The 121,896-nt window shown below is 36.5% G+C and overlaps 1 protein-coding gene across 6 annotated transcripts; it reads left to right on the forward strand.

Annotated features, from left to right (window-relative positions):
- The first annotated feature begins 31,915 nt into the window (after positions 1-31,915).
- On the forward strand, positions 31,916-121,482 carry SLC24A2 (solute carrier family 24 member 2). Of its 6 annotated transcripts, none has more exons than XM_072404381.1 (13): positions 31,916-32,152; positions 32,769-32,907; positions 44,374-45,439; positions 66,319-66,441; positions 72,031-72,063; positions 73,668-73,776; positions 88,737-88,787; positions 106,294-106,392; positions 111,085-111,203; positions 112,862-113,005; positions 115,300-115,389; positions 115,667-115,833; positions 120,419-121,482. In XM_072404381.1, the coding sequence occupies exons 3-13, from the start codon at positions 44,513-44,515 to the stop codon at positions 120,666-120,668; spliced, it is 2,112 nt and encodes a 703-aa protein (XP_072260482.1). In that variant the 5' UTR covers positions 31,916-32,152; positions 32,769-32,907; positions 44,374-44,512; the 3' UTR covers positions 120,669-121,482. The 6 variants fall into 6 exon arrangements, with proteins under 6 accessions (XP_072260482.1, XP_072260480.1, XP_072260483.1 ...); XM_072404379.1 differs by lacking the exon at positions 31,916-32,152 and adding an exon at positions 32,262-32,394; XM_072404382.1 differs by lacking the exon at positions 31,916-32,152 and adding an exon at positions 32,466-32,638.
- Positions 121,483-121,896: the final 414 nt, after the last annotated feature.

Consider the following 121,896-nt stretch of genomic DNA (forward strand, 5'->3'; position numbering starts at 1 on the left):
AGTTTTAGCTATCTGCATGTGTGTGACATTTAAAGTAATTGTAGCAGGTGTTCCCTGAAGACCTGAAAGTTGTTATTAAGGCACTGGAAGTGTCTTAGCACAAGTGGGAGAGCTGTCACCCCATAACTGGAAGTGTCTTAGCACAAGTGGGAGAGCTGCACCCCATAACTGGAAGTGTCTTAGCACAAGTGGGAGAGCTGACACCCCATAACTGGAAGTGCCTTAGCGCAAGTAGGAGAGCTGTCACCCCATAACTGGAAGTGCCTTATTAAAGACCTTGCAGGTTCATCAAGTAATATTTTAATAAAAGCTGCAAATTTATAAATAATGAAAACACATTTATAACTACATTAACTTGTTAAAGTTAGTCAAAGATTTTAGTATATGAGTTTAGAAATTCATTAATTACAGTAACCAATATAAAAATATATGTGAACTAGAAAAGAAAAATGGTTATGAGCAGTTCTGGTAGCACTTCACAGGATCACCCCAAAAAAACTTTGATACCTATCAACAACAATTTAATGATTGTTTATTTCTTAATGATATACAGATATAAAAGAATAGAGAAGTTTGCTTAAAAAATGTTTTAAATACTGACCTTTGTTCTTTATGCATTTCATTTCTTTTCTTACAGGACTAACATTACATTTATCTATAACACAGACTATAGTATTTCATGCTTTGGTCTAAAGAATTGTATCTTATCTTTTTATGTGTCATGTTGATCTAAGGCTTCCTTGTATTCTTTATTTAGGTAAGATAAGTACACCTATGTTAGTAATATATAACAGGTCTAGGTGGACAGTGCAAAAGATTAAAGGACCAATCATCATGAAAGACATTTCATCAGTGAAGAACTGTACACTGCGTGCCATGAAATACCATCTCTTTCATGTTTTTTTTTATTCAGTATAACTCTTAGTACACTGTGTGTAACTATAGAAACTGCAATACCCTTAGCTTGAATTAAGGGACTATGTTTTAACATTAAAGAAGCAGAAATAACCATTAATTCTACCTATTAAAATTCCTTTGTCTAGAAGAAGTTGTCACTTCATTATTTCCTAGATGATAAGAGGCAGTTCATCTTTTCCAAGTCTTTAAAGTGTGTCCCCCCAGCCCTATCTTTAATTAGTGGCACATAATTCAGATATCGTAGAATAACACAGACAAAAATAGATAAAAGATTTGCTGTGTAAGGTGTTATCCATTCTTCTTTGGTTTTTACATGCTCCTAGATTAAGTGAGAAGAGTAATGATATATCATTACAGATATAGTGAGGTTTTACAAAAAAAATTGCATTAAAGTAGAACAATGGGCTTCCATTAAAAACATTTGCTGCTGTACTTAATTGTAAATGCATCCTAATTTACAATTTTATCCACAATTTATCTGCATTTAGTCCACCTAATGCAGCTTCCTGTTATCAATTGTAACTTGATCCATGCAACAGTCTTAAACTGCTCCTTAATTCAAAGCAGAACTGGCACTTATGTAACCCACAATGGTTTAAGAAGATATTACAAGGGGCATAGTTTGCAGCAATGTCACCGCTGATTCACAAGCCTTTAACTCAGTGTTTCTCATCTTGTTTTTAACATGGGGGAACCCTTGAAATAGCTTTCAGGTTTTAAGGAACCTCTTTTACAATTACTATATGCAGCCCACAGTACAATAGTATGGTGGTCAGTAGGAAGAATGCCTCCTACATTTCTGGCCAGTGGGAAGGCTGTACCCCCTACAGATAGCCAAAAAGATAATTGGTGACCTGAGAGTCACAAATTGCCTATTGCTCAAGAAACCCCTATCGGCCACTTGAGGAATCCTAAGGTCCCACAGAACCCTTGTTAAGAAACACTGCTCTAACTTGTCAACTTGTCAAATTTATTAAAGCTCCGAGGCTGGGGAAGACACATTTTCATCAGTGAACCTGGGTGATCCAGCAATCCAGGAATAGATTTCTTAAAAACTAATTTGCTATTTGTTATCAAGTGTTTCAATTCCAGACCAGATCCATTCCAGGTTTGCTGGATTACTCAGGTTCACTGAAAAAGTAACTTTTCCAGCCATGTAGAGCTTTAAAAAATCAGGCCCTATGAGTTGCAGTGTCTGGGATGAGAAGCATGTGAAACACAAATAACTGATAATTTGGCTCCATCAGCTAAAGGAAGCTAAAGGGAGTTTTTTGTTTACTTGTGAATTACATAGTAACTTAATTTGGTACTTTTTCAGATGATCACATAATGGCCTTTAGTTATTCTTTAATATAGAAAGACATGCAATAATATTTGTGAAAGGACACAGTGGAATGTATTCATAAGAGTGCTGTTTAGCTTTTGAGACATCTGTCTTTGTATAGCAATAACTGATGTGATCTGTATTCAAGTAGGTGTTATTTGGCATTTAGCACAGGTGTCTTGCTCAAGTTGTTGATTTATGAGCTAAGGCCATATGGTTCTGTCAACCCAAACAGATAAATCTGGTGCCATTTTAATGGTTTCAAAAGATAAATATCTTTTAAACGTAAAAGGTAAAAGTAAAATAATAAAAGTATTTAGTAAAAGTAGTAAAATAAAAAAGAGATATAGATAGATGGATAAATAGATATTGATTTACTAAATTAGTTTAGGCTGTTTACTTGGAAATTATCACTCTGGAAAAGAAAATTGAAAATTCACTCACATGATTAACCCCCTGAGCAGTAACCCGAGTGTGACCTGGGGTAGAAAAAAGATGCTGAAAGCAGTAACCCGAGTCACGCTTGGGGTAGCTAAAACAGTGAATTACAATAGTAAATACAACCTTACCTGATCCGGCGTCCTCCTTCACGATCTCTGTCCTCTTGCTTCCTACGGCCGGCGCCCTCTGCAACTGATGAGTCACCAGGAGTTTCCGGTGACGTCAGTGTGTGCGGACATTCCATTCAGGGGGTGGCGGGAAATTCAAATCTATTTGTATTGGATTCAATACAAAATAACTGTATTGAACGCAATACAGTGGATTTATATGTGTAAAAGCAGTACATTGTCTTTTATGAAACTTTATTTTACAGTATAATATAATAGTACGAGTATAATATTTATTTATTATTTTTAAATGTTAAAAAAATATTTAAAAAAAACATCTTTTTAATGTATTTTTAAATGTATTTAATTTATTATTTTGACATGATTTTGTGTTTCAAACTTTATTATACTCATACTATTATATTATACTGTAAAATAAATTTTAATGAAAAACAATGTACCGCTTTTAGACATATAAAACCAGACAGAAATGAACCGCTCAGGAGGTTAAAAGGCTGAAGTCAGCAGACCTTCACCTCATTCACTTAGCTAAGTGAAAAGTCATTTGCAAAAGTGATATTTAAATAAATAGGCTGAGCTCCTTCAGTAAATCAAACCCCAAAATTGAGCTATAGTTTTTATTGGAATTGTATACACTAAATAGCCAAGGATAATGGCTTAGAAGCTGTAAATAGTATAATTGTGTCACACTTACCTCTTCCTCACTAAAGCACAGGCCTCTCTGTCCTCGGCATGTGGGCAGTTCTAACTCTGGGTGTGCCTACGCTCCCAAGCTTTATCAGTTTAGCCCAACCCCTTTGACCAATCAGAAAATAGCCTCCTAATCATCCCTGGCCATTTAGCTGGCTTAGACATTGCACTCAGCATTTGTGCAACATGTCTCCACTAGTTCCTAGTCACCTGTTGCTTGATTCACAGTTTCCCCTGTCCAGCTCCTGCATTAACCCCTTATTTCACAGTCTGTTGTTTCCCAGCTGGTTCCCTTGTGCTGTTCAAGTTCCACTCTGTCTGTGGATATTCATGTGTCACCTGTGACTCCTGTTGCTTCCAGTGTCTCCTGTGTTCTCTGTGTTTGCGGTGGCCCCTGTGTCACTGGTGTCTGTTTCCTGGATCCCTGGTATTTGACCCCTGGCTTGTGACCTGACCTCTCTTCCTTGCTGCCTGCCTTGACCTTGGCCTTTCTTGACAATTCTTCAGCCTTTTGATTTGGTACCCTGTATCTTCCTGCCCACTCTGGTGTGTCCAAGGACCGCAATAAGACGGTGACCAGCAGCGCAACATCCTCACCACTAGAGGCTCTGGAGAAGACCTGGTTACTGCTTATATTCTGTGCCTTGGCCCTTCCTAGGTGCCCCCTAGTGGCCCTGTCTCCCTGGTGCCCCCTAGTGGCCCTGTCTCTCGAAGTGTGACATATTCACATGATTGGAACACTTTTTTTTAAAAAAAGGCAGGGAGTTTATTAGAATAACGCCCCCCAGATATCTTTTTGATTACAGCTGATGAACATTCCAATTCGAGCAGCAGCACTTAGGCTGATCTGCTGCCCAAGAATTAAATAAAAACAGTTAAACTTTAACTTTGGAAACATCTGGAAATTCACTGATTTAGATTTTGGTAGCATAATTACACTGCCAACAAACTCTGCAGTTTTACTAGGAAACATGAAATCAGGAGATAAAAAAGCTTAAACAGTTGAAATAGTGTCTTTATTATTCTATAAGACCAATCATCTCTCTAAAGCAAAACAAAAATACATTGCTAATGTATTTATAGGTACATTAAAACAGAAATAATAGAAACCATGCCTGTCACTTTGTTTAAATATGTCTTTTGTCATGATACAGCTCATTAAGTCTACATGTGCCATTAGTTTACTTTAGTTCTCAATGACTGTTATCTGGAAATGACCATAAAATTTGTGCCTATAGGCCAGTGGAAGGAATTTTCTCTCTGCCTGTCAACAAGAAAACTGTACTTCTATCCCCAAAGGCGTTTTACAGCACCTAGTGAGTTTTATTCTTGTCCCAGATTGGACAGAAATTTAGAGTACCAGGCAGCTATAAACAAAGTTTTAAAGTCTATTGTATTTAATTATGCTACTTTATTGGTTGTATATATGTTTGTATTTGTTTTTAGTCACTAGACACAATAAAAAAAAACAATAAAAATAATATAATGATAAAGGTGTATGCAGCTTCTGTGTATATTTAGAATATAATATACGTTTATAATAAAAACATATAGCGTGTATATCAGAAAAAAATACAGTTAGGTAGATCATCCGCCTCAAGCTTCATACTGGTGAACATGGCATACACCTGTGTACATGCAAAAACTCCAGCAATTGATGCATGGCATTTCTTAAAACAGGTTCAGTACTGGAGAAAAACTGGTCATTGATTATTGTCATCCTAAAACTGAGGATGCCTGCCCAAGGACCCCCATTGTAGTATTACTCACAATAATTTTATTGAAAACTTCAAATTTAATAATGTTTTGATTACTTTTTTGCAAAATACTTTGGCATGATAAAGCTTATATAGGATTTGAAATTCATTTTAATCTATGTTCATCCAATAGCTATCTAAAAATTGAATAAATAACTGTAAACTGTATGACTGTTACTTCTTAACAAATTCTACAATATGTAGCAACATTCCTATATATATATATATATATATATATATATATATATATGCAGTTAAAAATCACTTATCAAGTTGACATGACATTAGTAAACATTTGTGAATGCAGGTGGGACCAAATATCTGCTGTATCCTAGATTACACAAAGGAATGTCTAGGTTCATAATGTCGTGCCATCATTAGAGAAACTCTGCAGGCGCCTGAATCCTGCTCTAAATCTGAGGATTAGGAGCCATATTTTATGGGAAAGTGAGATCGCTGGCAAATGGAAGCTTTGACAAATCACACGGATAACTAACAGGCAAATGATCCACATAAAATACCTCCTGACATGCTGGAAGCATTTTTATAGATATAGTAAAATGCTGACTTGTATGTTCCTTCCCTATACTATAACGTAGTACATTAATACATTCTTAGGATTGTAATACAATAAAAGTTATCATGATTCTAGGAACCATTACCAATTTTTAAAGTTATTTATCAAATGTAAGTATGAGCTGGCTTGTTACCTAAAAGGCATTAGATTAATCTGCTAACCTTGAGTTTAGGATACCGGGTTGTGCTACTGTGCAGGGAAACCTACTAACCCACAAAAGGTAGTAAAGCCTGGCTTGCTCAATGATGCTGGCACTTGATTTGGTTTGCTTTACAGCTTTTCATGTTTTTTTTTAAGTTGAAATGCAGGCAAACAGATAAATACACAGATGAAACACAAATATAACAACTGTTTTGTCTGCTAAAATATTTGTAATGTTGTCCATGGATTTACATTGCCCCTACACACAGCACAAATGTGTACCAAATACCTAGATGTACCTGCTTCAAAAGTCCAATATAAAGCACTGATGCTAACAGAGATGGGTGCAGGCGTGTCCTAGCAAAAAAGAACTTTATTGATCTTAACATGAACAGACAGAATCTTCACTGAGGATCCACGTACATTTGATGTTTTTCACTCTGAACAGGTTTAAAGCAGAATCATAGCTCCTGCTTTCAACTACTGCAATCAGGCAGGTAATGTCCCTTCTGCAATAAAACATACTCACCTGCCTCTTCACTATCTTTTAATAATTGTTAGTGCATGTTCCCTAAGGCCCAAAAATTTGTTCAACGATTTCTCTGTGTTAAAATGGATAAAAAGAGCTGCTTCAGAGCAATATCAGTACATTGAATGCTATCATAAAAAAATTTGCTCCATTATAGATAGGCTTTTAGTTCTCTGAGGGATGTAGAAGATTGGAATTTACTTAAACTTTCATATAAATGTTCAGTAATCCTAAAATCTGGTGACTCATGAGCCCATAGAAGCTGAATGACTTTGTTGTGGTACTGCTTCAGTTTAGGAAACTATGTATAGGGGCAATATTATTTTGGAATACAGGAACATTTTTGGAGAACAGTGCTTACATCATGGATAAACTTTCCTTGAGTTTCTTGGAACTCTCACATATCAAAGAGCTAATCAACTTTTTTTTTACTTTTTTAACTTTAAGTTAGCTGACAGTGCTAACTGGCATTCACTCACCTTTGCAGCTGTGTTTGCAATTAGGATTTAGCAATTTCAAAAGTTAAACTCCTATTTTTTGTCCACCTCTGTAATTCGGCCGAGTAGTTCAGTCGGGATTCTTTTTCATACTGAAAAAATCGCTTTAACTTTTCGCTGCATATGCCAAAAAAGCGGCATATAAAAGATTAAAAGAATCAATTTTCAAAGGGGGATTTTCTTGGTCATTATTCATGATGTGACAAAAACCCCTAAAACTTCCTTTTAGAAAAAGAGAAAGAAGAAGAATTTCTTTTGGACTTCTAATAAAATCTGAATAGCTTGTAGAATAACTTCTTTTAATCTTGGTCGTAAAACTTGGGTGGGCAAAATTCCCTTCGTCCTGAGAGACTTGACTGTTCTGAGGTTTTTATGAGGATGGATATAGTGATCTGTCGTTGGAAAGTGCTATTTTATGCCTTGACCAGCCTTCTTCTATTGACAGCACGTATCCTTCTCAAAATCTTCCTTCCCCTACTTTAAACGTTTATGAAGGGTTTTAGTGTCAGCCAAGAGCAACTGACCTGTATGGTACTATCTTCTTGGAAGGGTCACAAATCTTCTTCCATTATTTATGTCTTGTTTCTTTTCTTTTTGTCACCCTTTTTTCATGCTTTTTCTTGGTGAGCATAGTTAATCTTGGATGCTTTTTTATCTGATACTGTAACTGTTATTAAACAGTAAGTAGCCTTGAAGTAAAACTATAGAAATTTCAAGTTAGCTTGCAATATGAAAAAACATCCGTTTAAACATCTCCATTCTCCAAAGCTGGCAGATAAATTCTTGGTAGATAGCTGATCTATGTTGGGCAAGAACACATAGAAGAATCTGATGTCAATAGCCACCAAGCCGGTTATGTTTGTAAAGTTTTCATACTTCATGTTTTGTTCTTTATCTGTTAACTAAAGAGATGTTTGCCAATGATTGACACTTGTTATGATATAGGAAGTTGAAGACGAGAGATAAGACAGTAAAGGGCAGGAAAATAGAAGGTAAACAAAGGGAACATTAAATTGGCTTTTTGGGTTTTAAAGGATTACACAAAGTAAACCCAGACTTTTACAAAATAGCCAAGCTCAGAACCAGAGTGAGCATGGATGGATAACTTTACCCCCACCTGTCATGTGTCTAAAGTTTTAGAAGCCTTGTAACACCTAAATATCATTGCTTGCAATAACACAGGTTTACAATACAACTGCCTAAAATTATTTTATTATAGTATTAAGCTTACTTTGGGCAGCAAAAGCAGTGGCCCAGTTAGGAATCGATAAGTTACTTGGATATCAAATAATTTGTAGATTTATCAATATATCTTCTGTGTAAGCCCAGCCTAAAAGAAAAAAGTAAACACCTTTATTGGGAAAACATTAAACGCTGATCCTCATGTTTCCAGAAAGCCTAAAGTGTCAAATACCATTTCAAGTCAACATTACATCAAAAGTAGTTTTGTGCATTTATTGTCTTCTCATATCATAGCTCTCTAGCAATCCTTCAGTAGTAGCTGTTAAAAAGATGTTAAAAAACTACCTTCTTCTTTACCTTTCATTCTTTATCTTATATTTAAAGCGTGATATATATATCATGTTTATTTAAAGAGAATATAGACCTGTAGATAGGTCTGTATAGGTTTCTAGGAAGGAACCTGGTTCTTTAGGGCCTTGGACCTGGCCAAGTAGGTAAAAGGGTGGGTTCCCTGGCCCAACCCAATCCTGACTGGGTAATCATGCACCTGATCTCAGGTGTAAGGAGAGGAGGAAGTAATCGGCCAGAGGGATCCAGGCTGAGAGTGAGCAGTCAGAGGCTGAGAGACAGCCAGGGGGATCCAGGCCGAGCGAGAGCCAGAGGGATCCAGGCCGAGCAAGAGCCAGAGGGATCCAGGCTGAGAGAGTGATCAGCAAGAGGCTGAAAGAAAACAATCAGCACTCTGTTTGAAGCTGGAGGGTGCTTAAGAGGCAGCTAAGTTAGTTCTCAGAGCTGTGGGGGAATCTCAGTAATGGCTTGTAGTTGTTCAGCCGAGCTATTTCTTTTGTTTGTTAAAGTGCTAATAAACAGACAGGCAGGAGCCTGTTTTCAACTGCAACTTTGAAGTCTGCTGTTTGATTCACTGCTTTCTTCTGACCCCCGTTGCTATGGGCGATTAATATTATTATTATTATTATTAATAATAATAATAATAAACAGGATTTATATAGCGCCAACATAATATGCAGCACTGTACATTAAATAGGGCGATCTCACAATCTATATAGGCTGACCTCAGCCAATCATCAAAAGGATTTGTTACGTTGTGTTGAAAAAGAAATCCTACGAAAATGGTTAAAAAAAACTTTGAAATGTTAGCGCTCTGCCTAACTGTCATAATAACTATTAATATTATTATTATTATTATTATTATTATTATTAATAAACAGAATTTATATAGCGCCAACATATTACACAGCGCTGTACATTAAATAGGGATTGCAAATGAAAGACAAATACGGACAGTGACACAGGAGGAGAGGATCCTGCCCCGAAGAGCTTACAATTTAGTAGGTGGGGCAATTTACACACAATAGGGTGGGAGATATGTAGCGGTGTGAAGTAGTGACGGTTGCAAAACACAGAAGATATGTAGGCAAGTTTGAAAAAATGGATTTTGAGTGCTCTTTTAAATGAGCAGAAAGTAGGAACAAGCTGAATAGGATGAGAAAGAGAATTCCAGAGAGTTGGGGGAGCTCTAGAAAAGTCTTGGAGCCGTGCGTGTAATGAGGTTATGAGTGAGGAAGTCATTAGTAGGTCATTGGAGGAGCGGAGAGAGCGGCAGGGGGAGTATTTTTTTACCAGGTCAGAGAGGTAAGTTGGACAAGAACTGTGGAGGGATTTGAAGGCAAAGCTTGAAGGAGCTTGAATTGAATTCTAAAGTGAGATGGAAGCCAATGAAGTGAACTGCAAAGATGTGCAGCGGAAGAGGAGCGGAGGGAAGGATTGGATGAGTCTGGCTGCAGCATTGATATTAGATTGTAGAGGAGAGAGTCGGGTTAGTGGAATACCAGAGAGGAAGATGTTACAGTAGTCCAGACAAGGAGTTTGGTGGTCTCTGAGGACAGGTAGGGGCAGATTTTGGAGATGTTGCGAAGGTGAAATGATAAATATATTACACACAAAAGTTTTTTTTAACTGCATTCAGTTCCTGCAGGAACATACAATTTACATGCAAAAGCAGTTTAACACAAGTGCTCACCCATAAAAGCCCCAAATTCTCTTTGTGGGCCTGTTCCCACAATGTAATAGTGTATGCTTTACAAGTAGAAACATGTTACAACTATAAATTACAGCAATACACAACAATGCAAATCGCATGCTTTTGTGTGCTGCTCTGCCTTTCATCCTCATTGTATCCCAAAATGCACCTTATCAGCCCACTGCAATGGCAATCATAGCAATGCAGTGCCATACGTTGTTGTTGTTTTCTAGGTTTTCAAAAGTACAGTATTTACTGAACACAGCCATAGTGGGAACATGTCCTTTTTTGTCAAAGTTATCTTTTTTCATCATTTATACATCATATGTGTTTGTATATATCTTACCATCACTGGTTCAGTACTTGTTCAACACACTAAAAGTGTGTTACAAGCTCAGTCTTACTTTACGTTTACTTACTTTAATTTTCTGTCCCAATTTCTTTTGCCCTTTTTTTATTTATTAATTTTTGCAAGGAAAATGGTACATGGCAATAACCAAATAGAAAAGTCACTTGTAAAACATTGATGGTACAAATATTGATAACAAAAATAAACTATGTGGGATCAAACAATTTAAAGTACAACAAATGCAGGAAAAAGACAAATTAACTTGTGGGTTATTGTCCAACTGTCATTGCTGTAATTTCCGTCATTGAAACACATGAGCCTGGAAGATTCGCCACCAGGGAATATTTAAGGGAATGTCTGATTCCCTCTTTTATAAATGGAACGCTAAGTCTGTTGCAAAGTATATAGATTAAGGAGCCCTGATTTATCAAAGTTCTCCAAGGCTGGAGAGAATACACTTTCCTCAGTGAAGCTGGGTAATCCAGCAAACCTGTAATGGATTTCCTAAAAGTCAAGCTTTTGTTAGCTAATGTTTTCAATCAAACCAGATCCATTCCAGATTTGCTGGATCACCCAGCTTCACTGTTGAAAGTGTATTCTCCCCAGCCTTGGAGAACTAAATCAGGGCCAGAAAGTCACAGCGAGGTCTAAAGCCTATATCTGCATGCTTGTTCTGGGTTAGTTACCTTTTTGAAGCAAGGGCCAACATGAAAGCCAGTTAACTAGCATTTTGTCCATGGATAGGACTGCTAACATAACATCAATATTCCCCGTTCATTGCAAACTCTTAGACAGCAAATATGGACAGTAAGGGTAACTATAAATGATCCAATAGCATCAGTCAATGTGCTGCTTTAGGTTTAACTTTGTGGGTGATAGTATGTAATATGATCATGTTTTGTTGCACACAAGCTGGGAAAGTTTAAAGTGCATAATTCAGATATGAGGCCAAATAACTTAGATATAATTCAGCTATCCTGAAGCCAAACTTTGCCTCTGTTTCACCAAACAGCCCTCAAGTTAAATACTGGGTAATGTAAATGAGTCACAGACAGCAAACATTCCACAGAGCCCACCTTTCCCCCATTCCATTGAATATAATAAACATAAAATGATAGTGTGTACCTCTATTTGCAATTCCACATTTATTTATAGTGTGAAATAAAGTCTACGCATTACAGAATTACCAGAGAAGTAATATTTTCTTTTTTCATCAAACACTGCATTGATGATAGTCAAAAAGCCTCAAATAATTATATGCAGTTTTTAAATAATATTAGGCTTTACCAATACTATACACAAGTGGTCTGGATGTACAGTTGTACACTAGGACAGAAAGGTATGTTCTTATATGGTTTCACCTAAGATGAAATGAGGAATACATTTTTTTTATTTTTAGTTCTGAAATGAAATGAGAATAGTGAATACCCTTACTATACTATGCACTGATTCAGGGCAGTCCTTGATTCCTTTTATCCCTTCTCATCTTATCTATCTGGGTTATAAATATATTTTTTTTTTTGCAATGTGCACAAAATGTTTAGTAATCACAAATGTAATCCTTAACTATGAGTCACTCCTGTACAAACTATACAAAAGACAATATAATTTTACTTTAACAATTTACCACAATCGGTTTGAAGTCATAAAAATGACATTGGAAAATGTGTTATTCAGCCTGATTTGATCTGAATCCCAAGAATTTTGGATACAAACTAGAGCCATAATAAGATGGTTTTATATATAAGTACACTTGCACTTAGCACTTTATTAAATTTCATTTAAGGGCTTGTATTTGTTCTTTAAATGTGTTTCCAATAAATTTGATAAATTAGCTTTTCGGATGTGTAGAGTGACCTCTGCTGCTATAGGAGTGATAAAACAGCACAAGCACTGGGGCAAAGCCGAGTCCTGCATGCAGCCCTTTACGTTATATGCTGACATTCCATTATCCCCAAGACCTGTGCCATAAAATGGAAAGCCATAAAAATGTTTTTTCTTTCATATAGCCCTTTATTTTATACTATCTACCTTGTTTTACAGACCTATTAATATTTACTGCACATACAACCAATGTTCTATTGATGTTAAATGTGACATATAATGGAGAATCATGATCCTTCGTAAATTGTAATTTTTGTTTGTATTTTTTTTACTTTTAATGGTTCTTTATTTGTTGTATCTTATTCAAAGGCTTAAACAGCCGTATCAATGGATTGAATTCTTTATTTATAAATGTGTATTATCGGTACAGAGCACAGTAACAAATGGATTTGGTTTGCTGAGGTCTACTTTTTGATTTACATAAGGCTATAATAGACTTTTATATATATATATATATATATATATAATTTGGTTTGCTGAGGTCTACTTTTTGATTTACATAAGGCTATAATAGACTTTTATATATATATATATATATATATATATATATATATATATATAAATATATATATATATATATATATATAGATAGATAGATATTGTTAAAAAATACCTGCAGTCGGTAATTCATTCTTAGCTAACGTTGTTATCCCATAATGTTCAGGGTCTTACCTCTCCTGTTAAACGATCTAAAGCATTCCACTACTATAATTCATTAAATGTTGATATCTTGGCCTTGCAAGAAACACATTTTTCCAACACTTCGGTTCCCAAATACCTCCAGAAAAATTACCCGATTTTTTATAATGCTACCTCTGACAAAAAGAAATGTGGAGTTTTTCTGTGTTTTCGGAAGAGCTTGAATTTCTCACCTCTAGAGGTCTTTAGGGATCCAGGAGGAAGGTTTTTAGTAGTGATTGGGTATGTTGGCCTGCATATGATCACGGTGGTATCGTACTATGCGCCCAATGAGGGTCAAGTGGCGTTTTTTTTACACTCTTTTGGGTGAGATTTGGCCTAAAGTGCGGGGTTCGTTGATATTGCTAGGAGATTCGTATTTGGCCTTGGATTTGGATCACATACTAGATAAATCCAAACTTAGCAGATGTAAGGATCCCCCGAAAAAAAGCAACAGCCTCTCACTTTTGCTGAGAAAATATGACTTAGTTGATGGCTGGAGGGAGATGAACCCATCGGTTAGAGACTACACGTATTTTTCGGCGGCCCATGATCAGTACTCCCGTATAGATCATGGCTTTATCCAGTCCCATATGCTCCCCAACTTACTTGGGGCCCGAATTTTGTCGACTCCTTGGTTGGATCATGACCCCCTGGCCTTATACCTGACAGGCTTTAGCAGACCACAACCCGGGTTTCGGTGGAGATTTAATGATTTGTTAAGTAGCTACTTTCAGATTAATGTAGCGAGTGACACATCCCCAGCCATAAATTGGGAGGCTCATAAAGCTTACATTAGGGGTGAGTTGATTAAAATGGGAGCAGCACGCAAACGGGCCCACAATAAACTGATAGATGCCTGTCTCCAGGATTATCATAAATACAACTGCAACACAAAACAGCTCCACACGTAGTGTTGAAAGCCCACCTGGAGGCGAAACGCACTGAACTTAACTTGTTACTAACTACTAAAGAAGAAAAAACGCTGCGCTGGTCGGCGCACAAATTGTTTATATGGAGTGACAAGCCGTGAAGTCTTTTGGTCAATAAACTTAATCCCAAGCCCAAGACTCATGCTCTCCCTAAAATTAAGACTAAGGGTGGTAGGCTATCACAAAATCCAGAAAAGATTCTCGCAGCCTTTGAGGACTTTTACAGTCGTTTATATGGATCTGAGGACTCAATCAGCACACAGGGAATAGAAGGGTTTCTTAACAAGCTTGACCTGCCCAAAAACAGCCTAAACATAAGGCGTTTTTGGAAAAACCCTTCCCGGTTGAGGAGTTGCATGGGATCATGGGTCTCCTCAGGGTGGGCAGCTCACCTGGCCCGGATGGTTTCTCCAACCTGTACTACAAGACATTTAGTCCTGAACTGGCGTCACACATGGTGGCATATTTTAACCATCTAAGGGAGGGGAACGCTCTGATGGGCGATGCCAACAGGGCATTTATTAGTGTGATCCCTAAACCAGGGAAGGATGCCTCTGAAGTAGCAAATTACAGACCCATCTCCCTGATCAATTGTGATTTAAAAATTCTGACGAAGATCATGTCACTTCGACTGAGCTCCTTTTTGGGAACTTATGTGCATCCGGACCAGGTAGGCTTTTTGCTACATAGGCAGGCAGCGGACCAAACGAGGAGGGCTATTGACCTTATATCGGTAGTAAACTCGGGCTGGGACGAGGGCCCACCACACCAGGCCATGTTGCTTTCCCTTGATCTCCAAAAAGCATTTGACAGCATATCCTGGAGATATTTGTTTCAGGTACTCCTTAAAATGGACTTTGGCGCCCATTTTACTAACCTTCTTTTGGCTTTTACGACTCCCCTGAAGCCAGGATATCGCTTATTAAGAGGGGGACCAGGCAGGGATGCCCTCTCCCCCCACTTCTGTTTGCCCTAGCATTTGAACCTCTGGCGATAGCTTTACGGGCAGATACTAATATTCAGGGCATTAAGTGTGGCCGAACTGAGCACAAATGTGCACTCTTCGCTGACGATATCCTAATGTTTATCACCTCTCCAATCACGACCTTGCCTAACCTAATGAAAATTCTAGATGAATTTGCATTATGCTCTGGTCTGAGGGTTAATAAAGCTAAGTCTCAGGCTCTTAATATAAATCTCCCCACTAGGACGATGTCAGTGATCCAGGGGAACTTCGATTTTATCTGGCATACGGACTCCATCCAATACCTGGGCATTCAGTTGACCCCAGCATACAATAGTCTTTACAGGTGTAATTATGTTCCGCTGCTTAAAAAAGTTTACGTGGACATCCGGAGGTGGACCTTGTCTCCCCCATCGTGGCTGGGGCGGATTGCGGCCATTAAAATGAACCTACTTCCTAGATTGCTCTATTTATTTGGTACGCTCCCAATACAAGTGCCTATGAGAGAGATTACACTCCTCCAGTCTAGAATAATGCAGTTTATATGGGCAGGGAAGAAAGCCAGATTTCATAAAGATACGTTATTAGCCCCTAAACGCATGGGAGGGCTGGGAGCCCCACATCTGAAATATTACTATGTAGCAGCGCAAGTGGCACAGTTTTCATTGAGTTCCCTGCAGGGCGCTAGACCCCAATGGGTTGAGATTGAGAACCAGGATAGTTTCTTGGGATCCATAGACTCCCTCATGTGGCGGAGAAAAAACACAAGAGGCTATGTGAAATGTCCGACCCTATCTCATTCTATTCAGATATGGGACAAATTTAGTCACCACCCGAAGCTTTCCTCTCTTCATAAACTAAGCCCGGCAAACTTTCATTGGTGGATTTCTAAAGGTTTTAGACGAGTAAAAGACTTGATAGATGTACGAGCAGTATTTACATGGGATCACTTGTCTAATCAATTTGAAATTCCTGCCACAGAATATTTTCATTATAGACAATTATATTCATTCATCAACCGGATAATTAGAGAAGCTCCAAGACCCATGCGCTCTTCGCAGTTCGAAAGCACTTGCTCTTCCATAACTACCACCAAGGGGCAAATCTCTGTTATTTACTCGGTTATAGTCAACCAGGATAGTAAACTGCAATATATGAAGGACTGGGAGTGTGAATTGGGTATCACATGGGACTTGGAAGAGTGGCAGGACATGATCTACGCCCTTTCTAAAATATCCCTGAACTCCGCGGTGGTGGAAGCTAACTACAAAGTGGCTCTTAGATGGTATCTCACACCGGCTAGATTGGCAAGGATGTTCCCCTCAGTTTCTCCTTTATGTTTCCGAGGATGCGGGGACAGGGGTTCCATGATACATATCTGGTGGACTTGTCCGATTGCCAGGACATTCTGGGATGAAGTATTTAAATTAATTTAAAAAATAGTACAGCAGGAGATTGGTAGCTCTGTGGAAGCCGCCCTGTTTAGCAAACTTGACATAATCTTACCGAAACCTACAAAGAAATTGATTAGATTGATATTAGTGGCAGGTAGAATTGTGTTAGCTAAAGCATGGAAGTCTCCCGTGATTTCCATGGACCCCATAGTAACGAAGTTGAACTGGATCATGGTGAACGATAGACTCACCCATACCCTAAAGAACTCCCTAGACAAATTTGAGGATATATATGGGAACCATGGACTTCCTTTAATAGCTCATAGTCATTGATTTCAGGGAAATTATCTTGGAATATGGTATTTTAATTAAGTTGATCTTTCGTACTTCCTCTACCTTCCCTTCCCCCTCCCCCAGTCTTGTCTACCCTATTTTCTTTGTTCCCTTCTCCTTTTACCTTTCTTGTCTCTCTGTATGTCCGTTAATTTTTTGGCGGTATGATCAAGATGTGGGTTGCAATTTTGTACTTCCCACTCGCAATTTACTAATGCTGGTGATTTTATCTAGAATGGAGTTTATTTTTTAGGACGCTGTCTTTTTCCTACACTGTTAAGGGAAGTGGTGGAAAATCTGTTCTGTTTATCACAAGCAATATATGAGAAGCTTTATGTATGTTTGCATCCAAAAGGAACATACTTTGGGTTTCATGGCTCTTGTTCTTGTCTTTTCTTGTTAATGTTTTGGTATGAGAAAATCTTAATAAAAATATTGAAATATAAAAAAATACCTGCAGAAATTAGCTATAGATATGTCACCATCAAAGTTGTGGTTAGATATAAAAAGTCAATGATCTATAGCATCTACTTTTATCTACCTTTATCAGTTTTTTGTGAATATGGACCTTTAACCTTGTTAGCAGGGAACAGCAATAATGAAAAAAAAAAAAAAAACAACAGAATATAACATCAGTAGCAGTCATCCTTAATGGATTGTCCATCATTGACCCTGTTTAAAAAAAAAACAAAATTACACCAAATGAGGCATCATACTAATTTTCCTATTAGCTTTTACAGAATTTTCTGATAGCAGATATTGAATATTGTTTTTGGCATGTAACTTACACAGTAGTATATTATGGTGGTTTATACTATATACATGGTAGTTTATACTATAATTAGAAGGTATGTTATGGAGACCTAGTTCACATACCCGTGTGTGAGGGGAAAGAGATTTGTTGTGTTTCTGCTACAAAACAGATGTATCTTTTATTGACTTATTTTGTATCAAGTTTTAATAAAAAGTCAAAATCCCTTGGGATAGTAAGCGCCTGAATTTTCATCAAATAGCCAATTTAAATATGCAAAAAAATGTAATTTTCTAGAATTATAGGACAAAAAATACATTGTTTATCTATTTTGCCAATCTAGTTTAGGATATTCTTCAGGTTTAGATTTTGATTTACAATTTTAGGATTTGCAGATGTGACAGAGTTTGGGAGTTTATCTGATTTATCAAAGCTCTATCATGGTAGACTATCATGGTTATGGTTAATTATAATATATGTTTAATTTCTGGTTCTATTTTCATATGCATTTTTTCTACTTAATTTTTTATGACTGAATGGTTATATCTTCTAGTTTTGTTTATTTTCTATAATAGTAGAATACACATTTGGCCTGATGTTAATAAATCAGGCCCAATGTGTTTACTACTATTATGGAAATATGGATTAGCTCTCCAAGACTGGAGAAGCTAGAAATAATAATAACAATATTAAAAAATAGAAATAATTTGCTATTAGTGGGTTATTGTTTTCAGTCCTGGACCAGATAAGTTTTAGGTTTGGTGGATCACCCAGGTTCGCTCATGATCTTCTTCAGTCCAGGAGAGGTTTAATAAATGAGGCACATCATGCACGAGGATCTGCAGAAAATCTGTAGGATGTCCAACATTGTCTATCCTTTTCCTCCTCAGCCTTGCTGCCACTTCTGTTTATTGTGTTTATAGTGTTAGCATTTGATGTAGGTGGTATCCAGGGCAAATTTTTCACCTATCTAATAGGCCAACTTTTTCCAACTGACACCCAATCTTTAAGGCACATTGATTTTTGCGTCCCTCCAAGAGCCAATTCACTGCTTTTATTAGGGCTGGGGACTTTTGAGAGAAGTGCTCAGGCAAGGAGCTGCCATGTTTTTAGGAAACCATGTACAGCAACCTGCCAACCCCTCCCATCAGTTATGATCATAAAGCAGCACAGGGTTTCTATTAAAAATGCCATTAGAATGTTGATGGGGGGAGAAACCAGGGAATGCAAAACATAAGCAGAATTAATGTTAGTTGTATTGTTAAAATTAGTGTTTCTGAATGTAGACATCAGGACATCATACGTTTGCAACACTGATGGATTACAGTAGAACATAAAAATGAATATGATGGAACAGAAAAAAAATTGTTATTGGGAATTTGGTTGTGCAGTATCATCATCCCCATCTTCTGTTCTAACGTTATTTTTATACTATTAATATTATTATAATTAAACAGGATTTATATAGCGCCAACATTACGTAGAGCTTTACAATTAAATAGGGGATGCAAATGACAAACGAATACAGACCTTGACACTGGAGGATAATAGGATAAATAAATGGGGGTGCCCAAGATGGAGACTGAACTAGACAGCTTCAATATTTTACATTGTGTTAGGTATAAAAGGTATATGGTGTATACTGTTGGGCATATATAAAAAAATTATATTTATGTATTTATTTATGATGGTTGTCTTATGATTTATAGAGTTGAAAACACTGATGGTTGTTCTAATAAAACAAACGTCATATCATGAAATGGGTAAATGCTGATCCTTCCAGTACTATTGCATTACTCAGACACTGTTTTATTGTAAATGTGGACAATAGTAATGATGCAATATAATGTAATAGGATATCTACTCTCTAGAGAGAATTCATAAATAGGTTCACTGAAACCGCTTCTTTATTAATATAAAGGTTTTGAATGTTTTTAGATTATCCATGAATAAAATATAAAATCTTTTACATTTTTATTTTTGCAATTTTTCTTATGGTTTCTTGAATTTGTCACTTAAAGATAAATACCGTGGAAAATATTACTACCACAAAAAGGAACATTGCACTTGAATATTTCTTTAAAAAATAGTAATTACTCCCTCATGTTGCTTCCTTATCCTTATAATATATGTGATGTAATAACATATAATTTTAATGCATGTTTTAAGAGCTGAGCTGGTTTAAATCTCATTGTTTTGCTGCAGTATGCACTTTTATTGGTTTTTCAGCAAAGATCATTATCTTACAGATCAAAAACCACTTTAGGAGAGTCTGTGTCTTCCAGTAGATGGTGCTACACTTCCAGCAATGTGCATGCAATACATGGGCCTGTCCAAAACTGGTATTATCTTTTATTGCAGAAAAAATAAGCTTTATTAATTCAGTAACATAATGAGATTTAAATATAGGTGCGTAAAATAGCTAGAACTACATCAATATGTGTAAATTCATCTGGTGCCCCCAACATGAGCTCTCTTGCTTGAAAAACTGAACTGTTTGCCTCTATCTGCATAAATATCACTGGTATTTCATATACAATCAGTAACTGGTAATAGTTGGTGAATTTTTAGATGATGTAGGCATACAACTTTTGAAATCCAAAGGGATACCCAATTGTGCCCAGTTGTAAATATTCCTCTGAGCACTAAATTCAGAGACCATTTCTAGTTTAGATTTTTGTTTGCGTCTGAAAATTGTTGAATTGTTGAAAAAAAAAATGTATTCAGTGTACAAACTTTGTATTTTTCATTACTTTCTGTCTCAGTGATGTTGGTCACCAGAACAAAATCTTGCCTTACTTTAACCAAAAAATAAATAAAATGTCTATACCTACACATTTCCATGGTACTACAACATATAAAAAGCAAATAAAAAGGAAAATAGGGCTATTACTTAAGGGTTAAGCAACAACACCAAGCAAAGTCAAGAAATGCTTTTTGTATTTAAAGAAGAAGTTCAGGAATTTACTAATTTTAATAATACATATGCATTTATATTCTATATACAATGTGAGCTGTGCAGCTATACTTGTCCCAGATACTCAAATCTACTTTGACACATGCAGAGAAAAGCTATATGAATGCTACGTTTGTCATGTTCGGTTTACACAGGGTGGGAGCCTGAAAATGCACATACTGCAGAATAAAGGAGAAAGAGAGGATAGAGCGAGAAAATGCAGTGGTCCTATCCTGGATGAATTGTATGGGGAATAATGTGCCCAACCCCACGGGGTTGAACAAAGGGGGGGGGGGGATATGTGACAGAGTGTCCCTAAAATGTCAAGAAATGTAGAGATAACGTTGTAAAGGCACCAGGGAAAGAGAGTATGACTATGTTTGTATAGGTTTTTAGGAAGAAACCAGGGACTATAGGGCCCTGGAAATGGCCAAGGGAGTGAAAGGGTGGGTTCCCTGGCCCAACCCAAATCAGAGTTTGGGTTATATGCACCTGCACTCAGGTGCAAGAGGGAGATGATCAGCCAGTGTGTTGCAGGCTGTAGTGTGATCAGTCAGAGGCTGGAGTGAGCAGTCAGAGGCTGGAGTTTGATGAGAAGGCAGCCAGAGGGTTCCAGGCTGAGAAGGCAGCTAGAGGGTTCCAGACTGGGAAGGGAGCTAGAGGGTTCCAGACTGGGAAGGGAGCTAGAGGGTTCCTGGCTGAGAAGGCAGCCAGAGGGTTCCAGGCTGACAAGACAGCCAGAGGGTTCCACGCTGAGAGGAAGTCAGGCAGCCAGAATCTGTTACAGGCAGGAGAAGGCGGCCAGAGTGGGTTCCAGGCTGCATGAGAGGGAACAAAGCTCCAGGAAAGCCAGTGGGCAAACAAGACTTGAACTGTGAGTAAAATAGTGTTGATATTGAGTGTTAGAGAGACAGGGCACCCAGTGAGGTAGCCAGAGGCCCAGCCAGGCCACTGTAGTTTACTGTTTCTACTTTAAAATGCTGGAGAATGTGCTGTAACACTGGGCTAAAGAAAAAAAAATGCTGTTATTTTGGACATTTTGTGTATGCTGCCTCTTATCTGCCGTGTAAGCATCCCGTTATCATGAGCAAACCCCAGTGATATTCCATATATATCATGGAATATATATATATATCATATATCTTGGTCTGTTAAATGTCCATGTATATATTTAAATGTTTAAATTTATGATTTGTTAGAAATTTAGAAACCTACTATAAATTTGCAGATCAATAAAAGTTAAACTCAAAGCATCAGCATGTTTTTGCATGAGGAATGATCACCTATGACACCCAACACATTCCTTAAAACAGCTTGAACCAACACTAAAAGCACCCCCATTAGTTGCTGCACAAATTCAGCTCTTTCTGGATCTGGAATGGCTATTTCAGACTCATGGTGAGGTTGCAATATGGTTACCACTTTCCCACGCCTATTTATGAACCAACACAGTGATGCAAGACGCCACCAGGAGTCACATTAGACTACTTTTGGGTTACTTCCTAGATAGTGTATAATGTATACTCTATATATACCTGCTCTGATTTCCTCTAAACTCTCCAGACTGCATTGCACCTTCCCTGCAGTTCTGCTGCCATGCCTAACAGTTCCCTTTGTCCCAGTCAAGGTCATACTGTTGTGTGTGCCCACATAGAGTACAATATCTTTGAGGTTTAAAAAATCTATGCTGAGCCATGGCCCTAAACTTTCAAGTTTGCAGCGTTATGATGTGTTCCTCTTCCCTTTTGGACTGTCCTAACCTTTCAGAAGCCTCTCAATATACTGATTCCTGTCTATCGAGCCAGTTCTTAAACTGAAGGTAGGTTGATTCTTTCCAGACCTCCATGTGCTATTTCTAAGGTAGACAATTCACTCCTATGGACAAATAGAACATTTTCTTGCAGGACTTTGTAGAGGTAGTTTGCTTGGTGCTTCTACTTAAAGATTTATATCAAACCATAGGGCAACTACATTCTCAAAACCTTCCTTCCTTGAAGCTGTGACTGCAAGGCTTTCTATCAGGCCATGAAAAACTATTTAACGACATCATGGACACAATTAATTTGTTTTTTCATGGACTGTCCACACGTTTAAGAATGGTTAGCAACACTGAATCCCAAAATAACTTTAAGCACACAACAGCCTATGGAAAATGTCAGTTTCCAGCCCTCAAAGACACACATACAGACTAAATGCAGCCCACAAAAACTGGCACACTGTTCAGTGTTTTTTTTCTATTTTAGATACATATGTGAATGAAAAACTGTTGTCACTCTGTTGTTGAGTATGTCAACCTAAGCCAATGTTCAGGTTCTAAAAGTGATTCTGGCACCCTGAAGAAAGACATCTGATGTGTAGCTTGACCAAACTGTTGCAGGATAATGAAGTAGTCACTACATCCATCTGTGAAAACTAATCAAGCGGAATTGATTCCTTCTGCTCAAGTGTGCATATGGACTTCAGCTTTAAATTTACTCATTAGACATAAAAAGGTTTAATTACTACAGCACTAAGTTGAAGTAGTTCTTAAGGTTTTAGCTATTGATTGTAGAATTTAGCTTTTCAGGGATCTGCAAATGTTTCAAAGCACTTTTAAAACTTACAATAGAACTCATCATTTTAATTGTTTACTCATCAAGAATATGGCATGGATTTCTTAAAAGTAATTTGTTAGCAAATATTTTCAATCCTGGACCAGATCCATTCTAGGTTTGCTGGATCATCCAGGTTACCTGATGAAAGTGTATCTTCTCCAGCCTGGGAGAGCTTTAATAAATCAGACTATATCTCTACAAGTCTCCTTTTGGGTGCACTTACCTTTTGGTGGTACAAATCAAAGTGAAATTTTATATCAATATATGCTGCCTGGCCAAAGCAAAGTCACGAACCACCTTTAGCTTTCATTTGTTACATTGCTATATATCCCTATATTGTTTTCATAAGTGTATGTAATGTCACAATATTTATTTCTTTCCAAAGTTTTATTAATTTTCTGACAATGTTCTGATATGAGACAGATAGTCTTTAGCACGTCCCAAAGATTCCCAGTGGGGTTAAGTTGTGGACTCTGTGGTGGCCAATCCATAAATGAAAATGACGTTGCATTCTTCCTGAACCACTCTCACAATTTTAGCATGATAAATCCTGCATTGTCATCTTGGAATATACCCATGCCATCAGGGAAGAAAAAAATGCATTACAGATTGATGAAAAAATGTTGTATGGGTTTGGCTATCAACCATTAGCTTGTCATTCAGCATCTGGCTATGCCTAGTCCTGGTCATTGTTTTTTAAATCTATAGCACTGTTTCTGATAAAACCATCCCTCTCCCGCTCCAGTGTCTGGGAGAGGAGGTATGTGAGACACAAAGGAAGACTTGTCCCAGTCCAGAAGTGTAAGGGAAGTTTTTTGTTAACTTTCTGATGCTTTTGTATCACACAGTTACTTGATGCATGTTAATGTTAGAATTTTTTTACAGTAGCCTTTAATTATAGATATAAAAGTGATTTTGTTGTAAGTATGGGAAACATCATTACCTATTGCTAACTCAATTAATTAATTAGGAATAGGTTTGAAAATTTCAGGACTCCCATTTTTTTATGAGCAGAGGTCAACAGCGCACTCTTGGCTAAACTCCAATAAAATATCCATCACTTCAAGCCCCTCAGCTCAGCCCATGTGCTCCTTTACCCTAGATCCCCCCAAATCCCCCTGTTCCAACACCCAGCCACTCCTACTTGTCATAAAAATCCTCAATTTATACCCAATACATCTGATAACTCATGCCACTCACAACACCAACTAGTAATAAGATGCCTATATTTTTCCTGATGCCAAGTACAAACCCATCAGAACTTTTTTACTAGTACCTGCCACTATCATGACTATGTCCTCTGCAGAAAGGTGGCCAAATTGTTACTTTGCCATTATCAGGCTGGAGGTGTGGGAGGTGACCTTGTTTGGGGGTGGGGTGGTGGAGTAAGAAGGGCCTCCTCCATTGTCTGGCTGCCAGGAGTCTGGACTTTTCTACTTAGCTTCGGTCTTTCTCATTTACAGTAACTCCTGGTTTGAAAGATGGAACTTGGGGCTGCTGAGCTTTTGCTCACATTATTATACACCTAAAACGGATTATTAACGGATATGAAGATGAATTGAATATGTTTTCATGGAATGTCTAAATATAAGAATGGTATGAGTTAGGAGGTTAAATGTGTTGCAGCAAAACTATATAGGACTTTTTTTAATTGTAATGTTACTGGAACTTCCATGCACCATTGGAGTTTAGGTATATTTAGTTGCATAGGTAATCCAAGGAAACAGGGAGTAAGTGAGGATGTGGGTAGATGGCTTTGAAGAACTATAAAAAGCAGACCACATTATAAGCTCTGAGCAAAAACCAAAACAATCACCCCAATACATCAGCCATTAAAACTTTTTACTTACCAAAGTCTCTGTTTTTTGTTAAATTACCTTTTATTGAATTCAGTAGATTAGGTAGTTACATTTACTTTGTTAGTTACAGTTTAGTGTAATTGCATATGTGTGCAATATATACATTCAAATGATATATATGAAAATTTATATTATATAGAATAATATATAATATAAAAAGACAATAGTGACATAGAGGTCAGCAGAAGGAACCAATGGAAGCACCTAGGAAGTCACATAAGCTGACACTCCATTTTTCATGAAGGAGTTCAATCATGCGGTCAGGGAGAAAATGAAGTATTCTTGCTGTTCTTAATGGATGCGTTCTTGCTGGATATAGTTTAGGTATGTAAAAGAGTTGGTCTGAAAAAACCTATGCAGTTATTTAAAAAAATTGTGAGCTTGTTACCCATACCTTGCAACAGTACTTGTAATAAGTGTAACAAAAAAAGTCTTTTGTGTCACTTTGTGTGTGTTCTTTGTGTTACCACGGTTAGGCGAATCAAAGCCAGTATCTTTTTTGACATGCACATCACATCTTTGATTTTACGGAAGTCAGTTTCCTTACAAGACAAAAAAAAAGTTGTAATTGGAGCTACCAATCACAGGGTATATTTTTTCCATTCTTAAAACTAGAAATATGTTTTAAAAAGAGTCAAAACACATCAGGACAGCAGAGCACAGTTCTCTTGTCACTTAGAGGCACATCATGCCTTTTTTCTTCTGGAGGGAGACTGCTGGGACTGAAATGAGATTAAATTGCCTTTATAGAATGGCACAGCAAAACCTGTCAAGATGGCACATCAAAGCAATTACAGGATGTCACTGGTCCTCCTACAATCTTGTTCTAAAGTTAGAGCTAACAAAAGAATTCTTAGTTACTATCGAATGAAAATACTGTTTTAGGCACTGTACATTTATTTTAATGGCAAAACGATTTATTGGGGTTTCCCTTTATCAAAGTGCTATTAAAAATATCAGGCTTTGACCCTAGGAGTTCTCCCCTGAAAAAAAAATCTATCTTTTTTTTTTGTGGGAAAATAAGTGACTAATAAATAAAACTAGCAACCTGTGTGCACTATAAAAAGACATTTAAAATCTCTTGTAAACCATACATTTCCTAATTGCCTAAATTGGCAGCCCAGATTTCTGCTGAATCAATGTGGCAAATTAGAGTATTGATTTTTTGATTGCGTAACTTGATATATTTTTAACACTTGTCTGTCTTGCTAGGTTATGACATGGAGAACATTCAAGATAGAAAAAAAACTTTACCTGGAGTGGATCCTACTATGTAATAATATTTATTATCAGTCATATAGGAATATCCTATTCTGCTGTGTGTGATGCATTCCATGGACAAAATCTGTTTCTTCCGACAGAAGTACCATGCAAAGAGGTAATACAACTTTATAGGTAATATTTTGTAAAATACAAATTATTTGATAAAAATGTACATCTGCATTTGTGTATGAACTAAAGATAATATACGAGGGGGTGTCGAAATTCCTGGTTTTGCCCAGAAAGAAGAGAGCCAGAGTTATGAAGTAACATATTTGTTCAACATATTCCCCCCTGAGACTGATGCACTTGGTACAGCATAGTTGCTTTAGGTCCTTTGGTTGGGCCGCAAACCAGCTCTCAGCAACATCTTTGATATCAGAAATGTCCTTAAAATGTTGCCCCTTCAAGTGTTTCTTCAAATCCGTGAACAGATAGTCCGAAGGGACCAGGTCAGGTGAGTAGGGGCGATGGTGGTCCAATTGGAAACCCAGGGTGTTCAATTTGGCAGCCACACCGTTGGACGTGTGCGCAGGTGCATTGTCCTGCAAAAAAAGGATCCCTTTGGCCAACTTTCCACAGTGTTTCATTTTAATTGCCTCCTTCAGCTGCTCCAGGAGTTTAGCATAATACTGTCCGGTGATACTAGAACCCTGAGGTAGGTAGTCCACCAACAGAATACCGTCTTTGTCCCAGAAAACAGACGCCATTACTTTTTTGGCCGATTTCTGGGTTCGGAACTTCTTCGGCCGCGGGACACGTTGTGGCGCCATTCTTTTGACTGTTCCTTGGTTTCAGGATCAAAGATGTGAAGCCAGGTTTTATCCTCAGTCACTAACCTAGCCAAAAAGTCCTGTGCAGCTTCAAAATGAGCCAAAACAACTTTAGATCCTTCAGCTCGTTCCATCTTCTGATCACTGTTCAAACATTTCTGCACCCACTTCGCTGAAAGCTTGCGCATGTCTAGGATAGTGATGATAACAAACCCAACACGCTTCTGTGAGATGTCAAGTATCCGGGCTATCCTTTTTGTCCTCAATAATCAGCTCATGGACAGCATTGCAGGTTGCCGTGTCAGTTGAGGTTGGGGGGCGCCCACTGCAGGGCTCATCTTCAACGGTGAAATGTCCAGTCTTGAAACCAGATATCCAGATATCCAGTGCTGTAGGAAGGACACTTCTCCCCCAGTGTTTGTGACATCTCAGCGTGAATGGCCTTTGCTGACTTTCCCTGGAGAAGCAAAAACTTCATGAGGGCCCGTAACTCCAACAACGTGAAACTCACTAAAAGAAAAAACATTTTTAAGAGTCGCCATTACCTAATATTTGCACAGTTACATACTAGGATATTAGGTCATGTGCCCCAACACTCATTTTTCTGGAAGGGCGCAAAGCCTGGAACTTCTCAGCACCCTATATATATATATATATATATATATAAATATATATATGATTTCTAGGAGTTAAAATTTTCAGAATCATCAGAAAGAATTCATACAGAATCTCATGGGGTAGTTTAATGTTCAAATAACTCTTCATACAAGAAGTCATATTCATTAGGTTTTCAGAGTGGCAAAAATTGTATGAAAGCACACTTTCACTTTTCTTATCCTCTTATAATTAATGAGGATTGCCAAATAGCATAAGTAAGTGCTCTCAATGGAGAACACAATTGATGGAAGCCGGCATCCAGTTTCATAATAGACCACTCGATACATGATTCTGCATCCACTGATTGTAAGATCCTCCATGATCCTATGTAAAGTTAAAAGAATAACTTATACCAAAACTCATTTCCACATATCCAAAATCATATTCTGCATGATTACAAAGTAGCCTGCATAGAGTGGAAATTTATTGAAGCATATCATTTTATATATTTGAATAATTTATAATATTTCCAACTGTGGCTGTACTGTATTACCAGAGCTTCTACACTTCTCAGGTTAGATCAGACTTTCTTGGGGGAACCCCCGAAATAATTGTCAGATCTATAGGGAACTCCTACTATAGATACTAAAGCCACAGCTCATCATTAGCTATGTGATCAATGGAAAGAATGGCTACATTTTTGGCCATTTGGAAAAATGTCACCCTTAAAAATCAGCAAAACGATCATTGGTGTCAGTTAAACTGAACTGAGAGTCATAAATTGCTCATTTCTCAAGGAACTCCCAGCTGGAGGAACCCTGGTTGAGAAACCTTGTGCTAGAGGCTTGAAGCTGTGGCATTGTTTTCCTATGAGTAAAGAAATGTATGCCAGTTTAGCAAAGCTTTCAATAGACTGTGTGTGCTGATATAGAGGGAGAAGTATTAAAGGAGAGATTTCCTTTTTTAAAGGAAGCCTTTACTAATAGAGATATAAAGTTTGACATTGGCTGACGTTGGTATTGTTGACCTTGGCTTCTGCTAGTCTCCTGGTTGTTAACTAAAGCTAGGTACACACTTCAAATAATTATCATTAGAAAACAAACTATTACGACCAATCAACGAATATGCACGATTATATTTGAGCGATCGTATTGTGCACAATTCTGTACATGCTGTAACGATACGATCGTTCAAATATATTCCACCAATAGTGTACACACGCTAGATACGATCGTTTGAACAATGCAGGAAGTGACATGGAAAGGAGAAAGTGTATTGCAGAAACATCCACGATCACTGAACGACTGTACACACGATAGATAGAAAATAATCGTCGCTCAATTAGATTCGACAGGACGACCGTTCATTTCCAGCGACAATCCTCGGTCGTCTGCGCCATTGGTCAGTTGTTGTGCACCTTTTTTGTTAACAATTCTTGGACAATCAGTCATTGGTCTTTCGTTTCCAATGACTGGAAGTGTGTACGCAGCTTAACCCTCTTGCTTTTGAGTATTTTAGATAAGTATTAGGATAGATCAATATCAGATTATTACAGAGATTTTAAAAGCTAAAGAGTGATACAGAATTTGCTAAGAAAACCATGAAAATATATAATTTATATACCGGTAACTTCAGAAAAGATTTCAAGAACAAAGAACCAGATAATGAGAATTATCATCAAATCACATTCAATCCAAAAAATGTCATTCAAATTTTGCTAAATTTTCACTGATTGTAAAAACAGGCCAATGTTAACATATCTACAGTGAAAATCTGGACATCCTTTCCTTAAAATAAAAAAATGGTACTTCTGAGTATGGAGGCACATGTGGCTCTCTTGCCTGCAGTTATTACAATAGCAATTACCACAGCTATTAGACTTAATAGTAAATCTTTAGGAACAAGTGCTGTCATGTTGGATGGGTCCTTAGAATTTTAGAGGCTCTGATCTAGTAATTTGTAAGAAATGGAAAAATATATAGGACCACATAAGGAGGTTACCTCTCTTTATCTGGTCTTTTATATTACCAGGGTAACTATACTGTAAGGGAACAGTATCACATTCATAACATATTCTCTATTCTTTTCAGCTACAGGAATGAAGTGTGGTTTGTAGTTTGCAGTTTGCATTGAATTCCACCCATTTGCTATTCGGCATGACATTGAACACATGTGGAAGTTTGCGGGGTAAATTAATTTAAAGTGTAAGTAATCCCAAATACTGTTATGTTTTTTCTTTGTATATAAAGTTCTGCAAAGTTTTTTTATATTGGTGTACGTTTGTGCAAAGTTTTTTTATATTGGTGTACGTTTATGTAAAGTTACCTTCTGGCCCTAAGAACTTCTGCTCCCTGTCTCTTTTTAACCACCAGCCCCAAGTTCTACACAATGGTGCACTTTTTGTGCTTTCATCCAATCCATTGCACATATCCCCCCTGCTGGTTGATGTACAGTTTGCAAATAAGATACAGACCTCCTGCGAAAGAAAATGCCCCCTTTTTTTTTGCATAATATGTTTTGTTACAGGAATTGAAAAAATAATCAGTCTAATAACAGCGTGGGGTATTAACACTGCAATGTTAATGTTAGTGAAATTATATATATGATTTTTCCATTCTGCTATAATATTTAATGCTTCATTTTTTACCTATAGTTGTGCACAAAACTGGGCAGTGGTCTCTTATAATGGATGAGTTTAGCTTTTGAGCAGGGATCAAATTTTACAACATTGATGGACACCTCCAACTCACAACCTTATGTACACTGGGCAGGAATACTAACCATTACAGAACAACTTACAAAGGTAATTCAGATGTCTATTTCATTTTTAGTGCACCATCTCCAACTGAAAATCCACTTTTACAGTAAGTAAGGAAAGTTGCAACCTAAGGGGTGGTAAGAGAGCAGTGGCAGCTTTCAAGCTGTAGGGTGGTGACAGGGGAGCACAGAACTCCCCATTACTGCTTACAAATCAGCATTTCCTCCATGCCCTGGGACTTTCCAGAGAAATTGTCTGGTGTTATCAAATCACACAATATGCGTACTGCTGATTGTTTTATGATTTAAATAAAATATAATGATTAATGAACAGTGTTTTGGACTAATGATCATAGATTATAATAACATAGATCATAACAGTGTTTTGGAAAATTTTACCTAATTAATAATACATTAACTCGCCATCTATTTTCTTTTCACTTCCTCTTCCTCTTTGATTGGCTGGGCCAAGGGGACATAATTCATTGCGGGCACGCTCGGAGAAATCTGGGAATGCCAGATGTCCTTGCAACCAAAGCTGATGCTCCACAATTTATAGCTAGGGATTATTTAGGGTTATTAATAAAAAAAAAAGCTGCACAGCTGCAAAGTGAACGGTTAACATTTATAAAGCACTGTGCTGTGCTTTCCATATATTCTCTTTGGAGTACCACCTTCAGGACTCTGAAGCCGACGCAGCCCATGAAAAGAAATGACCTTGGAATAACCTTCAAACAGAGGTCCCTCTGCTTCACTGATCAGAATCAGCTTTGTGAACAGAGCTCTCTGCCTCAAATAGATGGGCTGCTTTGTTTGTGATAAACTCACAGTGAGGATTTTATACAGTAACTGACACCATTCTGCCTATTAATTTGTTGAGACAAACATCTGTCCTAATGTACTTGTTCTGACTTATTTACAAATTCAACTTAAGAACAAACCTACAGTCCCTATCTCGTATGTAACCCAGCGACTACCCATGTGTATATATATATATATATATTACATTTTTTTAAAAGTTGGAGGATTTGATATTTGCTCTGTTCTCTTTATGGAGGTATTGGGCCTGATTTATCAAAGCTCTTCTAGATTGGAGAAGATAGACTATCATAGGAGAACCTGGGTGATCCAGAAAACCTGAATCTGGATCTGGTGCAGGATTGAAAACCTTTGCCAACTAATAGCAAGTTGTTTTAAGAAATCCATTCTGGATTTATTGGATCAACCATTCATTGCCTTTAGATCAATTTATCATCTCACTTCCTATCCTGGTTTCATTTGCATTATTCTTGAATTAAATCTCGTACCTAATCAGGATCGCCTAAGCTCAAGTTTAAAGATGAAAAGTAAACGTGTTATTAAAAAATAATAATCAAAGTAAAGACCTTTCTTCCACCACTGAATCAGATAATGAAAAGGGTTAACTGGTATGATTTTGCTAATGTCCCCAAAAGACTTATTAACATACAAGCATGCATATTAGCGCTCTCTAAAGTGAAAGCCACTCCACTTACTTTTACGCACAAATTTAAAATAATGATTTTGTATGTCTAAAATGGTACTCAAATATGCCGCCTTTGTAGCTATGGTAACTGTTCTATTATCATCTCGGTTACAGTATTCTTAGCCCATAGCCTGAAAGAATCCCACTGACCGGAGATATCATGAGCTATTACTTTGTTATATGGTTACACACAGCAAAATAGCAGTCAGTTGCAGCATTTATTCTATGTGTGGATGACAATGTGACCTGCTGTACAGAGACAGAAAGAGCTGGAAAGGACGAAGCACCCAGCAAGGTAACTTCAGTGTGCCAATGATGATGACGGGTGAATAGCTGGCTCTGGTAAGCGACCATCCGTGCCGTGACGTACAATGAGGTATGGGGGTGGGGGGTTCTCAGTACTTGATTACAAAACTGATATAATTATATCTGCTCAGGTAACCAAATTAGAGAATCTATTTCCCAGGCATTATTTTCAGATAAAGATATTGAAAAAGGAACCGACACGAATGTAACAGAGGATTTGACCTTGAGTTATTCTAATGGAACAAAAAAGGCAGACGCAGCCTGATTCAAAGAATGCGGTTTGTATATGAAAGCTGCTGATGTATATAATCTGGGGATGCTAAATGAAGCTTGGCATTAGGATGCAGGTAGCGGTTGTTGTTATAGACCGACATATGGTGTGTGTGATGTGTGTCATGTGCAGCAGGTAGGGTAACAAGCATGTGGCAGGGGAGGATGAGCAGATAGTCCATATGCAGAGCAGCAAGTCACACAGGGGAGTGTTTGACACAGAGGGAGGTGTGTGGATGCTCCATAATCAGGGTAAAGCATTCAGGCTTGTATGATGAAAATACACAAGAGAAGAGAGGGTGTGGTATAGGGAGGTAGTTCATAGAGATTCCCTGTGTATCAAACTGCTTCTGATGCTGATGTTTCCTCTTCTTCTGCTAAGCCACTGACAGGTCAGCCCTGGAGCTTCTGACAATAATAACAGTGCCTGACTAGGAAAAGATGATCAGCACACATCACTGGCACACCTTTTCACCCTAGTTCACCAACCAACACCATCATACGACAGCCATTGCAAACTGGTGAGTCTTTTATTTCATCTGTAATATTATTTATCACTGTTACAAATAGTAAGCGTAATCAATTTAATTGCAGCTCGAACAATTAACTTTTATTGCAGCAACATATACAATGTCACCAGCTGGTATCCAGAAAGGATTAAAATATTTTGATTTATTTTCCAAAGTGTCAATCAATCTAATTAAACTGTAATATTTTTGGTTATAAAAGGAAGCGGTCCTGCTTATAAATGTAAAATAAATAAATAACGTATAAAAGTTGACATTGCATTTGATGGTATATGTACAGCGCATATGTGTTTTTGTTTATGTAAAGTTTGCGTTGTGGGATTTTCCTGCCCTGGAAGCCCAAGGAATATCTGACCTGGAGTGAATTAATAATCATTTAATCCCTTAGCATGTAATATTTTTTACCCTTGAACTTTTCTGTAGTCACTGAGCATGTGAATGTGAAAAGGATTAATCTTTTAAGGGGCGTACATAAATTTTTTATCATGGATTTGAGATTAATATTTAAAATGATGATATTTTTGCTCTGCTGTAAGAGCCAAATGTGTATAGATGTAGTGAAACTGTGCCCTCATGGGTGAGAAGCTTTGTGCAAGCTAAAAGTTAAACAGATGAAGATTAAACAGATTGCAGTCAATAAGTAGCTTACTGTATCTGTGTTCTGCAGTACACGTGAGATCAGAGATTCTTCATCATGGCATGTCAAATATTTGCCAATCAAAACATATAGATTAAAACCGCTTTGACGGGTCCAATAAAAATAACATTTAAATTTTATATTCAGTGACGGAAAATAAATTATAGTAAATCACAATTCTACTAAAAAAAACATTTAATATTCTTTCATTCATATTACAATAAATTATGATATATAAGGCTGGCTTTGCTATTTAATATACATTCTGTAACATGGAGCTCAGCATTATGGGAACCTAAACAAACATAGACCAATGCAGTAAATAATTTGTATGGTCATGCTCCTCCAAAACCCATACTCTTTTGTGATGGGATCATCAAGAATAAAATGCATTTGCCATCATTTTGAATGTGTTAATTATTTTGAACCTTTTTATACACTATCTACTGCGTGTAAGGGGGTACTTGTGTAATATATTGTAAATTTCCTGGTTATACAAGGTGAACAATATGCGAATTGGAAACATGGTCACATGTAACTTCTTAATGAATAGAGCAATGTAAAAGGTTTAAAGGTAACTTTACTGCATTTATAACAGCAACATTATTTTCAATTGATTGGTAAACACAATAGTTTGATAGGTTGTGTGTAGCAGATTGCAGTTTACTGTACTCATATCGAGACAAATATTCATTGGTTGTAGTATATATATATATATATATATACTCTTTGTAATATAATTTATGATATGCAGTATATAATATATTAGGACACAGACCATAACAAAAAAAATAATTTGTAATCTGCCTACAACTAATGAAGGTGACTAGTGGATTGGTTACAGTAAATAGCTGCTGATCGTGGCTATATGCTTACTAGGGGTATTTATATGTTATATAAGATGTGGTTTTGTAAGCCAGCATAATCACACAGATCCATGCATGGTCACATTTCTTTCAAAGTTCAACTTTGGAAACATGCTGGTTAAGCTGTGTCTGATTACACATATGCCATACTGAAGACAATATATTATGGTTCTATCAATTATATGTATGTCTTAATATCATATTATAATAAAAAAATATAGGGCTATGCTGCTAGGTACAGTCTAGAACAACTTATTTTTTATCACATGCCTTCCACGGTTTCTTCCTTTTTCTTTGGTGCTTACTATCTGGATATCCGCTGGATGTGTGCAAAGTTAAAAATTACAAATTTAAATAGAATTAAAAGTAGATTATTTTGTACATCATTAATATGTCCAATGATTTTACCTTACAGTAATCATATTTTTTTTACTAGTGTTCTTGAGCAATGAACATAAGCAATAATAACATGTCATTATACATAGAGATATTAAAAAAAAAACAGAAAAGCTTAGTTCTGTCTCTTGGAAAAGGAAAATGGAAAAATTTATTCTGATTGGAAATTTTATAGATAAAAAAATTTAGATTTTTCAGGATGATGATATATTTTGCTAAACTTTACAACACAATCCAGGAGGAGAATAGATGCAGGAATACCATGTAACCTATCATGCTGCATATTATAAACACCAGAATGCCCACAGTAGTGAACTTTCCTGAGATTGGCATCCTGAAAACCCTTTAATAGTGGCAGTTAGATATTTAGTTATTGCTATTTGAAAGGCAGCTATCCACTGACTATTTCCAATATACATATTATATTCCTTTTCAGTTCCCAAAGATCTGGTCATTAGGTTAGGAATTACACATGGCAGCTGAAAAGGGTTGATAGATACATGTGTTTTTTTTGTTTTTTGCCCAACAGAACCCAAACTGCCAGGACAAAAAACATTTTGCCCAACTGATCTTGGAAGTATCAAATCACATCAACCCAAACCCTGCATGCAGTTAAACTATTCAAATCATTGAGCTATCAGTTATTTTCCCACCTGCTTACTTACCAGCACACAGGGATATAATTAAAGGGTCCAAGGAACATGAGCTGTTATTCTTCTCTATCCAATGCCCTTGTGACCCTTACCCATCTATAAATGGGTTGCATTTTTTCAGTTACAGACCATTAGTCATAATCTTAAACAGCATACTTTGAAAAATGTTTGTTAAAAATTGTGGCATTCACATTCACTATCCATCTGCTGGCATTTGTCTCCTATTTACAGAAATTATAATAGCTATAGGCAACCATTGCTGGGAGTAAATTCTTGCATATATATGGAAATGAGGACTTTGGGCTACAGTTCCGCGTTTGAAATGTTGCTATTTTGAAGCAAACCTGGACATAGATGATGGGGTAGGATTATGCACAATTGGTCACAATAACCGCCAGAAGTGAATCACAAATGAATGAATGAATCACCATCTCAAAATAGAAAACCTATTTCTATATATTTCTATAAAGTGCCTGGTGCTGGTGAATGTCATACTGGTTGTATGTGGCAAAGTCTAATGAGATCTTCTTTTCATATTTAGGGGCCTAGTCTTTCTGAGCTGCAATACTGTTAAATTTATTAATACATATGTCCTATTGATCTTTAATCCAGGGGTCAGAGATTTATTTTCCCTAAGCATGTTTTACCCCCTCATCCTCATACAGCTCCATTTCAAAAACCTCAGTTTTTCTGAAGTGAAGAAAAAAATGAAGGTCATTTATTTTTTCCATTCACAAGATGGAACATTGAGCCTCCTTGAATATGATTAAGTGTGTTATGGCAGGCAGATACAAGCATGTTTCCACAAAGATGAGTACACGACCCACAATCTGATAATTATGCATTTATGATTGCTAGGCTAAGTTAGGCTAGTATTCATGTGCATTACGTCAAGTTAATAAGCAAAAGCCATGCACAATGGTGAAGTATGATTGCTAGTTAGGTATATTAGGATAATTTCCAATTTGCACATGTTGGTAAGTCTTGGCGAGTTCATATGAACATTTTTTAATTTATACTTTTTGTGTTTGGTTCTTAAGGTGCCTCTACAGTATTAAAGAATTTTTAAACCCATAACAAAAATGTCAGATATATCTTAGTTACCGGCCCTAATATGTGGTGAATTCTAGTTTTCAGGCACAAGTACATTTCCTGCAAAAACAGAAAAAAGACAGTAAAGAAAAATAAGATCTTGATATCCTAATGTTGAGGTACCCAAAACAAACAGGATACCTGGATCCTGTAGGCTCCTAAAACTAAAATATTTCTTTTGGCTGACTTAATAGTGTCACTTTTCCCTACTCTAAAAAAAAAAGTTTTACCTAAAAGGTAAAAAGCAATTGAATTAGGTAATTTAAAAAACCATACCTAAGTTCCCAAACAAAAATGTACTATATTGCATTTTGTCAGTTGCTAGTAAAGGTGGATGTCTTAGTTTTCCCTTTTTCAGGCTTTTCCCCCTTTCTTTTGACCTAGAGATTCTCCAAATATCAAACCCCCACCCCTTCATGTCTATACTCCACCACATACACATTGTATCTAGGGGGCACCCATGGTTTTCACTGGTGATTATAAGATAATTGTGATCTGCATTGATTCCGACTCAATCAGGAGCTTTTGTGACTTTGGATTGGTACTTGGAATTTGAGCTCTCAGAGCTGGGAGAGAGTAGGATTATCCTGAGCACACCATATAGTAGAAGAGTGCATAACAAAGTCTCTTGTCATCTCCTGTATTACATATTGCCAATTAGAAGACCTCCTGTGTTCCCCAGTGAGCTGTGGTTAGGTGCACTTTTAATGAGTGATACATTTCTTTTCACATTATTGCTATCTGGGGCAAATGTGTTCCCCAGGGGCCCTGCAGAGATTAAGGAGAATGTAGAGTTAAAATTGCTTACTGTTATTAACTATTTACTGCCATCATTAAGAAAGCTACATTCTATTTATAGACCCCTTTATACCCCTGTATCATTGAACATGACAAATTCTATACATCATTCCTATCCCTCTCCCGGATATTCAGTGATGTGGAAAATTACCAGGAGAATGAAAAGGTTAAAATCAATACTTTCTGCCTGTAGTCCACATCCCTTGCTTCCTCATATCAAACAAAAAATATATTATAGCATAACACCACTCCAAACCATTCCTAGTGATTTCACCAAAATTATAATTCCACCTTTATTTAAATTAACTGATCCAACCAGATCTGATCCGGCTCTGATTGTTTCTTGTTCTGCTCATCTTCAAACATGTATACTTTTGTTCATCTCCATTACATGATGGAATAATAGAATTATGTTTGCTTTTCTTTTAAGCTGATGACAAATAATGGCATTTCTGACAAAATCAGCAGCAATTTTCTGTACTTTCTGCAAATGTTCTTAACCTGAACAATTAAAACCAATGCAGCTACCACATCTATGGACTAGTAAGCTGTAATACCTAAAATGTGTACCTGTAATACCTTTGTTTCTAGGGTTAGATATGATTTAATTTATGTTTTTACAGGATATGGTTTGAAGAGTATATCTAAAAAATATCAGAAAGTAAGACTGCTCATTGTCAAACTGTACAGTAGTTCTATTGCTGTAATTCTGTTTTAAGGCTGTTTCTGTTGGCAGGATCCATTCCAGGTTGGAAATGTAAACAGCTATGTGTCTTCTATTTCTCTCACTGGTCCTATTATGTAAAACATGCTTTTATACATCTCTGTAGCAGCTGAGGTTTCCTCACCTTACAATTATGGTAATAATATACTGCTTACCGGTAATAATATTTCTGTAGCAGAACCTATTTTGGTAGCAGTGAGAACAGTTCCGGGACACAATCCTCTGGCACCAAAGTGATCTCCTTCCCAACTGTCATAGTAGCAGGGCTGATGCAGAAATATCAGTTGCTGTCTACTTTTAATGTGGTTCTGTGAATATTTCATAATAAACATGGTCAAATAGAGGCAGGGTTTTACATTATGGTAATCAATATTTGTCCTTTTTTCTAGGAAAGGCATCTTATTACTGAAAAAGTTAGATTACGTCCTTCTTCCCCTAAATGACAGCCCTAAAATTGTATTCCGGGTAACATGTTGAGGTTATTATTAGAAATTAGTTATTATTTAGAAATAAGTTGAGAGTTCAAACTGAATGTCAAGCCTTACAGATTACGCTAGGATAGTTCTTCCAATGTAATCTGCAGAAGAAATAGATCTGTGGCCCCGCCTGTGTTCCCTGCAATTCAGGACCTCTGTGTCTGCCCAGCTGTGGGTAAAAATAGAATAAAATTATTTATTATGGTAATTGCTCTCATTGTAAAATTCCCTGAACTCTTAATTTTCACATTTTTATTTATCTTAATATCCATGGTGTGTATAAGAAAGTTGACAGGCATGTAGACATCCAGCATGTGTGACAATAATAGCTCCTTCTATAGATACAATGGAGAAATGAGTGTTAATATAAATGGACAAGAGTTGTGGTATTTGTTGCACGGTTATCAGCCCTACCTAAGGTATCCTTGTGGACTTCTATATCATGATGCTGAGGAGAGGGGAAGTGTTCTGTAGCCATATCACACTTTCTGCCCAAGACTAACAACTCATAGATACATTATGGTGATTGAGTGTTTTCCCCCTAGGACAGAAATGTGTTACTGGCAGAATTACTGGGTGAAAATAGGGGGGTACAATCCAGGGTAAAATAAATTAATGCAGTCATCATATTCGGGGCTGATTAGTTGTCATGTATTACATTTATGTCTTTGTTCTGTAAGTTTTTCATTGTCAATATTACCATGAAATTATTAACTAGTATTAGGCAGAAAATACCTAGAAATATGAAAAGTTCTGGTTATCTTATTGGACCTTGCCTACTGGTCCTTCAGGATAAAACAATTGTAAATGGGTGTAGCTTTCACTACCAAAAGAAATCGGGCCTGGTCTTTGGAATAGAATTTGTGAAGGATTGAATTTGGTGGACATGTGTTTTCTCATTCTGGCTGACTATGTAAGAATGCAGCTGTTCAGATGTCCAGGCAACATCCCATTCATATGGAAAAAAAAAATAAACCACAAAACCTCAGCAGATCTTATAAATGGTTCATATGAGCAAGCTAGAATCTAACAGTCATCCAACCCACTGAAACAACTATTTCTTTAAACTGTGACCTGTGTTGATTGTTGCCATTGTGTGTAATTATTGGGCATCTTTACAAATGAAAACGTGCATACCATAGCAATCTTTTTTTGAAAAAAAAAGAGGCCAAATTCCAATAGGCATAGCATTCCAATGGAGCTACGACATAACTTTTATCTGCTGATGAAAAACCTAAAGTTTCCTGAAAATTCTGTGCCTGGAAACTAGAGATATGAAGAATAAAAATGATGAAGGACACCAATTAGTGACCTCTCATCCCTTTTCCCGGAATTATAGGAGTTACTATAAGGTTGTAGTAGTTGTACTACTATAGGAGTTACCATGGGTTGGACAGATTTTTGTTGGAGTTGAATTCCAGATAGATATAAAAGGAACATATTGTAATATATAATTCTGTATTTATTAACATAAAATACAATGTGTTTTTAATGCAAGTGGTTTTAGTACCTGAATTTGAGTAGATATCAGCTTGTAGTAAGCAAAAATAAATTTCATTGTAGGAGATAGCAGAACAAAGTGTCAATCAGTTTTGCCGTAGTGCAGGGATTATGATAATAGGAAAGAATAAAGTGAAAGGATACACAAATAGTTTTCTGCTTTCCATTTCAATGAATCACAAGGTAGGAGTGGAGAGGAGACCTGTATGTGTTAATAAACTGCGTAGTAGAAGTGGAAAGTATGTCTTCACCCCTGCCAGGCAAGGTTGTGCTGTGTGTCAGAACTGGGATAGGTTACATATATACTCTAGAACAGGGATAGGTTACATATATACTCTAGAACAGCGGTTGCCAACCAGTGGTCCGCGGCTTTGGCCGGTGCACCCCGGGCCAGGGTCAGGAGAAGGACCCCGCTGGGGGGGCACACTGGCCAGAGCCGCGGACCACGTCCCTAGTACAGTTCCCAGATTTGGGGAAGTGGACGGGCTGTGTCCTGGACACAACCTGCCCACTCTTCCATTGCAGGCCCAGACAAGCGATGGGAGAGTGGGCAGGTTTATGTCATAATGACGTCACTCTGGGGAACATTTCTCCCCTTTGAGTGACACCCGGCTCCCCCCGGGATTTTGGTGGTCCGGGGGACCAAAAAGGTAGGCGACCACTGCTCTTGAATACTTCTCAACCAGAGTTCTGTGGACCCCAAGGTTTCTCCAGGGGTTGTGAGGGGTTCTTTGAGCAATGAGAAGTTGGGACTCTTAGTATGATAGATACCAATGATCTTCTTGACTATATGTAAGGGTGACATACTTCCCACTGGCCAGCAATGTAGGAGGCATTCCTACTGTGCGCTGTGAGTTGTGGATATAGTAATTATAGGAGGGCTTCCGCATGAAGATCTAAAAATTATTTTAAGGGGTTCCCCCATGTTAAAAAGGTCAAGAAATACTGCTCTAGATAATTGTTACTTGAGATAAGTAGATGTGTGCATACAGCAGTCCCCCGATGTTGCGGATCAATAGTAGGTAAATGAAAGGCCGAGTGGGGACTATCACTGTACTATTCTAGGGAGGTGTAAAATGTGAGGTGCCCCTTACTTAACTTCCCCATTGCATACAACTAAGCAGCACTGTGTGCACTACACTCATTCATTCAATTTACAGTATTTCATCTGTGTATTTAGCAGTTGGCTGAAGATGAGCTTTAAAAATGGAAAACATTGCTTGGTTTACTATGAATGTATCAACACATTCTTTTTAAAACTGGTGACAGCTATCTGATTGAAACTGTATTGCAGGTCTGATTCTAATTGCGTGCTGGGAATAAAACTCCCCAAAGCTCCATGCATACAAACCATGTTAATGCATATAATATTTTTTTTTTCCAAATGTCCTAAAACCACTTTTTTGGTAACAAACTTATTCAAATCATGCAGTAATGGGTTAACATAGATGAATAGAAACTGATGTATCACTCCTCATTACTTTATCTCTTTCACCAATTTTGCAATCTATCTGTTAGCAAAATTTGTTCTTGTAGCAGTTTACTTGATTCTTCATAAGGTGCATTGCAATAGTAAGCTTTTTAGGGTTTTCACTGACTAAACAGTTTCAGAATGTTCCCCATTCTTTTGTGTCTGGTATAATAGCAGAGAGTTACAATTCCAGAATGCCTGTGTGTGTGTGTGCAGCTTTATCTTCCATGTAAACCTGCTCGGCTACTTATAAATTGCTCTTCTTCACAAGTCCTCTTTAACAGTGTATCATTGTAACTTCATTATACACTCATGGCCATAGTTGCTCCATAAATAGACAAAAATATAGATGTTTTATTTCTTCCATATAATTTGCACCAACTTGCAAATAATTACTATGTTGCTTGGAGCTACTGTTTAAGTATTCCCTCCACTGCACTATAAATATCTGGGTTTAACATTACATGTTTATTGGAAACTCTGCACTGCTTTCATTAGCACTGGTATTGGGACATGTCATGATATCCTGCAAAACAAGGCAGCTCTGTAAGGCCATATGTGCTTTTTTCCTGAAATCTTACTCTAAAATATGTCATTGAGATATGATGTGGGCACATTAGTAGTTCATATAACGTTCATTTAAAAAGAATCATCTTTCCTGTAACTTTACCCTACCATTAGAATCTCAATATATATATATATATATATATATATATATATATATATATATATATATATATATAGATATATAAATTATAGTCTAATGGTACACAGGGCTTTTACTTATATCATAACTCATTTGGTATCAATACGAGTCATTAGGAATGTAAAAGGCAGCATGATGCAGTTTTGAAGGTCAAATGCAAGATCAGAAGCACCTCAGTTTAAAAATATCTCCATTGGTTAATCTTTTCCAGCCAAAGCTATTTTCAACCACATTATGCATATTTAGACTAATACTAAATATAGGTAGGGGTGTAATAATAAATAGTATGAAAAGACAATCATTGTATTATTTATTTAGATGAGAGATTATTCAGGCAATTTTTTTTACAACTAGGCTGGGAGAATGCACAAGGTGTATTGTAGAGTACAATACAGTAAGACAATATTCATTCTTTATATGGTAAATGGTATAGTAATGAAGAACAGAAGATGCAGAATGTCACAGAATATAGTTTTTGCAAGGAAACTGTTTGCTCTATAATTAAGGTGAATATTGCCAAAGAAAATTGGGAACAATTTAGGCAAATGTGGTCAAATTAGCTGTTGAATATTTATAAACCAACCACTATAGAGTGCAGAGATCTGAAAGTAGCAGCAGATTCATATATCAATATCCTGTTTCTGACTGGCGCTGAAGCTGTCAGTTTACCATCTGTACCCATACCACATGGCAATATGGCAACTTATGTTCTCATTTCACATTGTTATTGTGTAAAAGCATTAAATACTAAAGCCATAGCTCTGAAAAAAAGGGGGAGGTCAAACATATGACTCTATATATATATATATATATATATATATATATATATATATATATATCAATCATGTAAAGCTGATCATGAAAAAAGAAAGAGTAAAGAGAAGGTAGCCAGTTGTTTTATAAAACAAAGAAAGTAGGTTAAAAATTTAATGGGAGGGGGTAAAATAAACTGAATAAAATGTTAATAGGCAGAACTTGAAAATGTATACATTTGTTGAAAAGAAATACACATAAATGGAAACAAGATGATTTAGTGGGCCTGATTTACTAAAGCTCTCCAAGGCTGGAGAAGATACACATTCATCAGTGAAGATGGGTGATCCAGCAAACCTGGAATGGATCTGGTCCAGGACTGAAAACATTTGCTAACAAATTGCAAATGGGTTTTAGGAATTACATTCCAGGTTTGCTGCGTCACCCAGCTTCACTGATGAAAGTGTATGCTCTCCAGCCTTGGGTCCCTCAGGCCCAATGAGTTTATTGGGTTTGCATAGGGATGAAAGGCACAGACAAGAGTCAGTTATGGGTGGTGCCTACTGCTTGTGACTGTATAGATATGTAACTTTAAAAAGACACTGAACCTTTTTGCCATATATGGTGGGATTGTCCAGTGGTCAAAAAACTCTGGATACGGGTTTTCAACTATAAACGATCGGTTCTGCATGTGTCTATTAGGAGGGACCCTTGGACTGCACTGCTCCACAAACTAGGTTCTACCTTTTCTAAAAGTCAGTGCAAACTGATCTCCTTTATTTTTCTAGCCACACGTCAGGTGATAGCAGCAACATGGCGGAAACCCTCTTTAAGTTTTCAAGCAGTGCTGTCTAGGTTGTCGGACACCATGGTCTTAGAAAAAATACCTGCCGTGGCCAGTGACTCTCTGCATAAATTTTATAAAGTTTGGACACCTTGGTTGGACCATTATACCGCCCCTGACATAGACCGTAGGCTCTTTCAGTTATGATAAATGGTTGTTTTTATTTGTAATGTTAGTTTTGAGTACATTTCTTTGTTTATTTTTTTGACTAGTTTTAGTTTATGTTGTTTGTCCTTATATTCTACGTTTCTACAAATATCATGTACAATATTGGTATTGTTTTCTTTTTCTTATTGTTTTTCTCTTGCTTTTTGTATAATTTAAAAAATTTCAATAAAAATTATTAAAAAAAAAAAAAAAAAAAAAAAAAGACACTGAACAGTAGTCCCAGTCGTGGAATTGGGGAAACAAGAATTGAAATAGTATGGGCATACTAATAAAATGATTTTTTTGTGCATTATAGGTTGTATGTATAAAGGCTGTGTCTGTGCATACAGATTGTGTTTGCATATTTACATGTCTATTTTCTGTTTTGTTTTTTCAGCATGGATGAAGAACATTCTGCTTGCCATTGGGCCACCTAATAGACTCCTAATGTAAAAATAAAAAAGAAAAAGCATGATCATCCAATCGGCTTTGCAGTTTTTATAATCGGCCGCATTCTCTACCTAGAAGATTTAAAAATGGGCCTTCAAGCAAGATCTGCTGGTGACATCATTACAAGCTGCTGCATAGGGAAAACTTTGTCTCACAACCACAAACATCCATTTGTTCATAAGAAGCTAAGACTTATTCGAATACTAGGTCTTGTCCTCAGCATAACAGCCATAAGCACTTTTTCCTCTGCAGTCGGTGCCTTTTTAAAGACAGAACTTTACAACCATGACATGTCCAGTGCTACAAACAGCCATACTGTATTGCAACGGCATCAACGAAATCTGATGGACTTTGCAGAACAAAATCAGAATGATACTCCTGGCTCCACTATATCCATGAACTACAAGGCAGGGGATAATAAATCACTTTCCAAAGGTGAATACCCAGAGGACATTTTTTCATTAGAAGACAGGAAGAGGGGTGCTGTTATACTCCATATTTTTGGGATGATATATATGTTCATAGCATTAGCTGTAGTGTGTGATGAATTTTTTGTTCCTTCGTTGACGGTTATCACAGAAAAACTGATGATTTCTGATGATGTGGCAGGGGCAACATTTATGGCTGCTGGGGGATCTGCACCGGAACTGTTTACATCGTTAATAGGAGTATTTATATCACATAGCAATGTTGGTATTGGGACCATTGTTGGATCAGCAGTATTCAATATCCTGTTCGTGATTGGCATGTGTGCTTTATTTTCTAAGGAGGTATTAAACCTGACATGGTGGCCACTGTTTCGAGATGTGACATTTTATATCGTTGGATTGATTATGCTCATAACCTTTTTTTTGGACAATATAATCAACTGGTGGGAAAGCCTTATGCTGCTCATGGCATATTTAACTTATGTTACTTTTATGAAGTACAATGTCCAAGTGGAAAGCTGGGTGAAGAGGAAACTGAACAGGAACAAGGTTGTTAAGGTATCATCAGCCAATTCTGATGGAAAGGTTCGTTTGTTTTGGTTATGTCCAAGTATGCTTGCAAAATGGTTTAAATAGGAGGATATCATGATGTCAACTAATCCTACCTCCTCCTTTTAGTCCCTACACCCGCTACTACTTTCTACTCTAAACCTGGACTTTTATTCACAAAATGGAAAGTATTGCGAAAAAATAGGGTCAGTGATCAGTTTGCATTGTTATGGTTTGGAGGAATCAATCAATATTTGCCATATGGTAAATACAGCAAGGGAAGCTGGCATATACCTAAATTAAATCTATGGGCAAAAGTTTTTTTGCTTTTTGATATGGATAGTTTGATGAAGTGTTAGACCTCCTCCCTAGTTTTTATTACTGTCTATGCCCCCATGGGGAGATTTACTCCTCTGTTCTCACTGGTGACCATTGTCACCAAGAAAGAAATTGAAGGAATATCCAAAAATGTAAAATTGTCCCCAGAAGAAGAGATGAAGGGAAATCTAATTGATACACTTTTTCCAGGCCACTGTCTAACAGAAAATGAAGAGAAGTTTCCCCAACAGTACACAGACAACAACAAAAAAATGTTTTTGCTCAATCTTAAAGTGTCAGATACAAAAACCTAAACATGCCTATATTATTTAAAGCATACCTAAATTCAGAATTTTACCTTTACATAAAAGGGTAGACAACCTTTTTATTAAAAGTAAAAATGTTGGTTGTTTGTGTTGCAAGTGAAAAACCCTTTTTTTTTTAAAAAAAAAGGGTCCAGCACTTCCCCCTAATTCTCGATAGAATGCGCAGTGCACAATGCGCTCCCTCTGCGCTGGGCCGAAGACTGATACTGGGACGACGTGGGACCCGATGGAAGAAACCTCCCAATGGATAGACTGATCTGCGGGATTCAAGGTAGGTGTGATTTTATTGTTTTCGGTTAGGTTTGGGGTAACTTCTGCTTTAATGTCAGAGTAAAATATTTTGTTATATGTGGAACAAATGTATTTTTGTATTACCCAGAAGTATACATGTAGCACTATGAAAATGTTTTGTTAACACTTGTAGATGAATTGCCATCAGGTAGGTACCAGGTAAGTTTTCATTTTGGGTAACTTGTGCAACATGCAGAACATTCCTATTCTTCATTCTGCAAAACAATGATATAGAGGGACTGTTTTTGATGACAAATTTCTGAAAATCATTAGCTTTGTGATTCCACCGAGTTTAAGTTTAGTAGAAGTCTGTGTGAGAAAAACACCATGACAGCAGAATAGTAAACTTTAGCAAGGACAAGGGATTTCCCAACTCACAGGACTGCCTCTCACACACTGGGGTTGATTTATTAATGGTCTCCAAGGCTGGAGAGGATTAACTTTTATGATTGAACCTGGGTGATCCAACAAACCTGGAATAGATCTGGATTGAAAACCTTTTCTAACAAAAAGCAAATGACTTTCAAGAAATCATTTCCAAGTTTGCTGGATCACCCAGCTTTACTGATAAAAGTGTATTTCTAGAAACCCATCAGATTTCAATTTTTTAAGTCCAAACCTAGTACGGTAATATATGTAACAGTTTTCCTCATGATTGTTCTATGTTTGTAAAATAATATTTTTACAATCCTATGGGGAACTATAAGAGCTATAAAAAGAAACTACACTTAGAACTCTTTTTTTACTATACTGTTGGGCAAACTAGTAGACATATTTTCCAGTTAAGTGGGACGGGGTAGAAATTTATCGGCCCAGACATAGAAAATGCAACTTGCCAGATTCCTTTGCTTTCTCCAGGTCCTAATTTAAGCAAAACAGCCCAGTACCTAATAGCAAATGAATACTGTAGGAGCAAATACTTATTTTTTGGGAACACCCCATAGGATAGAATATATGTATTTAAGTTTTAGGTGGTCAGCACAACTTTTTCAGTATTAAAAAAACAAAACCAGAAAAGTGGTACATTTCAGCATTGGTTTTGTAACATGACAACTGACCAATGTTTATTGTACAAGGCATAAAGTAAAAACAAGGTTTTATATGTTAGGTTCTGCTATTTGATTCAAAAAAGGGTTAACATTGCAAATGACACATTTCAGTAGAAGCTTTTCTCTCTTTGATAAATTAGATGGTATTTTCACACAGCCTAGAAGGTGATAATGCTTGTGATAGCATCTAACCTAACTTTAATACATCACACTTATAGATCTTTGTGGGTTGAAGGTTCTTAAAGTGTGTTTTTACCATATGTATTTCTTTTATTAATTTGTAGTACAGACACTAGAATTTTTCAATGTTTTATGGTTTCTTTAGTTCATAGACAAATGCATTCATAGAATTTTGATATAGGCCAAAGAAGTTGGTTAACATGAAAAAATATCATTTTACCTCCTAAAGCCCTCACTGGTATTACAAGTCAATTTTCAGTGCTATTCAAGTTGTGCTGATGAAGAGGATGGGTATAGTACTGAGAGGTTGCGTAGGTAGTGAGTCATGTGGTAGGACGCAGTGATTTGTGCTCTTGGTATGGTAAGTGGTATATTGGCAGCAAGTTAGCTAATTACAGTGTGTCTTTTCTTTGGAAACATTATGTCTCATCTATGTGTTCTGTGAAACAATAGCTTCTTTTTGTTTTGTGACTAGATGGGCAGTTAGGAGATAATACACTTAGTGTTTCCACCCTTGGCGTTTGGAACCAGTAGAAAATACCAGCACCATTTTGCTCTAGGGAGCAGTGGTAGTGCAGAGGGTTAATCAAAGACAATTACTCTAGTAGCAAAACAATTTGTTTCTCCATGATGCTATCTGAACATACTTGCAAAAATGACAAATTAATCATGGCAAATGGGTACACTGTACTACATTTGCTACTAATGAATAAAATCTTAGATAGAAAACTTCAAAGATGATTACCGTTGGTAAAAAATGCAATATATATTTGGAATATTAGATTCTTCAGTAGTGTGATTCCAGCAGTATTTTTCTCCATGTTACCCAAAAACAAGGAATAAATAAGGCTGCAGATTATTATTATTATTATTATTATTATTATTAATAAACAGGATTTATATAGTGCCGACATATTACGCAGCGCTGTACATTAAATAGGGATTGCAAATGACAGACTAATACCAGATAATTGTATAACTTGATATTTGCAGATCTTTATTTGGGATTGAGGTCTAGAGTGTAGTGGAACAATTTTGTGGGCCAAACACTCCATTTCTTTGCCAGTCCAGGAATTGAAATGGGCTCTGGAACACCTGGCTGAACATAATAAATTGTACTAGTTCACACTACTAAGAGAGATTGTGTTAAAGATTGTGATTACAAATGGGGTTATACAGCCTAAAAGGTGTAAAAGCCGAATTGGTCCACAAATTTAGGTCAGCTGGACCCTTAGGTCCGAGGATAGTGTTTCGGAGCAAGACACAGGAAAAGACTGTCAGCAGACTGTGCTACCAACAAGAATCTTGAATTAGGGCATGACTGTATTGGAAAGACTAAATTTCCTAGGTGCAGTTTTCAAATAAAAACAAGTAAAATAATTTCTGTAACTGTATTATTTTTATATATCAACTTAGAACTCTATACTAGTTAGTAGGCCTTCAAGACTATATAAAAAGTTTTCAAGCACTAATTGTTACTTATAATCTACTTAAGATATTAGTAAATGACATATTTCTAATTATTTAATAGTAGGCTATGTTGGTATATTCAAGGGAGATTCACTACTTTTTGTCAATGGATTTGGTTTCAGCTCATTGCAGACCATACCATGATAACAATTACTATACCTGATACTTGAAAGTAGTTACTGTAAGCAAAGATGAAAAAAAATCATGATTTTATTTAATATTCCCATGGACTTCCACCTCTGACAAGACATAAGCCTATTGTTTTCCTCTCTGTGGCTTGCTTTTGACTATTCTCTGTACAACACCATAACACCTAAATCCTTGCTGAACTATCTGAAAGGTTTCATTTGAGCTATACATAGAAAAAAGAGTGACACATAGTTTATTTTTTATCAAGGCGTAATTCATGTCACAGCTTGACACTTTGCCTGTGTGAATTATTTCTGTAATCACATTCTGGTGTTCTGTTAGATTGGCTGTAACCCTTTGGATGCGTTTATCCTGTAAACTGTTAAAATGTTTGATCTAAGTGTGGATTTTTAGGCAAAGTGATTGGTTTTAGCAATCTGTGGAGAGTTCACAAAATTTATGTGTGTGAAGATTCCTAAAATAGAGGTGTGACTGTGAAACAGATAAGGTGTAAAATATAACATTCTGTGCAATTTGTAAGAAGAATGCAAAGAAACTCTAGGAGATCAAACAGAATACAACACTGTGACCTTTCTGATACAACTATCCCAAAACAGAGAGGCTTTACACGAAGACAAATAACTATATACAAAGTGCAAAAACTTATATCTTCTAGTCTGCACTCTTTGTTCTGACTGTACCACATTCAAATAGGTGAACTCTGATTGAGTGATTTGATTTCTTCTCTATAATAATAACAGGGGATTTCACTAATGATACAGATTTTTTTTTCATGCATTAAGTTGTGCTCCCATGCAACCTATAATCAATGGGTGCCCTAAAAGCAACATGCCCGCCCCACTACACGCCTGCCTATGTCACTCTAAGGGGTAGAACCTTCACCCAGAGTGACGTCATGATACCAGAACCCACCAACACCCCCATCACAGCCTCAGACCTAGTGGGGTCCTTTTGATTCACGGGGGAGGCGGTCTGGCCAGAGCCGCGAACCACCAAAGAATTCTTTGGAATATAAAAATAGGCACCTTTGGGCACTGCGTTTCCACCCATGCCCGCCCCACTACACCCCTGAATATACTTGTGATGCAGTACACAGCAACTTACAGGTGTAAACCTTTGTATTTTAGATTACTTTTTATGCAGTATGTTTAAAGTGGAACAAAAGCAAAAAACTGCAAGCAGACGGGACTTGCTATGATATGATATGTCCCTTCTGCAATAAACTTACCAGCCTGTTTGCAATCTTCTGGTAAATTTACACATTTAGCATGTGCAGGAGCTACATCATTCTGGTGTGACTAATCAAGATGGACAAAAACCAAGACCCAGAAGAAGACAGGAAAAGATGGTTTTCCCATAATATGCAAATATTCCCAGCATATTTGCACATTATGGCACACTTAGCTGCCAAAGCCCCCCAATGATCTGCGATGATTGCTGTTTCCCTTCTCGCTTCACAACTGCCACTGTCATCCTTTGATAGAGAGAATTCATAGTCTCTTCCTCCATCCAGGACTTTTTTCCTTAAAGCTGAACTAAAGTTCCACTTTGAAAATGACCAATATATAGCAGGTCTTTAATAGTCTCCAATGAGTTACGTCATCCCAGCTGGCCAATCAGGATGGCTTTTGACTTGACTCTGAGAAAAAGGTTGAATGGGTGCTGGCGTGAGGACAGGTGAGTGCATTTAAATAATTGAAACCAGGCAGGTAAGAGTATTTTATTGCAGAAGGGACATCACCTGTCACTTTTGAAATAAAGGGCCTGCCCGGTCACAGTTTTTTAATTTTAGGGTTTAGTTTCACTTTAAGTGGAGTTTACACCTACTTTCTACTTTCAAGTCCAAGGTTTCATATTTAAAGCCTGTGTTAGCTGTTTTCTTTACATAAAATCTTTTTTAATAACACCCACATTGATTGCATTACAATTAGTACAATTAATACAATTAGAAAATGTTGCCTGAATGTCAAAACTGCAACCTCTTAACCTGGGTATAAATATATACTTACCTCCCTGGCGGTCTGATTATATCAGTAATTTTGAATGTCAATGCAGTGCATTCTGTTTAAATTTCCCGCCCGGTCACGCCCCCAGCGCACCGCCCCTGCACCCCCACACATTCCATTGATCACGCAGGGGACATAGATGCCCGGACATCACTAGAGGATGCCACAGGCTTGTCGGAACCAGTTAAGTCCTTTAAAATGCCACCCCGATTGTGGCTTGGGGTTACTGCTTTTTGTACTGAAAATAACCCCCAGCCACATTTGGGAAAACTGCCAGGGAGGTTAAGTGAAGGTTCTGTGTGCTTTGAAAAATCATGACCAGATGATTTTATCAGTATGTAGAATTGTATATGGCATACTTGTTCATAAACATGCTGCCATTGACAGGTAAAAGATGTAGGGTTTATTTTTTAATAAAATAAATGTGTGAGGTTGGCACTATTTCTTTACAATCAGACCCTTCATAGGCTCCGGACCTTCTTCAGAAATGGGGCCATTGGGTATGTGTACCTGTTTTCCTATCATAAAAGGTGCTCTGGAAACTAGATTGCCAAAGAGGGAAGCGGGCAAAAAGTGTGTAGCCCCTTTCTCTTTTTGCAAACATCTGCAATGGTAGCAAAAACCAGTTAGGGGAGGGGGTCACATCCCCACAGTACATCCTCAGTGTTGTGGGGGTCTGCCATATAAACTCCCACCATTGTTCAGTCAATCTGTGAACTGGACAATGACAGCTGTCGTCGTCTTGTCATTACTATACCTACCAATGACATATATAGTATTGTTGAATGGGAACGCTGACTGGTGTCCCTAGTTGCCTGTATGCTGGATTAGCTGACTACTGAACACAATGACAGAAGCCTGGCCAGTCAATGACAGGTATAGCAAATATCAGATTGACACTTGTAAAATCCCATTCTGATACAAGCCTGGAAAAGAAGGAATCTGGGTCAGAATTGATAAAACAATAAATGCTTTGAGGCATTCTTATCTCTCATTTTTCAGTCTTGCATGCTCATTTATCACTGACTGCTGAATCTTACTGCTCAGTATTTATTTTGATAAAAACCAAAAACTCTTAATATGTATTAGAAGGCACATATATTGGATGCGTGTACTTCATTTTTCTTTACTTTACATGTAAATATAATAAGTATATAAGTGATGTGGTTACGCACAGAGATAAACACAGGGTAACATAAAACCAATAACAAATGGAAAATCAAGTAGTGTAGTGTTCAGTTAATTCCTGTTCTCACAAGCAAATCTCACAGGACCTTTGAAACACACGTTAGATGATGCAAGTGTTGTCATGGTGAAAATTATGTCTGTTGAACGTACTACTGGACTAATTTCAGCACCTAACAGGTCTGTTCAAGGGTCTGCTCCAATGTAGGTTGATTTGATTTATCATATGAGGTAGCAATTACTTTTTCTCTTTCAGCTACTCTAATTAGCACATGAGTCGAAGACAGGTTTGTCTTTGATATACCTATTTTATGCTGTTAGCTGTCTTCCCTGTGGGATGTATGAATGAAATGTTTGCACTGGGGAAAACTGAGATTTGTTGACTCAGGCTTTTTTAGATCTTCCATGGATGTCTGCTCAGTTTCATTTGGAAATTCAATTTGTGCTTGCACAAGTGCCAGAGGTACGAGTAAACGACCAATATGCTGAATGAATGCAATGTTTCAAGTTCAAGAGCAGCTAAATGTAGTTATTGCTTTTGTCTGTCTCTCCACGTCTTACAACTTTCTTAAAGTACATATTGTATTTTGCATAATAATGGCCACAAATCCTCTTTACTAAAACCATCCACAGCTATGACATATTGGAGGAAGTAAAGGTAGGTGTCACAGATCAGCAGCAAAACTATTCATGGTTCTCCTACCTGTCTCCAGCCCGCAGTTCTCTGAATTGTGAGGCATATTAGTCTTGGGATCTTACCCACCTGTTCATAAAGATCCTACTCGGCCAATCAATGCACAACCTGCCAATCAATGTTTCCGTTTAAAGCGCACCTATCACCAGAATTTTTACTTTACGTAAAAGGGTTGACAACTTTTTTAAGTAGGGTAAAAAATAGTTAAATTAAATAATTAAAATAAATAAATAAATACATTTTCTTACTTTTTGAAGTAAGTAAGAACTTTTTTAGCAAAGGGTGAAGCCCTTCCCCTTTTGGCTTAATTGACGCAGCGGCATAGACAGAATGGCTGGCATGGCATGGCTCTTGGAATACCCACGTCACCCTTCTCTGGAGGCTTCAGGCTGCTCCTTTTGCACATACTCAATCAGAGGTATGCGAAGAAGGGGCTTGTTTTCCTGTAGTGGAAAAATTGCCAAACTCAAGCATGTGCAGTGAGATCAGAACTCTTTTTTTCCCCACTTACAGCAGGCTAGTGTGAGATCAGGTAATGTAGCCAAAAGAAGGAAGAAGACGAAGGAAGATGGTGGTACCCAAAGCTTACTCCACGCCAGGTCGATGGTGGTTTCAAGGATGGCGCTGCACCCAAACAAGGACAACACTGGAGAAATTGGGGGCCCTGCAAAAGGAAAGGTGAGTTTGAGTTTTTTGTTTTTCGTTTAATTCTGCTTTAACTGTACTCAATAGTTCACCCTGTGCCTGTGCATTAGGTTTCCAAAGCACCAATTCGCATGTCCCAGTATTCCCTGTCTGCTGACCCTTCTGGTCCTGACCTCCCGTTGTTTCAGACCACTACTGTTCCCTTCCTGCCCTGACCCTTGGGCTTCATCTGGTTATGATCTGTCTGATGATTTGGCACTCTATTTCAGCTATCCTTCTGGACACCTTCCATCTGTATGGATGTGTCTGATGACTGGAGAAGATTGACTATCATGGGTGAACCTGGGTGTTACAGCAAACCTAGAATGGATTATAAAAATTATTTACTATCATTTAGCAAATGTTTTTATTTATTGACCAAAACTATTCCAGGTTAGCTGGATCACTCAGGTTCACCCATGGTAGTCTATCTTCTCCAGTCTTGGAGAGCTTTGATAAATCAGGCTCTGTGTCTCAGTTAACAACACCTCCAAGCGTACAGTTGGCACAGAGGGTGCACTCCTCGGTATAACTGTGATATTAGCTGTGACAGAAGCGACTAAATTTACAGTTAAACAGATTTGAAATGACTGGACAAAAGGGATAATGTTGAGTCTCTGTCCAATAAGGCGGCTGAATAGGTGACATGGAAAACTGAAATGTTGTTTTTTAAAGATATATTGTTGTAAAGGGTGTGGTAAAGCTCTCAAACCATTATGTTACTGTACAAATTAAAGTATAGTATAAAGTATATATGTCATATATACCTTAGGTTAGGGTAGGTGAAAGTGGCAGATAGTATGGAGTAATATTTATTTAATATATATAATGAATGACTGAAGTGTTTCTCTTCAAGGTGATTGGGTATTGGGGAGTTGACACAATAGAGCTGGTTCAGATGGTGGGCTTCCTGGGCATGTGTTTATTTCTTGGTTGTATCACTCCTATTATGCTAACTATTTAAGGTGTACCAATTGGGGGGCACCTACTGAACAAATACGTTTAAAACCCTGCTCACTCTAATGTGTTAAAGGTACATAAAAATGTTCTTGTTAAGAACATTTAAGTTAAAATACATTTTAGCTGAAGTTCAGTGGTAAGACATGTCAAACACAAATGTGTCATACTCAAACTATAAGGATGCAAACTTGACCTTACATTTATTATCTATAATCCTCTAGTACAGAGATGCCCAACACATGGCCCCTAGGCCTGATCCGGCCCTCCCCTCATTCCCTGTCTGCTCGTTGTCTTGCGGGGGATGGGGCACGCGCATCTCCTATGTTCCTTTTTGAGATTGTGCTAACAGGAGAGGGAGCTTCCTGAGCATGCTCAGTGTTATCTCCCTGACAGTGGGTGTGTACTATAGACCTGGCAATCAGCTGTGACTGCTCCCCGCCCACCTTGTACTGTGAGATATTCCCAACCCTCGTACAGCAGCAGAGCTGTGTCTGTGTCCATGCAGCTGTCATTATCCCCATGTATAAAAATCTTTATATCTCCAACACTGATTATCATACAAATGTGACATTTTCTGGGAACAAAGAGGACCCTGAGAGCTGTAACTAAAATTATTACAGCCCCTTAAACCTAACAAGTTGCCAGATAGGGGGTAACAAGTATAAAATTCTATTCCCTAATAACAGTCAGGGATATTTTTACATTAAGGGGGGTTGCCCACTTACCTGCGAACCCCAATTTCTCAGGAACAGAGGGATGTTGGCAACTAGAAATATGGGAGCCAGTAGGAAACTCCCCCTTCCCCATTAAAATGTTATACCCATTATATCATGCTACCCTGTCACACAAAGCTATTACTTTACTCTCTTTGTACCCCAATTTCTCTGTAAGAAAAGGCAAATGTAAGTGCAAGTGGAGCCCTCTTGTGGATCACTCCCCCTAAAATCTCCTCACTATGGCTCCCTCACAAGATATGAAAAACTATACCTGTCATACTGTGCTACCTTGTCACACATACCTGGCTACTTACCTTCTGTTAACCCCAATTTCTCTTTAACAGTAGAGAAAGGGAAATGTAGGATAAGTGGTAACTCATGTGGCTAACTCCCCCTAAAATCATACAGTGCTACCTTTTCACACACATCTGGCCAATTACCTTCTGTGAACCCTAATTTCTCAGGAACAGGGAGATGTAGGGATCTGAAGATGTAGCAGTAAGAATATGTCCCTCTTTGCTACCTGTCACATGAATTGCATTTCTCTGGAAGTATTCATTGCAGAGTTTTTGGGGTACAAAGAAGGTTATCGGCCCCCTTTAACTGACAAGACACATTGTATAGTGTAGTTTCTGCTCTTTGGTACAGAAGCGGTGAGCAGGGAGCAATATATGACCAGCCAGCACTGTATAATAGCTTTAGTTTTGTATCGTTAATAAAATGAGCATCAAATGTTGAGTGCAGAAACTCTTGATTTGTCATTTCTTTTATTCGCATGTACGTTATGGTAACTAGAAACATTTCAATTTCATTTCATTTCATTTTAAAATAAAACGATTCTAGTTTTAAACAAATTTAATGTTTGTTTGCATTGTGGCCCGCAAATTTTATCTCAATGTCAACAGCGGCCCCCAGATGAAAAAAGGTTGGCACTACTGTTCGAGTACATGCTGTCTTCAATGGCTGATCAATAGGGCTGGGTTTGTACTTGATTTTCCTCATTGTACTTATCTGATCATGTGGTAACTAAGAGGTTGCTTCTATACCAGCCAATTTAACATGGGTTGTCAGTTTGTAAGACTACTATTTTCAGCTGAATAAATTGCTTACCAAAATCCTTGTACAATAATAATTACATAGGGTCACATTTTGATAGATTATATAGGCTGCCACAGCACATCAACCAACCCCTAAGCAGAACAGATAGGACGGCTCTACAAGGAATCTTGCTATAAATACTGGTATGTAACTATTTTGGGCCAGTGATTATAAGGATTGCATAATTATTTTATAAACATATTACCACTAGGATTGTTGTATTCCCAAAAAATTTCCATCACAGCTCCATCTAATCTAAAAAAGGAAACACATTTGTTATAAAAAGAACAAATTCCTCTATGGACCATGACACGTGTGTTGAATACCAGTAAGCAGTTCAGCTGCTGATGGTAATGTACTTTCCATAAACAGCTGTAAAAAGCCGTATTTGTGACTTTTAGTAACCTAGCCCTGGTGGCACTGACAGAGTTTGTTTTATTGTGGGTTAAATTCATGGAGAACATAACAAGATTTTGAGACCAAATGCTAGCATTTACTTTATTGTAAAAATGCTTCCTTTCATTATAAGATGGCTAAAAACCATCTGTGGAAGCCTGTAGGATTGGTTTGGCCAGCTAGATGAGCATCTGTTAGCTTGGAAAATCATTTAGCATTGTAAGAATAGTGATCTTTTTTATTCTGTTTTTTATTCACAACCAACATTCCAACATGAATTGTTTTTAATAAAGCTTTCATGGGAAAAAAAGTTTTCTGTTTGAAGTAAACTGGTCACATAGTTCAAACATTCAATCTAAAATTTCATTTAGCCTAAAATTTCTGATCAAGTCTCACTTTGTTATGGAGCTGTAATTCCCTGACCTCTACCCCCTAACATGTGTCCTGTTCAAAAAAGTACCCTTGATGGTCAATGTAGTACTCTCACTAAAATGGAAGTTGGGTGGACTGATACAGGAATCGTATTGCAATATTCCTAGAAAAGCTCAGAGATTGTTAATTAAATATATTATTAGTACATTATTAGTTTATCTATTAGTAGTTAGTCACATTCAACTGGACTAACTGACTTGTTCTTCTAATGGTGTAAGCTTTCCATATTTCCAACAGGCACATTTTGGACAGAGAAGGCAATTGTTTTGCAGGAGACCTGAAAGACCATCCATCTGTGAACAGGTGTAGGCCTTCTAAGCCAGTGGTCGCCAACCTTTTCGGTTCCGCGGACCACTAAAATTACCTGCTCCGGACCACGCATTCGCGGGGATCCGGGTGTCACTCAAAGGGGGAAAAACGTCCCCCAGAGTGACGTCATTATGACATAACCCCGCCCGCTCTCTTATTGCAGATCTAAGCCTGCTATGGGAGAGTGGGCGGGTTGTGTCCAGGGACACAGCCCATCCACCTCCATGAGCCTAGGAACTGTACCAGGGACATGGTCCTTCTCCTGACCCCGCTCGGGGGTTCACCGACCAGAGCCGCGGACCCCCAAATATTTCTCGCAGGCCACTGGTTGGCGGCAGCTGTTCTAAGCCATCTATCTTACACCTATAATGCAGTTTTACCATCTTTAACCTGGCATTTTGAAAACAATTCACACCTTCAGCCATGTAATTTGAAGGTTTAACACCTATGCAGACTTCCTGACACCAAGGATGGTGTTATTGGTTATGTTATTGGGAAAAGAGTGATTTAACAAATTTCACACCTCCAGGTCTTAAACTATGAACATCTGCAGTGTTACATTCTATGGTGATTGGATTAAGGTGTTTGTGCTGCATGGATATAAATGTTGTTCTACACTGGTAGAACTAATAAATCTGGGAAAGCTGGAAAACAGTTTCAACATTACATGTGACTAATTACTATTAGATATACAATGACCTTGAATAATGAGGGTCTTCACATAAATATATATTATCAGTAACTATAATTACTAGGAAGTAGCTTAAGGTTTGGTGTAAATTCATTGAGCCCAGCTATTCATTCACGTGGAAAAACCATGGAGTATCATGCATTTGGTGAAAGCTGTGGAAAGATGCATTTGTTGTCTGATGAGGAAAGCCATGCCAGTACAAACAATACAAAATGGGCCAGCTTAATTGCAGTCCTTATCGGTGTCAATCATAGATTTGGAGTATCAAAGCTGATACTTTGTCTAGGCCCTGATTCTACTTTAAAGCTGAACTATTGCAGAAACCTTGCAACGGGCCTTTCCACTGCACTGCACAGACTGCTAACAGCTTTCAAACATGCTTTTAATTTAATTAGTAAATGTAGAGTCAAACAGAATTGTCTGTCATGGTCAATCAAGTTTAGCTTTCTGTATTTAGATGAGTAAAGAATTTTGTTGTAAGCTATGCATTACATATAACCATTGCACCTTTTAGAGCTCCAATAAATAGGACTCATTCCAAATCTATGCTTTTGATAAACACCTTTCTTTATTAAAGCCTAAAAAATGCTCACTGTTACCAATATTTAATTTAAAAGAATGGGGGAATCAAAATGATGAGATAAGAGCTTGAATTGTGGTTGTCCCTATGCCGATCACATATTTTGTCAGTTCATGTTTTGCTTGGGTGCACAGGAGTCAGTTATCTATGTGTCTAGGTTGGATAGTTCTGTTGTATGACACTGAAAGTGGTAGCTGTGAAATCACTACAAAGGAAACATTTCACGGGCTGTTAGACAGCAACAATTGTCGGAAACCCCTTTAATCTTTTGACTTACTATGAAAGGGAACCTTTTGATTTTTTTTTTATAAGCAAAAACTTACATGAGTCAGCAAGATCACCCTGTTTGCAGTTATACTGTATGTGAGAAAAATTGAAAGGTGTATAGAAAAGAAAGCATTATTGCTGTTTCATATCCAAACATGGCACTCTTAATTTTGATGAAGCCACGTATTAACAGTTGTAAGTGTTTTGCAAACATTGGTTACATAAATGCCAATAAAAATGTACTTTTCAGGCCAAAGTAACACATAGCTTTTGATTCTCCGATGTGGTTGTTCACCCTCTGATTTCCCATTGCTTGTTTGCCTGCTTTAGTCAAATGAAATATCAGTTCTTTTGAGTACTAAGTTTTATGTGATTTAAATTAAAAATAATTAGGGCCCTATTCTGTGGCTCGGGGAACATGAAGGTGCCTAGCTTTGTAAAGAAGTGACTTGTAGCTTTGTGAATAAGAGTCACTGGGATTGCCATCTAAAATGGCCTTTAGTCACCTATATGTTAGTCCCCCCCGTGCTCAATGCAAATAATCTTTTCTCATTATGTTTGGCATCATGCCACACTGTATACAGTTTTCTTTCCTACTGTATAAAGTTTCTTACCTACAGATCTTGGAAATAACAAGCAATCCCGTGTAGCTCTTGGCTGCTAGCACCTTGCCAGGGGTTACCAGGGGTTTTTCATTTAAAGTTACATACCCGAGGCCTTGGCTTCCAGCCCCGTTTCCTGGGTACACGATGCATTGCCTCATTGACTTACTGTATTATATTGGTCTAACTAGATAGGGTATTCTCAGCATGCTAGTCTATAAGGCACATAGGCACATCACTAGAAATCTAGAAAAATATTTACTTTGGCAGCCATAAAATCCAGGTTTGAGAAACAATGCACATATAATTAGGTAGGTAAGTAAATTCCCACATTGCAAATTTCATTTTGACACAATATATATTTTTTTGTAACCATGAACATGATTTCCTTTTGAAATGTTCAGATATGAGAAATATTGCATATAAAAAAAATCTAAATAGTGGCAAAAGTTCTTCAGTAAAACCTTTTAGTAGAAATGTTTCCAGAAAGGTGGCAAGGTTACATCTTGTTTCACACTATCTTATACTTTCATTTATTTCCTTCCCAGCAAGGTAGGATCTCCAGACTTGGAGAGTTAAATGGGTTTTTTTTATCTGTGCAAAATCAAAAGCAGCTTTCATCTATCTTGTATCTTCTACAAATGGCATCTAGAGGAGAAAGGAAAGACAAAGATGTGACTACATTGCATATTCACTTTATATGCTATGTTCTTTGTTCCTTGAGGTTTTATTGGAAGATTCAAAGGATACTGCAAGGAGTGTTAGCTATTCACTTGGCTTTTAATAAATAAAATGATTTTGTGGTACTTGCTAATGAATTCCCAGATTGTTTAGGTTTTGGAAAAGAATTAATTAGGAGATAATTAAATCTCAGTCAGTCATGAAATTTTGCCATTAAAATTATACTTTATAATTGAGTACAAGTTTAAAGCCCAATTCCAGGCATAATACTCCCATCTAAAGAAGCCTCATCCTGTGCATTTGTACAGCTTTTTTCCTATATATACATGGACGACCCCCAGAAGTCATGCAACATGCAGGGGCCTCTCCTTCAAGTGGTAGGCAGTCCTGGGTTATGCAGAAATCAGTGCTAATATGATGTCAGTGCCATATCCTGAAACTTTTCTTTTGTGCAGATATATAATGCCCTGCATACACAGCATGTCCTATAGCTTCCAATTGGAATGTGCAACATTCAACCCAGAACATTATTGGTATCTAGTGGCTGAATAAAATTAGTTTAGTCTTTTTTAAGACTAAAAAATCAGGGTAGGCCTTTATTATTAGGGTCATACTTTTGCTTCTTCATTGGAAAAATACATCCAAAAACTTGTTGTTCAGTGTAGGGAAAGCCTGTGGTCTAGCCTGTGTAATAATCATGGCTGGCCCCCATAATAACAGGGACCTATGCATGGGTAAAGAAAATAGGTGACTTAAATTACCACTATTTCTAGCAGTGCACACTCTCCTTTCCTTACTCCTTATTTTTATTATGCCACAGGAAATACCTACATTTCCAGATATAAATGACCAGTGACTCACATTCTCCTCTATTACGTGACAGCTCTGGCTCAGTACTGTGACATTGGATAGGAGATGGAGTACCCATGAAAGTTCTAACATGTCTTTGGAGGTTACACTAAACTTTCCCAGGTGTAGTTATAAGAGTAAAGAAAGGTAAGGATATGCTGCAGGGGAAGGGCAATTTAAGTGACCCTTTTGCTTGGCCTGCATTTTTTACTTGTTCATTTACAGAATAAAACACATATAGATTTGAAGACTCACCACCCCATCCCATGAATATATTTTTTAAAAGCAGATATTCTCTGGTTGTAGTATGTTTGTATGTTTTTTTAAACTCAGTACACTTTCTGCAGTTACAGAAAAAATTCTCATTGATCCTGATAAAATGTTTGTGTCCTATGGTGAAACTTTTTCAGCTTTTTCCAGTATGTAATGAAGCAAAGAAGAGACAAAAGCAGAGGATTTTTTGGCTCAAGTGTTTTTTTATGTGGATATACAAATTATATACAGAAAACAAAACATATATAAAATCTTTGTAGACAGGGACCATATGTGAGACAAGAACCATATGTGTTCCTCTCATTATTTTAGAGGGTAATAGGTACTGTGCTATACAGTTTACAACTGCCTAATTCAAAATAAAGTATAGAGATGGACTGGCAGAACTGGATCCCGAGTCACGACGCATTTCGCCAGGTTAGGCTTCCATATATATATATGTTCATCCATATATACAGTGCAGTGAGTGATTGTTGACACCCTAGGACAAAAAAATGTAGGAGAAAATTTAGAGAAACCTTGAAAAAATGTGTGCAGAAGTCACATCTGAAGACTGAAAAGCTGCAGCATTATTTAATTTTCTAGTTTGAGTTTACATTTGCCTTTAAGTGTGTGAAAAAATCAAACAAATCCTGTAGGGAGGTACAGGAATGAGTTAAACTCCTTTTCAGGTTATAACATTTATTGCTATCTGTGTCCCACTGGGAAGATTACCCTTTACTTTCTGCCCTTGAGACACAACAGTAAATGAGAGGTAATCTTTCCAGGTGAATAGAATTCCTATTTTAGATAGTTGACACTTTAACATGTATTCCCACTGGAGGATTTTCCCATACTTCCGATTTTTTGGGGGGATTTCTGTCTCTGTTACACATTCACCTGGACAACAAAAGAGGGTGATTCTTTCCAGTAGGGACACAAACAGCAATAAAATTTGACATAGTATCTAATTCTTCCATTCTACATATAGTTCAACATGTGCCGAGATAAGACATCAAATGCAGGTAGTGCATGGTTTTTGGTTAGTTTGCCAGCTCAGCCTTGAATAATTTAAAGAAGTAATAAAGCCTAAGTTTTGTAGCACTACAGCATAAATGTAGACCCTGGATATGTAAAGAGAAAATAAAACTGTACATACAAAAATAAATACTATACATTATCTAAAAACATTACCACACATAAATAAAATTATTTGCATCTATCAAAAAGCTTTTAAAAACATTATTTTATATTTATATATTATATATATACAACAAAATATATTTATACATATATGTATATATATATATATATATATATATATATATATATATATATATAAAATGTCATTGGAAGTAATAATAAAGGTGGACACATTTAGCCTCTAGAGATCCTCTTTATAACATAGCACTACTACGTAAGGTTGGTAATAAGCTTCTCCGTTTAAAACTATGTCATTCCATGGAGCCTGAGGATAGGAAATGAACTTAGCATGCAAATCACTGCAATGTCTTTAATTACACCACGCAGGGCTAGAAAATGTATAATATGAACGGAGAACACAATCAATACAGTCTATTCCACCTATGACAAAGAGGTCAAAGTCTGCTCATTGAATCCAAACCCAAATTTCGCTCTGGATTTTAATGCACTTTAAAGAAAAAAATGCGTTTTCTATTGGGCTGTCATGTGTAGAATCTACTTGTATTGTCACCCCCCAGGCATTGGTTTACTGGTATGAGGAAGCGATAACCGCACTACACCCTCATTGCCAATCTGAACAGAGCCTATTGGTTCTTTATTTTCACGCTTGAAACAACTGTAATTATGTTTGATAGTTTTTGGATATTTACAGGAGCTCTAGACTGGTTTCATAACTGGAGCCTGTAAGCACACAGCTTTTGGTGCCCAACAATTACTTAAATTGGGCTTATAATTAGAAAAAATATGTGTGTCCAATAATTGCACAGGGAAAAACATCCCCTTTGTCTCTGTCACCTATAAGCATGTGCCTACTTTGTTTTAAATATATTTTATATCAGCCAACTGTTCCTTTTCTAACTATTGTTGAGATAAGATATCATCCACAAATAATTTACGTTAACTGCACTGTTAAGCAGGAAGCAAAGCCTTCATATGTAATAATCCCTTGTATATACACAATTAGGTCGGAATTACATATCATTTGAAAAAGAAAACAATACCTATATGTATTTTAGCTGTATATTAAGTCTTTTTAACTAAAGTATTATGCTTAAATGAAATCTTTAACCTAACAAGTTATCCGGAATAATGTATTCTGCAAGAGAAGACATAATACCTCTTTGGCGGCCCATGTCTCCTACGTCCCCCCCAATCAAGCACTGCAGCCTTATCTGCAATATGTCATTGAACACTCCTGGGATTGTAGAATGACAGAGGCCCCCTCTATGTTCTGTGGTTCTGTCCTCCGAAGTTCAAAGCTCAAACATGGTCAATTAAATTGTTAAATGTATTTTAAATGCAGCTATTATTTATGTAATATATTGCCCTAATTCACTTTGATGTACAAGACTGCTACAGGAAAGGGCAGCATTAGGAACCAATCAGTCGTGCTGCATTAAAAAAATACTGACAGGAACATGCTGATAGGAGGACAGAGCAGTCTGCTGAGCTCATCACTGTTAAGTCACTGGCTGGGGGTCAAGGAAATTATCAGTATGCATTACATAATTAAAGCAGAAAAAAAGTCTGGTCACCTTGTACCCAAGTCAAGAGATCTACACAACAAAACAGCCAGCCTGTTTTGTTGTGTAGATCTCATGATTTGGGTACAATTGAGTTAAAGCAGAATTATACCTGGCTGACTCACCTGCCCACGTTCCAGCACCAGACGCCTTTATTATCCTTCTATTCTTCCTCTTTTGGACAGTCTTGATTGGATGAAGTGTGGGAGTTCATTCATCCCAGCACATGCAAGGGAAGCTGGGGCTTCCAGGTTTCACCAGCAACCAAAGCTGATACTGCACATGGTCAGCTCAGCTTTGATTTCAGATACCAGGCGCGATCAGGCAGGTAAGATGCATTTTTGCAAAAGAGACATTGCCTGTCCTGCAACATTGACCTGCCTAATCATACAAACTTAAAAGTGCAACTTTAGCTCCAATTTTAGAAGGAGACATCCAAATATCACCTGTACCTCCACCATATTATCAATCTTGAACACTCAAGACAGAATATTGTCTGTTACAAAAAATTTGGCCTCAGCATTTAAGTAACAAATTTTGTTTAAAACAGCAAACCACAAGTGCATGATATTCAAAACAATCACAGAATAAAGTATTAGAGTATTCAAATTAGTCATTGGGCAATGTCCCTAACATGAATACCATGACCTTCTGTACCAGCTATCTGCCGCGGATTTCTCTAGCTCAGTGGGTTCTTCCAAAGCTCCTAATACTGTCACAGATATTCCCAACGTGGTCTTAACTTCCCTGGATTCAACGATCACCCAAAAACAATTGTACCTGTTTTTTTTTTTTTTCAAGCTACGTCAAAAAAAGAAACAGACATTCACAATCCTACTATTTAGTACTGTCAGGGGCTTACCAGTGCTGTCACAAAGATGCATCATAAGAAAAAACAGCAAAGGAAGACCTATCCAGCTAGCCCCAGTTAATTCATCTTTTATAATATACTGTGTTTGCTTTACGGTATTCTTGATTGAGTCAACTGAAATACAAATAATTGGCAGCCAAAGTAGCCCCCATATCAGTGGCAGTGCTATGCTCTGGTGTGTGCCCCATCGTACAGACCATGTGTTCCCCCTCAGGAGAAACATTGGGGTACCATGGAAGGGGGGCTTTTTGGTGAGCACTTTGCTGGTGAAGGGGTTTGCTAGTGGACGGATTTGTTTTGTCGGAGGAGGGGAATTCTTGCTAGTAGGTTATTTTGCTGAGAGAAGATTTTTTTTTTCCTTTGCCAAAGCTGGGTTTTATGGGGGAGGGGGCTGAATGGTCATACAGTGTAACTTCCTATTTACCCCTATTTTCCTTATTTGGCCCTTTACTGCCTCTATATTTCCACATTGTGCTATTACAAAAATCTATAGCTGGAGTCGTCATTTAGCTGTTTACCTCAGTTCAGTTTTCAGTATCAGCATAGCTTGTGGTAATTGATCCTACTATTATATGTGCAGCTGCTATTTTTACCCAACTCAAAGCTTTCTTGATTAAATATTCCTGTTGACCTTTTTAAAGGAAGTATGTGTGTTGTTTCAATAACACTTTTTGTGATTTGGAGACAGGTGTACTGAACAATTATACAGACCTTCCATTACTAATTCATTTATTACTCTTATTTTATTATTTTGTTTACCATAGACCACTTTCTGTTTGTAGGCACATCTTTCACATAGAGGATTATGTTTGCGTTTCTATACAATCTATCTGCCTAAAATCTGCTCGTTGTGGGTTACTGATTTAAATTATTGAAGCTACAGGTTAAGTATGGTAAGCAGGAATTTTGAGAATAATAGGTTAGTAATGGCAGCCACCATGTTTTTCTCAGGACAAGTTTAGTAAAGCAGCCGTGATCGTAGTTTAGCCTTTTACCCAAATTGACGGCAACACTCAGTGGACAGGTTTGGCTTGTATAGGAAATACCTATTTTGACTGTCTACGAACACATTTGTTAGAGTTCTTGTAATGTACCATATAAATATCTTCATATTTTCTGCTGTTTACTACAGGAACACAGAGAGCAGCCAAACATTCTAGTTCTTCAAGAAGATTCAAGAACTCCACAAGAGCATGAAGGTGTAGCCATGAATGTTCGACATGGAGATGTTAATGAAACTGCAGGGTTAAAAGAGGTAAGTCATATCCTCCTTATTTTAGGAATTGTGTAGTGATAATAAAGTGTGGGGTATCATAGCTTCAACATTACAACAGCTCTCTCCAAATGGTGATTTTTTCTATAGGTATTCCTCCCAGTTTATGACCATACCTGGCCACAGTTGATATTCAGGCTGAGGACTAAAGCTATGTACACACTTTAGATCATTGTTGCCTGGGACAAAGGATTGTGCTCAGCGAAAATCTAACATGTGTACAGTGGTGATCTTTTTGGAATGACCACTTTTCACTCCCATGGAGGAGAGCACAGTGGGGTGACACTTACTTATTCCCCCCCCCCCCCCCTCTCTAAAGAACAGAACGATGTTGTGTGTACAGGGCTCATTCATCTGACCCTGGAAACGTCATAAAAGATCGTTTCCAGTGACATTTCTCTAAGGTCCATTGGGACTCAACGCAAGATATCAAATTGATAGGTGGTGAATCAGCAAAATGGTTTGATCAGTACATGAAGTGTTCAGGCAGAAACAAACACTGCACTTGTCTTGATATTTCCTGTGCTGCAAAAAGACTGATAACACAGAGAGCAAAATCCAAAACACTAACTAAATCAGCACTAGAATGTCAGCAGCAATCACAGAATGTCAGAGGAAAAAAGAATCTCTTTTACTTAAGCACAGTTGGTGTTTGTCTATGCTGGTGTGTTCATTTACACCCGTATATTGAGTAAGCAGATCCTAAAGCTCTATTCACATTTTCCTGAAATGCAGTTGCAGTGGATGGCATTTACATGTTTTACTAACAGAAGATAATCCTTTGCTGGAAAAAGGACCAAAGATATGTATACAGGTCACAGAAAAAGAACAGATCAAAGCAAATGGGAATATTAGCTGTTCTGGACAGGAAAATGAGAGTTTGTGTTGTGCAAAATAAGTTATAAGTGAAGACTAAATTCTCATTTAAATGTTGATTGTTTCAGGTATTGGATTTACCCATTTTCTTTATTTTTAAACATTCATATCATGTCTTGTACTCTTATTTTATGTATAATAGTGTACTTCAATGATGGTAATTAGATATTATGAAACAGCTGCACAAAGACGTTTTAGTTTTTTGTTTGTTTTTTTTGCTGTAAAAATAACTGGCGGGTTAACACTAATATTCTTACCTTACTGGTGGCCCAGGACTCCTACCTTTCATTGCTGGAGCTTCAGCCAGACCCTTTCCCTTTTGACAATTCCTGTACTGTGTAATGCAGTGTTCATCAACCAGGGTTCCATGAAACCCCAGGGTTCCTCTAGAGCAGGGGTGTCAAACTCAAATACACAGAGGGCCAAAATTAAAAACTTAGACAAAGTTGCTGGCCAACCAATTTACTGAAAAAATTGAGGACATTTTTCCTTCTCATTAGATTCCAACCCTTTTCATATGGAAACAAAGAGGTTTTGCTTCACATTCAGTCTGAAACAAGCTTATAAAAGAGAAAGAGGCATTCATTTTTTTTTATTTTATTTAAAAAAAATCCTATGTCTCTTTCTTTATTTGTAGCCTTCTGAATAAAAATTCCAATGGTAACCTTTTTGCACAGGCTAACAATAATAATAATAATATTCTTCTATGAAAATCCAACCAATTAAGTCCATGCCTTGGCGTAGCAAGGAAATGTACAGCTGAGGGGGATGCTGGAAATGCCAGACGCGGCCAATACAGAGCTAAATCTTATGAGTGGCCCGCCGCTGAAACTCCTTTCATTGAAATAGCGCGGCTACTAAAATTCACGGCATTATTTGTGTCTATAAAACAGTCCAATGTGGGGCCACACATAGGCAGAGAGCCCGCTGGTCTATAGACGTGAGTGATGGCGGGAATTGTAGTAGCCACGCTATTTCAATGCAGAGGTGGGCCAGCTGCAGTTCATATTTAGGATTCCTTTGAGGGCCAAAAAAAAAGGACGTTGGAGGCCAGAGTTTGACATCCCTGTTCTAGAGGTTGCTAGGGGCTCATTGAGCAATAAGCAATGTGTGCCTCTCAGGTCAATTATTACTAATGTCAATGATCTTTTTGGCTATCTGTGAGGGCCGCATTCTTCCACTGGCCAATGATGTCATTCTTCCCAGTGACCACCTGGCTAATGTACTGTGAAGTCATATCATAAATATCGTCAGGGGTTCCCTCAGACCTGAAAGTTATATTGAGGGTTCCTCCATGTTAAAAAGGTTGAGAAAGGATTATTTAATGACTGAATCCCTAGCTGAGTGCTGTTGTTACTTCTTTAGTCTAATACATCACTACAAGACAGAGCAGGGGGGTAAGGATCAAGGGATGGAGCTACAATGTGCTGCAGAGGATACAGGCATCCAAGATTCCTGAAAATGATAGTTGAAATGTCTGACTATAGAGAGGTGGGAGAGATGGGCTGTCACAGAGGTTAAACAGCTATTTTATTGGAGGTAGTTTTTCGGTGAGTAACAGGGTCAAGTTAAAGATAGAAAACAATACTGGAACATAATTTTGCTTCATCTATAAGGAATAATGCAAACCTGTAATAAAAAAAATATAGAAATGCCATGCACACACTATCTGCATGGAGTTTGCAGGTTCTCCCTATGTTTGCGTGGGGTTCCTCTCACTTTCCAAAACCATGCAGTTAGGTTAATTGACTTCCCCCCAAAAATTCCTTTTAGGGACAGCCAGTGGCATGACTTTGTAAAGTGCTGCGTAATATGTTGGCTCTATATAAATACTGTGTATTATTAATAATTGCTGACATCTTCCCTAGTCTATAGTTAACTATTGAGCATTCAGCCTCAAACACTTAAAATTATCAGAGTTGCGGACCTGCAATAAGTATGTAGTTTAGGAGATTGATGCTTGCTCTGGGTCTGTAACTGGTAAAATATTGAAGTTAGATACAGCCAGACAACTGGTATTTTCAAAAGCAATGCCTATTCCTCTTGGATGGGTGTATATTACTAATCCAAATAAACTGCAGTTGTGTTAATTATCTTTTATCATCCCCGACAATGTTTTAGAAGGTACGTAGGGAGTAAACATGGCAGTGGTATATGGGCAGCACCAGCTGGCTGGTATATGTTGATATTTACATTATAAATAGGTAAAGGACTGTCACTGGGGTATTTCTCTACTAGTGATTTCATTTTTTCCCACTGAAATAAGAAATTTATTAGTATGACAACATCATATTACTTGGTATATTCTGATGTATTTTATATTGTGTGTAAAATACTTCGCTAATAGGGATTTTATAGTGATATAGTGACGCTGCTCTTAAATGTATTAATTCTGTCAGCACACAATACAGAACATTATGTATGAACTGCTCTGATACCAAAAAGCAGTCTTTATTTGGACATCTTAATAGCTTAATTGGCCTTAGGGATTGCTATTCTCACAAGCCCTTTTGAGCTACTCAAATCCTTGGACATGTGCTTTTCATGTGTGAGATCTCCCTTACACAAATACATTTGATGACCAAGTAAACGTCATCAAAAAAAAAAGTAAAACATCAGAAAACCAAGTAAAATAAAAGTGAATTTGGATAAATATATATATATATATATATATATATATATATATATATATAATATATATATATATATATATATATATTCTTATTGAAGAAAATGCTGCATGCAAGGGTTACAAACTATATTGTCAGTTTAAAAGTCAGGAGTTCTGATAACAATCCTGGTGACTATATTTTTATTGCTGATTAATCCTGCAAGTGTCTGATGATTTATAAGTTGTTTTTGGGAGTAAGGCTATGTACACACATGCAATGCTTTTTGTCCGATAATCGGCTTAGGGCCGATATCAGATGAGAATCTGGCATGTGTACAGCGCCCATCGTCCAAACGACCGTCTTGGTGGATCCACAGACGCTGGACAACGAACGATCATAAAAGAAGCGAAGGGGGAGAGCGCGCAGTGGGGTGCTGCTCCATTGTCCTCCCCCCCCCCCCCCCCTCTCTATAAAGCAGAACAGTGCTGTATGTACAGCACTTATTCATGCATTGTACAGTCCTTAGCCGATGGAAAGGATCGTGAAAGATCCTTTCCAACGACAATTATTGCACATGTTTACCCAGCTTAAGGTTCCCAATGCACTCAAGTGTCAGGTTCTAATTTTTTTTGAGCAGGTAGTGCACACAAAAAATAAATAATGTAAATTTCGCTAAAGAGGATATTGATCCAAGCATCAGAAAATGAAGTCATCTTGGCAATTTGTAACATCCTGTGTTTGTCCTGCATTATGATGTACTTGATGGCTTAGCTGCAATATATATTTAGAATCCGCAATCTTTCTCAATGGTATTCTATATAAAGTCCTTTCTTATTCAAAACTAACAATTGAAATACCTTTTATTAACTTATATAGAGGAAAACATGTTAAAATATACTGGAGCAATACATTTTCAAAGGGTGCTTGTTTATGTTATTTTTCATGACACTTAAAATTCAGTTTTAGAATTTTATTCTGCTAAATAAATATTTAAATCAGAGTGCATCCATGAATCCTAATACTTCCTAAAATGACAGAAGGAAATAAATGGAAAAATACTCTACTATTACTTTTTTTACTATTACTATTCAAATGTGTTTGTGTCAATGTCAGCTTTTGAAGTGTATGGAAACCCCAAGGGATTGTTCATATGGATGGTTTTGCAGCAGCTACAGTACAGTTGTTCCATCTGTCAGTTGCCAGTCCACTCCTGCACAAGCTGTCCATAATTGAAATAATGGGCCTGATTTTTGAAAGATCTACAAGGCTGGAGAGAATACACTTTCATCAGTGAAGCTTAGTTATGCAGCAAACCTGGAATGGATCTGATCCAGGATTCAAAACATTTGCTAGTGAATAGCAAATTACTTTAAAGAAATCTATTCCATGTTTGCTAGATCACCCAGCTTCACTGATGAAAGTGTGTTCTCTGCAGCCATAAAGGGCTTTATTAAATCAGGCCCAATGGGAGAATTTCATGATAAAGTAATGGCAGCAGTTGATAAGAGTTTGTGGTAGATCCCAAACCATTTGCAGTAGATTCCACTTTCTCAAGGAACTGGCTAGGGGTTATTTAACCTAATGCCTGTTTCTGTTAACTGACTGTCAATGGCTATGCACAAATACAAAAAAGGCTACAGGTAGCTGGGTTTATTTGTGGTTAGGAAGGGGTTCCATTACCTTCCAACAAAAATTTTGGTGAACAATCCCTAACAATGAACTTCTTTCGTTTGGTCTGGTAAATATGCTGTTAGGTGTAATCAACCCTCTTGTAAAACGATATTCCATACATTACAGAGATGAGAAGTGTAGGAGGCATTCTGTTGTTTATCAAGAGACAAATGGACAGAGCTGACACCATTTCTTAGGATTTCAGTCCTTGGAAGGTACTATATTTTCAGCCACATCAAGGCTCTGTGCACTTCATTCAGATCAGCCTATTTCTGTACTTTTGGGTCTTTAAAGAAATTTAAAAAACAACTTTTGAAATGTGCATATATTTCATATATGTCGTACGTATGCTGTTGTTTGTTTTTTATTTTGCCCTGACATTTGCTTTAAAGGTGTATATTTTTTTTTCCAGACATGGACTGAAACAGTTACGTCCCCTACTAAGGTCAGTATTACTTAAAATGTGTTATATATATATATATATATATATATATATATATATATATACACACATGTATTACTTCTGTTAAATGGCTCTAAAGAAAGCCACATAACATATTGTGCTGGGCTTTTTCTGCATTATTGCAGTTCTTAATAAGTTTGCTGATGTGCTAAATGCCTATATTGTGGATTTATATACATGGAAAATACCTAAGTATTTTGTATGATTTTTTTTTCTGTAACTACAAAATCTTCAGCAATTACTCCAAATAACATATCCAATAACTGATTCATTTCTTTTTTTAAAATTTGAACTTTTCTTTGTTCCAAGAGGCAATCATAACCATTCTGTTACTGTGGCAGTATAAGGGAGTCTGCAGAATAATGGCATGCAATGCAAAGCCTTTAAAATAATGCTTCTAAAATATACTAATACATTTTTACCTGCCATTGTATTTATTACTAAATTACAACGATCCTGCTATGATAAATATTGAATTGTGTTCTGTATATGCAGGTAGATTTTTTAGTTCATATTTTCATACATGTTCATATTTCATACAACATGTACATATATAAATAGGTATATAGTTGTACAGTGAATTTTATTGTGTGGGTACTATTAAAATCTGAGCTCTTTATTATACGTCTGCATACAAAAGCAAATTGTCCATATCCCCCCTCTTAGATAAGTGTGCCAGCTCTAAGCTGTTTATGAGAATACTGGCTTTGTGTATGCCTTTTATTTGTCCTCTAGTGATCATCATGATCCTTTTGAAACCAGCAAATGAAACCATGCCATAAATATCCTTTTAGAAAAAAACTGTTCTCAGAAGTAGAAAAATGATTGTTTTTAAAGGAAAAGTGAAGAAAGGCTGTGTTGCTGTTGTGCTCTTTTATTCGGAATCACCACTTTAGAAAATGGTCGTGTCATGGTCTACAATTCTGTTATACATGGAGAAATATTATAGAAAGCACAAATATTTGACAGTTTTCTGTAGATTCTCTGCTTCCTAAGAGTGAATAGAAAATGAACTGCCTATAAGCGTGTACACAGAAGCAAAGTGATTTGAGTTAGTGATTTATAAGAAAACAATCAGACATAAAAAGATACCGAAATAGGCATACTGGATAGGAACACCTGACAATATTTATGATGCACCCAGTTCATGGTACATTAGCATAGTGGTCAATTATTATTAATATTATTATTATTAATAATAATAAACAGTATTTATATAGTGCCAACATAATACGCAGCACTGTACAGGGGTGGTCAATGGAATAAAATACCTCCTACATTATTGCAGGCCAGTGGGAAAAATGTCACCCTTACAGACAAAAAGACCTTTGGTGTCAGTGGCACAAATTTCTCACTGCTCAAGGAACTCTAGGGATTCAAAGAACACTGATTTAAAACACTGTCTTAACATGATGATTACACGCAAAGTAAAGAAAATATCTTCGGTTGGGGACACAAACAATAACACACCTGACAAAAGTTTTACCCCTTCATTGCAAAGTGGTAGTTTAATGCTGTATACTGTCTAATAAAACAATATTGTATAAGCTGGAATTTTCCATTAACTTTTAATACCTTTTCTACAGACAAAACCAAGACTGCAGCGAGGTGGCAGCTCCGCATCACTGCATAACAGCCTTATGAGAAATAGTATCTTTCAGCTAATGATCCACACACTTGATCCTCTGTCTGAAGGTAATTCTTCATTCCCTTTACTTATTAAATATTTTTTTTATACATGAAATTGATACTTTTTTTTAAAATGTGTATTTTTCTTTCAGTCCTAAAAGTAGAAACAAAAAATAAAACTTAAAAATGCTAACAATTTCAAGATGACTTCACACAAATATAAAGGCTGGTAAACTATAAATTAGTATTATCCTCATACTATAATTCAGACATATTTACCTGTTACTTTTTTTTCTACCAGCTACACCCATGTTGATTTTGTGGTGTTTGGGTATAAACTGAAGTGAAACCTAATTATAATGTTGGTTCTGGCACAGAAAAGAATGTAATTTCTCAGAATTAAACAAATTATATAATTGTTTTTGGAGGTTTATACTTATTGATACAACAAAATTGGGAAAAACTTTTGTGGTGTTGAATGGACAATAATTATTTTATTTTACATGTTACTGTACACAGCTACAATGTTTGCATTAGATGTGTAAATGGAGGTTGTGACAGTAGCTTTGTCTATTGCACTGAGCATGTTGAAATTTATGCATACGGTATGACTTACATTATATAAAAGTTTGAAACATAATTTTCCACTTAGGACAAGCTCAGATGGACACTTTAAATGCAACTTTTAATACCTGCTGAGCTACAATGGTAGTACATTGTAAAAAGACACCTTCAATCCCACAGGGCAGTCCAATCACTCTGGGGGTGTCCGGCATCTGGTCCTGCGTCGTCCGGACATCTGTCACGGAACTGGCACTCCGGGCATTGCCATCTTTGTCTTCTCTTCCAGGTTTTTCCTCCTATGTCACCCGACCCAGACATGGAATTAGGTGACGTAGGATGAAAAAAAACTGCGCATGCGTGAGAGAGGCAAATTTTTCTTTTTGAGCAAAAGGCTCCTTCTGCGTAGAAGGAGCGCCCAAGAGCCTCCCGGGATGCCTGATGTAGGTATCCTGGGAGGCTTAGCGCTCCCATTCATTCTCCACTGCATAGGCGGCCAAGAGTTAGGGAGCGGTGCTGCACCCCCAAAAAACAGAATTTTTACCCTACATAAAAGGGTTCTCTACCCTTTTATGTAAAGTGAAAATTCTGAGTATAGGTACACTTTAAAGGCACATATAGGCATCCCATTGGGTTTGCATACTTCTCTAAATGTGTGCAGATATAAATATCATATGGGAGATGTGTCTTGCTAAGACCTTGATTTATCAGCATACGTTTCCAGGGCTCTAAAATATTGATGATGATAAAAAAAGGAGAAGCGAAAAACAAGGTTTCCTAAATATTATTGCATTTAGCTATGCCTGAAAGTGGAACCCAGGAGATGATTTGTGTGTGTGCAACATCAAACATAGATCTAGTACAAGAGCCAGCCAACGTTCAGATTTACTTTTTTGATCATCAACCCACCATACAGCAGTCACCACATCAAGAAAGAAAAATATGCAAAGTTATATACAAATATTACTGGGAAGGTTTAGGTAGGCAGCAAGCATGCAGATTTATTACTGGTTGATGGATATGTCATACGTGTGTCACATACGTGTTGCTTTATATGAGCAGCTCCTGATAAAACACCCTCTTTTACATGTCTATTGTAAATTAAGGTCAGCTGTCAAATGCAAGAATCTCTGCCCTTTGAAGTTCAGGCATTTGACAGATATAATAAAAAATTCATAGCTTAGGTTTGACTAGAGCTAAAGACAAAGCCAGTGTGGTGTTTAGGTCCAGGAGCTTAGGAGAATTTTAGAAAGACACAAGATTTTATGAGAAAAAGAGAAGTGTGGGTATTTGGTACCTCCACATCAGCCACGTTATTATCATATATACATCATTTACATTGGTTTTGCAGTCAGTCCATAAGGCAGTTAGATCATAACATTTTATGGTTGCCATGGAAACAAGAATGGACGATAGAGCTTCAGTGGAGTCTTCTTTTTCCCAATGATAAGCCTTATATGTGTGATTTCTCTTTTCTTGAGGTCGATTTCTTCTCACCTCCTGGTAATTTATATGGGGTTTAAAGCACAAATGCATATATGCAGAGTTTTCATGAAGTTTAGCTATTCACAGTATATATGTTTTAGTTATTATGTTTTGTTATTTATTTATTTACTTGTATTCATAAAGCTTCAAAAAATTATGCAGTGCTGTACAAAGTCCATTGTCATGTCACTAACTGTCCCTAATGGGGCTTACAATCTTTATTTCCCTACCATAGTCATATGTCATTACAACAGTCAATTTTGAGGGGAAGCCACTTAATCAAATTTAATGTTTTTGGGATGTAGGAGGAAACAAGTGTGCCTGGAGATAACCCACACAAAAATGGGTAGAACATACAAACTGCTCGCAGATAGTGTCCTGTCAAAGATTGAGACCTGTGACCTAGCGCTGCAAAGAAAAGCTGTCAATGGGGCATTAACTTCATTTTGCATGAATCAGAGGGGTTAAAACTTCAACAAACTGCCTACATTGTGCTTGAGTTGTGAACATCTCTAGGTTCAGAAATTCTTTTTTCCAACAATGATCATATAGAAGAAGAATGGAATGTAGCAAGGGACTAGGGTTGAATTTCTGAGGGTTCCTATATTGTCATGGTTCTTTAAGAATAAAAATGCACCCAAAGTGATGTAAGCCACATTTTAAAATAAGTTCTTCTCTAGTTTCTTGGATACTTTGTTTTGTTTATCTTAGTGAGAGAAAATTAGTTCATGTTGTTGTCATTGAGAAGTGTGATGATAAAATATTTAATTTCACAACAGGGACAGTATCCTGATGAGAAAGATCTATCTGACTCTAGCAGTCATGCCATAAATGACTGTATTGTCAAATAAAAGATGGGTATTAAATATACATGACAGAGGGATGCATTAGTAGTGCACTGGCTGATTTGTGTCGCGCTGGGTGTCCTTCTCAGCCTTGGTTATCTCATTCACTTGTGACTGACCTTTCAGCTATACCTTCCATAGTTCTATCCTATCCATTAAATATTAATCATTTCAGCTCCTATTTTTGATATCATTACGTGCATAATTGGCTAAATGCTTTTGGCGATTCCTGCAGAGTTAGATCAGCGTGAACAACAAATGCAGGAAATCATCAACTGTGAAAATGCTCCTTCACCATTTAAGCAAGCAAATAGCAGCTGTGACGCAGTCATCATAAATATCTATTATAAATGTGTGTCAGGCATGGTGAGTTTACAGAATATGCTGTGATTTAATGTAGAGTTTGCTCTATGCCAAGCATCCTATTATTAGATTCACAGTTGGCTATTTTAAGCACATCTAGAAACTAAGGATCTAACATAACATGATGGTAAAAAAATTGTCATATGTTCATCATAATCCTTTAAGTTTGTTTTTGAAGTTTTAAGTGTTAAACTAAAAGAAAAGTTTTTAAAATGTATGTTTTATTCAATTAATTAATTATTAATTCATTAATTTATTATAGAAATGTTCTTAGGAATTTACTACATTTCAGTATATAGACAGAAAAGTCTGTGTATGGAGTAAAATTAATTTCTGAAGTGACCTTTGGAGAATTTTCTTTAGGGACAATATATATTCCAATAAGAAGCACCTAGTCACTGAACCTTATTGAGCATATTGGAGAAAGTGAATGAAGAGTGGAAGAACATTGTATTTGGATAACAATCCTAAGAACATCCACTAGGACAGAGTTTTCATTTAAATCCATCAATAGGGCAAATATTTAGTGTGCTCAAAATACAGAGTTTTTGTTACCCCGGTTTTATAAATATGGTTTTTATTTACCTCCAAAATAAAGTGATTTAGGATAAAACTGGACATTTGGGTAAATTGTCCTATTTCAGTACAAAAACAACATTTTTAAACACTGTGATAGAAAATGCATACTTTTACTGGTAGTAAAGCAATTAATGTACCAAACTATACATGCTTATGGTACCTAAACTCATATAAAGTTATTTTTGTTTGTGTGTATTCAATACACATAACAGTAAATATTTTCATATCTGAAGGAATTTGTTTTGCTCTAGATAGGGGACTTTGGCCTTACAAAGGGGCTCAAATTGAGCAATACCACGATGCCCATATTGACCAATCAGAATAAAAAGAAATTTAAAAATAAATGCAATCAATTTTATTCACCATATCTTGGCACCTGTAGGATGCAATTTAATACATTTCTCCATTTAGTTTTGCTTTATATAGTTGATGTAACTGGGTGAACAAATGATTATGTGGAAACGCGGGATGTGACCTTACATTTGATTGGCTTGTACTTGTACTTTGTACAAGTTTGATCATATAAAGGCCAAGGCTGGAGAGGATACACTTTCATCAGTGAAGCTGGGTAATCCAGCAAATCTGTAAAGGGTTTCTTCAAAAGTCATTTGCTACTTGCTGGAAAATGTTTCGAATCCTGGACCAGATCCATTCTAGGTTTGCTGGATCACCCAGGTTCATTAATGAAAGTGTATCCTCTGCAGCCTTGGAAAGCTTTAATTAATCAGGCCCTCCATGAGAACCAGAATAGAAATTTAAGGTAGATAAATCTAAAAAGCTTGATTGCCTAGGCAAAAAGTGATCCTTTGTTGATAAAATTCAACTTCAAGCTGCCAAAAGAAATCCAGCTTTCCCTGAAAAAGAAAGCTCACTACAATACTTTCTTTAAAAGGTTTGTATTTTATTGTTCTTTTTAGTAATTCTTTTGTCTTTAATGAGTTGAAAATTTTTTTTGTCTTGAATGGGTTCGAAAAGCCTATATGAAAAATGTGGTTGGTCTATCTTTATATGAAAAGATACGATGAACCAGTTTGCCTAGCCATCAGTTGAGTGGCAATCTTATTTCAGAATCAATTATGGAACCACTCTCTATTTTCAAATAACTGCTAATATCTACACTAAAAGCCTTCCACCAAACATTTTATATCATCCAGTGTAATGTCCTAAAATGTTTCTCAGAGTATCAGAAGCTATAATATTTTAGACAATCTAAGGAATACCTATCTTTTCAGAAGGTCCAACTCAGTGACCACTACCCCCCTGTAGTTTGGATCTTATGTTCATTGGAAGTCTTGAAAATACCACTTAGAAATACTTATTGTGAGCCTGTCATCATGCAAAATACAATTGTTGCATATTTGCAACACTGACAAAGCATTATCAAACAAGCCACCATTCTCCTCTGTAGCTATAGGGGTTTTGGAGGAATTATTCTTCAATGTTTATAACAGAAGCTCTTAAATCCTAGTTTTTAACTTTTACTTTCCAACCTTCTAATGTTTCTAAGCTGTTGGAAATTGACTAAATTGACTTTGGAGTTGTTATCTTTAGGATCTTTGCAAAAATAATTACTTCTGATTACAAGAAGGTAGAGAAGCATTGTTTATGTAATTTTTTTATTAATATTTATTTATTTTTACTGCTTGTTAAGAATATTTTAAAAATGTAATCTCATATGTAATCACACCCATTCTATTCTGATGGCAGAAACAAGGACACAAAAAGCATTAAGAACCTGATAGTGGTTCTAGTCTTTCAACATTTGATTACATTTTTTAAAGTTTTGCCTTTAGTTATACATTAGGAACTAAACTGCCTTTAGCAGATGAACTATATTCCAACATCCAACTGGAGAGATTTTATCTAGGGGTAGGCTAAGCGTTAAGGTTAAAGAGAGGTAAGTGTTAAGGAACAGGTTTAAGCAGGGCTGTTAAACACAGGCCCGCGGGCCAAAACTGGCCTGCACTGTAATTATATTTAGCCTGCAAGAAAATACCAAATGTCTACTAGAGCTGGCCCGCCAGTAGTATTAAGGTTGGTCCGCGACTTTGTTCAAATTTTTAATTTTGGCCCACAGTGTATTTGAGTTTGACACCCCTGCGTTAAAGATTAGTGTGAAAAGCTTTAGTATTAAGGGTTCACCTTAGGGATTGGGGGCGAGATTAAGGTTTTAAGGAATACATTTTAATGTTTGGGTTGTTGTTACTGTTGGGATTAAAAGTGGGTATGTGTGTGGGACATACCTACTATTTTCAGACATAACCGCAGGTATCAACTGTTACTGATTCCCAGAATGCTGAACTCTAGGCAAAAGAATAATTGTATTATTGATTTTAAATGTATGAATTCCTGAAAGATTTTCTCATAATAGATTATTATTGTTATATTATTTAAAATCCTTAACCTGTATACTCCATTTGAATAAAAAAAATATTGAATTTTCCCCAAAACAAAAACACATTTAGTTCATAATTAGAAAAAAAAAAGAAGACACCTACCAGGGAATATTTTTCTTTCCTATGCGGTAGGAAAGTGCTCTCAGATAATCCTAAGAGTAACTGGGTTATATGAAAGTGGGATAAACAAGAATTGTGGTGCCCCATAACTTCTAGTAGTGGTTTTATTGCCGGCGCCCATGTATACATAAAAAGAAAAGTGAAACAACACTGGGGATGATGCCTGTCAACTAGACAAAAAACATCTCAATAGTAGCTGTAAGCAGAGCAATACATCTCAATGCCAGTGCGTTTCGCCAGTAGGTTTCTTCAGGGGATACAGTGAGACCACAACAGAATGTTAGGTGACAGGAAAGGTTCTCAAAAAGATGGGAAAAACCATAGTTCATGGGTTGAAGATGCTGATGTAGAATAAAAGATATTCTCCCAGAATATTAGATATAACCAGTACTGTGATTGGAAAGGATTGTGGGTCATATGAAAGCTCATACTAGGGTATTGCACACAAGCTTAGACAGTATTAACCTCTATGTGATTAACTTATTTTTGCAGGCCACAGTTTTTTCTTCACCCAACCCTTCTCTCCTGCATCTCTTAAATGGAGCAGGAATGTTAGTTTTAGAATTTAGGTGGTGGAGCACTGGACTCCAAACTTGGTGGAGGTTCTGAATAAATCAAATGATTGCTGTAGTGTATAAACCCTCTGCTGCCTGGTGGAGCCCCATGTATGCAGTGAAAGGATGATAATGCTAAGCCACTGGGATCAGACCAGATATGAATTGGTGTACGACTGCCAAACAACTTAACTGAGTGAGCTTCTAATTACAGTTTAAGAAGGATTAAAATCCAAAGTTAACCACCTATACAGACTTCTCTTATATTAATAACTCTAAGCCCTGATGAAGGGGATTTGTGCATATCCCTGGAAAGCTTTAGCTGTCAACCCATAATAGACCCTTTTATTGTGACAAATAAAAATGTATATCTGGATTGATCTATACATCCAGCAGATCAGCTAGTAACCAAAAACTGTTTTTTGTGGCTAGCTGTGGAAGCAGTGAATAAATGGTCATAAATCATGCCTACATTTGAAGAAACCTTTGGAATATACAGGAAATCATTTTAAAATTTTGCCCATACACTATTTTTTCTTCCTAATTATCATATTTAAGCCACCATCTTTCTGCTACTTCTGAAATAGCCAAATGCAGACCTGGTTTCCATTACTGAAATCACATTCTGCCCTTCGGAAGGTGAGAACTCTTGTGAGATTGTGAAGTGCCTGGTGATTTTAAATTGCTTCGTATAAAGCAAAGTGGCTTGGCTTTTGATAATGTATATTTCAAACAGACATTTCCCCTGTGGGTAGCAGAAAAGCAAACATTCTGCTGAAAGCTCTTTTTACATTTCTAAGACCTTTCATATTGCTTCGGTATATATAGAAATTTAGGTTTTTATTTTACCTATTTATATTTTATAACAATATAAAAATAATTTTACTTATTTATGGAGCATACAGTTTTATTCCCAGCCTATAATCTGATCTGCATATGCGTTTTCAGAATCTGTCCCTATACCTCTAATATGAAGGGAAGTGTCACAAAGAAGCAGTATACATTAGTTCTGTAATATGCCTTAAGGACAGAAACATGTTGAAAATAACTGTGTGCATGCAAATCAGAATTTACCTTTAGGTGGGGTTGAGATAATTGGGGTTATTTAGTAGCCCCAGATATACTCTTCAAAGTAGGGGTTAGTGAAGGCTGGACTTATACTTTTTCCCCCCAGGCCATCTATTTTGTGCGGCCTTTCCCTACCACATTTGTCTAGTGATTCTTAAAATCACACTAAAATACTAGTTTTGCTGTATTTTTAAAACATGTTTTGCAGCAATATGCAACAGATATATTTGAAAGAATAGTAAAATACAGGAAAGTGTGGTAAAACAAGTGTTAAACATGTACACTAAAAAAACACTTCGTAGAGGTAACTACACTCTGCTCTTTTTGCTCTTGCTACTCATTCCTTATTTAATTACATTGGCTTTCATCCTTCGTCTTCCTGAAAATGAGACACATCTGGCATCAAGGTTAGCAATGTCATGCACTGTAATGCAGTTCTGATGAGGCAGTAAAATACATCCTTGTTTTATAATATCCTGCCAGCACAATCAGCAGTCTGTAAGCAAACAGTTAATGGATGAAGGAAAAAGACAGTGGACCTCTGGGATGTATGAGCTGGGAGTGCTTAGAGATTGTAACTAATGCTGCCCTCCTAGTCACTCTATAGACAATTTAAACGGGATAATAATATTTACCTTTTATTCTAATGGGAAAAAAAGTCTACTACTGTAGGACATAACTATTTAGTCAAAAAAAATAAAGTAGAAAAAATGGATTTTAAAACAAAATCAGAATATAAAAGAATAAAAAACTACAAAATTCATTTTAGATAGCAGCAGTTAAGCGAGTTAATTATTTCACATATTTCTGACTGTTAGATGCATCTGAATCCCTGTAGGGTTGCTGTCTCATTTGCACAGGTGTCTGGCCTAACCTACCTTGTCTACTTTAAGCTTCTTTCTAAGCCTCCAGAGAGCATCCTACTTGATCTTCCTTCATGACCTGAGTTCACACTTTCCCGGAGGAGCACCTTTCTGTTTAAAAGAAAAACATTACCTGCTTGTTTGTAGCTTCTGGTAGCTTCTTGTTCCTGGGTTTTGAGTAGTAGAGGAGATCTGCATGCATAGTCATTGTAAAAGAAAACACAGCTGCCCCCTTTAAACTTTCAAACACACCACACTTCACCATTCCTGCTATTCTGACGCCAGTTGGTGTAATAGAAAGTTATCCCTCCCTGAGAACTCTCTATGCTGGGCTGAATTGGAGCAGAGGCAATCATCGCAGATAATCTTCATCAGATACCTGAACTCATTATCCATTTTTACACATGAAAATTATTATTCCATGCAAGGGTTCAAGACAACGAAGTGGTAGATGTCGGTATGTGAAGGTTGTGGGAGATTAGCACCAAGTGCACTCGCTGCACAGATATATTTCAGACTTTTGTTCCGATTTTAGAGCAATCTGTCCACTTTTATTAATCAAAACAGAAACACAAATATGCAAAATCCTGAGTTTTCCCTTACAAGGGGATCATAGTCTTCACAGCGTGACTGGAAAAAAACAAATTTTAGCTTACTGGCTCTCTCCTCCATTGGACCCACAGACCTCAATTTTGGGAGACCTCCTTGGCTTTCTCGGCACACGGGGTACACACAGCCTCTTCACCTGACACCTGAACTTGCCCCAGCCTCATAGCCCTATGCCTGTTTTTTTTCAGTGGCCAGGTGCACCAGAGCAATCCAAATTTGTGGTCATATATTTGATTCTACCACAAGGTCAACAGAAATATTTCTCTCCACACCTAAATGTGTGTGTAGCACTCATCCCTGCACAAATGATTTTTATTGGGTTATTTTTTGTGGGTATTGTACTAAACATGACCCATCCAAACACTTGGACCTAGTAAAAGTGATAAACCAGCTAGAATAAAAGGAAGTTTAAATGTATTAAAGATGAGGGATCCTGTAATCTCCAGTGGAAAATCGGCAATATCAGACTAGATATGTGTAATATATGCATATAACAAAATGAATCCCTATAATAAAGTTAGGTGTTAAGACTTACTGGCTAGTTTTATTACAAGTTTAGGAAATGTCTTCTGTTGGGGCCCTTACTGTTTGTTGGAACACGCAGACTCATAGCAGAGAGTATTTGTAATACGCAGGGAAAGTCAATGAAGAAACAAAATAAAGCACTCAGACTCCTAAAAAGGAGTATTTGTAATCCACAAGGGAAGTCAGTGATGAAGCAATAAAACCAGATAAGCTCTAAGACTCTATTAATTAGGAGAGGAGAACAGTTCCCGTAGACTAGAACAGTATTGGATCCAGTCATCCCCGATGGCCCCTGGCCTCTCAGCACTCAGCTGAGGAATCCTCCAGATGCAGTCTCTGTCTCTAGCTGAATAAAAGCGACTGAGACAGCGTTCATTTTCTCATTGCTCTCAAGCAATCTCCCTCTCTTTAGACTTTAAACACCTTCCTTCTTTCCTCCCTCCAAATTACTTCTTCCTATGCCCCCCACCCACCAGGCACCCAAATGATTCCAGCATGCTTTACTCTCTTCCCACTGCGCCTCACAAGGACCAGCAGTCCAAGTGGCAGAGATAAAGTTAGGGTTAAAACTATAAAGTTGTCACTTATCATGGGCTACACATGTCTTTAAAAAAATGGTAGAAACTTACAATGAGGAAGAAAGGGAAATTTCATCACACAAAGCAACGGATACAATGGAAAATACGTGCAATAAAAAATTCTGAGAGTCAGAATAACAATGAGTGCAATGGTACAATTGTGTATACAAGTTGTACTTTTAACTGCTAGAGGCAGTACACTTAGGACTTATGACCAGGCCAGTTTTTTTGCTTCTCTCTGGTCTGCACTATGCTTCAATATCCTCCCATGAATATTCACCATTTAGTAGTATGTCCCTAGAAACCTTGCTAATCACTCCTCTGCTGGAACCCCATTACATTTCTATTAACATGATGAAACATAAGCTTACAATATTCTATCAGGCAGCATGTATGTACAGGATTACTACAAAAATGCATATTTTTTAAAAATAGAAGTTCTAATAAAACAACAGCAGTCTGGTATACAATAGGATGTTTTTTCTAATGTTCCAATTTTTTTTTACAGCTTTTAAAAAAACAGCAATACTTTAAGTCTTATTACAAAAAAAATGAAAATGCATTTGTTTTCTAAAAATCAAAAAACATTAGTAAGATATGTACTACAGTAATAAAATGGCATGTTTGTGTACAGGGTAATATGTCTTATGATGTTAGAACCTTGAATTAGTTTTAAAGCTGTCGGCAGAAGCACTACAGCATTTCCAAGAATAAGATTTCCTGGAAAAAGCCTTTAGCTAGACCTCGACAGAACCATGGATAATCCGAGAAAAGTAATTGATTGGTAAATAGCCTACAGAGCAATTCCAAAGGATAGCTAGGAAGGTTATAAGAATGTGGAAGGAATTTAAGAACATGTCAAAGCTGCTTTGGTAACCTCTTGGGTAACCATTTACTTAAATAGTTTGTAATAATAATTTCTATATCAGAAATGAACAGCCACAGCTTTGACAGGCAAATACTTTAATTACTGTAGTAACCAGCAAAAGGTTTTTCAAATTCGTGAAAGCTGAATGCTGAGAAGAATTATGTGACTTTGTAGAATCATATGGGATTACATTTCTTCCAACATGTACAATCATTGTGTTGAAAAAAATGTTATTTGCTATTTCTAATGTTCAATATTTATTTAAATGTTTTATATTTATTATTTGTAGGATACATTCTTCTGTGCATTGTTAAGCTCACCTCCAAACCCCAATGGTGACAGTGGTTTTGTCCTTTTTGATTCCTCTCTGATTAACTTTTTTACTTTTTCCTATTCATGAAAATAGATTAGGTTTGACTTCCTCCAGAGAGCACATTTAAAAAGCACACTGACGAGATTTATAAATGTATAAATATGAAGGCTTATTTTACATGCTGTAAGTGTAATTTAGGTGAGTCTAAAAGTCCTATCAAAAGATGGCTGTATCATACCTGGCCCTTTATTTTTAAGGAGAGATCTGTCTTCTATGGGCAACCATAGAACAGGTACAGTAGATGTCTACTCAGATTAAGTAATGTTTAAACCATTATCAAGTATGTTATTTCTGATCTCACTTTATAAGAGTTTTTTTTTTTGCCTTCCTCCGGATCAACTATGTTTATAGCGTTTTATCTGGAATATGCTGTGGTATGTTGTGGTATGTGTTATGGTATGTTTATTTCCCTAGTGGTTGAAATCGATAGACTTATGTCTTTTTTTTCAACCTAACTGTTTTCATTTAACTAGGTAAAGTGGTAACCATATCATTTAAAATATTATTAATATAATTAAACAGGATTTATATAGCGCCAACATGTTACGCACCCCTGTACAATAAATAGGATTGCAAATGACAGACAGATACACACAGTGACACAGGAAGAGAGGACCCTGCCCCAAAGAGCTTACAATCTAGGAGGTGGGGGAAGTAACACAATAGGAGGAGAAATAAGAAGACATATGCATGTGAAAGGTGCTGGTATTTTCTTGCCACAGGGACATTTAAAATTAAAAGAATAGCCCACAGAGAATTATATATTTTTCTGTTTAGGTGAACTGGACTTTTTAGTATAGGCTTTATATGTCAAAAATTATATATATATATCTTTATACAGTGATTCCCAATTTACCTATTCATAGTGTTGTGTGTCTTTTACAATCTATCATAGAGTATTAGAAAACATTATTTTCAAAATTAATATAATACACTTTGATTATTTTTTCCAAACTGTGTTGTTGCTTTGTGTTTGTCAATGTTTGCGTGTTTGTTTTTTACTTGTTCATAGTTTTGGGAAATTAAGTAGTGGCATAAGTACTGTACTGAGACAAAAGCAGTACATAATACATTTTTCATTATTTTATAAAGGAATAATTTTAATAATTTCTTAAAAATAACACTTAGGGATCTTATGTCCCAAAACATGAATTCTCATTGTGAGGTATTACAATTTTTAAACAGTACATTTTATGTTGATTTAGACAACTTTAGTTGCTTTTTTTCTCCTAAATTTGCACAAAGCTTGGCTTAAAGCAGAAATATTGGTAGATAAAAAAGAGACACATCAATCCAATTGTTTATTGATTTTTAAATGCTTGTAATTATTAGTATCATAATCTTCCTAAAATTACAGTTCCTGTATTGCAATCCTCAGATGTGGTGTTTGCATTAGTTTTCATTGTTTCAGGCTTACACCATATTTTTCATGTCAACCACACCAGATACTGCATTCCTAAAGAAGGAAGATAGAAAGCAAAGCCTTGGTTCTACTATTTGTGGAAGGCAAATAGTGGATAAAGTGTGGAAAACAGTTCAATCTTGTGTTGTGATCAAGTTCTCAACCCTAGGTTTTCAATTGCTCAATATTCTCCAAATGATGTCAACTTACTGCTCAGTATCTATACAATTAGGCTCCTTAACAGCCAGTTACATTTACCTTTTGTATGTTTCTCATTGATTAATATTAAATACTGACTGCAAAACATTGCTCTTTCTTTTGATAAATCTGGTAAAAAAAAAACATTTGGTAATGTCTGTTCCTTAACCTCTCTGATAATCTGTTTATTCATCAATGAAGATGGATATAATAAGTCTACTTTAGTTCTGACCTTTGTCTAAAATATATGTTCTTTGGAAAAAGTGATTCCTACTTAAAGGAAATAATCTTGCATCCATCTGCAAACCAACAATTTACTTAAAAGTTTGCAGTACATGCTGATTTTAAGCATGCAGGACATAAACAATATCATTTGTACTCAACTGTGTGCTTGATTTTCTCTAAACCACACCACTGATTGGCTATTAAAGCCTTTTATGTTATGTTTAAATAACAGTGATGTTAGATTCACAAATATATATATACATATATTTAGCGACTTGTATGTTATACAGGCATTACACTACACTGATTAGCATTAACTATTACGTTTAGATCCAAGATACGCAGTCTAGACTTTGTGTGTCTTTTGATGTTTACATTTTTGTATATGTTGCATATTTATTATGTATGTGTAGGATTATAGAAGTGTCCACCTTTGTGTGGAATGGCAAACTATGCTGAACCTTATCCTATTATTAAAAAAAAGCTCTAAATGTAAGACAAATAAGTCACATTATGTAGTAACCACAGCAAGTGAAAAATTGAGATGTGAAATAAATTACCTGTACACCCTACTTGGCAATGTTAGACAAAAGGATACACCATATTGATGGCACTACGGTACTGAAAGGCAGCAGTGTGTTTCAAATTACTGTTATGCAATATACTGTTTAGGGAGATTATTTTGTACTTTGGTAAGCTTTATTTTTGTTGTTACATACATCTATTATATCATGTTTTCACTTGTATCAAACACTTTCTATAAATGAACATTTCATATAGGTGTTCCATGAAACTATAGAATATTCTATAGAGATGTCCAGTAAGACAGCCCAGTAGTAGCTCTTGTACAGTGTCTATATCACTCATCTACACTCCATACAGAGTTGTATGAATTAAAGACCAGATGTGGGAGGACAGTCCCTCCGATTCATTCAGCAATGTGTATATTCAGAATAGAACAGCATGGAATCAAACTACACTCTATTTTCTGCGTATTTAAGTTTGAAAAAATCTGCACACTCTAAAGGCCTACCTGTATATGGTAAGTATGAAATAGTAAAATGCAGTATATTGTATATACTACATATTTATTGGACAAAAAAATCATATAAAATTTTAAACTATAGTCCCGAGAATCTAAAAATGAATAGGCAATAAAATTATCAAAACACTACATTTTCTTAACCTGTGTTCTTTTTCACATTCAATTATACATTTGAATATTTTACCTAGACTAAATTAAAATTCTATGATTCAATTTCACATCTAGTTAAAGTCTTTAATTAAAAGATAAAAATAACATTTATTGGATTTTTTTTTCAATGTAATAGGCTAATTCAGTGCCTGTATATGTTATACTCCTTCCACCTTATTTATAGAGCCTTACCCTTTTGTTTTTACTGTGATGTTGTAGAGCTTGGATCATATGGGAAACTAAAATATTATGACACTATGACTGAAGAAGGTAAGATTATTTTGTAAACAATTTCTTGCTAGTATTTTGTTCATGTTTGTATTGTATGAGCTTTTATGTACTGCTCATTCCTGCATTGTCCACCAAGGCTGCTAATGCTGTTGTTGTTGTTGCTGCTGTTGTTCTTGGTGTTGTATTATACTCTTCAGTTGTTTTTGTTGTGTTGTATGGTTATAAATTAACATTTGGGTGTAATCCATACAATGAGCGAATGACTTGCATTCAGCATGGCTAAAATACATTTGCATTATCTGACATTTGTAAAGGTCTTTATATCATATTTTATATATTTTCTTAGGAGAGTAGATATTACTTTACTTTTTAGGATTAATACTACTTTTCAGGAGTATTCCTGAGATATTGTGATTTACTTCTGTATGTGACTGAAAGCTGGTTAACTATGACAGTGAAAGAAGTAATAAGTCCTAAATTTTGTTTGTACATTGGTATGCAATATGTACTTCTATGCTAAAAGGCCTTCCATTGTTGGTAGATTGACATTTAGCTGTTGCTTTTCAAGCTCCTAAATTTTGGATCATCATCAAGAAAATGATACATTAAAACTGGGAGAAATAATTAGCACATTTCAGTTATCATCAGCAGTGGAAAAATTAAACCGGTGTGGTTACCATGTGCAACATCTCCAATCATGTGCTAAATTTCTTTTTTCCCATTTTTAATATATTTGCTCCTCAAGTTAAAGCTACAGCTGTGCACCTCAGCAGGACTAAAGACTTATGGTCTAAGTGTTCAGGGCTATGTTCCTCTAAATGTGAATACTTACGTGGTAACCTGCATATACTGCTTTGTATTACATTTGTTTGAAGTCTAGTAGAAATCTACTTGCCAGGGGCTTTCACTTAATTTATATAGGGACTGTGCAGAATATTTATACCCATGTGGTACAAATTCTGGTTCGAGATTAGGTTGCTAACGATTGGACATTTAGGATATTCAGTACCTAAATATACCCAATAGCAATAAAACCAAACCATTGCAGATCCAACTAAGAGTGAGTGTTGCCTTCCTTATGGCTAAGTCGGATTAAGTGGAAATCAAAGTTCTACAGGAAAATCTCTTGGAGCCATAAGAAGTAGACAAGGTGTTCAACTGACTGTTGCCCATTCAAAACTGAAATGGTTTTAGGAGAATGGTTGCAGGTGCATGATACTGTTTTTGTGCTTTGATGTGATCTTTTAAAAAAAAAAAAAAAAAAAAAAAAAATATATATATATAAATCTAGCTTGAAGTTTTAATGAAAACATTTGCCTGAACAGTATCAATACATACTATATTGAAAATCCTGCTATAAATTTTATAGCTAAATTTTAACTATAGTAAATTCAACAATAAATGCTTTTTTTTTTTTTGTTTAAGTACAATAAAGATTGTATTTATTGTACTCATTTCCTGTGTACCTTAAAGAAAGAGTAGTTTATATTTATATTTGCCATTGATAACAATAGCTTTGATATGAATACAGCATAAAAGTTATCCTAAATAACAACATCAATGTGTGCTTGTACACTTCAAATTTAGAAATTCAGGAAAATAGGCCATAGGTAATTAAAAGCCTCTGGACAGAAGTGCTAACAACTAGTGCCAATAAGTTCTCCAGCATTGGGCCTGATTTATTAAAGCTCTCCAAGGCTGGAGAGAATACACTTTCATCAGTGATCCTGGGTGATTCAGCAAACCTGGATTGGATTTTTAAAAGTCATTTGCTATTTGTTAGCAAATATTTGAAATCCTGGACCAGATATATTTCAAGTTTGCTGGATCACCCAGCTTCACTGATAAAAGTGTATCTTCTCCAGCCTTGGAGTGTCTTAATAAATCAGGTGGATTATCTAAAAAGGAAGGCTGCTCTTAGATTAAAAGGAATGTAGGATGACTTTAATAGAAATAGGTTAAATAGAAAATAGACAATCATTTTGTGTAAATAGTTTTACAAATGTATGTTTAAAGGTAAATCTATGCTGAAATAATTAAGTAGCCTCCAATGTCTTCCTCAAAAAATGTTAATTGCATGTTTAGCTGTATATGGACATCATGCTACCCTAATCATGCATGAAAGATGACAACTATTATAGAAGCTCCTTTATATAACATATATAACAAGATAAAGCAAAAATTGTTACTCTTAGCTATAGGCCCTTAATAACCTTTGTACCCCTTTTACCCTGTAGTTTATTTGGTTGATTCGGCAGCATAGAAAGACGAGAGAAACAACAAAAAATATGGTACAATCATTATCTGGAGTTCCTATGGCATCACTAAGCAGAAAGTTATGTGTAGTTCATCAGGAAAACAGCTGAGCTCCATGTTTCCTCTGGGTTCCAGCTGCATAAAGGGAAAAAATCACCAGTGATATTTTCCCAGCAGTAGTAATAGCAGAGCCTGACAGCCCCATGGTTCTATGAAAACTCAGACTTTAGAAAAGAAAGAATATTCTCTTACATTCACAGAGTGGCAATTCAATGTATTATGTGCTTTACACAACAAAGATAATATTCCCAATAAATATGCCCAAGTAAGCAATAATATTGGCAAAATGCCTAAAGTAGTTCATACAGATAATATAGACAAGTAGCAAAACAAAAGCTATAGAAACAAGGCAAAGGAATATTTTGCAGACTACTGTTACTGTACAATTTAGAACAAAATTGTATCGCAGAGATTAAACTGCACTTGATATGAAGGTGGAAAAAGCATGCTTTTTGATGCAGCTATGCCAACAATATACTGGGGAGAGACAATTATGACAGTCCGCTATCTTTAAAACAGCTTACCTTAAGCTGAAGCAACAAAAAAAAATTCTTTTGAGCTCTGGAATGAAAAGAAGCCTAGCCTAAAACACATCAAAATCTTGGGTGTGAGACATACATACATGTTTCTAAAGATTGATGTACACAATGAGAAACTTATGTAAAGGAAGGTATATTTGTCAGCTACAGTAACTCTTAAAAGGGTTACAGAATTCTGCATCTAGATAAAGTAAGAATATGCAGAGGTGTAATTACTAATGAAATATCCCACCAGTGAAGGTTACATTGAAAATGAGTGATTTACCCACATAGCCTCACAACCCCGGCATCAATTGCTCAAAGATTCTTGATGACAAACTAGGCATGAATGTTTTTTGCACCTCTGTTATAATTTTTTTGGTTCCTGGGCTGAATAGGCAAAGTATGATGAGAAGATTGACTTTTTGTACTATTCAAAAAGGGGTTGTCCACTTACCTGGAATCAGTGTGATTTTCTGTTAGCCGACATTTACATCTACTATTGGTCCATTCCCTCTTGTTCTCTGACTTGCTGATGCCATGCTACATTTTTATATTCCATTTGCTCTCTAGCTCCTTGCAGCTGTGGGACACAGCATCTTCTGTGGCAACAAACATTCCACTATAAAGTATTCAATGAACTATGAGCATTGGGTGCTTTGGCCCACTAACATTCTCCATTTAGGGCTTTTCCAGATTTCATTTTGCACTCACATGTTGTTTGCCATTTAGCCTTGGTTTGCTTGACTTGCTTTTAGTTAGGAAGAAATGTTTACTTAAAAATATGTTTTACATTATTTCTTTGTGATTTATGTTATACAGTCAGCCCTAAATAAACAGACACTTTGTCCTTTGATCCAAGCATGTATCCTCGTTATATATCCTCATAATTTGAATGTAGTTAGGTGGGGAACATTTGTGATGTTTTCCCCCAGGAATAACACCTTATTTGTCAGAACATTGTTTCCATTAGATATAGTTGTAATATTACTGCCTAAACCTAAACCAAATATGTAGACATAATTAAGAAAGTCAAAAACTGTCCTCATGATATGACAATATGTATGAGCTCAAAGGTTACATACAATGTCACATGTAATCCAGAACTTTGTAAGCACGAGTGTTGTTTTTATACAGTAAAGGTTTGCTATCGATGGTAAGTATATTAAAGCAGTACTCCCAACATTGTATTTAATATATATAATATTTATAATTATTATATTAATAATAAAAAATATTACAATTTATAATAAGGTATTAATATATAATTTAAAAAAATGTTTACTTATGAAAACAGGCATAGGTTATACAATAACGCAAACAGCTGCAAATTTAAAGAAAACATAATGAAAACTTTCCATTGCCTTACATACATAACAAATATCAATTTTTAACCCCTATTATTTATAAATCAAGACTATTGAATACAAATGGACTTATTCCACATATATTAGACCCAGACCAGAATAGATAGTGTAAAATCAGTGATGAAGCTAGAACAGTGAGCAGGGTCCAGGAGACACCTATACTCTGGAGAGTGTTACGTTTAATTTTAAACAATAAAAAAAATATATATAAATCAGACAACCTCTGCTTGATCAAATAATTTTAGATCATGTATTGCCGGAGATATTCATCCAAAAAGATACTGGAGTTACTACCAAAGATGCTAAGAGAAACAATTGCTTCTACAGCCACTAGTAAAAGTTTACTTTTACAAATAATAAAATATTTCTCTATGCTTCAAAGAGCAGCAAAGAATATGCAAATGCACCCCTTCCATTTATTTGTAAGAATGCTTTTATGTCCTTTTTATTTTATCCTAGTTTGCTAGTAATTGCAAGTCAGCTGATGGTCAAAGAACCTAAATGCCTTTTTCATAAAATATAAATTTTATATGGTTAAACTTTTATAATTAGGTCTTTGGCTAAACTGCACATGCAAAAGAAGTGAATCTCATAAACTGCTATTATTACAGTTGAAGTGGACTTGCAATAGATCAAAAGTTATTTTCAGATGCATAGCATAATGTGTATCCAGGACCTTAGCTAACTAAATAAAAAAATGTATCTTCAGTTTATCCTGTTTCTGTTGATATAAAGTTGCCAATAACATATTACTTTACTATTTTCAAACTTGTGAATAGTGCAATAGCAACACACATAATAGACTAGTAGTCATTTCAAATAGTATTCGGATTTCTTTTTAGAGACGTAAGCACAGAACAGTAGTAACTCTATATACAATGACACAGTGGTGCTCACGAGGCGTTGTATTAAAGAGGGTTTCGGATTAAAAGACATCTGTACGGATGTAAATTTTACAACTCATGATCCTGGCAAGATTGCACATATACTGTTACCCTTTGGTGTAACCTCTCTATAAACTAAACAAATTAAGTGCAAAGAAGGGAAATGACAGATGGCAGTCTGTAATGCACTGGGAAAGAGATTTATTGATTTTAATTACATATCTTTAACCTTCTGTACATTAAGCATTTAATTTCAAGATTTTAGATTTACTTACCTTATAAGGCAGCACTTGCCTATGTATTATTATTATTATTATTATTATTAAACAGGATTTATATAGCGCCAACATATTACGCAGCGCTGTACATTAAATAGGGATTGCAAATGACAGACTAATACAGACAGTGATACATACACAAGAATCCTATGTGGATGGTCATTCCGAACTTTTATGTCATAATCCTGACTGCATTCTTTACAATAATGTTTATTCTTTGTCCTTTGAAAATTTTAGATATGGCTAGTTCCTATTTCGAATGGTCAAAGTGACCCAGCACCTTTCCCCACTGTAATGGAATTTTAGATCAGTGTATTTTCATATTACCCTTTTTTCTGCAAGTTCATTATCTTTTTGTATTCTATGTGCAGGGAACGATTGATAGATACAAGAATTGCATAGCATGCATATTTAGTAAGGTAAAGTTTACAAAGCTTTAGAAAATTGTTACTGTTTTAATGAAAATCTTCAACTATATTTGGCTCTTGAGGACTAGAGTTGGGCAGCCCTGCTCTCATTCTGTTTTATTCACTTTTAGGTTATTGGCATCATACTTTTTGTACATGACTAAGGGTTTACTACAGGTATTTTGAAATGGCTGCACACTTATGGGGGTTAAGGAAAGACGCAGATCCATCACATTTCAACTGTAAAAAGCAGTTCTTCCATTAATATGCTACACTGAACATGATACGGTGGGACATGAAATCTGTGTGATTGTCTGAACCACTCAAAAAAAGGAAAGGAGCTTGAAAAACAAGAAAATAAATGCAGCCAGGTTAATTGGTTAAGAATGTATTTACATAATAGATTGATCTTCCAAATTGCTTGCTCTGGTAACTTATCAGTTAGGCTAATTGTTGATTTGCTTGATCGAACCAGTTAGACAAATTATTATGGGTATTGATATCAGAGGAAGATAGGCTGTAAGGAATAACAGTCTAAAGCAAATAATAAGCCTTGAGGCCAAAGAATACAGCTACCATCTATGCTTGTCTGCAACCTACCTGCTGCCATTCCACTTCAGACTCTTGTCTGGCTGGATCCAAACTCAGGGATGTACCTGTGATGCCCTGGTCAGCACCAGTCCTCACCAGACACAAGTCCCCCAATCTAACACCACAGTCTGGAAGCAGGGGCTGCTGCTATTTCTCTATGCTTTTGCTGCTGCAAGTGACATTGCTGGGAAAAATAGGCTGTGTGGGGAACTGTGGTGTTGCACAGCACGAAATCACCAGCCCGATTAGCATTTCCTAACAGTACCTGGGTAGAATGGGAAGGTCCACCTGGTGCCTTCCTTCCCATTCCAGGGTCCAGAGTCCTGAAACAAACTAACCATAAGCAGCCCTGTGTTTAAAGAGTCGATGCTCTATATAAGGAAAAAACATATCTCCCATACAGTACCAATCCCTGCGGTCCATTTTTTAATAACAATTTATTTCTAAATGGTTAATTGAAAACCTCAATTATTTATAATAGCTATTGTTTGTTGAATTAATTATATTCTAAAGGTAATTAATCAGACATTTATTGTTAGAGTTCAATTTTAAATTTGTTATGTTAACCAAGATGTTGTGTATGGTGTATTTTGTGTCTGTTCTATACTTTGGGAGTTACAAATGTTTCCTAGTACAGTAGTGCTAGTAGTAGAGAACTCCCAAACTAATGCATTTTTTGTGTCTAAGCTTATAAACTTCATGTTAATTAAATCCACTCCTGATTACACTGGTTAACAAACATTTTCTTGCCAAACAGATTAAAGACATGTTAGGTTATATTTGATGCACAGATTCCAAACATGGTATTGGTTTTGCTAGATTGGCTCTAGTTTTTGAAATAATGACCTCATAGAAAACTAATGAAACATAAAAATTCCAAAACATTAAACTAGATAAGCCAACGTATAAACAATTAAATTTTTGAAATACTTAATGTCAATATATTCTATATTCAGTATATTTACAAAACTAATCACAAAGAAGTAATTGAAAAACTGAGTATGATTTCCTTTTATGCTGATGATCAGGACAATCACATTGAAGGCTCCAGCAGTAGTCTGCCATCATGTGTTTATCCCATCTACCCTGATACCTTTCTTCTATCACCTTTATATCTTGATGGAACCTCTCCCCTTGTTCCTCACTGAAATCACCAAGGTTTTCTTGGAATTTTTGCAAATGGCTTCAGAGATAATATACCTTTATGCTCATAGTTTAAGAGCATAAAACAAATCAATGCAAGAAAATGTGGTTTTTTTACCAGTTCTTCATAATTTTGTGCTTTATGGTTACCCAAGAAGTTCTTGACAACCATGACATAGCTGTGCCAGGCAGAAGCTTCAGTATCAGTCATGTAACTTGTGAAATTTGAATCATTTATCAGTTTCCAAATCTGGGGTCAATCAAAGATTCCTGCTTTTAATTTTTCAGTACTCAATCCAGGGAATCTACAAATGTATTTGAAGCAATCACTGTCCTTGTTCAGAGCTCTAACAAATTGATTCACTAATCCCAACTTTATGTGTAGTGGAGGGAGAATGATTTTTTTTTGTCAACCATTGGTTCGTTAATGATGTTCGCCACACCTTTTTTCATGTTTTCCCTTGGAGGCCATGTCACTTTTTTCCAGTGATCCTTCTTTGCTCCACTGTCCCACAAACAGATAAAACATGGGTACTTTGTGTATCCACTTTGGTGTCTTTTTGCTAGCTCTTCTTGGGAGAACTGCTGGTTTGATGAAACACTTCCTTTATATTCACTTCCACTGCTAACTCCTGGATTACACTCCAAACCCTGTATATCCTCCATGTCGGATACAGGAATATCAGGGAGTGTACTGAACACCGGTATGGGAACATCAGCACCATCCGGCACAGGTCGTCTTGCTGATTCCACATCAGGGTACTCCCACTTGTTTTTCTTATAATGATTGAAACCTTTTTCATTCACAGCACAAAAATAACAAACATTATGATGATTTCTGGGTTTTTCCATACCATAGGTACACCAAATTTCAGACTTTTCAGTTTTTCATTTTTCCACTCACATAGACACAAGTTATGCATAACATATGGGGAGCCCAATACTTATCTTGACCCCCCAGTTTAATACCAAAATTTGCAAGATATGCTTGTTTCACAAATTCTGTAATATTTCTTCTCTGTTTTTGCTGAGAATATTCACCATAAATGTAGCAAAATACATTAGGGTAATTTAAACAACTTCTTGAAGAACTCAAAGGAAAATGTATGAATAAAAAGAAGGCAAATGAAAGTTTCATGAAAATAATGCTACATTTAATATATAAGATGCAACATATCAGTGTAAATAAAGATTGATAATAATATGCTGTGTTAACATTTGTTGTTGGTAAAATCGTCTATTGCGATTCCTGTATCACAAGAACTAGAGCCAATTCAATGAAACTGATGTAATTTTTGGAATCAGCAGACATGAAATACAACAAATATATTGAAAAATCCTGAAAGTGTGAATAGGTATTTTTATTTTACAGATTATTGTTTCACAGACTATTATGCTGTTATTTAATTGTTTTGTTTACTTTGATTGCGCTGGTATTATCAAATGGTAAAATCTGTAATAATAGTAAAATGCTGCATACTGTTCTAATTTATGTAACCCTTGTAACACTACTTGGTTAGCTTATCATTATTCTGATTTTATGATGGCATGGGTTTGTCTGTGGTCCAGGATATCTGCCACAGTATCTGGCACTGTTTGATCCCTGGCAATAAAGCAAACATTCTGTCTTAGCTAGAAGTTTGCTAATGACATGGTTCTAAATTGTTAGTATAGTATCCCAGCATAATGATCCCTTGTTATTTTTGTACAGAACCACATTTTCTTGCATTGATTTGTGACACTGTTTCTGTTTAGAGGTCTTTAACAAAAAACACATTGTGGTTGTTGTATTATTATTAAAATTATTAATAAACAGGATTTATTTAGCGCCAACATATTACGCAGCACTTTACATTAAATAAATGTTCCACTGTACCACCGAGGATGCATTGTATGTTTTAGTTTGGTTACAAACTGCTGTACATCTGTATGTATTACCTTCTGTATATTCTTTTTCCAACACTGCTAATTCCTGTCTGCCCTTCCCCCGTCTCTATACTGGATTACTTTCATCTTCATAATCCCTCATTTCCAGACCAAGCCCTCCATACAGCCATTACCTACCATTCAAAAAGTAATAACCTTCCTGAAAGTTATCATATTTGTTTTTTTTTAAAAATTGTGCATTGCAGTATGTTTATAAATTGATTTTGTGTTGTTTTTCTTATTAAGAGAAGTTGATTTTATCTTAGAATTAAAGAAATCCCTTTAAAGGGAGTTTAAGTACAAATCAGAAAAACACAAAATGTTTAATTGCATATATATCATATCAGTATTTCCATGATACACCTCTGGCAGCAGTTATAGCCCTAGGTCTGTATGGACAGGTCTCCATCAGATTTGGACATTTTTTTGTCCCTTCCTCTTGGCTTCTTTGCAGGATGGAGCATAAACAGACTTTTTCAAGCATAGCCACAAATTATCTATTTGATAGAGATCTGGACTGGCCATTCCAAAAACTTTAGCATAGTTGTTTTTAAATCATTCTTATGTAGTTGTGGCATTATCCTTGGGGTGATTATCTTACTACAAATATAAATAATCCTGGGTTTAAATTTTTTGCACTTCATCAAGTTTTTCGTATTTCCTTTTATTTTTCTGAATTTGTATTCACTATGTCCTCACAACCTTTCAGGGCCTTTTCAAAAAAATTAACCCCACAGCATGATGCAGACACCACTATACTTTTTGGTGTGGATGGTGTAATAACAATGATGTTCAGTGTTTGGCTTACACCAGATATGAGGTTTAATCTGATGGCAGCAAAACTCAATTATAGTATAATCAGAGCATATAATCTTCAACCACCTAAGGTTTAAATGTCCTAAATGTCTTTCCAATCTCAGCCACTGTGGCTTGAAACTTCTTCTGAGTGGTAAAAGGTCTCTTGGTGATTTCCTTTGCTAGCCTCCTTCTAGCACAGCCACTTACTTTTAGTGGATGATCTGTTCTTGGCATGTTACATCTTTGATTTAGTCTTTTTATTTCCTAATGATTGATTTAACTGTGCTGCACAGTATATAAACAGAAAATCCCCTATTTAGTGCCTCTTTAATTACTATCTGATGGATTTGCTTGTTCTTTTGTCTTGATGATATAAGTTATGCTGTGATACCTACAGAACTTGGAACTCCATGATGCATGTGTGAGATTCCCAGTTGTCTTGGTATACTACACACAAATCAGGGAATAGCTACTTCAATCAAAAACCTTTTACTGAGTTGTTTTACTTTAGGATAGAGCCCCTTTAAGATATAGCTTGTCATAGAGATTGGGCATATGTCCAAGATGATAGTGCTCATAATGTCATTTTCCCTGGATGAATAAATTGTGTAATTATTGTCTCTGAGTAGTGTTCTGATTGCCACTTTACTCTCATTGTCATGAGTCATGATGAATCAATCAGTCTTGCTCATAATCAGCTTGATTGTTCTATCTGCATACTCGGCTTAGGGAACAAATGCAGGTTTGTAGGCAATAAGTATAACTACAAAAAGTCTTTCATACACTTTAAGAATATCATACTTTAAAATAATTGTTGATTTCTGCATCACTAATATTACAAAACTTATGGAGGAAGGAATAGAAAACCATTGCACAATCCACAATAAATTTGACATTAGTGATACACAATATATATTGGTATAATATTTACTTTTTTTTCTAGAGCTCATGTACATATACATTTCAATTTTGATATTTTATTAAAATACTAAGAAAACTCTGATGTGCAACCAACTTTACCAAAACCTTTTCATATCCAAATTAATAATAATACACTTGTGATGTTTAGTATGTTTAACACAGAATGACCCACTCTAATATACACAAAACACCTATATATTTGTCCATCTGATAACCGATCAGTTACGAATTTGGACCCAATGGCAGCTTTGCAGTGTATTAAGATACAAAAATGACCCATTGGTACCAGTCTCCTTATAATCGGTGTGGTGGGTGCTTCAGTACTAGGTGGTATGTCTCTCTGCCATTTCACTGTGTTCCATTCTACATTATAGAGAGTCTATGAAGGTGTGCTTAAGAGTCAGGTCAATGTAATCAAACATGAGTGATGATTAGTAGAAGAGTGCTGTGTCAAAACTAACAGGTTTAGGCTTGTAGTAGACACTGATAGGTTGGATCTACCTCTACCTTCTTATGTCTCTCAGCAGTAAAGGACTGGCTGCTTTAGACCTGGGGTCAGTCAGAGTTGAGTGGCCCACAGTAGCGGATTATCGGATCTATGTTTATAACAAGGATTATGAAAAGAATGCAGAGTTCTTTCAATAATGGCTCACTGCACCACAGCTTTGTCCTCTTGCAGAACAGTCAATAGTTGAACAGATATATTTTTTGATCTAATTTCTGCTTCCCATGTAATGAAAGCTTAGTTAACAAAGTTATCCTGAAACTCTACAGCATGTTTCTCCATGCTCAGTTCCATGTCATTTGAGGAAACCTGTATTAAAAAAAATCAACTCATTGTGATCTATCCTTTCTATCAAACCCTGAAATGAAGATGATCATAATTTCTGACTCTGACTTTGGCTTTCTAATCTGCATGTTCTTTTTTAGGGCAGTGCTTCAGAAAGTTTTGAAGTTATTGTATTAGCATCGTAGCCAGACAAGTAGTATTCCTAAAAGGAAGCAAGCAATAGCAGGCCTGAAAGCAGAACGTTCTGCTTTTCAAATTTGTGCTTTATTACTGGAAAGAACAGACGATGTTCCTTCTGCAATAAAACATACTTACCTGCCTGATCCCTGTCAAAAAAGCATCCAGTGCATCCTAGTCCCACAGACTCCTGTGCAAGAGTTATGTCATTCTGGCCTGGTTATTCAAGAAGGTTGAAGATCTATTTTTCAATGTTTTACCCAAGATTCACACAAATTTAACTCATGATTGTAAATATATATAAGAGGTGTGTGAATATATTATGAAGGGATTTCCCTACCCGTTCTTTCAGATTGCATTAGTGTAAAAGTAGCCCCCCACTATGTATTTCACATATGGAGAAAATGGAAAATTGAAAGAAAAGAGAAGGGCCACAAGGCTGCTTTTCAATAGTTATATTTCTTCGAGTAATTAGTGGCAAGTATAAATATACATTAACATATTAGTACCTATTCATCTCCCATTGTAAAGTCATGCGGTGGAGACTGCTGTACTAAACATACATATCTTGTGCTATGGCATAGAATAGTCAATGAAACGTCTTGTTACCCAACGCGTTTCACTCAGTGTTATATTATAGACATATGAATTTTGGTATGTTTCAGATGATAAAGATTGCAGCAGTCTGTTATGTAATTGGTGAGGAGTGTGGGAGGATATCTATATATTGGAATTAGCCTATAGATGGGTGTATAATAAAAGAAAGGGTGATTGTTGTATTCAAGCAGTCAAAAGGGTGTGAATTTGGATGAAAATCCAAGTTGTGTGAACTTGGATAAAAATATATTTAGATACAACCTGCAGTATAACATCCGGGGTTCCCTATTTGGTGTTTTATCTTCATATTATATCTTATTGATACAATATAAATATTAAGGTGTTTGTCAGTGAAATTGCAACATTTTTACATTTGGTTAATTTAAAGGTGTACCTGCAGGCTGTTTCTGAAAAACTATTCAATCATGTTAAAATTAAATTCCTTTTTGCATGCGATTGAGTGTTCAAACTGGGTTAAAAATGTATTTTGATGCTAAACTCTACTTGGAACCTTATACTACCCTCAAACCTCACTCAACATCACCCCCCCCCCCCCCCCCCCCCCCCCCCCCCCCACACACACACACACACACACACACACACACACACACACACAGACACACACACACATTGTGGTACCCTTTTGTATTTTTTAATTTCCGTGACATCATTAGCAGTGAGTATGACAGTGCAGGGAGAATAATGACAAGTCTCTCTACTGCTCTTACAACTATGTCCTATTTCAGAGAAGCACAATAACCCTGCTTATCTTTATCTAGTATTCTACAGGTATACTGCAAATTATAGTCTACAGACATCCCTTTGTATCCACCAATACTCTGATTAATTATTCTTCCCATTGATCACCACATTAATTCACTGTTAGCTGTGGATACAGTAATTTTAGAAGGGGTTCTCTAAGGACCTTAAAGGTATGCCAAGGGATCCCCTACGTTGAAAAGCTTGAGAAACACTGTTCTGGATATTGCACATAAAAACAAGTGAGCAGCTTTCATACGTCTATACTGACATTCTAGCCTTTTTGAGGTCAAACAAATATACACCAGGGCCAATATAAACAGTAGCCAAATATTTTGATGATTAGTTTTTGAGCTTTGAAAAAACATGAATTTGCAAAAAGAACACAAAGACAAACACCCCAAAGAACCCAGAACTCTATACATAGTGATCCTGGGGGAATTTAATGTGGGATTCAGTTTGCATAAAGCATTAAAATTAAGTAGAAGTTCTAACCCTTCCTAGTAAAACAATGCTTGTAGGGACAGAAGAATGGGTAATGACCATATCTATTTCAGTTTCTGTACCCTTCAACCCCAAAACATTGTCACTGTCAAAGTATAGGCACATTTATACGACTTTGGTTGTCATTGTGCTGTGCTATAATAGACAAAGAATGACTTATAGTAATAATAATACTAATAATATTCAGTGGTGCCATGCACAACTACAAGATATTTTCTTGGAAATTACTTTCTATTCCCTTTCAAAAGATGAAAATATGCACATATTAAAGCCCTTTAATTCTATTCAACTCATGTCAATAACATGAGCTGATTTATGAAAATATGATTATTTGGTATTATTCCCTAGAAAATAAAGCCTGACTGGTTGTACACCTGAATGGCCACATTAAAATGCATGAATAGATTGAAGATTTGTAAATTAAAGACTGAATAAATGCAAACAGGACAATAAATGATGGCTATATATTACTTGGTGTATATTTGCACATGAATATCTATGTATTTCTCCATTCACAAACCTACATATTGAATGATATTATATATATATATATAATAACCATTTCATGACACTGGAAAGAAAAACAGTTACAGGAACTAAAGGTATGTTAGCATTGATAGTTATTATTATTGTTCCTTCTCTGTAATATTATGTTTTTCTACATAGTTGCTTTTACTATAAACACTATTGATATACAAAAAATGGTTGCTATAAAAACAGTTTTTTGAATTATAGGAGTTTTTATGGTACTATGTCCATAGAACACTGGATTTATTGGTACTCAAGACCTTGTTTTCAGTAACTTTAATTACCATATCAACTAACACTCTTTTCTTTTTACACTGTGTAGCAAAGTTTAAATTAATTTCAGTGTAAGGTATGTGTATTTGGTGTCAGATTTTTCCTTTAAGTGAATAAAACCAGTGGTGCATTTGTGCAGGTAGCGGTATTTGTCAGAGCACCAGTGGGTAAAGCAAAGATCTTACTGGTGTGCGGTTACAGGTAGGTATACATAATGACCAAACTGCCTAAGAAAGAGAAAAAATAGAGGGCAATAAATTATGTATCTGATAGAACTTCACAAATCTTTTTGGTGGTCACACATTTGTTTACGCTTTCACTCATTTGTTCATGTTGTTGCCGTTGGTCTATTTATTTTATAATTTTATAATGGTCTGATTTATTTTGCAGTTACCTTGTCTCTAAATATGATACTAAAATGATGCTTGTACTGTATATTGGTTATTAATGGGGGCCTGGTGTTCGTAGGTGAAAGAAGTGGACAGGAGCAACAGATTGATCTAATATGCTTTTATAGTGCTGTTTTGCACACAGGAAATGTAACAGAGTAGTAACCTTGTTCTTTATAGGAGCTTTCAATGTTCAACTTTGAGGAGCAACCTGGTGGAATAATTTTATTTTTTCTATAAAGTGAGTCTAAGTACAAAAATGATATTGACATGGATATGAAAACCCATTGTTGTAGAATAGATACAATGGAATATCTACAAGGTCATATATTTCTTTCTGTATTGAGGAGGTAACACCTAAGGTGAAGAAAGCACAGAACATGGGTGTTATATTGAAGTTATCACTACAACTGAATTCATCACTCTAGACTATATTTAAAAAATGATGTTTTTTTTTTTTTTTGTGGGGGAGTCACTTGTTATGTATCCTTAGTGATTTAGAGAGCAGTTGCACTTTATAATTTATTACATGGTAGATATATTTTAAATATAGTGCTGCAGGTTATCACATTATACATTTTCAATATAATTTACAGTATCATTATTTCTGTAGCTTATTTTTTATGATAGGAGATTTGTTTGGGTTACGGTAGTTGTACAGGTGTACTTACCTATACTTACTTACCTAAAAGTGGTTTTGTCAAGAATCCTAAAATATTCACTTTCACCAAAGATACAGGCTTTTTTATATAACATTTCATTAGATAAAGTGAAGCTGCAATTTTATATTCATATTACTCCCTGCTGGCAGGTGCACAGCAAGGGTGCTGTACTATGTACTAACCCTCATGATCATATAGACAGTATATTCAAGCTTCTGAGTTAGAAATTACATCTCAGTGTTCTAGCACAGAGTTTAGGAGTTAAAAGAAAATAATCAGTTTGAATTACTAAAGGAAAATAGGATGTTAATTTATTATTATGAATTGCAATGGCTAATTCACTTAGCTTACTAAATGAGCTGAAGCTTTGCAAGCAAGTGATTTTTTTACATAAATGGTACTCGTTGCAAAGCAAATGTTTTTTTTTTCTCAGACAAATTCTTAGAAAATATCTCTCTTCCGGAGATCTAACAAACCTCTAGTTCTGAGCTCTTCAAAATCCAACAAACTGAAGTCTCCAAAATCAGCTAATTTCCAAGGTCCATTTTCTTCCATTTTTTATTATAAAAACTTAGACCCTATAATCAATACTTGACCTATGTTTTCAGTTACCCTAATTCGTAACTAAAATTACACAATTTAAAAACTGCTAGCAGGCGGGAGTTTTATTAAAATAGAGAAAGGTGATGTCCCTTCAGCAATAAAACATATTTACCTGCTTGTTTGCAATCTTTTTCTTTAAAGAACACTGAGCTCCCCAAAAAAAAAGTGTGGCTAACTACTATGAGTTATGTGACCTGGATAAATGAAAACTTTAACAGAAATATGCAATTTTTTTATATATCAAAATGTAAAAAAAAAATGTTTGACAGGAGATTTAAGATACAGTCCCCCAATAAGGGGTATATTTATAAATTATTCCACTGTAATGAATCTGCATGGTCACTGCCCATGAGTCCCTCTGCATTTCATGTTTCATTTCATGCATTATCAAATGTGCACAACAGTCACAATGGTAAATGCAGTATATTCTACCAAATTTAAGGACAAATCTAGTTAATTGACAGGAATAATTTATAAATGCACCCCTAAGAATTATTAATTAGCATCAAGCACAAAATCATATGTAGTTAATATATGTAAAAACGTTTTTAATTTAAAAAGTAATGTATGCAATCAATCTACTGGTATGTATAGGCTGTTGGTGGTCAGCAGTTTTGGTGGAGCAGCTTAATTGTTAGCTTCCTCCCTATAAGAAAAATACATTCCCCATGATTTCTTGTGTTGTATAAAGAGATGTAGGTGTTTACTTTTGTGGTCTCAACTCTCTACAGCACAAAGTAATGGCTACAAAGGAAAAAATCCTGAATGAGCATGCAATGTAGCCACAGGCATTAAGGATATGCAATTCTCTGCAATAGATCTAAGGTATTTATGGGGACTAATTGAACACCTTTTTTTAGTACAACAGGTGAAAGGAATGTATCATTAAAGCAAAAAACTATAAATATTATAAAATATTTTTTTTTACTTTAGTGATAATTGAAAGCCATGTTAACTAGTAATGAAGTTATGTGCATTAAAGTGATAAACGTCATTGCATTCATTATGTACAGTTAAGCATGTGAATTTTTATATGTTTTATTGGCTTCACTTTTATGTAATACTGTGTCAATTAATTCATCCCTAATTGTGTCTTTCTGTTTAATATTTTAAGGAAAGTTCAAAGAGAAAGCATCAATTCTGAATAAAATGGCAAAAAAGAAGTGTCAGGTAGATGACAGTGAAAGACTTAATGGAGCTGCCAACTGTATAGGTGAGTGTGTATGTCTCATTGGAAAGCTTTCTGAGATATCACAAATTATTAGAAGCGGGCTGTTTAGAAGCAGGCTCCAACTGCACTGTACATTAAAATGACAGACAGATACAGACAGTGACACAGCAGGAGGAGAGAACCCTGCCTCAAAGAGCTTACAATCCAGGAGGTGGGGAAAGTATCACACAATAGGAATATAATTTCTGTTCGGTCTTACCTGCACCTATTACTAACACCTGTCTCTGCCATACTCACTTCCTCTGCAAGGTGGTGGTCCTGCAGTTGTGATTTGCCTGGCTCTGGTTTGGAGCTGTGGAAGGTGGCCCAGTTGGTGATAGGATAGGTTTGCTAGGCATCTGATTTGTCCTCAGTGGTAATATTTAAGCCATATTCCCCTCAGTCTTCCCCCTGCTCCTGGTAGTCTGACCGGTAGCCTGGTTAGCTGCTGGGCATCTGCTTAAGTAGGTCAGCCAGGCAGGGGGCAGAGACAAATGACATGCCACTGTGGATCCAGCGTGCAGTAAAAATGAAATTTAAGTGTTTTAGGAGGCACTTTCAAAAGAATAAAAAAGTACTGGGCATTACAAACAGCCTATTTTTGTCTATGTGTTCATGGACTGTCTGTAAATTTACAGTTAGCAACAGCTCTGACTTTTTAGGTATGATTATATTTTGTACCATTTTTTTTTTTTTGTGAGAATGATTGTAGGGAACTGTTTGTAAAAGTAATGTCTTTAATACTTTTTAAGTTTTCTCAATATGCTTCTATTTTCACCACTGAAGTGGTGTTTTATGTCAACATTTTTATTTATTTAGATCACAATGCAGTATAACATTATCAAATACTAGAACCTGAAAATTATTTAAATTCTTCTCAGCATTCTTATTCTTAATGTAATAATCAGCTGGGAAACGATTGATTAAAAAAGCATAAAATGTTACATTTACAAAGTAATTATTCAGTTATTTAAGTGAGTAAGGATAAACAATATTCATTAAAATTACCCAAATATATGCAAGCAAAATTAATTTATTAAAAGCAAAACTGCAATTTGTACAGCCCGGTCAAAGTTTAATGATTTTGATTACAATGAAGCAGATGACAGCTAAGCACTACCTTTGTGAAAGAAAAATATATTCCTCAAAGTTGTTTTAAGGAAATGTATAAAACATTTTCAACTTTTGAAGAAATGGTGACAAAACAGATATACCTCCTGAATGGAAAATTACTTTCATATATTATTCAATTGTATTGTTCAATGTTAGAATGCAAGCTTAAAATTGTTCTGCAAAGTACGGAATTATTGGCCATTTAGTAGCAGAAATACATTTCTGAGTGATTACAGTGCTGTGTCATTACTGTCTGTATTTTATGTCCTTTCCTGAACGATAGTGCTTTATGGTCATAATAGCAGCAGACACATTTATGCATAGAAATTGGCTGTTTAATCAATGCTGCAAGACAGTCACAGCCCTTATCTAGATTATTGCTTGTTTTGTGTATGGAGCTGCTTGCACAAGGGACACTAATATGGCAGACATACTTAAATATTTAAGTTAGGCATGTCACCTGCCTACATTAAAGAGAGACAATATGCAGGCTTAGTTTACATTCCTGGAAATACATGATCGGCTGGTTACCATAAACCAAGGATATAAAGTTGGCAAACACTTCCCAAATTGGTTTAAGTTCAAAGATTTAAGATGTTGATGGCAAAAGCTAAAGTATGTATAGATGTGCAAAGTTGAAGTAAATTAGACGCGCATATATCCAGCTCTAACTTAAAATACATTTTCCTACTGTTTTGTTATTTATCCTTTGTGGCTTTTAAGGAATATATTTAAGGGTTTTGATCCCCAGACTTGGCTTTAAGGAAACAAACTAATACATGTATCTATTTTTACATATTGTTTGGCCAATTATTTTACTTTAAAGACAGCATATAAACAGAGATTTGAAAAATGAACAAAAATGTTTTTTCTAGTTTGACCTGTAGTTTTGATCTCCGCAGCAAAATTAAAGTTATGTTTAGAAGGGTAAAAATGGGTAAAAACATTATTCCATTTAAAATGTATTTAGTTATAACAGTTTTCCATTTAAGAATAAAAACATGTGATATATACTCAAATATAAACCAAGGTACTTTTTTTTACAGATAATAAATGTAACAAGACAAAATATATCCGTGGTGAATAATTTTTGAAACATGTATTGTAAGGGATAAAAATTAGGTCACATGGACTCAATCCATGTATCTTCTCCCCCATTTTTGTAGGTTAATATATAATGTATATTGTGCTCTTAGGTTGAGTGTGATGGACCATTTGCTCCTAAAATTTTTTTTTTGCTCATTTTACAAAGACACATGGCCATCTACTGGTGTAAGAATAAACTGAGCTTCTTTTTCTAATAGAATTTTGTGGCTCAAAAAAATGTTGGTTTATACTTGAGTATATATGATACTTACTAGTTTATGAAGTCCAATTTTCTCCTTAAGGATAAAGGTTTTACTATGCTTCCCTTCTTCTAAGCTCTGCCTGGAATATATTTTCATGTCATAGCTACCCCCTAGTGACATACTGCTGCTCCAGGTATTTCAGCCAAGTTGTTCTCCCCCTGCTTGCCTCAACCAGGTTGTTTTTCCCCACTGCTTCCCGCAATTTAAATACTTTAATCTTGCACCTGCATTGATGACATAGCAGCTGTCATCTATGTAAGTGCAAAATCACACAATAATGACCTGCAACCTTTTGGGATACATGATGATGATATCCTAGGGGGCTTCACACAGCAGAGTATACGTCATTCTCACATAGGTAAAAAAGGATGAAGTGGGAGGACAGAAAAAAACTGTGTGATAATGTTAAAAATAATCTTAAAGGTCTGCTTTATTTAGAATTGATTAGGGTCGAATAAGTATTAATAAAGAATTTGTTTCGTTTTTTTGCTTTAAATGCATTTTATATAAATCAAAAGTCACTCCAGTGATCTACCTTGAATAAACCAGAGTAATTTTAATGTAGCAAAATAGGACTAAAAAATCATACTTCCTATTCTACAGACACTGTAAAATTTGCATGGGGCAGACGGAATAGAATCAGTTCTGTCTCGGCTGATAAAATAACAGCAAGTATTTTCTGGTGTCCAGGGAATCCTGGGGGGAGAAAGTTTGAGAAAGGGGTATCATATACATTAATTCAGGTACACCTGTCACAAACCTAGGCAAAGCAAGCAAACTAGGAAATCTAGTGTCACCTAACCCACTTCCTGTAAACCCAAGGTGTCTTAGGCTCTCAGTAGAATATGACTGGGAAAGTAAGCTTGCATATGATATTTAATTATAACACTTGTGTGTGTTATTTTTACATTTTATTTATTGAAGTTGTTGTAGAAAATGCAAATAAACATGTATTCACCTAAAATTAAAAAAGAGCATAAAAGACAGAAAAAGGAACAACTGGTTTACTAAATAGGAACAGGCATTTACAAAAAGACAGTGCAAGTAACCTAACAAGAGATACAGATAGTAAGAGTATATGTTCTAGTAAAAGATAATTGGGACCCAAGTGGTGCCTATACTCAGGGGAGTAGAAGAACAATTTACAGTAAAACCAGGGGGAATCCAATTTCTGTCATGTGTCATGAATACTAGCAGCTACCTCTTCCATTACATTTTTTTATTCACCCAACAAAACAATAAATCCACTGTAGGACACACTGTAGACTTCCAGTGAGTAGGAATACATGCCCTCACTGCCACGACTAGATGTTTGTATTTTTTTGTAATGGGGAGGGAGCAATAAAAAAAGAGAAGGCCATGTCATTAGGGATAACATGGTCTGTAAATGTTTGATTTATTTCCCTCACCTCTGCCCAGAAAAACCATATTATCTGGCAAGATCAGAAAATATGAAGAAAGGTTCCTTGCGGTTGCTGACATCTCCAACAAAGATTAGAAATCTGTGGAATAAATTTATGTAATATTACCGGACCATCAAAACTGGACCATCAAAACAATATTGTATAGCATAGTTCCTGGTATTAGCTACAAACTGAAGAATGATGAGAGAGCCAAAAATTCTTCTGTCTTTGGGACAAGGAAAACACAACACCCAGCTCCTCCTCACAAAGGGTAATAACAGGATGGAAAGTAATCCAATGATGGAGTATTGAAGGAGACGTACAAAGTTGATAAAATATGCCTGATTTTTAAAGCTCTCCAAGGCTGGGGAGGATAGACTTTCAACAGTGAAGCTGGGTTATCCAGCAAACCTCGAATGGATTTCTTGAAAGTCATTTGCTATTTGCTAGCAAATGTTTTGAATCCTGGATCAGATCCATTCCAGGTTTGCTGGATCATCCGGCTTCACTAATGAAAATGTAACCTCTCCAGCCTTGGAGAGCTTTAATAAATCAGGCCCTATATGCCTGGTCAAAGCTGTGCGTTTTTTAACCTGTTGCTAATGTCTATAAAATAATGAGTCATTAAGATGTTTTAAAGCTGAGGGTACATATACATGAAACAGTACAACAAAGGTCGGGTACATGCTTGTTTTGATGTGTTTATTTTAGCAGTACATCAGCTGTAGACCAGCAAGTGTGTGATCCAGACCAGGTACTCTGCCTTAATAAAACTTCCCCTTTCTCTGTTTTCTACAGTGTTTATTGCTTTTCAATTATTGTCGTTACAGACAAAGTTGATCTTCCAAACAGTGCTAATATTGAAGTGGAAGTGACACCACCTAAAGAATCTGCTGGTCCAGTTCAAAATGGGAATGTCTCCCACAACATTGAAGCTGCAGAAACACAGGTCATACACTAATATTTTTGAAACAATTTGTTGCAAAATGGTAATACAAAAAGTCCAACTGAAATGAAAACATTTTTTTCTATTAGATAGAATAGAAAGTGGTTTTTAACTAATGTCAAGTTTTTACTGCTGCCTTTGACTCCGGTGGGCAGTTTGTATTACTAGGAGAGTAAGAACTTCTCAAAGAAATCCCAACTTTTCTTCACTCTGATAAATTAATTTTTTTTAACTTGTGTGCCAATTGAGGAGATCCCAGGACTACCGAGGGTATCTACAACCTCACCAAAATACCTAGAATAAAACAAATACATATAGCCTGGGACAGATTTTAATTCAACCTCATCCCACTGATTTTTATCAAAGAAGAAAACGATTATTTCAAGTTTTTACTTCTGCATGTGGAGGACACTTCTTGTCCTTTTGATGCCCATACAAGAAATGTTGAGTACAGTTGCCGTTCATTTACACTGAGAAAAAAATGAATTCATGGTATAAAGTTATATACACAACTATCATCATGTGGTATGGGGCCTTTGACCATGTGAAAAAATTTGCACCTATTTTTTTATTTCAATTGTTAGTGTCTTGGGATGAATAATGGAGGAAAAAGAACAGTTTCAGCTATTATGTTTGACTATAAAAGAATGCTATCCCTATCATTGAAGCTTGGAGGGGAGATGGGGGTTTAGCTATAAAATGTAACTAAAAAAGGTTCTGCATTACCATAAAAGTCAAACCATGACCTAGCATTTGTAGTGATTTCAATATGTTATGGGTGAGTTATTGTAATGTGCAAACTCATATAGGCATAATTACTATTCAACTTGCTTTTGTAGATGCCTATAATAATTTATATAATATTGCAATTCAGTTTGTGATAGCTCTGGTAGAATTGGCTTTGTCACAAATATTGTCCCAGCGGGCTTCTGAAATAGGTCAAGTCTTGGCTGAACAGCATAGTTAGGCATTTTCAAGCCTTAATATATTTCTATGGAATGTGTCCATATGACTTTTAATAGCGAAGCTGGAGACTTCCCAATTTAGTCATTTCCAGTTATCTCACTGACGTCTTGTAACTGAAAAGACATTGAGTTTTATTGTTACTGACAAGAGGTGGGCATTGTTCCAGAGATAAAGTGAAATAAAACAGAACATTGGCATTAAGTTGCTATCTAAAATGCATCCAGAAAAGTAGTCATTAATTTATTTTTGTTTCTAAGTCCTAATCATGAAGATGGCTGCTTTAAAGCAAACCTATGCTGAAATGAAAACAAAGCCTGCCATTGCTGACCATTCCTTCTGAAAATGCCAATTGTTTGGCTGTCATGCCAATCTAATACTTCTTAAACCATTGATCAGGAATAAGTATGTACTAAAGGACATTTATTTTCACTAGTTTCAGATCATTCACTCTGAAAGTACTGATTTTGAATGTATTGATTATGTGATCCACGATTAGCCATTTTTTTTAATGATATGGGGTCTATTTAAAAAAAATTTCAGAAATACGTCAACTGAATTCAGCTGGAAATATGTAAATCTTAGATAAAAGTTTTGTGCAAAAAATAATTATACCTTCTCTTTTGTTTCGGAAAAATATTATTATCATTTAGTTTCCTATTGATCTCTAACATGAGTTTATCTCTTTTTGTACTCAGGCGACAGGTGAGGATATGGCTGATGAAGAAGACCATCCACTAAGTTTAGCATGGCCCACCAACAAGCGTAAGCGGGCTGTGTATCTTGCTGTGTTGCCAATTGTTTTCCCTTTATGGATCACATTACCTGATGTCCGCAATACAGTAAGTACTGTTTCACTCAAATATATTTAAGAAGGTTGCTAATAAACACATGAATTGCTATAGGTATATATGATAGTTACTCCTACTCATATTCCCACAACACATTATCTATGCACCGGCTGACAAAACCACCAGCTTTGATTGAATTATATGGACAATTTCCAATATGGTTTCCCCTTTGCTATTGTCATCTATGATGCTTCCGCTTTAGTGCCGAATACTTTACCATTTGGCACCCCATAAGGCCAAGTATAAGCATAGGGCAGTGTGAGAGTACAATGGGCCTAATATAAACCCTCCAAGACTGGAGAAGACAGACTATTGTGGGAGAACCTGGGTCATCTGGCAAACCTGGGATGGATTTCTTAAAAATCACTTGCTAGTAGTTGGTAAATGCTTTCGATCCTGGACCAGAACAATTCCAGGTTTGCTGGGTCAGCTATGTTCACCCATGATAGTCTATCTTCTCCAGTCTTGGAGAGCTTTAATAAATCAGCCCAATGCCTGTGTGTCCTTCAATAAGTCTTCTGGGGGGAGAAGGCCCTGACTGACATGCTATTCTCTCATCTTACTGTCACTGTTCCCAATCAGCTAAATGCAGAACCAGAATACTGAAGGCAGGGTCAACAGCTGACCCATGATAAATGATAATAGAGTACCACTAAAAAAAATCAAGTTTTCCTAATCATTGTGGTGTACTGGTGACAATTCATTTTACACCTAATGCTATCCAATAATACATTTTTATGCATTCAAGTATTACAGAAATAATGCATGGATTTTTGAGAGCTTTGGTACAATTTAATCATCTTTTGTTTTTGTTTTTTTTTTCATTCTTTCACGCCCTCTGCAATCTCCCCTCAGTGTAACAACAATTTAATGCAATTAAATGATAAATATATTTTTAGGATTGGAAAATATGTATGCAAGTGTGTGCGAGTGTACAGATCACTGTAATCAGATAGGACTCCAGGAGCACTTTACCATGAGTGAATGGGAGATATAAAATATGAAAGAGACATCCGACATCAAAGTGATAATTATGCAAGTACAGATTTAGCAATAAATGTTCAGCAAAGCAGAGAATTGTCTACAGGAGTCTATGTGTTTATTATGTGTTTATGCTTTCCAATAGGTCTCTGGCTGACATTATTGATACCTTTTGAACATTTGAACTGTTGTGAATAATCTTTTTTATTAAAATAATACCAATACATGTAAACCACACTTCAGTAGGAGCCCTTCAGCAATGCCAGGTCCAGGATCCTTCCATCACTGCATCCTTGGCGCCACCTTTTGCCAGACTGCTGAGTGCATGGTGATCCTTTTTGGCCATTGGATGGCCTCTGGTGATGTAACTCCCATGCACGCAAACACAACCCAGCATGTTTCCTTCGGAGCATGCTCTGGGCAGTGTAGAGCTAAAACAAAAAGCCACTAGGAGCCAGGGTTTTATTTGTTTGACAAAAGGGACATTGGGTCCGATTTATGAAAGCTCGCCAAGGCTGGAGTGTATACACTTTAATCAGTGAAGCTCGGTGATCCAGCAAACCTGGAATGGATTTCTCCAAAGTAATTTCCTATTTGTTAGCCAGTGTTTTTAATCCTGGACCAAATTCATTTCAGGTTTGCTGGATCACCCAGCTTCACTGATGAAAATGTATTTCTCCAACCTTTAATAAATCAGGCCCAGTGTTCTCCCAAGCCCCTGGTTTCTTCCCGTGCCCTGCAGTGACATAGGGGTTAAAGCAAGGAACCATTCTTTCTAAATGAATAACGATTTTAAAAAATTCTATACGCTTTTCAAATATTGGTCTATGTAAGGTAATAATGTTGGTATTTTTTTTTAAGTGCAAATTATCTAAGACATGCGCAGAAGGGCCATTTTTCTACTAGAGGAAAGAGATGCCGATCTCACGCATGTGCAATGGGATCGTTTTTTCCCTTTACAGCTGTTACATCACCTGATCTCCCACCTGCGCAGTGCGAGATCCGGTGACGTCAAAAGAAGACCGAAAAAGTAAAAAACGAAGATGGCGGCGCCTGGAACTTCCTTTGCCCCGGGACAAGAGGCATTCCAGGACAACGCGGGACCATATCATGGGAAGGACCAGCGCCATTAAGGGATTTGCGGAATTAAAAGTAAGTTTGATTTTTTTTTGTTTTTATTTTAGTTCCTCTTTAAATACATTTTTATTACAGTTCTCCCATACAGATTTAATTTTACTATGCACTGTGATAGTGTAGCTCAAGACAAATTAACTAATTTCTTTGTGTCACCTATTTCTTTATAGTCTTCAAGAAAGTTTTTCCCTATAACATTTTTTGGATCAATCACCTGGATTGCAATATTCTCTTATTTGATGGTCTGGTGGGCTCATCAGGTATGTCCAAGTATTATAGATATCATATATATAAAAGGAGATCCATAGCTTCAAGGCCAGCAGCTGTTGGCCACAAATGTATGCAGAATTTGTGAGGGTGTGGTAGATACTTAATAAGAATATGAAAATCCTCAAGGATTCTGTTGGAACAGCACTAGGTTTCCCTTTTTAGCATGTTGTCAATTGCAAATGCAGCTTAAAATGCTAAAAGAAAAATGGGGTAAAACAGACTATATACATTTACCTAAATCTTTTTTTTTTGCATTACTAACCTTAGGTGGGAGAGACTATTGGCATTACAGAAGAAATAATGGGGCTGACTATATTGGCTGCTGGCACCTCCATCCCAGATCTCATTACCAGCGTTATTGTTGCGCGCAAAGGCCTGGGAGATATGGCAGTATCCAGTTCTGTAGGAAGTAACATATTTGACATCACTGTTGGGTAAGTATAAACGTTAGTCTTCAACACCATGTTTTACTTCGCCAAGCAGAGCACATAATTGAACTATCGTACCAATAAGTTATCACTGTTTTTATTTATTTTTTTAAAGCCATAAAAAATACAGTGGTTCCTCCCTATGTATAAAATTCAAGACCTAGAACAGTTTTCATTCTATGGTTTTAGGTTAATGTGGAATGTGAAGTTCTGAATTAGAATAATGTGCTCCATATTGGGCTTCAAAGTATTTTGGAGCCCTAGGAAACTTTGCATATTGCTGCCGAGCATCTTGATTAACAGGAGCCACCTGGTTCCTTTACACATAGAGCAAATACATTCAGAGACCTTGTACAGGCAAAGCAGCGTGTCTGCCTAAAGTAATCATTACCGTATTTGCCGGCGTATAAGACGACTGGGCGTATAAGACGACCCCCCAACATTTCCACTCAAAATATAGAGTTTGTTATATACTCGCCGTATAAGACTACCCCCTCTTCCGCACACCTTCCACACACCAAATAAAACTTAAAAGAACATCACATTTGAGTTCAACAATTTTATTTCAAATGCTTATGACGTGCAGGTACTTAGCAGGAAAACTGTCACAAGGCTTTATGTAATCAAACATGTACGGTAAACATAAAACAGTGCAAATGGATCAAACGAAATTCACTGAAGCTGAATGGAACAATAAACCCATGGGAGCTGCCATGCTTTTTGTTTTCTAAGCTGTTAACCAAACTGGAACTGTCAATAATAGAAGGAAGATAACACGTAGTGGGAGAGTGCACGCGCCAGGCAAGTCCCTAGTGAGTTTGCTGGCGTGACAGTTTCCCTTTAAAAGCCTTCAAAATCCTGTTCATCATCTGATTGTAAAAGTTCATCAATGACATCTTGTGATACAGTTGCAAGGCAGTCATCGTATGGATCTGGTAATTCCGTATCAGATAGTGTGGCCTCAGCTTCAGCTTCCTGTTCATCTTCCCACAAGTAGTCGTCCTCCATACCATCTAATGAATTTGATATGCCACACTTCTTGAAAGACTTGATTACTGTTTGTGCATCAATGTCATTCCAGGCTTTTATGACAAATTGGCACAAAACATCCAACTGTGGAGCACGCATGTTTCCTCCTTTTGTGAACGACTTTTCGCCGCTAACCATCCATTCATTCCACTGCTCTCGAATGCGGTCTTTAAACGGCTTGTTTAGACACACATCCAGTGGCTGTACCAATGATGTCAATCCTGCAGGAATAACTGCCACATCTGTCTTTAGTCGTGCAAGCCTTTCCTTGGTGGTGGGAGTTAAATGAGCCCTAAACATATCCCACACCAGCAGACTACGTTTTTGAATAAGACCACCTGGTCGTCTGCTCCATACATTATCCAGCCACAGTTTCACACCCTCCTCATCCATCCAGCCTTTTTCATGCACATGTACAAAACAACCTGCAGGGAACTTGAGTTTTGGCATTGTTTTCCTTTTAAAAATAATCATTGGTTTCAGTTTGTTGCCATCAGCTGTGCATGCTAGTACCACTGTAAAACTGGACTTCTCGTGTCCTGTTGTTTTAATCAAAATTGTTTTTTCACCTTTTTGATGTACAGTTTTGTTTCCAATCATGTCAAAATTCATTGGAGTTTCATCCATATTTCCAATGCTACTTAACGCATAGCCATGTTTAGTGCGCTGTTTTATTACGTAGCGATGGAAACTATCCACTTTGCTATCCAGATCTGCGGGCAATTTTTGGGCAATTTTTGTCTTTTGCCTTAGTACCAAATTATGCCTTGCCATGAATCTACTGCACCAAGATATAGTGGCCTTAAAATTGTTGCTGTGATCTGGGTTAGATTTGGCCCACTGAAGTGCAAACAAGCGTATTGTATTTCGTGTCACCACGTAACCGTTTTGGCGATGCTGAGCCACCATGTCTGAAACGTGCTTTTCAAGTTCTGGCCAGTGTGGGGTCCCTCTTCTTAATGCACACTTACCCCTTGGCATACTCTTTAAAGTTTCTTCATTGGATTTCCAGTCCCGAACCATCTTTTCGGTTACTCCATATTTTCTTGCAGCAGCACAATTATTATGTTCCTTGGCAAAGTTTACCACTTTAAGTTTAAAACTTGCATCATATTTCTTTCTTTTTGCTGGTGCCATGATAGGGTTGATAGGGGTTTGATTGCTGGACATTTTCTATACTGTACTGTACAATGGTGCAGTACTGTGGCTGGCTGCATACAAAGCCTGATTGGATTGGTCCCTCTCTGCCCTGTCTCCATCTCACTAGCAGCAGTCTGGTCCGCCCTTTTAGTGCCATATTGTGCCATTTTATTATTTTTTTAATTATTTTTTATTACAGTTACTATATACTGGAGGTATTGAATCTTATTTCCCCACTTTTCCCACTTTTCACACATGCATACATGCCAGCCCTGTGACAGTATGCATCAGCACGCCTCCTACCCGCCCCATCATCTTTGAACAGTACTGCCCGCCCCTGCATCTTGTACGCCGCTCCCTGCACTGCGCATGTCCATGCTCCAGGAGCGACGTACAGTAAAGAGACGGGGCGGAGCGCCGCTGCTTCCCGACGAGCGAGATGAAGGAAGGCGCTCTTCTCTCTCTCTGCGGCCGCGCTGATGTCCCTGCCGGGCCCATGCATTGATCGTCCTAAGGAGGTAAGGAAGGAGGTGGGAGGCAACCATGAGTACCCGGCGTATAAGACGACCCCCCACTTTGGGGCATATTTTTCTGGGGGAAAAAGTCGTCTTGTACGCCGGCAAATACGGTACTTCCCAACACTCCAAATAGCTCCTGAGAAAAAAATATGGTACTTCTTTGTATGGAGATCATGACTCAATCCCCTTTTTCCCACTTGCATTCATAGTACACAGAGTAAAACAGAAAATCCTCACCCCAATGTAAGCTTTAAGTCATAACTTCAAAGTGTATCTATGCACAGAACTGTTTTTCTCAGTTTTGGATAGATTGGGGAAGACCTTAGCTTGCAAGCGAAAGCTACACTACCCACAGCTACACAAAAATCCTGAGAAGCAGACGCCTCCTCTTTCTCTCTGGATACAGAAGACCACCTTCTTGCCTTTATCAGGATTATCATTCTTAAAGTCATTTGCAATAAAAAAACATAGCTGCTTTTGCAGACAAATTATTCTTTTCTCTACCCCAGCCACTTACAACCCTTTCCTGACTTCCAGGAACTCTCCATTTTTGGAAAGAAAAATTCAAAATTCTTGGCCTATTACAATATTATGTGGCTAAATACAAATTTACAAAAGAGAAGTGAAAATAACAGTGAATCTAATTCAGGAACATTGTCTGCTGGAGAATCATAATTCCCCCTTAAGGTTTATTTAGAGAGGAAAGTTTGATCCACAAAAGGTTGTGATGAAGTTGAAAAAAGTTTTTGGTAGAGCTATAGGGAAACTGTGGTTGCAAAGATTCTTGGGTTAGAAAATGCCCAACAATATTTGACCCTTAACATCTCTCTTGCTCATAAGATAGTGGCCATATGCAGTTTCCCTTTGAATAGAAATTCAAATCTATCTGCTACATGGCCATTTTCCTACCTTACAATCTTTAAGACCAAAATTTCCCCAAATCTCTACCAAAATTCTTTTCACTTCTATTACAACCTTGTTCAATCTTGTTTTCCAACTTTTTGAGGGAAACAACCCCTAGTTCCCCTTCCCACCGATTGACGTAAGAAAGAGGGTAGAATCCTGGGGGGGGGGATAGGGAAGCCAGATAAGGTACTTGGCATGAGGATCAGAGGCACAGTTGCGTTCAAAAGAGGTCATAAGGTTACCAGGCGGGGAAAATGATAGCTAATGGATAACAAAACACTTAATTTGTAAGTCACGAAAGAGCTCATTAACTGTTGTAGTTGTCACAAAAATATTGGAAGGGATGAATCCTTATGGGTGTTTGAAACTTAAACAGTCTGGTGATCCATTACAAGAATGAAAAGGAAGCTGGGAAATCACTTTTTTTTATACCTCCATTTTGTAAATTTGTATTTAGCCATCTAAGATTGGAGTAAGCATGCAAATCTATTCTAAAGCGTGTTTCTAAATTTTTCTATTCAAAGTGTCATTAAAAAATTATGAGATTTGTCATTACTATGCCTACTACGTACATTTGTTCCCCGGCTGAGCCTGACTGTAATTTTGTTAGGTCGTTTTGGGTTTTTTGGGTTGTTTAGGGAAGCATACCCTAAACAAGTGTCGCTTATCTTTAAATTTGTTTTTTGGTGAAGAATCCAAAATCATCAAAATTACAGAAATTAAACTAACATCCTTAAGGGAGAAGTCAACAGTGGCAGCCAGTCATAAGAAAGGGATATTAACGAAAAAATACCCTTTGGGGAAAATATTTTGTAATGTAGACTACAGTACTTCAAATTATCTTTTAAAAACCAGACCATGCACAGCTGCAAAAAATGTATTTGCAACAGGTTGCTTTGGGTTACTGTAATATAAAGTTATTTTATAATTTATTATGTATTTTACCTGTAAATATCTTTGAAATGTACAACCTTATGCTTTTTTTATCTCCATTACAGCCTTCCCATGCCCTGGCTTCTGTTTTCCATTAGTCACAACATGCAACCAGTACCAGTAAGCAGCAATGGCTTGTTCTGTGCAATTATCCTACTCTTTATAATGCTGCTGTTTGTCATCCTATCCATTGCTTTGTGCAAGTGGAAGATGAACAAGATCTTGGGATGTATGATGTTTGGACTGTACTTAGTTTTCTTGGTCATCAGCGTTCTTCTAGAGAATCGCATTATCTTATGTCCAGCTACTATCTAGGCTAAAAAGCTGAATAATGGTGGACAAGATGTCTTGAATATAAAGGGCAGTAGCCTGGCTTTGCCCTCAGATGGCCAAAAGCATTGCCAACGTGCAACCTTGAAATACTGTCAGAGGACTTATGATCAGTGCATCAGTCCTGAAGAATCTAGAAGTTATACAAACTTTTAATGTACATTTCTAGTGCACGTTGTATTCCTTTATTACTCTCTTTACATATGATATATACATTATTATGCAGGGTATACTAAAAAAAAAAGAGGTATATTAGTTAATAACAAAATCTCTAGAATTTAATATCAGCTACTCACTGGAAATCATAGATGTCCACTAGTCATAAATAGAATGAGCGTATCAATTCCTCACCATGGATGTATTTCAACACTTCTTTGCCTGTAGTTTAGCCTGAAAGCAGTGTTGCATAAAAAATTATATTTAACTTCGCTCAGTAGTATAGGAACCACATGTTCAATGAGTATAATTAAAACGTGGCAAAGGGGATTCTGGGAATGAAGTGTAAATGGGAAATTTAGATTTGCTACCTACTGTATACTATCTTTTGTCTTTATTAAAAGTTATCAATGGCAGTATTGCACACTTCACATAGATGATCTGAATGGGTTTGATATATACTAACCCAGAAATGCTTACAACCTATTTTGTTTATTAAAAATGGGCATATGGTCAGGAACTTGTGTAACAGAGTCTTGTGATTTCAAGTCCCTGGTTGAAACAGTTTGTAGTCCTGTTCTAATTGCAAGGCTGAATAACATCTATTACAACAATAAACCATTTTCATGGTGTAAACATTAAACATTCTGTGTTCTGTTCTGTGTGCTTTTTGTGTGTTCTTTTGACCATTTGACCATAAAATGTGTTTTTTTTTACTGTGCAATAAAGCAGTAAAATGCACTCCACACCTCGAACAGCCCCAACCACATGCTCTTCCAACACTAAGATGACCATCTTGACACATGACCCTATTATTGATGGTGCAAAAGAGCTTCCTTTGTAGTAACAATAATTGGCAAAAATATCATTTTAATAAATTATATTTAAATCTTATACTTAAATTAACTAACACTGGTAAAAATTAATTTTAAAATTGCCTAGGCGATCAAGACTGAATGGGAGTGCAGAGCCTCTCTTAATACTACATCAAGCATCCTGGAAGGCTCCTGGATGCTCCTTTTGCGCATGCACGTGCAAATCGGGCATGCACAGACGG

This window comes from Pyxicephalus adspersus, chromosome 3, assembly GCF_032062135.1.
Source record: "Pyxicephalus adspersus chromosome 3, UCB_Pads_2.0, whole genome shotgun sequence".
Lineage (NCBI taxonomy): Eukaryota > Metazoa > Chordata > Amphibia > Anura > Pyxicephalidae > Pyxicephalus > Pyxicephalus adspersus.

What these genes read in the sequence shown, in the direction of transcription:
- SLC24A2 (XM_072404381.1), top strand. Translation starts at nt 44,513, where the DNA reads ATGGGCCTTCAAGCAAGATCTGCTGGTGACATCATTACAAGCTGCTGC. An exon ending in CAGTTACGTCCCCTACTAAG is followed by an intron (nt 72,064 to 73,667) that starts GTCAGTATTACT and finishes CCTTTTCTACAG; the next exon opens with ACAAAACCAAGACTGCAGCG. An exon ending in ACTTGATCCTCTGTCTGAAG is followed by an intron (nt 73,777 to 88,736) that starts GTAATTCTTCAT and finishes GTGATGTTGTAG; the next exon opens with AGCTTGGATCATATGGGAAA.